This window comes from Ammospiza nelsoni, chromosome 30 (assembly GCF_027579445.1).
Source record: "Ammospiza nelsoni isolate bAmmNel1 chromosome 30, bAmmNel1.pri, whole genome shotgun sequence".
Classification (NCBI taxonomy): domain Eukaryota; kingdom Metazoa; phylum Chordata; class Aves; order Passeriformes; family Passerellidae; genus Ammospiza; species Ammospiza nelsoni.
This window is the reverse complement of record NC_080662.1, coordinates 728226-868085: the sequence shown is the minus strand read 5'-3', so window position 1 is coordinate 868085 and position 139860 is coordinate 728226. Positions and strand designations below refer to the sequence as shown.

At 49.1% G+C, this 139860-nt stretch overlaps 7 protein-coding genes across 11 annotated transcripts in view; 2 read left to right on the top strand and 5 right to left on the bottom strand.

Moving 5' to 3' along the window:
• Positions 1–14932, bottom strand: part of RASSF2 (Ras association domain family member 2) — a 15456-nt gene extending 524 nt beyond the window's left edge. The window contains exons 1-11 of one of the 4 annotated variants that reach the window (XM_059490923.1): positions 14586–14724; positions 11663–11862; positions 10629–10776; positions 8448–8523; positions 7287–7438; positions 6399–6487; positions 5381–5529; positions 4423–4524; positions 3678–3729; positions 1245–1342; positions 1–977 (exon numbers count right to left, since the gene is read on the bottom strand). The exon at positions 1–977 is cut by the window's left edge and continues 524 nt beyond it. In XM_059490923.1, coding sequence (XP_059346906.1) covers positions 360–977; positions 1245–1342; positions 3678–3729; positions 4423–4524; positions 5381–5529; positions 6399–6487; positions 7287–7438; positions 8448–8523; positions 10629–10684 — 1392 coding nt within the window. In that variant the 5' untranslated portion in view covers positions 10685–10776; positions 11663–11862; positions 14586–14724 and the 3' untranslated portion in view covers positions 1–359. Of the gene's footprint in view, positions 978–1244; positions 1343–2794; positions 2917–3677; positions 3730–4422; positions 4525–5380; positions 5530–6398; positions 6488–7286; positions 7439–8447; positions 8524–10628; positions 10777–11662; positions 12063–14585 lie in introns of those variants that run through there. The other 3 variants (XM_059490924.1, XM_059490922.1, XM_059490921.1) reach the window with 3 other exon arrangements.
• A 5754-nt stretch (positions 14933–20686) lies between these two features.
• Positions 20687–72189, bottom strand: SLC23A2 (solute carrier family 23 member 2). 2 transcript variants are annotated; one of them, XM_059490727.1, is made up of 16 exons: positions 72009–72189; positions 51916–52193; positions 51199–51297; positions 48117–48233; positions 45836–45993; positions 41484–41572; positions 39913–39983; positions 38606–38787; positions 34753–34873; positions 33272–33428; positions 30551–30698; positions 29611–29716; positions 25695–25824; positions 24277–24414; positions 22116–22211; positions 20687–21008 (listed from the first exon to the last, which is right to left on the bottom strand). In XM_059490727.1, the coding sequence occupies exons 2-16, from the start codon at positions 52048–52050 to the stop codon at positions 20776–20778; spliced, it is 1980 nt and encodes a 659-aa protein (XP_059346710.1). In that variant the 5' UTR covers positions 52051–52193; positions 72009–72189; the 3' UTR covers positions 20687–20775. The 2 variants fall into 2 exon arrangements, with proteins under 2 accessions (XP_059346710.1, XP_059346711.1); XM_059490728.1 differs by lacking the exon at positions 72009–72189 and adding an exon at positions 58718–58769.
• Positions 72190–80559: 8370 nt separating this feature from the next.
• On the bottom strand, positions 80560–85286 carry TMEM230 (transmembrane protein 230). Its single transcript, XM_059490955.1, has 4 exons — positions 85074–85286; positions 83406–83533; positions 82935–83057; positions 80560–81654 (listed from the first exon to the last, which is right to left on the bottom strand). Exons 2-4 carry the CDS (start codon positions 83502–83504, stop codon positions 81514–81516), a joined length of 363 nt encoding a protein of 120 aa, XP_059346938.1. The 5' UTR covers positions 83505–83533; positions 85074–85286; the 3' UTR covers positions 80560–81513.
• Positions 85287–85791: 505 nt separating this feature from the next.
• PCNA (proliferating cell nuclear antigen) lies at positions 85792–88659 on the bottom strand. The gene is made up of 6 exons (XM_059490898.1): positions 88376–88659; positions 87470–87567; positions 87032–87099; positions 86729–86923; positions 86406–86529; positions 85792–86323 (listed from the first exon to the last, which is right to left on the bottom strand). The coding sequence occupies exons 1-6, from the start codon at positions 88594–88596 to the stop codon at positions 86241–86243; spliced, it is 789 nt and encodes a 262-aa protein (XP_059346881.1). The 5' UTR covers positions 88597–88659; the 3' UTR covers positions 85792–86240.
• A 636-nt stretch (positions 88660–89295) lies between these two features.
• Positions 89296–105269, top strand: CDS2 (CDP-diacylglycerol synthase 2). Its single transcript, XM_059490750.1, has 13 exons — positions 89296–89380; positions 94155–94297; positions 94948–95044; positions 95371–95468; positions 95646–95785; positions 96685–96743; positions 97170–97252; positions 98132–98219; positions 99082–99150; positions 99953–100105; positions 100958–101077; positions 101824–101927; positions 102809–105269. The coding sequence occupies exons 1-13, from the start codon at positions 89318–89320 to the stop codon at positions 102936–102938; spliced, it is 1347 nt and encodes a 448-aa protein (XP_059346733.1). The 5' UTR covers positions 89296–89317; the 3' UTR covers positions 102939–105269.
• Positions 105270–108001: 2732 nt separating this feature from the next.
• On the top strand, positions 108002–120022 carry ARHGAP25 (Rho GTPase activating protein 25). The gene is made up of 11 exons (XM_059490783.1): positions 108002–108270; positions 110694–110863; positions 111788–111875; positions 112059–112178; positions 112899–113106; positions 114130–114262; positions 114865–114938; positions 115430–115551; positions 116589–116773; positions 117201–117751; positions 118107–120022. The coding sequence occupies exons 1-11, from the start codon at positions 108210–108212 to the stop codon at positions 118315–118317; spliced, it is 1923 nt and encodes a 640-aa protein (XP_059346766.1). The 5' UTR covers positions 108002–108209; the 3' UTR covers positions 118318–120022.
• An 8104-nt stretch (positions 120023–128126) lies between these two features.
• Positions 128127–133323, bottom strand: BMP10 (bone morphogenetic protein 10). The gene is made up of 2 exons (XM_059490912.1): positions 132990–133323; positions 128127–129706 (listed from the first exon to the last, which is right to left on the bottom strand). The coding sequence occupies exons 1-2, from the start codon at positions 133321–133323 to the stop codon at positions 128763–128765; spliced, it is 1278 nt and encodes a 425-aa protein (XP_059346895.1). The 3' UTR covers positions 128127–128762.
• Positions 133324–139860: the final 6537 nt, after the last annotated feature.

The following is a 139860-nucleotide window of genomic DNA, read 5'->3' as shown; positions in this document are numbered from 1 at the left end:
AAATCCTGAAATATTAGTGCAAATTACAGGGGGGGCGGAGGGGCCACGCCGTGGCTGCAGCTTTGGGGGAAAAATGGGATTTTCTCCTGGGCTGGAAACGCACCCACGAGCCCCCAGGTCAGGTTAAACCCCCCCAAAACCTCAGCCAACCCTTGGGATTTATAAATCCTCCCCACACCTGGGAATTATTGCGGTGATAGGGCAGGAATGTGCTTTTCTCATTAAAAAAAAAGAGGAATTTTTTGTGCTCTGTTGCTGCCGAGCAGCAGGACCCTCACGGGGAGCCACAATGGGCATTTTCAACCTGAGCCCCCCAAAATTCCAGCTCTGCAATTCTGGCAGCCCCACCTTGGTGCTGCTCACAGATCTCCTCCTTTTTCTCTTTTTTTTTTAATTTTTTTTTCCCCTGTGTTTTCCAGAGTTGGGAATTTCCAACCTGAGCCCTCCCAAATTCCAGCTCTGGATCTCTCCTCTTTTTTTTTTTTTTTTAAATTTTTTTTTCCCCTGTGTTTTCCAGAATTGGGAATTTCCAACCCGAGCCCCCCAAAATCCCAGCTCTGCAATTCTCCTCTTTTTTCTCCTTTTTGTTTTGTTTCTTTTCCCCTGTGTTTTCCAGAATTGGGAATTTCCAACCCGAGCCCCCCAAAATCCCAGCTCTGCAATTCTGGCAGCCCCAGCTTGGTGCTGCTCACAGAATTCCTCTTTTTTCTATTTTTTTTTTTTTTTTTGCCTTTTTTTCCCCTGGATTTGAGGCTTTGGCTGGAGCTGCCCCAGCCAGAGCCCTCCTGGGAGGAGCCCCCCGAGGATTTTGAGGGATGGAGTTTTTGGGAGGGGGGTTTGGCTCGGGTTTGGGGCCGTCCGGGAGCGTTTTGGGGCTGGGATTTGGTGCAGCACATCCCAGGGATGCTCACATGGCCGTGGGGCCCTCGCAGATCTCCTCCAGCCTCTGCTCGATCATCAGCCGCAGGATGGAGTACCTGGGGGGGCACAGAAATTTTAAATAAAGGATTTTTTCCAACCTGCAATAATTCAAACCCCTGTTTGGGGATGTTAAACCCCGCTTTCACCACAAAACCAGGCAGAAAATCCCACAAAAAAATCCCAAATTGATTATTTTCCCCTCCTATTTTCCCCCCCTCTCTGCTTCCCCAAACTTAGGGATCACCCGGCAGGGAAAATCCCAGCGCTGGAGCTGCACAAATGAGATTTTTTGGGGGATTTTCTTCCCCCCCAGCCCCACGTACTTGTGCTTCAGCTTCTTCACTTCCCGGTCCTCCTCCTCCTCCAGCTTCTGGATGAAGCTCCTGAGGATGGGCATCTCGAATTTGATGTACTGGGCGACCTGGGGGGCACAGCAGAGGCAGGAGATGGTGAGGAGGAGGATAAACTCACCCATCCCCCTTCCTCTCCTTAGAATTCACCAAATATCCCAAAATTTTGCAGCAAACCCTAAAAAAAAATTATGTTTGTGACCATCATCTCGTGGGAACAAATGGACAATTAAGGGGAAAAGATCTGCCTATGGTTTATTTATTTTATTTTTATTTTAATTCACCCACTGAGTGCTGGAGGTGGCTCTGAGGGTCCCCAGGGTCTCGGAGCTGTTTAATCCCAAATTGACCCCAAAAGTGCCGGGTTTGGGGCGGGATTTCAGAGCAGAGCCGGCAGATGGCACAAGGGAGCCGCTCCCAGCCGGTGGGAAAAACAATTCTGGGAAATTCCTGTTCTGGGGATGGCAGGGCTGGGATGGCAGAACGGGGCTGGGGAGGCACCGGGAATGGATACACTGGGAATAAACTGGGAATAAACTGGGAATGGAACAGAGTGGGAATGGACTGGAAGTGCACTGGGAATGCACTGGGAATATTCTAGGAATATTCTGGGAATATTCTGGGAATGCACTGGGAATGGACTGGGAATATTCTGGGAATATATTGGGAATGCTCTGGGAATGAATACACTGGGAATGCACTGGCAATGCACTGGGAATGGACTGGGAATATTCTGGGAATATATTGGGAATGCTCTGGGAATGAATACACTGGGAATGCACTGGCAATGCACTGGGAATGGACTGGGATTATATTGGGAATGCACTGGGAATGAATACACTGGGAATGAACTGGGAATGCACTGGGAATGCACTGGGAATATTCCGGGAATATATTGGGAATGCTCTGGGAATGAACTGGGAAGGAATACACTGGGAATGCACTGGGAACAGACTGGGAATGCTCTGGGAATGCATTGAGAATGCACTGGGGATGGACTGGGAATGGACTGGGAATAAACTGGGGATGTACTGGAAGTGCACTGGGAATATACCGGGAATTCTCTGGGAATGCATTCTGGGAGTATTCTGGGAATATATTGGGAATGCACTGAGAATGTACTGGGAACACACTGGGAATGCTCTGGGAATGCATTGAGAATGCACTGGGGATGGACTGGGAGTACACTGGGAACACACTGGGAATGCTCTGGGGAATTTCCTGGAGGATGAGGAGTTTCCATGGACAGAGCAGCTCCTGCAGCCCCAGCACCTCTCTGTCCATCAGGGACAAACCCTCCCCTGTGGGCTTGAGCAGGGGCTGGCACGGAATTCCCAAAAAAGCCCCCCCAGGATCCCTGGCAGCGGCCCAGGCTGGGCACTGGGGCTTGGAGCCAGCAGGGCCAGGGGAGGCGTCCCTGCCACGGCAGGGGTGGCACCGGCTGGGATTTGGGGTCCCTCCCGCCCAAACCCGGCTCTCCCCAGACACCCCAAAGTGCCCCCGCACCCCCAGGGCGCACTCACGTCGTAGGTGACCTCCTCCACCTGGTCCTTCTCCATGAGGAACACCTTGGACACCTGCTCGCAGGGGCCCTGCAGCACGCGGGCCAGCAGCGGGAAATCGCTGCCGCGCAGCCGCTGCTTCTCTGCAAGGACAGCGATGGAACCGCGGCCTTGGCACCGGCGCGGCGCCGCGGTACCGGCAGTGCCCACGAGGTACCGGCAGTGCCAGGGTGGTTCTGGCAGCGTCTGAGTGGTACCAGAAGTGCCTGTGTGATACTGGCGGTGCCAGGGTGGTACCGGCGGCGCCCATGAGGTACCAGCACTGCCCATGAAGTACTGGCAGCGCCCAGGTTGTTCTGGCAGTGCCAGGGTGGTTCTGGCAGTGTCTGAGTGGTACCAGAAGTGCCCAGGTGGTACCAGTAGTGCCTGTGTGATACTGGCAGTGCCAGGGTGGTACCAACACTGCCCATGAGGTACTGGCAGTGCCAGAGTGGTATTGGCAGTGCCTGGGTGGTACTGGCGGTGCCAAGGCGGTACCAGCAGGGCACGGTGGTACAAGCAGTGCACAGGTAGTACTGGCAGTGCCAGGGTGGTACTCGTGGTGTCTGGGTGGTACTGGCAGTGCCAGGGTGGTTCTGGCAGTGCCTGGGTGGTTCTGCCAGTGCCTCAGTGGTACCGGAGGTCCTGGCAGTGCCAGAGCGGTACCAGCAGTGCCAGGGTGGTACTGACAGTGCCTGGGCAACACCAGGGCCAAGGTGGCAGCACTTTGGCCCTGGTGCTGGGGATTTGGGGCACTCATGTCCAGCAGTTTGGGAATAATTTGGGGCACTCATGCCCAGGAGAATTTGGGGCACTCATGCCCAGGGGTTTGGGGCACTCATGCCCAGGGGTTTGGGGCACTCACCTCCGCTCGTGTGCACCATGTACAGAGCAAACTCCTCTGCTGAGTTCTCGATCTGGGGGAGACACAAAGCTCTGATAAAGGGACAGGTTCTGCCCTGGTATAGTCTATATCTATCTATCTATATCTATATCTATATCTATATCTATATCTATATCTATCTATCTACATATGGTATAGATTTTTATATATATATATGTGTATATATATATATGTATACACATATATACATATGTATACATATATATACATATATATATGTGTATATACATATATATACATATATATATGTGTATATATATATACATGTGTATGTGTTTGTGTATGTATACATATACATATATATATATAATGTGAACGCAGATTTTACACATATAATATAAATATTTTATATATAATCTAAACCTTTATATATAATATAAAGATTTCTATATAAAAATTCATATGTATATAACCTGAATGCAAAATACATGTATATAATATAAATATTTATAAATAATATGAATATAAACATAAACTATATAAATAAATATAAATATATATAAAGTTATAACATATAAAAATGATAAAATATGAGTACAAACAGATAATACTTTATATATGGATACATGTATATGTGTGTATATATATATATATATATAAAATCTGAATGCAGATTTTGTATACACATAATCTATAAAACATTTTAACTTACTTTAACCACAACACAAGCTGCACTCAGAGCACCGAGGGAGGGTCATGCCCATACCTTGAACTTGTTGAGCAGCAGTTTGAGCACCTGGGGCGTGGTCATGGTGCTGTTGATGCGCACGTTGGTGACGGAGCCATAGGCGGGCGTGAACACCGAGGTCTGAGGGGCACAGCGGGCACTGAGAGCCCTGCCAGGACCCCCCCAGATCCCCTGGACCCCCCCAGAGCCCTCTGTGAGGCTCTGTCCAAAATTCCTCTCATTTTGGCCTCACAATCCTCATTGGGGAGCACTGAACAGAAGACCCCGCCTGAAATCTCTGCTGAGAACACGGACTGCGTGTACCCTTCCCAAACGCCGTTCTTTCCCCCAGAGATACAATAGACTACCTCTGATTTGGTATCAAGATTCGTCCTCTTCCCTCATCAAAAAAGAGTATAATTGGAGTCCAGATGGACATCTGAGATCTCCCCGGACATGACCTGGTGAACTCCATGGGCTGGGCACTGAAGGACTCTGCCGTTCTATGTTTGGTAGCTATAAACCTTCCTTTTTTTCCTCCCTCTTTCCTTTATTTTTCCCCTTTTCCCCCTAATTGCTCCTCATCACATTTCACTGTGGTTTTTCGATAAAGCTGCATTTGTTTTGATTATCACTGCAAACCCCCTTGAAATCAACACACTCGCCATCCTCCCATTAATCTCAAAATCCCACCACCCACGAGCCATTGAAGCCAGCACTAAATACTTCCTGACCCAAGCAGCTGCTTCTGCCCTTGTCTTGTTCTCCAGCATAACCAACGCATGGTTATGCAAACCCCCTTGGACCATGATGGTTCTCTTTGCGCTCTAAGATCACCTCGTGAACCATCACCTTGTACCACGTCAGATCTTCTTGCACTCTGAGATCCGTCACCCCGTGAACCATCACCTTGTACCGTGATGGTTCTTTTTGAACTCTGGGGTCACAAACCACCACGAAACCCGTCCGTGAGGACGGATGGCGGCACCAGGCTCACCTTGTGGTTGTAGAAGTGCCCGTTGATGGAGAAGCGGTGCCGCCGCAGCCGCCGCTGCTCGCCGGCCGTGCGGGCGCTGCCACGGGGCCGGACGCCGACGTCGCTGCGGGTCCTCATCAGCTGCGGGGCCTCCTCTGCCGCCCTGGGGGCTGCACAGCACCTTCCACTGCAGTGGATCCCAGCCCTGGGACTACTCCCCGTGGATCCCATCCCGGAGGATCTGAGCCCCAGGAGAGCCCCAGGGCCGATCCTGGTGGACCCAACCCCAATGGATCCAAGCCCTTGGACCACTCCTGGTGGATCTGAGCCCCAGGAGAGCCCCGTGATTGATCCTGGTGGATCCCATCCTGGAGGATCCAAGCCCTGGGACAACTCCCAGTGGATCTGAGCCCCAGGAGAGCCCTGGGACTGATCCTGGGGGACCCAATCCCGGTAGATCCAAGCCCTGGGACTACTCCCAGTGGATCTGAGCCCCAGCACTGATCCCAGTGGATCTGATCCTGATGGATCCAAGTCCAATCCTGCTGGATCCAAACCTGGTGGATCTGAGCCCCAGGATTGATCCTGGTGGATCCAATCCCTGTGGATCCAAGCTCTTGGACCACTCCCAATGGATCTGAGCCCTGGGACCACTCCCAGTGGATCCAAGCCTGATCCTGGTGGATCTGAGCCCCAGGACCGATCCTGCTGGATCCAAAGCTGGTGGATCTGAGCCTTGTGATCCATCCCAGTGGATCTGAGCCCCATGATCAATCCCAGTGGATCCCATCCTGGAGGATCCGAGTCCTAGGACCACTCCCGATGGATCTGAGCTCTTGGACCACTCCTGATGGATCCAAGCCCTGGGACCACTCCCAGTGGATCCAAACCTGGTGGATGTGAGCCCCAGGACCACTCCTGGTGGATCTGAGCCCAGTGGATCCAAGCCCTCGTCCTGCTCCTGGTGGATCCAAACCCTTGGACCAGTCCTGGTGGATCTGATCCCGACGGATCCCAGCCCAATCCCAGCCCAGCTCACCTGTGCCATTCCCGGGATTCTCCGTGCCGGTGGCCGTGTCCACATCTGTCACCTGGATGTCCGGCAGGGTGCTGGGCTTCAGCACGGACCTGGGGGGACAGAGAGGGGTGGGCGACCTGTCCTGGGTCCCTGTCCCGGGGTGCCTTGCCTGGGGGTGCAACCTGCACAGCCTGACAGGCTGGAGGGAAGTTTTGGGGCTTTTTGTATGGGTTTGGGGCTTTTTTGTGGGTTCAGGGCCGTTTGTGTGGTTTTTGGGGCTGTGTGGTTTTGGGGCTGAATGTTTTTGGGTTGTCTGTGTGTGGTTTTGGGGTTCTCCGCCTCTTTTTGGGTGCTGCCTGTGTGGTTTTGGGGCTGTGTGGTTTTGTGTCTGTCTGTGTGTATTTTTGGGGCTGCCTGCCCGTTTTTTGGGGCTGTGGTTTTTGGGGCTGTGTTTTTAGGTCTGTATTTTTAGGGCTGTGTTTTTCAGGGCTGTGTTCTTCAGGGCTGTATTTTTCAGGGCTGTGTTTTTAGGTCTGTATTTTTCAGGGCTGTGTTTTTTGGGGGCTGTGTATTTTTAGGGCTGTGTTTTTTGGGGGCTGTGTATTTTTAGGGCTATGCTTTTAGGGGCTGTGTTTTTCAGGGCTGCGCTTTTTGGGGCTGTGTTTTTTTAGGTCTGCATTTTTCAGGGCTGTATTTTTCAGAGCTGTGTTTTTCGGGTCTGTATTTTTAGGTCTGCATTTTTCAGGGCTGTATTTTTCAGAGCTGTGTTTTTCGGGTCTGTATTTTCAGAGCTGTGTATTTTTCAGAGATTTTCAGGGCTGTGTTTTGGGGCTGTGTTTTTAGGTCTGTATTTTCAGGGCTGTGTTTTTTAGGGCTGTGTTTTCTGGGGCTGCCCCTGCCCTCACTCACCCGTGGGCGCCCAGGTTGCAGCCCGAGTGCCAGGAGGAGGAGGAGGGCGGCGGGCGGATGCGCTGGTTGTCGTCCTGCATCTGCAGGCGGATGGGGCGGCGCAGCCCCCACGAGATGTTCAGCAGCCCCTCGACGATCAGCTCCCCTTCCTCCTGCAGCCACAATTACACAAAGAAAATGGGAATTTTACACACAGAAAATGGGAATTTTACACACAGAAAATGGGAATTTTACACACAGAACACGGGGGTTTTACACACAGAAAATGGGAATTTTACACACAGAAAATGGGAATTTTACACACAGAACGCAGGGATTTTGTACTCAGAATATAGGGATTTTATACACAGAACACAGGGGTTTTACACACAGAACACAGGGATTTTATATGTAGAATATAAGGATCTTATATACAGAATATAAGGATTTTATACGTAGACTATAAGGATTTTATGCATGCAATATAAGGATTTTATACATAGAATGTAGGGATTTTATATATACAATATAAGCATTCATATATAATATAAAGGTTTACATAGCATATAAAAAATCAGATATATACGTGTCATTCGAATGTAGATTTTATATATGTAATATATGTAAATATATATATTATATATATGTATGTATTTATATATGTAAATATTGTATATAAATATAATGAAAATATATATCATATATGGTAAAGATTTAGGTATATAAATCATATATCTATATAATCTGAATGCAAATTTATATATATATATATATATAATCCAAATGCAGATTTTCTGTCTATAATGTAAAGATTATATATGTAATATAAAGATCAATATATATAAATTCATATATCCATATAATCTGAATGCAAATTACATATATACAATATAAAGGTTTTATACATATATATAAATCCAAGTGCAGATTGTATGTATATATATAGTGTAAAGATTTTATATATAATATAAAGATTTATATGTAAAAATTATATATATATATATATATACACACACACACACACACATATATATATGTAATGTGAATGCAAATTACATACATATATAAATATAAAATTATAATATTATATATTTTTTATAAATTTGGAGTTCCCAGAGGAGCTGTGGCTGCCCCTGGACCCCTGGATTCCCTTTTGTGCCCCTCAACGCCCTCCTCTCTCACCTCCCGGTGCCGCAGCTGCAGGTTCTGCCCCTCGTAGTAGATGTTGTAGGTCTTGAGGTGCAGGAGCAGCTCATTCCTGGGGGAAAAAGATTTTTAAAAAATTTAAAAATTAGGAAAAAAGGTGCTGAGATGCATTCTGGGGTGAGATGCTGCAGGCACCACCAGTGACCCCTGAGGTGCTGCAGGAAAAGCAGGAATTGCTGCCCTGGCTGAGGAACCCTCTGTGCTGCTGGGGACCCAAAAATTGCTTTATTTGAGGCAGATTTGGGTCTTTTTCCTCCTCCCTTATTGAAGGTTTTGTGGGGGTCCAACGTTTTGCAGCCACAATCAGGGGGAGCAGCTCCCCGTGAGGGTGTCCCCCATAAATGTCCCTAAAAGGCACAGAAAACCCCAAAGGAGCTGGGGGCAGTTGGTCACGAGCTGAAAACCCAATAATTAAATCAGATTTCTGGGGGTCACGCTGGAGTCACGAGTGGTCACGGGCGAGGTGGCCACGCCGGGCTCCTCCAGCTCAGAACAAAGCTCTGAGGGGCAAAGTGGTGAGGAAAACAAAAATAAATAAAAATCAAAATCAAAAACAAGGACAAAAATTGAGATTTAAAAAAAAAAATTAAAAGGTGGAAATAAAGATATGTATGGAAACAAAAATAAAATAAATAAACTACAGCAACGGAAATCATTGAAAAATCCAAGTGAGGCACGCCAGGCTGGCTGAGCCCAGCCATGGATCACAGGACTCGACGCCTCCAGCATGAATTCCCAATTAATTAATTAATTAATTAATCCCCAGCTCCCAAAGCTGGGCTGGCCGAGAGAGGTTCAGGATGCTCAGCTGACAGAAACCAGCCCAAATCTTGGGAATTGTTAGATTTGTTAGATATTGCATATATTATTATGTTATACATTAGATAGTGCTGTTACATATTGTATATATTGTTATATGCTGTATATATTGTTGTGTATAGTGTTGCTATATATTGTATATATTGTTGTATATATTGTTGTATATTGTTAGATATGGTATACATACAATACAATAGCTAGATATATTTATAGTATATATTGTTATATATTGTTATACATTGTTATATATTGTTATACATTGTTATATATTACACATTCTATAGTGTTGTTATATTTAGTATATATTGTTCTATGTTGGTATATATTGTATATATTCTTGTATATTGTTAGATATTGTATATATATTGTATATATTGTTAGATATTGTTATATATTACACAGTGTTGTTATATATTGTATATATTGTTATATGTTGGTACATATTCTTGTATATTGTTAGATACCATATATATGCAATACAATATATATATTGTATATATTGTTAGCTATTGCTATATATTACACGTTCTATAGTGTTGTTATATATTGTATATATTATATGTTATACATTAGATAGTGTTGTTATATATTGTATATATACAATATATAGATTGCATATCTTGTTATATATTGCATATATTGTTATAATCTGTTATATATTGTTAGATATTGTATATTTTAGGTTCCAGATAACGCATCCCACACCACATCGCCCACTTCAGGTTCCAGCTAACCCATCCCATATCCCCTATCCCATATCCCAAATACATCCCATATCCCACATGCTATACCCCACATCCATCCCATATCCCATACCCCACATCCATCCCATTTCCCATATCCCACATCCCATACCCCAATACTCCACATCCATCTCTCCATATCCCATACCCCACATCCATCCCATTTCCCATATCCCATACCCCAATACTCCACATCCATCTCCCCATATCCCATATCCCATACCCCACATCCATCTCCCCATATCCCATACCCCACATCCATCCCATATCCCATATCCCATACCCCAATACTCCACATCCATCTCCCCATATCCCACATCTCATACCCCACATCCATCCCATTTCCCATACCCCATACCCCAACACTCCACATCCATCTCCCCATATCCCACATCTCATACCCCACATCCATCCTATATTCCATATCCCATTTCCCACATCCACTCCATATCCCAGATCCCACATCCGTCATCCCCTGAACACCAGGAACACTCCAGCCCCATGTCCCCAACCTTTCCCCACCGTGTCCCCTGTGTCCCCCGCCATGTCCCGCCCTTTTCCCCCGTGTCCCCCCATGTCCCCCGTGTCCCCATACCTGGAGATGAACTTGTCCTTCCCGCAGGGCACTGCGCCCCCCGTGCTGAGCTCCATGGCGGGGCCGGGCGGGCATGGGGGGGGCCGGGCTGGGGGGACACGGCGGGGTCAGGAAAGGCAAGCCAGCCACCCTGCCCGGGGGGAGAACACTGAAAATGGAAATAAAAATAAAAATAAATATAAATAAAATAAATCTATAAACATGAACATATAAGTATAAATAAAATTATAAATAAGTGTATAAATATAACTATACATATTTTATAAATATACATATAAAATATATAAATATATAAATATATTGATATATTAATATATTTATATATATAAATCTATAGATATATAGATATATCGATATATTGATATATCGATATATAGATATATAGATATATATATGTAAATATAAATATAAAGGAAATGGAAATAAAAAGAAAATAAAAGTAAAACCAAAGCAATAATATAAATATAAATTGTAAATATAAATATAAAGGAAATGGAAATAAAAATGGAAATAAAAAATGAAAATAAAAGTAAAAGTAAAACTAAGAATAAAGCCAATTAGAAATGAAAATAAAATGTTACAAATTAAAAAGCAATGAAAATAAATCAAAAATAAGAATAAAAAGTAAGAATAAAAATTAAAGATAATAAAAATTAATAAATAATTAAAAAGTAATTAAAATGAAAATTTAAAATAATATAAAATAACAAAATAATAAAATAATAAAACTTTTAAATAAATAAATAAACTTTAAATAAATAAATAGGAAATGAAAAACTAAACCTAAAAATAAATAAATAATAAAAATAATAAGGAAATAAATATAATTTAAAGCAATGCAATAAATAAATAGATAAAAATTCAAATCAAACCTAAACCTAACTAACTAAATAAACAGCAATAACCCCCCCGGACTGGAAAGGGCTCTGGGGGCGGGCGGGGCTCGGCGGCTCCTCCGGGAACGAGCGAGATCAGATAAGGCCGAGGCGCCGAACTCACTGAAAATTTAATCCCTTACCCTGAGATCTCCTTACCCTGCTCCCGCTGCATTTGCATTTGCAGCCCCCGCGGGTGTCCCGGCCAGGCCGGGGAATGGCAATTGTTCCTTTTTTCCCGATTTTCCCCCCGATGTTTTTACTCTTTTCCGTCCCGCAGAGCTGCAAGGCGCGGGGCTGGCAGCGGCTGCTGCTCCCTCGGGCAGCCCCAGGGATGGATTTCCCGGCAGGCAGAAATCCTGGGCCGATCCTGCAGGTTTTTGTCATCCCAGAAACCACAGAAACCCTTGGGAACCCCAAACCCCACCCGGGACAGGCCCTGGCTCGGAGCTCGGGGGGAGGTTTTGGGTTTGGGATGCTCAGTTTGGAAATCAGCCCTCGAAGAGGCCTCAGAATGGGGAATTGGGATGATTTTGAATGATATAAAAACAGTTTTTGGGGTTCTGCTATTCCTTGGATGGAAAAATTTAATTTTTTTCAGTCTTTTCCCTCCCTCCCCTTCTCCTGGAAGAGGAACTGAGGTGAATAAAAAGCGTTTGCTCCTCAAGGCTCCCACCTCTCCATGTGCTTCCTCCCAGCCCCTGGGACACAAATCCCCCTTTTCCTGCAAGAAAAACCCCAAATTCACCCCAAAACCCAGGCCAGGGCAGTGAAACCTGCCAGGGGATGCACCCAAACCCTAAACCCCTGCAGGGCAGCAATCCTGGGGACTCCATCCCACACGCTGGGACAAACAAACGGGGAAAATCTGATTTGCAGCAGCAAAAACTCCTCAGCGGCAAAAGGGGAAGGGCAGGAAATGGGCCCAGCCCAGCTCTGGGGCTCAGAGAAAAAGCAGAAGGAGAAGAGAAATCGCGGAAGAGCTGACAAAGCTTTGGGTTTCCTGAGGAGCTGTTCCTGGGAGTATTTTGGTAAAATCGGGTCAAATTCGGCAAAATTCAGCAAAATCCGGCACCAAACTTCCCCCTGCAGCCACCTCCATGCATCCTCCCACAGGAATAATCCAATTTATCCACCAAAAATGGTACCAGGAGGGGGTTTTGCAGCTGGCTCAAGGGTTTGGGGTAAATCCATGGGGTTTTGGGGCAGCAGCGGAGTGTGGGACCCCAAATTTGGGGTTCCAGGTGTGGGGGGCACAAGGGGCATCCCTGGTGGGAGTCCCCTGGCAAGGGAGGAAAAGCTCTGGGGAGGTTCAGGGGGGAATTGAAGGACATGGCAGATGTCAAAATGGTGACAAAAACACCAAAATGAGTAAAAAAGAACCCTCCTGGAACAGCAAAACAACAAAAGTGAGTGGGAAAACTCATCCTGGAGCTGCAAAGTCACCAAAGGGAGTGAAAAGAACCCTCCTAGAGCAGCAAAATTACCAAAAAGAGTGGCATGAACCCTCCTAGAGCAGCAAAAATTCCAAAGTGAGTGGAAAAAATGATCCTAGAGCAGCAAGAACAGCAAAGGGAGTGAAAAAAAGCTCTCCTGGAGCAGCAAAATCACCAAAGATTGTGGAAAGAACTCTCCTAGAGCAGCAAAATCACCAAAAAGGGTGGAATGAACCCTCCTGGAGCAGCAAAAACTCCAAAGGGAGCGAAAGAAACCTTCCTGGGGCAGCAAAATTACCCAAGTGAGTGGGGAAAAACCTTCCTAGAGCAGCAAAATCATGAAAGGGAGTGGGAAAAAACCTTCCTAGAGTAGGAAAACCACAAAAGCGAGTGAAAAAACCTTCAGTTTTTCAGTGAAATCATCAAAGTGAGTGGAAAATCCCCCCCTGGAGCAGCAGAGCCCAGGGTGGAGCCTTTGGTACCACTCGGAGCTTTTTTCCAGAGCATCCTGGGCCAACCCCAATTCCCAAAACCCCAAATCCCTCCAAGGGGACACGGGGATGAACCGGAGCCATAAGAAATCCCCGTTTTGGGGTGCAAAGGGGAGCTCCAGCGCGCAGGTTCATCCTCCCGTGCCGAGGAGTTTCCTGTTTACGCCCCGGCCCGGCCACCTCGGCCTCCTCCGTCATCACATCCCCTTCCTCTGCTGGGAATGGGGCAAATTCTTCCTTTTTTGGGGCTGCAGAGAGAACCGGGCTGGGGGCGGAGGGGAGAGACCGGGAATGACCCGGGACAGGCTGGGATAGCCCGGGAAAAACTGGGATAACCCAGGACAGGCTGGGATAGCCCGGGAAAAACTGGGATAACCCGGGAGAGGCTGGGATAACCCGGGAGAGACCGGGAATCACCCGGGACAGGCTGGGATAACCCGGGAGAGACCGGGAATCACCCGGGACAGGCTGGGATAGCCCGGGACAGGCTGGGAATCACCCAAATCAAGGCGCTGGCCAAGTGGAAGTCGCTGCATTGCTCAACCCCGGCAGTTTGGGGCCGGCTCAGTTCCCGGCACCCGCCGTGCCTCAGTTTCCCCTCGGTTTCGCCCTGCCCTGCCCGAGCCTCTCTTGGTGCTTTGAAAAGCGCTTTTAGCACAGCTCCGGGGCAAACCAGGGAGGGTTCCGGCCCTCTCTGCCTTCTCGTGTTCGGACTTGTTCCCCTCCCCAAAAAGAACCCCCTTAAACCCCGTCCCGCATCCCCGCAGCCCAGCCCGGCCGCATCCACACAGCTCCCGCCCGGCTCCAACACAACAAAACAAGGAAAAAAGCAGCCAAACCGCCCAAAACCCCGTTTTACCAGGAGAGCGATGTTTTTCCCTGCTCCTGCAAAGAAATCTCCGGTTTTTGGGGTTTTTTTGCCGCCTCGGTCCCACCCCGCCCCGGCAGCATCCCCGGCTGGGGCGGGAGCGCGGCTCGGGCGCAGCCGAGCATTGTGGGAATATCCCATCCCCGGAGAGGCCGCGATGCTCCCTCCCCGCCGCCGCTCCCGGCCCGAGGCCGCCCCGGTGCCCGAGCATGGCCCGCAGGCGGCGCCGGGCGCGGGCGGAGCGGGCACCGAGCGGGCACCGAGCGGGCACCGAGCGCAGCGCTCACCCCGGGCCGCGGGTCCTGCGCTACCGCCGGGCCGGGAGCGCTGCCCTCGGCCGCATCGCTAGGCGGGGAGCGGCGGCCGCTCCATTGTTCCCAGCGCCGCTATTGTTCTGCGGCCCGGCCGCTCCGTCCTGCGGGAACGAACGGGGCACGGAGGGAGCGCTCAGCGCCCGCGGCGGGGCCGCGCTCGGGGCTCGGGGCTCGGGGCCGCGCTCGGGTGGAGCCTCGGGAGGAGCCGGGGCTGGGGCGGGCCCTGGCAGCGCGCAGGGACGGGACGGGACGGGACGGGACGGGACGGGAGGAGAAGGTGCCGAAGCCGGGCAGGAACCGCGGAGCCCGCGGCTGCTCCGGCCCCGCTCGGGGGCGATGCTGGGGGGGCTGAGGTGACACCGGGGCTGGGGGACGGAGCGCGGAGATCGCGGAGGTCCCGGAGGTTTCCCGTGAGCTCCCGGCTGCGGGGGAAGCCGCGCTCAGCTCCGGGGCCGCTCCCGGCGCGGGGGACGGGGATGGGGATGGAGAGCGGGATGGGGATGGGGATGAGGATGGGGATGAGGGGGATGCCCCGTCCCGCCCGCACTCACCCGGTGCCGGTGCCGCTCCGCTCGCAGCCGGTGCCCCCGGAGGCCGCCCCGGGGCGGGGCGGGGCGGGACGGGGAGGGGCGCGGGCGGGGCCGGGGGTGGCAGCGCGGGGACACCCCCGTCCCTCCCCGGGGACAGCCCCGTCCCTCCCTCCCGCAGCCGGGACCAGCCCGGAACCCGCATCCCGGATCCCATCCCGGGCCCCGCATCCCCTCCCAGGTCCCACGGTTGGCGACCCCAAAGGATGGCACCTCCGGGAGCCGCGTTGTCCCCGCCCGGACATCCCGAGGGATGCTCCAGGAACGTCCCTGGGCAGGTTCTGGGTTCCCCAAGGACACCCCGGCTCCAGCCCGGTGTCACCTGAGGGGTCTGGAAGGATTCTCCATCCCTGGTGCCAAGGGCAGAGTCCCAAAGGACGCCCTGTCGCCACTGTCACAGCCAGGATCCCAAAAACGCAAATCCTATTTCCAGTGTTAGGAACAGAATCCCAAAAATGCCCCATTCCCAATGTCAGGAACAGGATCCCAAAGGGTTCCCCATTTCCAATGCAGGAACAGGATCCCAAAGGTTCCACATTCCCAGTGTGAGGAACAGGATCCCAAAAGGTTCCCCATTCCCAATGTCAGGAACAGGATCCCAAAGATGCCCCATTTCCAATGTGAGGAACAGGATCCCAAGGGATTCTCCAACCCCACTGCCAAGAGCAGAATCCCCAAGGAATCCCCATCCCACGCAGCCGGGCTGGAAATGCTCCCACAATCGGCTCCAGCTTTGTCCAGAATCCCCAGAGGGAATTCCTGGGCTGCGCCCCCCAGGCTGGAGCAGTTTTTCTGCCCCAGAAAGCCCCAAATCCGGGGATATGCAGCGCCAGAGCCGAGCGCAGAGCACGCACACGCTTGGCTGCTCCCCTCGGCCTCGGGATCCCACCCGGATCCAAAACCGCCCCCGAGCTGCGATGGAGGAGGAGAGAAACTCAAATTAAATCCGCCTGGAGCAGCAGCTGCAGCGCTCGGCGCTCCCAGGATCGGGGTCTCATCCTGCCCGTCCAGCCCCGGCACCCTGGGGACAGTTTGGGGGAGTTTGGTGAGAGTTTGAGGGCGTTTTGGGGGTGTTTGTGGGGAATTTGGGGGTGTTCAGTATTCCAGAGCAGCAGCAGCCGTGTCCCTCCTCCTTTGTCTGCCCCTGACCTTTCCCAGAGCTTTGTGGCTCCTCTGGGCTTTTTTTTCTTTTGAAGGAATTTGCCCAGAAACAGCCCACATGAAAAGGCAAAAAAAAAAAAAAATAAAAAGCCCAAATAACCCCAAAACAAAGAAATAATCAAAGCAGCTGCTTGAGCCAAACAGGCAGCACAGGCTGGAATGGGCCTTTTTTCCCAATTTCCTTGGATTTCTGTGTAAAATATGAGAAGTTCTGGCTCAGGGAAGGCCTGGCTCGGCGAAAGGGAGCGGGGCTGGGTCAGGATTGATATTCCAGCAGCATCTCCAGGGCTGGCAGGGATGGGAGGCCCTTTGTGGTGGGGAGAGGGGACAATGGGGCCGGCCCCAAACCCCAGGAATTGTCCCCAAACAGGGGGAGAGCTTCCCCTGGCCCTCAGCTCTGGGGGGGATGCAAAGAGAAAAACAGAAATGGAAACAGAAATATAGAAATGGAAATAGAAATGGAAATGGAAATGGAAATAGAGATGGAAACAGAGATGGAAATGGAAATAAGGGGTTTGGAGTGGGGACCTGTGCTGTGGAATTGGGGTTAAATCCTGATTTTTGCCATGTCCTGGAAGGAAGGAAGGAAGGAAGGAAGGAATCCCAGGAAGAACCCCAGGAATGGAGAGGGAATCCCAGGAAGGGGCAGGAATCAAAAGGAATGGGCAGGAAATCCCAGGAACAGGCAGAAAATCCGAAGAAAGGGAAGGCTCTGGGTTGGGTCTCGCCATCATCACCTGGATTCTGAAATTAATAATCCATTAATCAATTAATTAATCACCCATCAGGAAGAAATGGATCAATTAGGGAGGAATCCTTCCCTTCCAACCCAAACCCAGGATCCTGTAATTGCACAATTCACCACCAAAAGAACAACCACTGCATCTATGCCCGCGTTTATTTATACTGAACAGCTTTAAAAATACAGAATAAAATAGCTTTATCTACTATTATTCACAACATCTGGTCCAAATATTACATTTTTAAATATTTAATGTTTAATGAAGCAATGTTAGGAAAAAAAAAAAAAAAAAAGGAATAATTAAAAAAAAAATCCGTAAAAGAATTACACATCTTGGAACGAGAACAACAAAAAATAATCAAACAAAAAACACCCCCCCCCCCCCCCCCCCCAAAAAAAAAGTTTTACAGCCAAAGTCAGTCACGAAAAGTCATGGGAAAAATAAAAAAAAAAAAAAAGGAAATTTATCCCCACCGCCTAAGAACAGTCAATAGTTTGTTATGCCAGAGGTTGTTCTGAACAGACAGACACGGGAATTCTCGGGGCTGGCAGCACAGGGGGGTTCAGGAGGGCAGAGCCACCCTGGGGACGGCAGAGCCACCCCGGTGTCACCCAAATCCCAGCCAGGAGCACCCGGGGTGGCTCCAAACCCATCCCAAACCTCAGCCCCCGAAACCACAAACCGCGCCCAGCGGGCTCTGCTGCCGAAAATGAGTGACCAGCCCTGCTCGGAGCAGGAGAGAAAACGGGAGGAAAGGGAGAACAAAGCGGGTTTTGGTGGGAGAAGGCCGCGGGGAAGGAGGGGAAGCGGCGCTGGTCTCAGCCAGGCTGCTCGGCTGGGGGAGGCACCCAAGGCTCAGCCACACTCGGGCTCTGCCACCGCCGGTGCCCGCAGCGCTGCTCGTACCCAAAACGTCAGGATCTGCACAACTTTTGGGGTGTCAGTGACCCAGTAGTGAGGGGTTTTCTCCAATTCTGCCCCCGGAGGGCTCAGCGGGGAGGAAACAACAAAAGGCTCCAGTTTTGGGTAGGAACACAACGATGGGTAAATAAAGTATACACAACCACTATAGATTCGTCAATGAAGAAATTCTACCATCACATGACATTGTCATGACACTCATACCACTCCCTCCCAGGAAAACACCGCTGTTGTCCTGAGTGGAAATGTTATTTTCTTAATATATGGAAATAAAATACTGCAATATTCATGTACAAACCAAGTTGTCATATTTCAAGTCAGTATTAAAAGGCAATAAAAGCAAATTTGGGGTTGAAAAGGTTTGAGCTTTCTGAGCTAAGTCCCTCCAATATGACAACGCGAATCAGTCATAGCTGTCAGCTACGAAACCTAAATTTCTAGAGGCATAATTTGCAAGTATTTGCTTTAGAAAACGTGTTTCAACATGTCAGCAAGAACCCTTAATCGAACCTAAAAAAAATACAAGAGAATATCAATTACAAAAAATCCCAAGTTACTTTGTATACACTGATGCCACCTCTGATATGACAAAATGAGATTTCTACCATGAATATTTGCCCTTCCCTCTCCAAATCTGGTTGAAAATTCTCAATCACCTCTTCACTCACCTCTCAGCTGCCAACTCCCCTGGGTGCTTGGCGTTGGAAAAGGCAGGGAAGGACAGGGAGGAAAATCCAGCATTGGCAGTCAGGCTGCACCTGGACACACAATTTGTGTTTAGTTCTCCCCAAACCTGCAGCTTCATCCTCTCCAGCCCTGCCAGAGCTTGGTACAGGCACCTAAATCGTGGAATTTGGGATTTTGGTGCTCCCCAAACCTGCAGCTTCATCCTCTCCAGCCCTGCTCAGCATGGGCAGCCAAATCCTGGAATTTGGGATTTTAATGCTCCCCAAACCTGCAGCTTCGTCCTCTTCCTCCACCCCTGCTGGGGGATCTGGAATCTGCCCACACCCAAACCCTGTGCAGGCAGGCAGGGGAACCCCAACACCTCGCTCCCTGGGGAGGAAAACACTGAAAAATGAGCAAAAAATGACTTTTGTTTTTTTGTTTCACAGGCAAACCAACCTCGTCTACCACACAACGACTTCCGAGCAGCTCTGGAGCCCGAGTGACACCAGGGCTGCAAACTAGTGAGAGTTCCCCGAGGGAAGCAGGAACAAAGGCATGCTTGGGCACGGGGAAAACGGGGGAAAACAGTTTCTGGCAACAGCCACGGCATGCTGAGAACGAGCTCCACGGAGCCATTCCCACTCTACACTACTCAGCTCCGTCCTCGCCCTCCCCACCCCAACCCGTCCATGCTTCAAAAACCCACAACAAATTCCCCTGGGAGCAGACTGAGAGAAAACAGAGCTCCTGTGCTCCTGTCCAGTAGTCACACGTGGATAAATAGATCAGGGGGTTACAGGACCTACTGGTATGGGTTTCCCAGGAATACAAAACGCAAGCACCGTAGAGCGTTACTGGCCTCGAAATTACATTACACGACATTTCCCTGATGATCTCCACAGCTGAAAATGCTTTTGGGGCCACACTGAAGTCTAAAACTAACTTGCAATAGTAAGAACATTAAACAGGAATAAAACTGGTAATCATGAATGCATGATGAGCGTGAACACCCACATAACAGCAGAGCTGAGACTACTCCAGGAAAAAGGAAAGGATTTCTGAGTGGTGCCCTGATTGGACCCAATACCCGTGAAGCCATGGGGGGGTGAGGCTGCAGGTGCAGTGTCTCTGCTCTCCCAAAGCCCTTCCAGCAGCCAGCAGCCTCTGGAGAAGCCCCACAAGAGAAGAGCCATCAGCAAAATAAAAAACCAAAACCCTGCTCAGAGCCCAGCGCGGCTTTCCCTGCAGGGAACAACTGTTAATTGCTTGGAGCTGCTCAGCTAATTAACATTTCTGGCCAGGGCACATCCTGCTGGTGACAGGAATCCTGTGTGAGCCCAGCTTTGCCATCCCTGTGTCCCCCAAGGAAACCCTGGTGGGGAAGGCAGAGGTGCAGAAATGAGAAATGCTGCCAGGGAAAGAAGGGGCTGCCGCAGACCGAGCCAGCCACGGCTTCCAGAGGCAGAGTTATTCCAGAAAGTTCCTGTCTGAGCTCTGCTGTGGCACTGAAAGCACAGAATGGAACTCTCCTGAGCTGCCAGCATCAGCTGAGCCGTTTCCAGGGCGCTGGGAATGTGCAGATCACTGAGCAGCATCCACGGCATCTGACGGGAGCTGAAGGAAATATTTCTCCTTTTCTCCCTTTTTCCCTCCCTCCTTCTCCAAGGTTCAGCTCTCCTGGTGTAACCAATGCTGAGAGCTCCAATAAAATCACAATAAAAACCAAATTTTGCAGCAGCACCTCCACAGCTCCACCTAAACCCATTAAAAACCAACAGAATAATTAGGTGCACAGCTCTCTCCAAGCTCCCAACAGAATCAGGGGCACAGCTCTCTCCAAGCTCCCCAAATCAGCAGGATTTGCCCCAGAGACACCAGACCTGGCTCCCAGCTCCCACAGCAGGAAAAGCTTTTTTTTTTTTTCTTTTTTTTTCTTTTTTTTTCTTTTCTTTAAATCCGTCTCAGCTCTGGTTCCAGAATTTAAATGCAGATATACAAAACATATATTTTAATGCTTCTTAATCAGCAAGAAACTGCAAATACATCTCTGACTACAACTAGATAATATAATTTCAGCTAAGGCTATACTGTAGCTTCTGAGTCTTCATCTGAACTCCTGCAGCTGCTGCTTTTCCTGAAGCCTTTCCACGTGTAGCCCACGAAGGTGGGGCTGATGGGCAGGAAGCTGAAACACCTGTACTTTTTAATGAAGTTCATGCCAAAAGGCAGATCGTAGGTTTCCATGCCATCCAGGGATTTGCTGCCTTTGCCAACCCCTTTCTTCCACTTCCGAATTCCCCTCTCCTCGGGGCTTCCTGGAAATCAGAATGAAAGGAGGAAAATGTGTTTATATTCATATGGATACCCTGACATGGACACAAAGCTCTGGGAAGATGTCCCAGGCTCCTCAAAAAGGGAAAAAAACCCACATTATCTGCTTTATTTTCTAACTGGAATTCAAGGCAAATTATTCCTCTGGAATGGAAGCAGGTTTGGATCTCCAGTTTTACTGTGTCTCCTGGAGACTGGTTTGGTTTTATCAGGGTTTTTGGGTGTTTTACAGGGTGGGATTTTAACCTGAGGTGCTCTCAGGGAAGGGAGGGCAGGTAAGGACCCTGCTCCTGCTGTGGAAACAGCCACCCCAAAAGCAGGGATCTGCTGCTGGTGTTCTGCCCCAGGGAATGCTGCTTTTACCCAGGGAATTCTGCCTTTCTCCAAGGAATTCTGCTCTTACCCTGGGAATTCTACTCTTTTTCCAGGGAATTCTGCCTTTCTCCAGGGAACTCCTGTTTTTATCCAGGGAATTTTGCCATTTTCCAGGGAATTCTGCCTTTCTCCAGGGAACTCTTGTTTTTATCCAGGGAATTTTGCCATTTTCCAGGGAATTCTGCCTTTCTCCAGGGAACTCTTGTTTTTATCCAGGGAATTTTGCCACTTTCCAGGGATTTCTGCCTTTCTGCAAGGAATGCTGCCTTTTCTCAGGGAATTCTACCTTCCTCCCAGGGAATTCTAGTTTTTATCCAGGAAATTCTGCCTTTCCCCGGGGAATTCTGCTTTTCTCCGGGGAATTCTGCTTTTCTCTGGGGAATTCTATTTTTTTTTTTTTCCAGGGAATGCTGCTTTTACCCAGGGATTTCTGCCTGTCTGCAGGGAATGCTGTTTACACCCAGGGATTCCTGCCATTTTCCATGGATTTCTGCCTGTCTGCAGGGAATGCTGTTTACACCCAGGGAATTCTGCCATTTTCCATGGATTTCTGCCTGTCTGCAGGGAATGCTGTTTACACCCAGGGATTCCTGCCATTTTCCATGGATTTCTGCCTGTCTGCAGGGAATGCTGTTTACACCCAGGGATTCCTGCCATTCTCCAAGGCCTCCTGCCCCTCCCCAGGGATGCTGAGGGCTCCCTTGAGTCAGGCTCACCTGGGATGGTGTTGTCCAGCACGAAGGCCACGCAGCCCCCGACGAACATGGCCGTGGTGAGCAGCACGTTCAGCACCTGATCAATGCCTGCAATTCCTGCAGCCACAGGGGAAAACCTGCTGGGATTTCATCCCCCACACCCCCCCGAGTCCCTCCCAGCTCCCGTGCTGGGCTCAGCGAGGGTCTGCTCACAAAGGGAGGCACAGGGGGTTGATGCAGAACCTTCCCCGGGCCACCAGCACGGGACATTGTTCCCCCGAAAATGCAATTTTCAGGAAGTGTCAGCTGCTCACAGAAATGTCACAAAGCACCATTTCAGTTCCTACTGCAGGCACAGCTAAGCAGGAAACCGTGGAGTGCAAAAGGGAAGCGTTCAGACTGTAAAATTGTAATTTTTATATAATAATTACTTTATAAATCTTTTCTATAAATAACAATAATTACTTTAATAAATATTTTACGAACAATCCTTTTTACTTTTCAAAGGGGCAAGGATTCCCAGCCCCAGCTATCGAAGAACACTGCATTAACCACATAAAGCTTGAGGGATCTGCTTTTCTAACCACTTACAGCAGGACAGATATGCCCTTAAATCCTGGGCTGAAGGCATAGTGGAAAGAAAAGTCAGTTAATATTTGGTTTAAAAGCCTCCAGACAAGCCCAAAGCTGTGAAATATTTCCTTTGAGCCCATGTCTGGTGACACACACTGGCATGAGGGTCACATGAAAAAACAGAAAAGCTTCCCAGTGAACTCCTCAAAGCCACAATTCCCTTATCAGTCTGCAAGGGAATTCACTAAAATTAAAATTAACACCCAGAACACGTCTGAGGGACAGAAAGTTTCAAGCCCCAAACAATTCCCCACCTTCCAAACTCTGCCTTGGTGCTTCCCCTTTATCTTTTAGCGTCATTTTCAGCTCACATGCACCCTTTCAGTTTTTATTTCAGCCCAGCTGGTAACTGCACCAAGAGAAAGCAGGAAAGCTCCAGCTGTGTCCCACTGGAACATCCCCTGCAGGTCTCAGCCTCTGAAAGAATTCTCTCGTCTGCACCTACAGCCTAAACTGTGCATAATTTGGGGGGTTTTCCTCCATAATTTGGGTTTTCCCTCCACAATTTGGGGGTTTTCCCTCCACAATTTGGGGTTTTTCCTCCACAATTTGGGGTTTTCCCACCACAATTTGGGGTTTTCCCTCCACAATTTGGGGGTTTCTCCTCCACAATTTGGGGGTTTCCTCCACAATTTGGGGGTTTTCCTCCACAATTTGGGGATTTCCTCCACAATTTGGGTTTTCCTCCACAATTTGAGGGTTGTTCCTCCAAAATTTGGGGTTTTCCCACCACAATTTGGGGGTTTCTCCTCCACAATTTGGGGTTTTCCTCCACAATTTGGGGGTTTTCCTCCACAATTTGGGTTTTCCTCCACAATTTGGGTTTTCCTCCACAATTTGAGGGTTTTTCCTCCACAATTTGGGGTTTCCTCCACAATTTGGGGGTTTTCATCCACAATTTGGGTTTTTCCTCCACAATTTGGGGTTTTCCTCCACAATTTGGGGTTTTCCTCCACAATTGGGGTTTTTCCTCCACAATTTAGGGTTTTTCCTCCACAATTTAGGTTTTCCCTCCACAATTTGGGGTTTTTCCTCCACAATTTGGGGTTTTTCCTCCACAATTTGGGGGTTTTTCCTCCACAATTTGGGGGTTTTTCCTCCACAATTTGGGGGTTTTTCCTCCACAATTTCGGGGGTTTTTCCTCCACAATTTCGGGGGTTTTCCTCCACAATTTTGGGGTTTTTTCCTCCACAATTTAGGGGTTTTTCCTCCACAATTTCGGGGGTTTTCCTCCACAATTTCGGGGGTTTTCCTCCACAATTTGGGGTTTTTTTCCTCCACAATTTTGGGGTTTTTTCCTCCACAATTTGGGGGTTTTTCCTCCACAATTTTGGGGTTTTTTCCTCCACAATTTTGGGGTTTTTTCCTCCACAATTTAGGGGTTTTTCCTCCACAATTTTGGGGTTTAACTCCACAATTGGGGTTTTTCCTCCACAATTTGGGGTTTTCCCCCCACAGTTTGGGTTTCTCTTCCCGCCCCCCTGTGCCTGATGGATTTTCCAGGAGAGCACGAGGCAGAAGGGCTGATGGAGGAGCAGGAACACGTACCTGTGACCAGGGGGTTCTGTTTCAGGTAGCTGGGGAGCACGAGCCCGAAGAAGATGGAAAATCCCAGCACGAAGAGGTTGCGAGAGGAATTGAGATCGATGAACTGCAGGTTGGACAGACCCACGGCCGTGATCATCCCTGAACACAGCAAAACAGCCCAAGAGCAGCTTTCGGGTAACTCCTTTTCTTCAAAAAAACCCCAAACCCAGCAAAATATCCCTGGAGATACGCCCCAGTACATTTGGGGTAATTTGTCAGAAAAGTGCATGGGGATTTCTTAACAGCACAGCAACTGCTTTTTTTTCTTTTTCCTTTTAATCTGTATTTTTAGAAATCAGCAAACCTGGGAATCAGTGCACCATGAAACCACACTGCAACCAGAAAGAGAGGATTTGGGTAGATTATTAGGAAAGGAAGATTTGGGTAGATTATTAGGAAAGCAATGTTACTCCTTCCTCTGAGGATTTCCTTCTGTTAAACAAGTCAGTAACATCGCTTTGTGTTTCATATATATTTTATGTTTGTGTTTTATATATATTTTTATATATATATAATTTTTGTGTTTCATATATATTTTTTATTTTTGTGATTTATATATATTTTTATACATATATATTTTATTATGTGTTTTATATATATTTATATATATAATTTTTGTAGTTTATATATGTTTTTTATTTTTGTGATTTATGTATATTTTTATACATATATATTATGTGTTTTATATATATTTATGTACATATAATTTTTGTGTTTTATATATATTTTATTTTTGTGATTTATATATATTTTTATACGAATACATTTTATGTTTGTGTTTTATATATATTTATGTATATATATAAAATTTTTGTGTTTTATGTATATATTTCATGTTAGTGTTTTATATATATTTTTATACATATATATTTTATGTTTGTGTTTTATAGATATTTATGTATATATAATTTTTGTGCTTGATATATTTTTACTTTTGTGATTTATATATATTTTTATACATATATTTTATGTTTGTGTTTTATATATATTTTTATATATATAAATTTTGTGATTTATATATATTTTTTTATTTTTGTGATTTATATATTTATAAATATATATTTTACGTGTGTGTTTCATATATATTTATATATACATAATTTTTGTGGTTTTTATGTATTTCATGTTTGTGTTTTATATATTTTTTTACACACATATATTTTATTATGTGTTTTTACACATATATTTGTATATTTTTATTTCTGTGGTTTGCGTATATTTATAAATTTTTTTGTGTTGTATATATATATGTATATCTTATGTTTTGTTTATATTTATATATATATATATATTACATAAAAGGACCCATCCTTTCCATTCCAAACCACGCCTGCAGGAGCACAGAGGCTCCCACTATCAAACAGTCCCCAGGCCCTTACCAAAGAGGGTGCAGAAGAGAGCGCCCAGCACGGGGTCGGGCAGCGATGCGAAGAGCGCGCTGAACTTGCCCACCATGCCCAGCAGCAGCATGAAGGCAGCTCCGTACTGGATCACCCTGCGGCTGCCGACCTGCAGGGAACAGCACAGGACACGCGTCAGGGCTGCCCAGCCCGGCCTCACGCACCCGCTGCTGCCTTCTGCGCCGCAGGTTTCACCGCAGCTCACTCCCGGTGCCTGGGTCAGCGTACTCGCAGGTGTAAATACATATGTTATATGTACTATAGTATATTTACTATCGTATATATTATATATACTATATCTATTAGACATATTGTACTATGCTATATATATATTATACACTCTACATATTATATATATATAGTATATATATATATAGTATATATATTATACTATATATACTATATATATTATACTATATATATGCTATATATATATGCTATATATATATATTATACACTCTACATATTATATATATATACTATATATATTATACTATATATATTATACTATATATACTATATTTAAAAATACTATACTATTCTAAAGAATACAGAAAGGATACTTACAGAATGCTAAAAGAATAATAATGAAAACTCATAACTCTTTCCAAAGTCTAGACACAGCTTGGCTCTGTAGCCCAGGTCTCATTTCAGCTCATTCCTGGCTCCTGTGTTATTGTACTCGCAGGTGTGTATATATATATATATATATATAAAATATATATATACTGCAGTATATATATTATATATATTAGATATATTATATATAGCATAGTATACTATATATATTATATACTATATATATAGTATATAGTATATACTACACTATATATACTATATATGTATTATACTAAATATATATTATATATACTACACTATATTTTAAAATACTATACTATACTAAAGAATACAGAAATAATACTTATTGAATGCTAAAAAGATAATAATGAAAACTCAAACTTGTGACTCTTTCCAGAGTCTCAACATAGCTTGGTTCTGCTGCTCAGGTTTCATTTCAGCTCATTCCTGGCTCCTGTGTTATTGTACTCACAGGTGTATATATACATTATATATACTATAGTAGATTTATTATCATATATATATATACACACACACACACTATATATATACTATATATATATACACTATATACATATTATACTATACTATATATATTACCCTGTATTATACTATATATTATACTATATTACACTATTCTATATATATTATATATACTATAATATATTTAAAAATACTATACTATTCTAAAGAATACAGAAAGGATACTTACAGAATGCTAAAAAGATAATAATGAAAACTCAAACTTGTGACTCTTTTCAGAGTCTCGACACAGCCTGGCCAATGAGACAAAACAACTCACAGCAGAAACAAATAAAACATTCACCTGTGGGTAAACAATCTCCAAACACAGGAGAAGCAAATGAGATAAAAATTGTTCTCCTTTTCTCTGAGGCTTCTCAGCCACCTAGGATAAAGGATTTTTCAGGGAATGTGAGTGCCACGCTGTGTGTGTTTTGTTTTGGTGCTGGAGGGCTCAGCTGAGGCACAGCTGCTCTGCAGCCAAGCTCAGCCTCCCCAGGCCAGCCCTAAAACCATCTGGAACTGCCTCAGTCACCAGGAAAGCTGGTGGAACCCAGCTAGGGGACAGAAAGCAAAATGGAAATGGAAATATATCAAATAAATCCTGTGTGCTGCTGCCCTGGGACACTGGAATAGATGAAACCGTTTGTGGGAAGGAGGAGCAGGATTTTTAGGCTTAGGTCAGCCCAAGCTCAGAGAGCAGGGCTGAATGCAAATCAGGGTCGTGCTAATACTGAAACCAAGGGCCTGCACTTCCTTCCCAGTTTTATTTTAAGCACCCAAGATTCAAGCAGGCTCTCTGTGGTGCAGGGGTAGTGGATAAACCTGAAGTTGGTACTTTAACATCTTCCACTGCCACAAAAGGTGCCCCAGGAACAACAAAAACTCCTTTACATTGAGGTGGTTTCTAGAAAAGCCCTTTGCAGGTCCCCTGGCGCAGAGCAGCAGGGTTCAAAAAGGAAATATTCATTTGTTCATCGTGTGTGACTGAGCTGAATGAGAGAAATGGGAAACTACAGATCCAGCAGGTCTGGGGAGGGAAAAAGCCTTCCTTGCCCCCATTCCTCACTGCTGAGCTCCAGGTGAGCTCCCTCCCCTGCAAACAGAGCTCTGCTGCACCGTAACTGGAATTACAACAGAATTTAGTTGGCACCTTTCTCTGCTCTTTATAGAAATATTCATTTCTGTTGAACCAATGAGATCCCGCCCTACAATTCTCTTCCTGCTAGAAACAGGCAAATCCTCTGAAAAGCTGCATGACAGTGACATTTATTTATGCAAACAAATTAAAGCTACTGAAAACATCCCAGGCAGCATTCAGCTCAGCTCTGTGTTTATTCCCAGCACACACACACTTATTTTGGAGTGATTATTTTGGAGTGCATGAAATGGTACCTGGAGCCTCCATTTCAGCATCATCCCCCTGGCAGGAGCTGCTTTAGCCCCAGCTAATCAGAGTTAATTATCTTGCTCTCATCAAGTAAAACACACAAAGCTCAAAGGCTCTGCAGCCCCTCCATCCAGCAGAATTTAAATTTAAGTGCAATTACACACCGATTTCAAGGCAGGGAAAAGCCCTGGTGATGCAGCACTGGAGGAGATCTCCTCTCCCAAATCAAGAGCAGAGCATCTCTGTGTCAAAATTCTGTGCCAAAATTCTACCTGGAGCTGAGGAACTGCCGGATTTTGGGGAATGAAAGCGCAGAGAGGGAACAAGAGCACAGCCTGGGCAGCTCCACTCCCTGCCACAGCTGCCACTTCAGCTTTCCACTGCCCCAGCACGAAATGCACGCTCGTTTCTGTGGGCTGCTCACAAAACAAAGTGCTGTTAATTCATCTCAACCCCCACGAAGCAACAATGGGAAGGGAGCAGAACAGAATAAACCTTTCTTTAAGGGTTTTTTGTGAGCACAACTTCTCTCCTAGGAGATTTCCATCAGCTGGGAGGTGGCTGGTACAGACAGCAGATGGTGCTGTAAGTGCTGAACTGCACCCCAAGGCAGCAGAATCGCCCTTTGTGCAGCACAAGGCAGGGCTGAGGACAAATACATCATTTATACGTGATCAGATAATTTTCCATCCTTGCACGAAGGATTTATGGCTCCCACGTTCAACACCCAGCAAGGTGGAACTATGTACAACATAAATCACTCTTGGTGTTCCTTACCAAGGTTAAATTAACATTATCAGGCAGATTTCCGTGCAGCCAAGGCCTCCCAGCTCAGCCAGGCACAGACCCAGCCCCACACGAGAGCAGGGGAGCCCCTCAAGCACTCACACACTTTATTGAGCAGCATCACCAGAAATACATAAATCCCTGAGCCTTAAACCAAATACTGAGGGTCCTTTTAGCTCTGAAATGACCTTGGCCCAGTACAGACTCAGGTAAAGCCCAAGCACCTCCCGTTGCATTTTACTGTGTGTGAGGCATTAAAAAGTCTCTTCCTGCTGATGCATTCAGAGCAAGACACCCAAAAAGCAGCAATTTCTGCACAGTTTACAGGGTTTATGCCTCAATTCAAACACCCCAGAGCCCGGGAATGCTGCCTGGGTTTTCCAAGAGAGTTTATGCAGCAGCATCTGCTTTATGGGGATTCTAACTGCATTTTAGTCTGGATAAAGGGATTTTTGAGGTCCTGATGTACAATAATGCATTTCCCTCGGACAAGAGCTGGTACAGACACTCAGAATGGTCTGGGAAGTTTGTGTGCACAGGGATGGAGCAGAATGGGCTCCTGGAAGAGGACTGTGAACACAAGGAACCCCTGAGGGCTCCCAGCAATGCACTTCTCACCTTTGTGATGCCCAGGACCCCGATGTTGGGGCTGGAGGAGGTGGATCCATTCCCTGTCCCAAACACTCCATCCAGAACACAGGAGAGCCCCTCGATGAAAATCCCCCTGGAAATCCCAAAGAGAACACAAGAGTTGGTACAGGCACCATTCACTGGGGTGCTCCTGAGGGCCACAGGGGCATCTGCCCCACGTGGAATCACTGAAATTCATGGTTCAGGCTCCAGCACACCTGGGAAACACTCGGGAGTTCTGCTTCCTGAGTCTTAGATCCCACATTCTTAAACTGAGGAAATTTGTATTAAAAATTCAGATAAAACTTCAGAGCTGCTCTGTTTCTAAACTGCATTCGCAGTGAGTCTTAGATCCCACATCCCTAAACTGAGGAAATTATATTAAAAATTCAGATAAAACTTCAGAGCTGCTGTTTCTAAACTGCATTCCAGCTGAGTCTTAGATCCCCACATTCTTAAACTGAGGAAATTTATATTAAAAACTCAGGTAAAACTTCAGAGCTGCTCTGTTTCTAAACTGCATTTGCGGTGAGTCTTAGATCCCACATCCCTAAACTGAGGAAATTATATTAAAAATTCAGATAAAACTCCAGAGCTGCTCTTTGTTTCTAAACTGCATTCTGGGTGATTTTGACAACCCCAATTCCAGAACCAGTTCAGAGCTCTTTCCCTGTGGAAATTGTGCTGGTAACTCCCACAGACTCCAGCAGGAATGGGACTGGGATTCAAACGTAACGAAACAACCCCAGGTGCCATTTCCACCCTGGATTTCAGATCCTTGGTCCTTGAGGACCAAAGTGACCAAAACGCAGCATGACCAAAACGCAACATTCCACCCCAGAGCACATCCCTGCTTATCCAGAAGGGGAAAAAAGCCAAAAAACCCCGACAGGCTGAGCCAGAGGAGGTGCTTGGGGCCGGGACAGACCTGTTGATGGCGTGGATGGGAGGAGGAGGAGCACAGGAGAGCCTGGCACAGGCGTAGTAGTCGCCGATGGACTCGATGATGCTGGCCACCACGGCGCTGAGCATGCCGATCACTCCCGCCGCTGAGATGGTGGGCAGCCCCCACTGGACTGTGGAGAGAGCAAAACTGAAACATTCCTGCCCCAGAAATGGGATTCAGGACACCCTCTGGCTGCCCTGTGTGGTGGTGATCGCAGGGGTCAGGATGAGGGAAGAGATGGGAATGCTGACTCCATGTTCTGAAGGCTGATTTATTATTTTATGATATATATTATATTAAAAGTATACTAAAAGAATAGAAGAAAGGATTTTACCAGAAGGCTAGCTAAGAGAACAGAAGAGCTCTGACTCCTTCTTTGAGCACCAGGCTGGGAAAAGAGACTTTCTAACACATCTTGGGGTCACTGTGAGCAGCTAAAGCCCTGAGACCCCAGCACACAGCCTGGCTACCAAATACACAAACCTGGGGGAACTGTGCAGTGCTTTGGGCTGGGAAGGGCTTTTGGGATCCCCCAGCACTGCCCAGGTCACTGCTGGCCATGTCCCCAAGTGCCACATCCAAACTGCTGCTCGATCCCCCCAGGGATGGGCTCCAGCACTGCAACAGGGCTGGGCAAGAAATATTCCCCAAAATCCACCCTGAGCACGGCCTGGGGCTGTTCCCTCTCCTCCCGTCCCTTAACCCTATTTGGGATAAGATCCAAAATTCCCCCTGCCTCTCCCCTCCTGTCAGGGAGTTGTGCAGAGCCAGAAGTTCCCCTGATCCCATTTTCTGCCCCTGAGCCCCTTCCCAGCTCCATTCCCTGCCCTGGACAGGCTCCAGCCCCTCCATGTCCTTGTCCTGAGGGCCCAGAGGTGACCCTGGGATTGAGGGGGGCCCTCCCCAGTGCCCAGCACTGTTTATTTATCTTTGAAGGGAACAACAAACCCCCCTCACTCTAACACAGCCTTGGCAAGTTCAAGGAGATGAAAGGAGCAAAGGAACAATTGCCAAACCAACTGCTTTGATCACACTTGGAAAAATCCCAGGGAATCATAAAACCTCACTAAAAAAAAAAAAAAAAAAAAAAAATCCCCCCTGTTCAGGAATCAGGAATTTGAGCTACAGCTTGTGAGAAAACAATCCTGGCCAGTGAGGCAAATGCCACGGAATTATTATGGCTCCAAAAAGTCCCTTTGGTCACAAGTTTAGTCGATCAGAGAGTGGCAACAACCAGCTCTGATCACTGCACAAACACCCCCCGGCTCCAAATTTTTGTAGTAGAGAAAATAAGATTAATTTAAGCCTGCAGAAAAGCCTGGCAGGTTTTCCACAGCAATTGCCTCGATGCTTTTATCTCTTTGAAAGAGATGAGCCTCCTGCAACAAAGGGATCTTCAGTCACACAGGAGTGAATGAACCTCACAAATACAAATGGGCTGATCAGGGTGGAGGAGTTTTCCTCCTCTTCTCTCCCAAAAGCCTCCATTCTTCATCTGCTGCTTTAGAAGTGGTTTCTTTTAAGAACCAAAGCATATGGGAAACCACAACGGAGCTGCCTCATCACAATATGGTGGCACATCTGATAAATCCTGTATTTCTATTCTAAAATAATATTATTCCCTAAATTACGCTGTTAATTTCTGAACGGTGAGCCAGTTGTGCAATCCCACACCACAAACCCAGCCTTTAACAGCTTTAAACTCAGAGCTGGCCAACATAAAATTACCTCCAAAACACTGCGTGAAGTGTTTGGTGCTCTCCTGCAAATGATGTCACTGCCCTCTGATAAGCAGGGCCTGGCACTCCCTGACTTGCCCGTGCCAGCAGTGCCTTGGCATGTCAGGGCATTGTCCTGCCCTGTGCTCACCCTGAATGGGTGTGTTTGGGGCAGGGAACGCAGCAGGCTGGCAGAAACTCCCCACAGGAGTGATTCTTCACACACTGAGAGCCAGGGAGGGCAGCAGAGCTGTGCAAACCTGTCCCTGGCACTGTGCAGCCTTATCTGCACTGCCAAGGGCTGATAAATCAGCCAGCCCTGATCTCCACGGTAGAGGGGCAGTCACTTTTATCAGGAGAGGCACCCAGACCAACCCTGCAAAGTGCAGCTCCAGAGCCTCAGCCCTCCTTGGGTGAGACCCCAAGGAATCAGCTGAAAACAAGGAAAACCCAAAAAATATACACCAGCAGGCAAGAGAGTGGTGTGTGCTGGAACTGTGGAGTGGTTTGGACTGGGAGGGACCCTCAGAGCCATCAGCAGGACTGCTCTGAGCCCTGTCCAGCCTGGGGCACTGCCAGGGATGGGTCATCCACCACCCAAAGGGTATGGATGGATCATCCACCATCCAAAGGTTATGGAATAAACCCCAGACAGAGAAAAGAGAACCCTGGAGCAGCAGCACTGGCCCTGCTGGGTTCTGGGGAGCCAGGGCTATGGAATAAAGCCCAGACAGAGCCAGCAGGATCCCAGACCAGCAACAATGACCCTGCTGACCCCAGGAGCAGCTCACTTACAGGGGTAGGGCACCCCAAACCAGCTCACTTACAGGGGTAGGGCACCCCAAACAGCACACTTACAGGGGTAGGGCACCCCAAACCAGCTCACTTACAGGGGTAGGGCACCCCAAACCAGCTCACTTACAGGGGTAGGGCACCTTGAACAGCTCACTTACAGGGGTAGGGCACCCCAAACCAGCTCACTTACAGGGGTAGGGCACCTTGAACCACGGCGCCACCAGCAGCACGCCGCGCCGCGCGTCCGTGCGCGCGTAGAAGCCGTACTTGGAGCTGTCCGGGGGGAACACGTCGGTCACCGTGAAGATGAAGCACAGCAGCCACGACACCAGGATGGCCAGGATGATCTGGGGACAGCACCACAGCGGGCAGTGAGACCACGGCTGCCTCTCAGGGGCGGCTGAACAGCCCAGAGCTGGGGGAGACGGATCTGTGGGGAGCTTTGGGGGCTGGATGGGAGGTTTGTATGGCAGAGATTTGTACAGAAATTACATCCTATATATAGATATTGTATGGATTTGTATGGAAAAGACACGCTATACAGAGATACGGTATGGATTTGTATGTAAAATACATATTCTATATAGATATCGTATGTAAAATACATACTATATATAGATACAGTATGGATTTGTATGTAAAATACATACTATATATAGATACTGTATGTATTCATATGTAAAATACATATTATATATAGATACTGTATGTATTCATATGTAAAATACATATTATATATAGACACTGTATGTATTCATATGTAAAATACATACTATATACAGATACTGTATGTATTCATATGTAAAATACATATTATATATAGATATTGTATGTATTCATATGTAAAATACATACTATATATAGATATTGTATATAAATAATATGTAAAAGACATTTTATATATATATACTACATGTAAATAGTATGTAAAATACATACCATATACAGGTATACATACTGTATGCAAATAGTATGTAAAATACTATATACAGATTATGTATTTGTGTGTAAAATACCTATTATGTATAGAGACTGCATGTATATATTATATAAAATACACACCATATATACTGTATGTAAATAGTGTGTAAAATGCATACTATATATTATACATACTATATATACTTTGAGATAAATGTTGATTTAGAAATGTTATGGAACAGGATAGCTGTTGTTGAGAAATGGAGTTGGAACGAAGTTTTAAAGCATGGGTTTGTAAATAATATTAGATATTTTTGAGAAATAGAATTATGAAAGATGTATTGCAGTAGGATTTATGAGGGGTAGTTTCAGATGATTGGTTTTGAGGTATTTATAGTGTAGTGTGGTAAAAAGTTGATAGGTTAAGAAATGTTTATAGTGTTTTGTCTAGTTTGTTGGACAATACCCTTTTCCTAACCCAAAAATAAAACAACTAAAAGGCATTTCCCCTGTGTGCACAAACATCCCTTCCCCTCCCCATCACTCCCACAGCTCCTCAGCACAGGCCACAAAATCTGAACATTTCCTGTGGCCAACAATCCATTACATTTCCAATAAATCCATTTAAGATTTATCTCACCCTTTGTGAGTATTCTATCTTGAAGAAAAATCAAAACCAACAACCTCCCCCCCAAAAAACCCCAGAAATTATTTATTTTTGCCTAAGGAAGAACAAGTTCAACGACTTACAGGGAACATCTTGAAAAGCTGCAGCCTGTATGCTGTCCATCCTTTCTTGGATTTATAAATGGGCAAGGGAAATTTGACATTTCTGGCATACTGGGAGAACAACAACACTAGGAAAATAGTCCTGAGGAAAAAAGGAGGATGAGGAGGGTGGGACAAGAGAGGAATGTCATTAGCACCAACATATCATGAATTCTTTTCAGCACAAACCTCTTCAGACCCTTTGCATGCAGAACTTCAATTTCAGCAGAATACAAGGCAGCAAAAGGATTAAAATTATTATTCCTCAAATGCCAGATTTGAATTCTGAAGTGCTGCAAAACTCGGCAGCTGCAAGGAGATAAATGGATCAGGGACAGGCCCAGACTGAAGGGGGATTTTCAGTTAAAATTCCTGTGCTGCCCCTTCTGTCCTCCCAAACTCCACCTGTGGTCCAGGGCTGTCTGTAAAACACAGAACTTAACTTGCTGCCAGCACCTGGCAGGAAACAGGGAAACTGGAGGGCTGTGGGCAGGAATTTTTACATTTCAAAATTTGCCATCAAACTCCAAAGCACTTGGGAAAATTTCTGTCAGGGAAATGTTTTCTTTTATTCAGATTTTTTTTTTTTAATGAATCTTTCACTAAATAGCTGCAAATGAAGCAGAATGGAGCCCAAGCCCCAAGATTTGCTGCCAGAGCAGTCCATCAGTATTAGATATCTCAATTATTATTCATTTCCCCCATCAATGAAACTGCCAAGCTCCTCTAGACATTAAAAATTATTTTTACAGATAATAAATCAGAATTCAGGGCACGCTGCTCAATCCTGAATGAGCAATTCTCAATTCTCCACCCAGCTCTGCTCTGCAAGGGCCTCCCAAAGGCTGGAGCTGTCTGAAGGAGCAAAGCTCTGCTGAAATCTGAGATTATGTTTTTATCAGCTGACTTGAAAAATAAAGAGAGGATTTTCAGCCTCTCCTCTGCCCCGGATCAGACACAAACCAGTTCTCCTCTCCCTCAGCCTCCAGGAAAAGGAGGGGCATTCACAGCCCTCAGCAGGGCAGGAGAAAAGCAGAATATCCATCTTTTCCATGCAGGAAACCCCAGAATCTCCCCAAAACCCACCACGGGCTCCCCTCCCTCCCACACCAGCCCTGAGGACAGGGAGCTTTGGATTTGATTTAGCACAGAGCTGTAAAAAAATACAATATTCAATTATTGCAATGAATTTTCCATTGGCTGCACGGGAGAGGGGCTGTGAAACAGCACCAAAGCCTTGAATGCCTCAGGAAAATCTGGATAAACAGGCAAATCAGGAATAATTATTTTTATAAATGTCAACGCAAATGTCTGATAAAGGGAATAAAGCAGCCATGGAACAAGCCAGGTCAGGAAATGGGGAAATTTGGAATCCTGCAGCTCCCAGAGGGCCCCCAGGTGATTCTTCAGGGCCAGGGACAAATTCAGGACCTTGATATCCCCAGAAAATCCAGGATAATTCCAGGAGCCACATTCCCACAGAGCTGGAGTCACTCCTGAGTGGCTCCCACAGCTGTGGAGCTGATTTCATCAATCCCCTGCACATTTCTGCAGAAGCCAGAAATACTTTATTGACTGGCTAACATTTAAATCCTGCTCCTGAATTGATTTTTTTTTTTTCAATCTGCAAAAATGTCAACTTTAATTACACATTTCCATGTCCAATTCAAAGATGTGCTTGATTCATTTTGTGTTAGCCCCAACTTGCAGAGAAATTTGTTTTACAGACAAATCAAACGTTCCTTTGGATCAGCTGCTTAATACAACAAAATCACAAAAATACTCCTGATGCCAACATGCAAGACAAAACAGAATTCAAGAGCCCTTTAAATCATAAGCTGCACTTACAGAATACTTTACATGTTCAAAGCACTGTGCAAACAGATTAGTGAGATCACAATCTGATCTCACCAAGGCATTCATTCCTCTGCTCCCAGAGCCAGCACAGCCGGGTGTGGAGCTTCACGTCTGCTCCCCCAAAAATGGGGTTTCAATAGAGCCCCTTTTCTCCCTAAAATGGGGTTGCAATAGAGCTGTTTCTCTGCTCTCCCTAAAATGGGGTTTCAATGGAGCTGTTTCTCTTTTCTCCCCAAAATGGGGTTTCAATGGGATTGTTTCAGCCCCTTTTCTCCCTAAAATGGGGTTGCAATAGAGCTGTTTCTCTGTTCTCCCCAAAATGGGGTTTCACATGGAGCTGTTTCAGCCTCTGTTCTCCCCAAAATGGGGTTTCAATGGAGCTGTTTCTCTTTTCTCCCCAAAATGGGGTTTCAATAGAACTGTAGCAGAGGAATCAGCAATGCCAGCCCAGAAATACAAACTCCTCACTGCATTTCATCCCTCTGGGTGTTCTGTTAAATCACCTTTCCTACAGCACTGAACTCCACCCAGACAGTGGCTCCTCCTTTATAAAGTTCTGCTCTCCACACCTAATTTTTGGCCACTGTCCTCTCCTCTCTGCTCAAACCCGCATTACCATGGAATGGTTTGGGTTGGAAGAACCTTAAAGCCCATCCAGGCCCATGAAGGAGCCATGGGCAGGGACACTTTTCACTGCCCCAGGGTGCTCCAAGCCCTGCCCAGCCTGGCCTTGGGCACATCCAGGGGCAGCCACAGCTGCTCTGGGGCCACCCCACCCTCCCAGGGAAGGATTTCCTTACAGGGAAGAGTTCCAGGCAACTGCCCTGAGCTGCTCTGTCCTGATTCCCACATTTCTGGATGAGCTGACCTCATTCAGGCTCCGGGTGTTTCTCATGGTGTTTGTTTCTTACGGTGTGTGTTTCTCATGGTGTTTGTGTCTCGTGGTGGGTGTTTCTCAGGGTGTTTGGGTCTCGTGGTGTTTGATTCTCATGGTGTTTGCTGCTCATGGTGTTTGTTTCTTATAGTGTATATTTGTCATGGTGTTTGTGTCTCAGGGTGTGTGTTTCTCATGGTGTTTGTTTCTTGTGGTGTTTCTCATGTGTTTCTCCTCATGTGCGCTTCTCATGATGTTTGGTTCTCATGCTGTTTGGGTCTCGTGGTGTTTGTTTCTCATGATGTTTGTTTTTCATCGTGTTTCTCATGGTGTTTGGTTCCCATGGTGTTTGTTTCTCATGGTATTTCTTGTGGTGTTTTGTTCTCATGTGTTTCTCCTCATAGTGTACTTGGTTCCCATGGTGTTTTTGTTTCCCATAGTGTTTGTTTCTCATGGTGTTTGGTTCTCCTCCTGGTGTTTCTCATGTGTGCTTCTCATGGTATTTGGTTCTCATGGTGTTTCTCCTCATGGTGTTTGTTTCTCATGGTGTTTCTCACAGTGTGTGTTTCTCATGGTGTTTGGTTCCCATGGTGTTTCTCACGGTGTGTGTTTCTCATGGTGTTTCTCATGGTGTTTGCTCATGGTGTTTGTTTCTCATGGTGTTTCTCATGGTGTTTGTTATGTGTGTTTCTCCTCACAGTGTGTGTTTCTCATGGTGTTTCTCATGGTGTTTGGTTCTCCTCATGGCGTTCCTCATCATGGTGTTTGGCTCTCATGGTGTTTGTTATGTGTGTTTCTCCTCACAGTGTGTGTTTCTCATGGTGTTTGTTTCTCATGGTGTTTCTCACAGTGTGTGTTTCTCATAGTGTTTCTCACAGTGTGTGTTTCTCATAGTGTTTCTCACAGTGTGTGTTTCTCATGGTGTTTCTCACAGTGTGTGTTTCTCATAGTGTTTCTCACAGTGTGTGTTTCTCATGGTGTTTCTCATGGTGTTTGGTTCTCCTCACGGTGTTTCTCCACGCCATCACAGCCCAGCCGCCCCCAGCTCTCCCCCAGCAGCCCAAACCCCGCGTGCCCAGCAGGCACCCCCGGGGGTATACTCACAGCATGGCGATGCCCCAGTGCTTGCCAGCTCTCTCCCCTGCAGCCTGGAAGCCCGAGAGGCCGATGAGGGCCACGGTGGGGGTGATGGTCAGCGGCCCGATGTAGCGCAGCAGGGCCCCGGGCAGCCCCAGCAGCCCGATCACCACCTCGATCAGCGAGGACATGATGATGGCACCTTGGATCTGAACACACAACAGGGCAGAGAGCCAGCTCAGTGCCATCTGACAGCCACAGCCAAACGCCTTTTGTTTTTCTGCTCTGGATTACAAACTGCAGTTAAAAGAATTCAGTGACACAGAAGAACTCAGCAATTTTTTTTTTTTTTTTCCCGTCATAAAACAGCTCATTATGTTTAAGTGACTTATCGCTTTAAGCATAACACTTATGGTTTTCTCCACAAAACTATTACACAACAGACCAGTGGGCCAGTCTGGAAGCTGTGTGGAAAGCACATCACACTGTCAGACAGGAGACCTGGGGTCCAGGCTAACCTTTAAGCTCTCAGATCGAACGGCAAGGGTTGGTGCGCCACGAGGTGATGCTCCTAGCTCCTAGGGGCAGAGTGTGTGCTGCATTGGTCACAAGTGCTCCTTAGAAGCTGGATTAGAGCAGCGTTGTGGTCTCAGGAGACTGTCAGCCCTCTTGGCTGCAGGGCTCTTGGCAGGATGTAGCTATGGTTTGAACATGGGGAAGAGAGAGGGGTTGTTTTTAATTAAGAAAAAGTCGGCAGCCCAAAGCAACGGGATGGGAGATCAATTCCATGACACACGCCTTCATTTGGACTACTCTACCTGCCACCCTGGCGTGGCACAGCCCTCAGCCTGCCCTGCAGGGCACCACGACTTCACACTGCAGTGCTGAGGGTGGAGAAGGAGCTGCAGGTATCTCACAAGTCTTTGGGGGAGAATCGACCTCTTTTCACAAGAGTCTCCAACTTAAACACTTGGGAAGGAACCAGATTTCCTAAGTGCAGATTCAGCAGCCCCAGTGCACAGGGACAGCAGCAAGGGGCCTGGCAGCAGCTGAACTGCTGCACAAATCAAGGCTACAAGAAGAGTTTTCGTCTCTCTCGAGCATTTCACTGCACGGCTTTTGGGATGTGGTAACTAACTCCTGGTATTTGCTGTCCAGCAATGAACAGGTGGAAAAGATGAAGACTTCCATGAAATGAGCAAAGGGATATATTCACATGGAGATCGCAGTGAAACAAGAAATCACCAACTTAAAGACAAGAACACACAGATGATAAAGTGAGGAACTTAACTGGAGCTGGAGAGAGTGACAGCAAAAGGCAAGTCCCACATTACCTCTCGTATCCGGGGGTACCAGATGTGCTCCGTGTGCAGCAGCTCTGCTGTTCCGTTTGCAACTGTTACATCTTCCAAAGAGACAAAAAAAACAGGGGCTTCTTTTATTGCCCAGCCACTCTGCCCCGTCCCACACAAACCAAACCCCTCCCCAGGCTGCGGTTGATAAAGGAGCCCCAAATTCACGGAGAGAGCAAGTTCTGCTCAAATGAAGGCAAACAGCCAACCCCTCACTTCTCCCTGTGCTCCAAAATTCCCAGCAACCAGGGTTCCAACAGGAAAATGCCCTGATTTCCAGACAGGAAGGTCAGCCAGGAGTTCCCTCCCCACTCCAGTGGGGAATTACTCAGCTGCACCCCAGCAATCCCAAACTCCTGCTGCTCCCCAGTGCAGGTCACTCACTGAAGGAGCTGAGCCCTGGGGACAGCCCCACTGGCAGCTCTGGGAGGGGAAAGGTTCAGGAGGAAGATGAGCAAAGCTCTTTGTGAGAATTTGGGAGGGGAAAGGGCTCAGGAGGAAGATGAGCAAAGCTCTTTGTGAGAATTTGGTGGGGGGAAGGTTCAGGATGAAGATGAGCAAAGCTCTTTGTGAGAATTTGGGAGGGGAAGGTTCAGGATGAAGATGAGCAAAGCTCTTTGTGAGAATTTGGGAGGGGAAAGGGCTCAGGATGAAGATGAGCAAAGCTCTTTGTGAGAATTTGGGGGGGGAAGGGCTCAGGAGGAAGATGAGCAAAGCTCTTTGTGACAATCTGCAGTCCTGGGGAAATGGCTTTGCCACCCAGGGATGTCAGAGTTTATTTCACCAAGCTGGGTGTTAATCACATTTTGAATATGCGATATCAGATATGTATAAACACCCAAATAATAGAAATTAAATTATCAGAGTCCAAAGGAGCCCTGGTAAGGGCTCCAGTCAGGAGTGAGCAGCCTGATTATTGCCTGTGCTGCTGCTTCCCACTGCCCACAGCCTTGGTACTGAATAACCACCCCTCACTGAACACACAAAACTGCCAGAATCATTCCCAGTCCAAGCTGAAGCCAAAGCTCCCATCCCAACCAGAATCTCTTCCCTCTGAAGCTCAAACCTCCCAGGATGACAACAGCAGCAGAGAAGAGAGTGAAAAAGAACATCCCAATCTTGTCAAAACCTGTCAGGTATGACTCCAGCAGGGGAAAACCCTGGTCTGGAGGTGATGCTGCTCATTGCTCAAACTCCCTCCCACTCACCACTTCAAAGGGCTCGCTTGGACTCGCTGCTTCCCAACATTTGGAACATTCCGGGAAGGAACATTTGCAGAATGCAAATGGAGCACAAGAACTACTTCATGCCACAGTTACAGCTCCTTTGTCAACGTTTTTATATTAAAAAATTCCCAGAAACTGAACTCCACAAGGACAATTTCAGGAATCTTCTGTGGCAGATATTTGAACACTGTAAAAAGAGAGGCTTTCCATATTCCCTGCTCTTTACTCCCAGTTTTTACATCAGAGGCTCTGGCAGCTGCACTCCAGGTGAGCTGGGCCATTTGTCACCTAAACAACACCTAAACATAAAGGATAAACAACAATTACCTGTGTTATTGCACTTCCACTTCTCCAGGGAGAGAATTGCTCTGGCAGGTGCTAAGAACGCAAAAGCACTGGCTTGGAACAGGGGTAACCTGGGGAGGAGAGGAGAGATGGTGACATCCTGTGGGGTGGCCACTCAAACCGCCCTGTGCTGAGCTATTAAACTGGGAAATCACAGGATTTCTCACCAAAAACAACCAGACAGAGAAACACAAAGACTTCGCAAGGCAAAGAGCTGACAGCACCTGCCTGGAGTGACTGCAGTGGCCAGGCAGGTGTGACAGCAGCACAGGGACACAGGGGGACACTGAGGTAAAGGTGCAGTTTTTCCCTCCCAGCTCTCTGGAGCTGCAGTTTTTCCCTCCCAGCTCTCTGGAGATGCAGCTTTTACCCTCCCAGCTCTCTGGAGATGCAGCTTTTACCCTCCCAGCTCTCTGGAGGTGCAGTTTTCACCCTCCCAGCTCTCTGGAGCTGCAGTTTTTCCCCTCCCAGCTCTCTGGAGCTGCAGTTTTTCCCTCCCAGCTCTCTGGAGATGCAGTTTTCACCCTCCCAGTTCTCTGGAGATGCAGTTTTCACCCTCCCAGCTCTCTGGAGATGCAGTTTTTCCCCTCCCAGCTCTCTGGAGCTGCAGTTTTTCCCTCCCAGCTCTCTGGAGATGCAGTTTTCACCCTCTCAGCTCTCTGGAGCTGCAGTTTTTCCCTCCCAGCTCTCTGGAGATGCAGTTTTCACCCTCCCAGCTCTCTGGAGCTGCAGTTTTTCCCCTCCCAGCTCTCTGGAGCTGCAGTTTTTCCCTCCCAGCTCTCTGGAGATGCAGCTTTTACCCTCCCAGCTCTCTGGAGATGCAGCTTTTACCCTCCCAGCTCTCTGGAGGTGCAGTTTTCACCCTCCCAGCTCTCTGGAGCTGCAGTTTTTCCCCTCCCAGCTCTCTGGAGCTGCAGTTTTTCCCTCCCAGCTCTCTGGAGATGCAGTTTTCACCCTCTCAGCTCTCTGGAGATGCAGTTTTCACCCTCCCAGTTCTCTGGAGATGCAGTTTTCACCCTCCCAGCTCTCTGGAGATGCAGTTTTTCCCCTCCCAGCTCTCTGGAGCTGCAGTTTTTCCCTCCCAGCTCTCTGGAGATGCAGTTTTCACCCTCTCAGCTCTCTGGAGCTGCAGTTTTTCCCTCCCAGCTCTCTGGAGATGCAGCTTTTACCCTCCCAGCTCTCTGGAGATGCAGCTTTTACCCTCCCAGCTCTCTGGAGCTGCAGTTTTTCCCCTCCCAGCTCTCTGGAGCTGCAGTTTTTCCCTCCCAGCTCTCTGGAGATGCAGTTTTCACCCTCTCAGCTCTCTGGAGATGCAGTTTTTCCCTCCCAGCTCTCTGGAGATGCAGTTTTCACCCTCCCAGCTCTCTGGAGATGCAGTTTTCACCCTCCCAGCTCTCTGGAGCTGCAGTTCTTCCCCTCCCAGCTCTCTGGAGCTGCAGCCTGCAGGCTCCATCCCTCCCCTGTGCATGACTCTGAGCTCACTCATTTTGGAGTGCATGTCTCAATAACTGCTGGGCTGATGGGAGCAGATTAGATGTTCCCAGTGCCTGCCACCAATAAATACAAACACCACAAGAATTTCAAGATGACATTCTTAGCATTGATGTTTATACTTCCCGAAAGATCTGAGAGATCTGAAGAGGATCTACCTGCACCACGTATGAATTTGCTGACCTCACTGCACCTTGTGTAACAAATATCCCAAGGTTACTAAACTGCAGATGCACTCTGAACTATTCCACAGATACTGACAGGAATGCATTGCCAGGAGATCCCCTTAACGGGAAATCCCGAGGTGTGACACAGGGAATGAGGGCAGGAAAAAGAACTGTTCAGGTGAAGATCAGAAAATGCTCACAGGAGGAGAGGCGTGGGGGGAAATGTGGAACAGAGAGCACAGGAAAGATCAAACCAGTTATTAATGGAGTTGGGAAGTTCGCAGGAGCAGTCTGGGCAACTTCAAAGCCACCAAATGTTGAAAGCTGCATTATAAACTCAAACTTCATGAACTCCATGAGGCATCCAAGCATGGCTGGCTGGACAGAACTCCCCTGGGAGCTCCCCCATGCAGAAATGCCAGCTCCAGGAAGCCAGGGCTGGTGGCTCAGGATGATTCAGCCCATCAGGCAGAGCTGGTGCCCGTGGCAGGGCTGCAATACCTGGAACAAGCTGCTACTGCTCCATCCCACCTACACAGCCCCCTCAGAGGTTTGGTAAGCACACGCTGCAAACGCATTCTCCAGGGCTGAGCTCACTGCTGCCAGCCTGGGCTGTTGTGCATCCCATGGAACACCAGCCCAGGGATGGGAAACCACACCCCAGCACCTGGCCCTGCTCCACTGTTGTGTGACACAGCTAACTCCCAAAACAGTGGGGATTCTCCCCCTAAGCCAGGCAAAAAAAGAGTAATTTAAGTTTTCTCAAACAAATTGTTCAAAATCAGTCAAGCAAGCTCCGTCCCCTCCTCAGGTGACAGCTGCAGTCTGGGAGTGACTTACAGATTTTAAGGCAGCCACTCAGTGCCAGCCAGCTGAAGCACCAAAGCTCCTGAGTGGGGTTTTCATTTCAATTCCATGTCTAAGCCATCCAGTTGCTCCGTTCTGGCACGGATTGAGTGAAGAGAGGAGTTTCTCTGCAGGCAAAGGCACCTGGAAATGTCTCACTGGGCCCCCATGTCCCACAGATGTGAGAAAGCTGAGCCAGAGCAGGGCACAGCAGCAGAGCTGCCACCCTGGCGGGGATTAAAGGTGCGCTGAATTACCTCAGCGCCGCTAATTACCCACTAATGAACCCCTGCCAGAGCTGGGGCTCACTGCACAAGCCAGGGAATAGCTGGAATTCCTAGAACTGGTCTGGGTACCCAACCTACCCCAACTCCACCCCGTAATCGAGCTAAATCCATCTTTAAGAACCCTTAAACCATGGAATTTGACCTTTTGAAACCTTTATTTGCTGAAATACTTTGCAGTTGACAGACTTGCCAATGAATACTTGCAAATCTCATTGAGAGGCCTGAGCTGCTGTATCCCATTCCCAGCCTTACATAAACCCCCCATCACATGGGCAAGAGTTATAAAACATCCCAGCGTGGAAATTTCCTCCCCAAACACAAGTTATTTTAAGACCCAAACACAATTTGGCCTTCAGGGATATGAAAATGTAAGTACAATGCAAGTTGGGAGCCACTGAAAAGGGAAAAATCCCAGCAGGGTGGAGGGCAGGGCTGGGATTACACAGAAAGAACAGAGAATTTCAAAATTCTGTAATTTTGGCTCTGTGATTTTGGGCACCCTTCTCTCTGGATGAGCCCCAAATCCCCCTCTAGTAAGTGATAAAAAAACGCAAGATTATTAAGGGAGGAAAAAAACCCAAATATGACAAACTTCCAGACAAGGTACATGAGGATTTATGATTACAGCACAAAGAGCCAGCCAGACTGGAAATAAGATTATTGACTTGGGGAGTCTTTACTTAAAGAAAATACATTGGGGAAAGAAAGTTTGCTTTTGCAACAGCTTCCACTCTGTTGTTTTGCCATCAGAGTGAACTTTTCGAGACAGAGGAGTGAACTCCTAAGTCCAGTAAGACAAAAGAAATAGAGGGAAGGGTTTTTTTTTCCCCCAAAGGAAAAAGTGAAGCAAAGGTAACTCAACCACCTAAAGATTCTGGCTCTTAACTAAATCCTTAAAAATGTGGAATTTTCTAGTGGCAAGCAGGATTTCTGCCTGTGCCCAGGCCTACCTGCAGTCCAAGGTGGTCTGCAGCAGAAATTAATAAAACCACCACAGTCAGCCCCTCTTTATCAAGGTGTGTGAATGAATTTTTGCTCTCCCAGGAACACTTCCACCTTGTTTCCTCTCCCTGCTGGATTTTCTCACTCCTGGGATGCCTTGTGTTATTTCAGATCCACATTTTTTTGGGAAGCAGCTTTCTAAAAGCTCACCCTAACTGCTGCTCTGCTGCTGTTGGTTTTGTGTTTCTGGAAACCAACAAATTTCTGTGCCCAGGCCCTCACCTGCAACCCAAGGTGGTCTGGAGCAGAAATTAATAAAACCACCCCAGTCAGCCCCTCTTTACCAAGGCAGCCCCTCTTTTCCAAGGTGTGTGAATGAACTGCTCCTCTCCCAGAACACTCCTGCCTTCTCTGTTCTGGGAACCCCCGAATTTTTGTCCTAAGGCTCACCTGCAGCCGAAGGTGGTCTGGAGCAGAAATTAAATTAAAACCACCAGAGTCAGCCCCTCTTTTCCAAGGTGTGTGAATGAACTGCTCCTCTCCCAGAACACTCCTGCCTTCTCTGTCCTGGGAACCCCCGAATTTTTGTCCTAAGGCTCACCTGCAGCCGAAGGTGGTCTGCAGCAGGGTGGTGATGCCCACGCAGAAGAAGATGGTCCCGATGAGCTGGCTGGTGGCCCACTGGTCGAAGCCCACGCACATGGCATCGGCCAGCAGGAAGGGCACGGCGATGGTCCCGCTGAAACACGTCAGGTAGTGCTGGGGGCACAGGGTTAGTGCTGCAAACCGTCCTTCCAGCCCGTCCCCAGCATCAGACACGCACTTAGAGGAGTTTAGGGATCTTAGGGGAGCTGAGGTTTTAGTCGGAGATAAGCTTTGTGGGAGTTAATCAAAACAAATGGGTAGGTCTTGATGAAGTTATGCTGTAATAGTTAACTAATAATTGACTGCTTGTCAACATAATGTATGGCTAGCTGGGTTGATAATACAGAATTATAAGAATATATTCTTATAGAAGAATATAGGAATTGATAAATAGCTTTTAGGAACATAAGGCAATTGCTTTTAGGAACATAAGGCAATTGTTTTTAGGAACATAGGACAATTGGAGGCCTCCTCTCTTCTGAAACCAGCTGAAAACAGGGGAGTTCTACCAAGCGTTCATTTGTCATATTTGCATTGAAAAGGCAGAAAGGTCAGAAGGAGGAAGGTTTCATTTACTTCCTCATTTTGGGACCCCTCACCATCAAAGGGACCCATTTCAAGGGACAAACTGCTCATGCTTAATGGCTTTTGAACTAATTACGATATGGAGCAGGGGATGGGATGTACCAATGTTATGAATATGCATTTGTATTTTGGATATTCAATACTTGTATGGATAAAAGGGCTCTGTAATCACCTGTAAATTGGGTGTGTATTTGGGAGCTATCCCACAATAAACAAACACTTCCTAACTCTAAACTGTTAGAGAGTTTTTGGATATTGGTACCAGATCAATATCCTTATTGGGAATGGGATGTACCAAAGCCATGAATATGTATTTCTACTTTGGGTACTCAATATTTGTATAGATAAAAGCGCTCTGTAATCACCTGTAAATTGGGTGTGTGTTTGGGAGCTATCCCACAACAAACACACACTTTCTAACTCTAAACTGTCAGAGTTCTTGTCCATCACAGCTGGGTATCAGTACTAGATCAATATCCACATTTTTAATAAATCAAGCAGCTTCTGTTCCTGCCTCTGAACCCCCAGCAGAGCTCCCCTTCCCAGAGCTTTGCTTTCAGTGCTTCTCATGATCCCCACGTGGAGATTTCTGATTTTCTCGTTTCTGATTTTTGCGATTTCTGGGGGATCCCAGGCCCCTGGAACACCCCGCTCTCCTGAGGAGGCACCCAGGTAGCAGTGCTGAGAGCAGCCTCCAGCCCAGAAATAATTCCACTCACACTGGCTCACATCCCCTGCTCACACACAGAGGACTCCTCGACTCTTCCTCCACCCGGGTACACCAAAAGCAAAACAAACCCAACAAATTTTCACCAAACTCCACACAAAAGTGAAAACAGAATTCCTACAGAACTGCCTGTCCTTGAGGAAAAGGCAGCAAGGAAAAGGATGCTTTGGAATGTGTTTGGAGGTCTCAAGGTCCTTCACAGAGGTTACCAGATTCTCAGCATTCCTGCGGGCCAGATGTTATTGCCACTGCAGAGGGAAGGGAGGAGGTGGGACTGGAGCAGTGGCTGAGCTGCAGGAAGCACCTGCTCGTGCTCCAAGGGCAAGCCAGGTGCAGGGTGATGCTCTCAGCACTGAAATAACTGCAGCAGCAGCTTTAATATTCACTATTTCAGGTCTAAACCCTTGTATCTCCCCATTTTTATCTCCAGCGGTGCCCAATGTCCCTTGTGAGGGTCTCCACTGAGCCTCTGCTCACTTCATTTACCAACAGCAGCTTTTAACTCAATAAATATTGGAGTGACTCTCACAAATGCATGAGCTGAAAACTGAAATCATTCTCAAAGCAGTGATCTGAGTCTGATCAACCTGAGAAAAAACCTAACATCTCCTTCAAAATCATTCCTAAGGCAGTGATCTGAGTGTGATCAGCTTCAGAAGAAACCTCCTAACACCTTCAAAATCATTCTCAGAGCAGCGATCTGAGTGTGAACAATCTCAGAAAAAAACCTCCCAACATCTCCTTCAAAATCATTCCCGGAGCAATGATCTGAGTGTGATCAGCCTCAGAAGAAACCTCCCAACACCTTCCTCAAACAGGTGAGAGTGGAGAAGGATAAACCTCACAAACACAATGACCTGCACAGAAAATCCTCAATAAATTTGGAAGCCACAGAAGCAAAAGCTGCCTCTGCTTGGGGACGTACCTGCAAGCCCAGGAAGATGCAGAGGTACCAGGGAGGAACATCCTCAATGGTGTAAATCATGTCAGTCCTCTGGGCATCCAAGCTGCCACTGCTGTCCAGGGTCTCTGCCAGGGAGCTCTGCAGGAACAAGGGGCACAGCAGGTTAGTGCTGCACAGAATAAAGGGAATTTCAGCCCCCAGGCTGCTTCAGCAGCTCTGGTTTGTGACAATTTCAAAGCCTTTCCCATCCAGCTCCTGAATTTGTAGCCAGCACGTTCCCTTCTGAACACTCCCTGCTTATTTATTTATAATTGCTGATTTCTGACAGAACTGATCTGGCAGCCAAAAGGTGCCCAAAAATGGATTCAGCATGACAAAGCTGTTAAAAAACCCCACCAAACCCCAAAACCACAAAAACAAACAGAAAAAGAAGACAGGGAAGAATTGGAACTAAGGAGAAGAGCTCTGCCCTTGCACCAGAGACCAAAATCGCTGGCTAAAATAAATCCTCATTATGATAATTGCTTCCCTGCTTTGCTCTTACCCAGTTTCATCTTGGTTAACCGCTTTTAGCCAAAGAATTCATCATTTCCCTTCTTCCCCCTCATTTATGCAGTCAGGAAAAATGCTGATTATTTATTACACCCAAATTAATCCCCAACCAATTTCCACCAGCCAGGCAGAATTCCCCCAGGAATTTCAATTCCCACAGGAATCCACTGCCAGTGCCAATGGAGAAGTGAGCACAGCCATTCACACATCAACACCCCAGTGAAACAAGGGCCAGCTCTGCCATTTCTCTGTCACAAATAAGTGGAATCTGGCTTGGGAATTCCTGAGAACAAACCCACAACGCTCCAAATGCCCAGCACAACAACAGAAGCAGGAGGAAGTATCAGATGTTGTAATTTCAGAGCAAGCAGCTCAAAAATTACCTTACACAACAGCTGCTGTGCCCTAATCCAGCCCGGGACGCTGTGAGCCCACGTGGAGCTGCCTCACACAGAGCCTGGGAGCTCTGCCAGACTCGTGACTGCCCCAAATGGGCTCCACTTCTCCAAAAATGCCCACCACAGCCAGGGCTTGGCTGGGCTGGGCTGCACTCGGTGCCACCTGCCAGGCCAGCAGCCAAAGTGAGCCTGGCACTGCCCTCCCACCCCAGCCTGCTGCTGGGAGGACAAATCCACTGGGGAAATTCACATTTGGGGGGTGAAAGCGGGCACAGCGCTGAGGGTGCTGCAGCAGAAATGCAGAATACAGGAATTCATTTGAGAGAACTCCTGACAGCACTTGGGGCAATGCTCTCCCCTCCTGCAGCACCAGTGACAGCCTTCCACGGGCTGAAAAAGGAACAAACTCTCTCCTGACCCAATTCTCTAAAAAAACCATGTGAATAAAATCAGGGATCTGAGCCACGGGAATGGCTGAGGGTGGAAAAGCCCTCTCAGATGCCCAGCTCCGACCAGCAGCACCACCGTGGGCATCACCAACCCCATCTCCAACTTTAACACCTCTGGGGATGGGGACTCCACCACTGCCCCTTCCCACCCCTGACCACCCTTTCCAGAGGAAAATTCCTCCCAAATAAATTAAAAAATGTCCAGCCTGGCCCTGCCCTGGCTGGGCTGCAAGGACCTCAGGGCCCAGTGCCACTCCACACGTTCCTTTCACGTGCTGAACAGTTCCCATACATTCAGGAACTGTATCTTTCATTTTCTGTCCTATGGGGTAGGTTTGGATTTATTATTAAACAATATCCTACAAATTTAAAATAGCAAAAGAAGCCAGAACTGGTTTGTTGCCATGAGGGAAGGAACGGGGTGATGGTTTAGCTGACTGAGGGGTTTATTTTGGATTAGGCTGTGGGTTGAGGGCTTTTTTTGAGATTTCTGGAGAAAACAACAATGAAAACAACAATTCCACTGTCTCAGGGTGCTCCAAGCCCCTTCCAGGCTGGCATTGGGCACCTCCAGGGGCAGCCAGAGCTGCTCTGGGCACCTGTGCCAAGGCTGCCCACCCTGTTACTGCACTGGGAGCCACAGCAAAGCTTTAACTCCAGGGGAAATGCTTCCTCTACAGCTCCAGGTCTCTCTAAGGTGAATTATTCTCCATCACCCCCAGTTCTGATGCCAGCTGGGAGGGAGGGAAGCACAGCTTGGGCAAAGCAGGAACACTGAGGTGTCTGGAGATGGCTTATCTCATTGCACAATTCACCCCAACACCTCTGGCTCGAGGCTTTTATCAGATTGTGCCTCTCCACTCCAGCCCCAGCATGCTCCAAACACCAGCCCTCAAACCTCTGAGAGGTAACAAAAAGCTGCCCATGAAATGTGAGTGTGGGGACGGGAGTGGGGCACCTGGGCAGGCTGAGCTGGGAGGCTCCAGGCCCTGACAGACCTCTGGCTGCTCAGGGGATGGTTTAAATCTGAAATTCAGGAGAGAAAACATGAACCGCATCCCCTGGTGTCATCCCTGCCCCAGCAGAAACCACAGCCTTGAAGGAAGGAGCATCATGGTGCCCCTGCTTGGAGCCAGGAGTTTTGTTCCTGTTTCCATCAGGGCATTTGAGAAACTTGGGTCATGCTGAGGCTTTTCAGAGACCAAAACAACCCAAAGAAACCATGGATTGAAGGAAGGAGCATCATGGTGTCCCTGCTTGGAGCCAGGAGTTTTGTTCCTGTTTCAATCAGGACATTTGAAACACTTGGGTCAGGCTGAGGCTTTTTCAGAGACAAAAACAACCAGTTGGACTAAACATTTTGGAAGTTCAGTTTAGCATAATCCTCATCCTTTTTTTAAACAAAGCTCAGACTCACACCATCTCAGCTTGCAGGATCATCCCTGAACAGACCCAGGGAACGAAAGAATGGAGAAAAAAAGCTGGAAAAATCCCACCCAAGGGCATGAACTGCTCCCACCACTTCCTGAGTCATGGCCCCAGTGCTGCACCCACAGTGTGTGACCAGGAGTCACGAGGGCAGAAGTGCCTGGGGAGATGTGGATGTGCAAGTCAGCAGCTCTGGGACAGGAAAGCACCAAAAATGAGCTCCCAACAGCAGGAGAGCCCCAGGCAGCCTGTTTCACATGAATTCAGCCCCAGTACCTTCTCTGCTATGCCATTTTCTGTGGTGTAGATGGCCATCAGCTCTGTGTCCTCTGTGTCCTGGTCACCGCTGGACGTGGCTCCACCGTTTATCACCACCTTAAAAAGCAGCAAAAACAGAAATAGGTGAAGTTAAAATCAACATTTCCTCTGCCATCACACCTCATATATCATTTTCTCTGTGGGTGCTTGAGATGTGCCTCTGACATTTAGTCAGAGAACATGAGGAGCATGGCAAGGCATCACTTCTGTAACAGCAGGGACAGAGAGCACAGAGAGCTGGCTGTGCTACACACAAATATTCAGAGTTTTGTCACTGACTGCTCATGGAAATCAAGGGTTTGTACACCTGGGGCATTACTGGAGCATTATTTGGACTCATCCTCATATTTGCTCTGACCATGGGGAGCTGCCCGTCCTGGGAACACGGAATGAGCACACACAGCAGGGCTGGCTGTGCTACACACAAATATTCAGAGTTTGTCACTGACTGCTCATGGAAATCAAGGGTTTGTACACCTGGGGCATTACTGGAGCATTATTTGGACTCATCCTCATATTTGCTCTGACCATGGGGAGCTCCATGTCCTGGGAATGAGCACACACAGCAGGGCTGGCTGTGCTACACACAAATATTCACAGTTTTGTCACTGACTGCCCATGGAAACCAAGGGTTTGTACACCTGGAGCATCATTCCCTGCCCAGGGCTCACTCACAGGCAGGGTGAAGAAGGTGGGGTGCTTGGACTCATCCTCGTATTTGCCCTCCGTGGAGCCCCCTCCTGCCTCCACCGACTTGGCCGTGGTGTTCTTGCCAATCCCCATGGTGTCCAGCACGTCCAGGACTTGCATGCAGCACCCAGGAGGTGCCTCTGGGACAGGCCAAGAACAAAGGACAGCTCCTTTTCCCAGCAGCAGCAGCAGCAGCTCCAGGAGTCACTGAGGAGCTCAGTAATCCAGCCGGGACATCAGCGTGTCCTTCCCATCAACAGCTCCTAGGAGGGAAGGGAGAAATCGGAGTTTTTAGGAGGGAAATAAGTCAGGCTCGTCATCTGAAGGTTTTTTTAGGAGGAAAACGAGTCAGGTTCATCATCTGAGGGTCCTGAGTTTGTTCCTCACCATATGTTGGTTCTTGGCCTCTTTACTTCTGTTAAAGGCACTTGAGATGATAGTTCACATTCAGATTTAAATATTTATTATTTCTCATCTCCATTACAAGTCCTGAGTTTTACAGCATTCTACTAACAAGCCACAGAATGGTGAACTCTCTTTCTATTCAATTAAGAAATGGCACTCAAATTATTTTTACTTTTAACCCAATAACTGATCACTCCAAGTCTGCAATGTGGACTTTTTTATCCAATTACACAATACCACCCAAACTTATGAAGAAGAGGGACACACAGAAAATCCAAGTTTTGCAGCCTGTGCTTACTGAGCTTTAAACACAGAATGCAGCTGCCAGCACCTGCAGGTGAAATCAGGTTAGGTACAGGTGAAAGTACAGGACAGAACCTGCAAAAATAGCTCCTGAAAGGCACAAAAAGTGGAATTTTCTGCACCCATCCAGGCAACAGAACCCACTCACACTGGTGTGAATTCAAAAGCAAGTTAATGATGGGTTCAGCTGAACCCTAAGGTGGAATACAGCTCATGGACACTCAAATACAGGTCTGGATTGGAAAAAAAGAGGCAGAATTTGGGTTTTTCCTGAAGTCTCCCCTTCCAGATGGTGCTCAGGAAATGCCAGCAGCTCCTGTCTACTGTAATTGCAATAATAACTGAACTTGAGAAAGACTCTTCTGCTGAGGGCAATTCAGGACTGTACTAATATATGAATACTAATATTTTAGAACCCCTTAATAGCTGTTAATTGCCCATTTGCTGGAAAACTCTGGCTCCTTGAAGTGAAAGAAACATTAAAACTTTCACAGCAATGGAGGTATCTCCCGAAAAGTTCCATAAAAACGACAATTTGGGCACTGGGATCCCTGGAAGCATTAATTAAATCAACATGGAATGGAAGGCAGTGCCTGCAAATCAGAGTTACGATTTGTTTATGAGTGTAAACATTAAGGCACGTAATTAATTAGTTCTCACTTGAAGACTGAAGGAGAAGGCTGGTTTGAACACTCAATGTCTTGCTCTGGAAAAAAACTGTAATGTCCATTTTCACAGAGCAGCTCAGGGCGGAGGAGACAGGTACTGCTTAAAGGCTAAAGGTTTGGGGGCACCAGGCTGGGATTTCTGGAGGGTTTTTCTGTTTGCTTTCACAGAACAATGAGGATTTATTTTTTTCCCTAGCACACAAGAACAAGGAGAGGAGAATCTGCCTTTCTCTGCCGGCGCAGACGCGTTGCATCCTCCAAGGAAATCAGAGGTGGAGACGGGCGAGGCTGGGTCCGGCAGTTCCTCACACCGGGGAGGGAAAGGGCAGCAGGACACCTCCCTCAGCCAGGACCAATACACCAAAGCGAGCCAGGGGAGCTGCCAGGACCTGCTCTGAGGTGCCCTGGCACTCAGCAGCCCCTGGGAACCGCACCAGGACAGCAAAGCCTGCCTTGGGTCCAGGGGTGGCCCAGAGCTGAAATAATTCCCCGACAGACGAGTGCCAGCCGGCAGGCAGAACCCCTGGGACCTGCACCAGGACAGCAAAGCCTGCCTTGAGTCCAGGGATGGCCCAGAGCTGAAATAATTCCCCGACAGACAAGTGCCAGCCGGCAGGCAGAACCCCTGGGACCTGCACCAGGACAGCAAAGCCTGCCTTGGGTCCAGGGGAGGCCCAGAGCTGAAATAACAATTCCCCGACAGACGAGTGCCAGCCGGCAGGCAGAACCCTCAGCGCTGCCTTCCCAAGGACAGCGAGGGCTCGTGTCACCAGGGGCTGCTCCAGGACAAACCAGGAGGAATCTCCCGGCTCTTCCTGCTGCTCCCCAGCAATTAAAACTGCACTGAATGGCGCAGAGGACCGTCAGAGGGCTCTGGAATGCTCTCATTCTGCAATCAGGAGTGTCAGAGAGGAGAAGATAAACCATGCCGCGGCCCGAAGCTCTCTCAGAGATCACTCCTTATCAGCTCCCACCACATGAGTCAGTTTTTACAGCCCTCCAGAGCAAACCCAGCTGCTGGGGAGCTGAAAAGTCCTGGAGAAAGAGATAAAACAAAAGAGGTAACACAAAGGAGATAACACAAAAGAGATAAAGCCCACTGAGCACGGGCAGGTACACTCAGCACAAGCCATCACCTGCAGGCTGGGGTCCAATGGGAAGCTGGAAGTGGAATTTCTGCCAGGACTCCCTTCCCACATGGATCACCCCAGAGCAGAGCACACCTGTGCTCAACACAGAAGGCCAGGAGAGGCCAGGCCTTTACAGAGCTGCAGATAAGATTAGGGCTTACACAAAGGTGCAAGTTCAGGAGGAAAAGCCTCCTGGCCAGGGAGAGGCCACCCTGCACCTCCAACATCAGCACAAAGCTCCTCCAGCCCCAGAGCCACCAGGAGGGGACAGGAGAGGTGGCAGGGTCTGGTGTGACACAACATCCCCTCCTCATGCTCCCAGGACCACCCTCCACGCCTTCCCTTTGCCAAGGTTGCTGCTATTGCATTTTAAACAAACCAGGATGTGTTTCAAAGCTTGTGGAAAAAGGATAAAACCCATCAGAGATCTGGAGATCTATAATTTGTTTAAATGCTCTTTTTTATCCCTGCAAGTTTCTGCCCTGGAACCACCACCACAAATAAAAACATGCACTGCAGCACAAAGGTTTTCCTACAGGAAAATCTGCCCCAGAAAAGCTCCCACTTCCCCAGGTACCAACTGCCTGTGAGTCAGTAAAAATCCTTTTTTATCATCTTTTCAGCAGCCCCAAGGGTTAACTGGGCAGGACAGAAGGTGCAGACAGACATGAAGAGTTTACTGGCAGGAAAAGTGGCCATGAACCCCACAGGAGTGGGACACTGACACCTGCCCTGCACGCACTGTTTCCTTTCAAAGCACTGCACGCAGCTTTGGGCTGAAGCACACCCAAAATATTCCCTGGATCAGATTTATGCTGCGGCAGCTCCTCCCTGCCCTGCTCAAGGCTTTCAACATCAATATTTGAATCCAGAGCCTGGCAAAAACAAAGGCCACCTGACCTCCAGGCAGTTGGGAAGTTTTGGGGTTCTTCTCTCATTTTGGGTTGATTTGGGGTTTTTTAACTCTCTTAGAAGGGTCAACGCTTTGCCAGGTGCTGTTGGCCTGGCAGCAGCAGGACTGGCCATGGCCATGCCCAGGACATGGCAGCGCTGCTGTAAAGCTCATTTGCAATGAGCAGACCTGGAGTTTAACCCTCTGGAGGAAGCTCAGGCTCCCCCATGACTGCCAGCCCTGAAAACTACAGTTTTTCCAAAGCGAAACCAGCCCTGAGTGTTCCCTTATTTGCCAAACTCAAACCAAAACCCTTCTAAAACCACAAAGGCTGAATTCCAGCTGGATCCTAAATTCCCACACCCATGACAACCAAAATAATTCAGACTTTCCCTGTCCCTTCAGACAATCCCTGGCCTGGATTTGGTGGCCCTTCCCTGCTGCACACGGGAAATATTCCCAAAGGAAGCACAAGGAATGTGGTGACAAATGTCACCATGTCACAGCTCCTGAGGTGGCACAGCCAAGCAGGACCTTCCTGGCTGTCACAGACGGCTGAGGAGCCAAAAATCCTGCGGCTGCTGCACCCACGAAGGAGATTAGAATCAAATTAAGGTCGCTGCTTAATTACCATCATCAATTTATTATTTTAATGAGATGTCAGGCTGGTGTGAACAGACCAACTTTCTCCTGCAAGCAGAGATGATGCTCAGCCAGCATCTGTCCCTCCTGAGGCGCCTCTGGAATTTCAGCACCTCCCTGGCACCTCCAGGTGTTTGGCACCTCTGGGACTCACAGGATGTGTTTGAACGCAGCCAAGGTGTGAGATTGTGTTTTTGGCAGCAGACATGCAAAGGGACACGGACTGCCTTTAAAAGAGAACTTTGCTGCTCACAGGCGCCCAAAGGTGCTGCGTGTTTTCCTAGGAAAAAAGGCTCTCCCCAGTCAAAAACATTCCACAAACCTCTCATCGCCCAGGTGAAAAAAGCTCAACAAATACTCAAAGGATGCAATCCAAGTCCTGTCTGCAGAGCCACAGCCACAAATCCAACTGCTCCATCCCAGACCTGTGCCTGGATGGGGCACCTGAGAGCTCCCACCCGCTGTCCACACGTGCAGGGAGTGCCTCAAAGGTGTTTTTTCTGCCTTCCAGGGCATTTTTCACCATCTCACACATGTGAAGAAGGTGCCCAGAACCCACACATTTCATTTTCTCTTGGCGTAAAAGCCACCCCTCCTGCTTCAGTCTTGGAGGGAGTTTTTATCTCAGGGAGTTTGGAGCAGGCCTCTTCTCTTTGGTCCCAGGAAATTCCTGATTTGTCTTTAGCAGGGACCTCTCTCCTAATTTATCTTTAGCAGGGACTTCTCCAGCTCCTTCCCACCTACTGAAGCTGCACTGAAATGCCACCACCACATCCTAACTGCTCCTAGATTTCCCCTTGCACTGAACCACATCCACAACAAGGAAAGCAGACTCCAAATTTCACCCAACACCACAAAGTTCATTTTGCCTGCTGCAGAGACAATAAAATGCTGCCACATACCCAAACTTCCTAACATCAGACTCCTAAAAAACTCAATTTAGGTTTTAAAAAGTACTGATGGGCACCTAACACCACACAGTTCATCTTTACCTGCTGCAGAGACAAACGAAACGCTGCCACATACCCAAACTTCCCAACATCAGACTTCTAAAAAACTCAATTTAGGCTTTAAAAAGAGTTGATGGGCACTTTAAGAAGCTTCTCGCTTCAGCTCTTCAAAGCACAAACAAATTCTTTCTTTGGAGGCACTAATGAATTTTTAAGTAGATGGTATTTTGACTGCCATCCAGAGCGGCACTTTAATAACTGACCAACGTTATTAGGGCAAGTCTACACAAAGCTAAGCAGCAAAGTTATGCCGAGCTCAAACCTTCCACGTATTTAAAGCACATTAGCTAAATCTCATTAACTCCATGTGTGAATGAGCTTGTTGAGAAGGGGACTCAAATCCAGCTGAATGAGGTGCCTGCCAAAGGATCTCACAGCTTCCAAAAACTGAGGTTTGGTTAGTCAAGTTATTAACTGAGAGCATGGCTAGGCTGGGATTCTAAACCAGAATAGGTGGAAATTCTAAACCAAACTAGGTGAAAATTCTAAATGAGAATAGGTGATTCTAAACCAGAATAGCTGATTCTAAATCAGAATAGGTGATTCTAAACCAGAATAGGTGAAAATTCCAAACCAGAATAGCTGAAAATGCTAAACCATAACAGGTGAAAATTCTAAACCAGAACAGGTGATTCTAAACCAAACTGGCTGTTTGCAGCATCAGTCACCCTGTTTGATCAGAACACTGCTGGCCAAGCAGCTCCCACTCATCTTTCACCCCATTATTCCCATTTTGTTGGCCCAAAAGCAGCAGTTTTGCCCAAATTCTGTGCACTGCATTTGCCACCCTCCCGGAGAGCCCTCCAGTGGGCAGGGATGATGAAATTCCAAAGAACACGGTAAATAAAATTTAAATTCGGTCTCACTGCCCTGGAGCTCAGCACACCTCAGTGTATGGCACACAGTAATTTGATTATTTATAATGCTATGGAGTCCTTATGGTGTCCCTGGGGAGAATTAATAATTTGGGGATTCCAATACCTCGCTGTTATTACCAATATTAATGCACAGCTCGTTAAGCTCCTTCATGGCCCTCAAAGCAACCTGAGCTCACACTGGCTCCTTTCTCAGCCTGCTTTGTACTTGGACTTGGCACTTTGATGAAAGCTCGCTTCTTTCCAAGACTTTAATCACGTTAAAACAAAGGTGGAGTTAGAGACTCATCCAGGGAAAATTCCATTTATTAAGTAAATCGAGGTAATGTGCCAATTTTTCAGCTCTGGATGTGAAGCTCCTTCCCAAGGGCTGAGGCATCCCTGTGGCTCCTTTGGAAAGGGAACAGCTTGAGCCCAGTAATCAACACCATCCCAGCCACTGATGCCAGATTTGAGGAGTTTTACACTGAGTTATCAGTGAGACTTGTTTGAAATAAACACTTCCATTTAGCATCACTCATTAGGATTTGGAATAAATAAACTTTCAGAAACTAACCTTTTGTGCTCAAGCTTCCTTAAAATCTCTTTTGCTACATAACTATCATATAAATTTTTCCCGTTTTAAAGATTAAAAGGAAAGCAAAGTTTACAGATAGACAGAAAAAAAGCAAATACTTTGGAAATGGTAAATATCTCTTTTTACAGTGATAGCAATTTTAAAATGAGAAATTAAGCCCTCAAAACTTCAAGACACACAAAGTTAGTTATTAACACCTGCAAACAGACATTTTATAAGTTTCCTATTTCATAATGCTGACACCAAACCAATTGGATTTTGGCAACCATCCCCAGCAAGGCAAACCTGCAGCGAGCTCTCGGAGGCGCTCCCGCAGCAGCAGCAGCGGCCTGGAGGATGCAGACATTCATCCCCCAGGAGCACTTTTATACTCTTTCTGTACTTGCCCGTTGTGTAACTGCTCCCAGCCCACGCTTACACAAGGGCAGGGCGGGAGGCAGCACCTGGTTACTCCTCGGTTACTCCCCCGTTACTCCACGCCTCCGCCGGGTTTACGCAAAGCGGCCCGGCCACAAAATCCCGGGGAGGACACCCGGGCAGAGCCCCCAGAGCGGCACAAGAATTTCCAGCAGTCAGGACAGGGATTTGGCTTTCTCTGAATGTTCCTCCACGAGCCTCCCTGATCAATGATTTAGCAGCAAACTGGACAAACCCTCAGGAGGCTCCTGACCCTGAGCCAAGGGTCAGTGACCCACAACCTCACGGGGAACCGAAACACAGCAGGACTCTGCTGGGCTCCTCCACTTCCCCAGCGGAAAACGCTGAGTAACGGTGGTGGGCACGGGGCACAGCGAGATGGAACAGAAGTGAAAGCCTTGGAGCAACAACAAAACCAGCAAGAAATAAAACCTGGGTTGCCAAGCACTAGGACAGGTTGCCCAGGGAAGTGGGTGAGTCCCTGTGCCTGGAGGTGAATAAAAGCCGTGGAGATGTGGCATTCAGGGCATGGTTCAGTGCTGTCTTGGTGGCTGGGCTTGATCTCAAAGGTCTTCTCCAACCTAAACAATTCTAGGATTCTGAAATTGCTTCCCAATGATCTCCTTGCCCCATTTCTCTTCTGTGGGAGCTCAGCCCTGCCTCAGGCTGTCCTTACGCTCCTGAACATCACTTGGTCATTTCACTCATCCCCATTTCCCTTTCCAAAGGATTAACGAGACACCAACACCCTACAACTGATCCTGAAGCCATAACCAGAACAGGCCACCACCTCTCCTCTCCTTTCCCTTCCCTCCTTCAGAGACTTCCAAATGTTTTCACAAACACAGATATCTCAATTTCAACATACAGAAACCTTAGAGACCTTAACACAAACATCACCAAACTTTAAGACCACGAAACACCAACTGCTGTACCCAGACTGGCTGAAGAGCACTGATCTGTAACACTTTAGGGAAAAAAGGGCTGGAAATTGTTTTAGATTCAAGGTATTTGATGTGCCCACAGGGAGCTAAAGAAGTGAGTGATCAACAGCAAGAGGAAAGCTTTAGGTTTTGAAAGAAGTAATAATCAATTTGCTTTTTTACTCCAACGTTCAACTGCTGTTTAATCCAACTAGTTTTTTTAATAGCTGGATTAAACAATGCCAGGGACTCAAACACTTCTTGCCCTGAACATGACAGCTCCAAGTATACCTGAGTTCAATGCAATTAAAATTCTTCAGTATGCAATCAAAGACTCGTCTATTTACCTTGCAATTAAAACTAATCGCTCCAAAATTCATCATCAGCGAGCGGAGAATTTCAACATTCAAACAATTAATTTCTTATTACTCTGCATTTACACTCAATCCAAAGCAACCGCTTGCTAATCTGGGTGCCTCCACTCCAACCCCAGCTGCCAGGGCTGATGTCGGGACAGATGTGAGTGTGGGGTGTACAATTCCCTGCAGTGAGCAGGGGCACTGCAGGCAACGCTGATCCAAAATGCGCTGGAACATTGCACAGTGCAGCTTCCAAGGGCTGTGGAACCAGGTGGGGACGAACAGCCCAGAGCTGTGGGGGCTGCACTTTACTGGGGAGGGGAAGCACAGGATTTATCTCACCCTGCTCCAGCCCGGATGGTCCCACACAGCCGCCCATCGTTTTTATTTCCTGCTCAATACCTGAAATGCTAACTGGTGGAAGCATTTCTACTGCTTGGAAATGTTACTCCTAGGAGGAGTTCACTTTGATTATTATGAGAAAATGCAATTTTCTGCCTTCTTCTCAGACACTCAAGTGCTCATTCTGAGGATGAACCAACACTTCAGCCGAGTTCTGTTCGCTCTTGGACACACACTGGTAAACTACTGAAAATGCTAAACCAGAATAGCTGAAAATTCTAAACCAGAATAGCTGAAAATTCTGGTTTTCCAACTCAGTGTTCTGAGTTGGAATAGTTATTCTGAGGATTTCTTCTCTGCAGTTCTGCAGCATTTGGGCAGACAAAATCCCTCTCTGAAGTCCCCTGCTCCCCCTGCACAGGGGTGGCACCAAAATGACCACAGTGCAACCCAGGCACTGCCAACAGCTGCTAACCAAATCCCTCCTTTGATCCTTCAGAAAGAACAAGAAAAACCCCCAAAAGGGGGAGAGGTGCAGCCAGCAGTGCTCAGGGAGAGGCACAGCTTCCCTGCAGGAACATCCTGTTACATCCTGAGCTGGAGGAGGGCTCCTTTCTGACACCTCAATGAGCCCCCTCACTACATTCCTGCAGCCGTCTCCCGGCTTAAGGATCCTTCCTCCCAAAGCCACGGCAAATTCGTGATCTTTTACATCAGCTTATTTAATCAGCAGCCTCCCCTGAACATCCCCCAGAACACACTGAACATAATACAGCAAAGCCAGAAAATAGCATCACACACGAGACAATAAATAGATCCACTTCCACCCACAACTGGGAACAGCAGAAAGACTCTGCTATTGAGTTTGAATTTCCAGTGGTGTTCATAAATTACTGAATTATGAATTGAAAAAGCACTTACCAGAAGATGTGCTGTAACATGAAAACATCACTGCTCTTCCCTAGTGCTGACTCAAATCTACACCAGAATTACTGGAACTGCTCTGAAAGCCCCCAGGTAATTCAGGGAGCGATGCCCAGCCCTGGCTCCTCCTCAGGGTGTCCCCCCTGAACCCACAAATCCCCCTCCCCAGAGAAAGGACACCTTGGGGCAACCCATGGCCAAGGAATTCCACATTTCCAGCTGGACAATGCAGCTTCTGCTCCTAATTCCTCAATTCATCTACAGCCTGTATTGGTTTGTTAGGACTTTTCCTGCCACAGTACACTTTTAAATACTTGTAGAAGAACCCAGGATCTGAGATGTACATCAAAGCACACACAGAGTTCTGTGTAAAAAAGGTAATTACAATAGGGAAGTGCCTTTAAGAATACCTGTGGCTGATTTCTGGGCAAGAAATAAAGAATCATTGTCCAGAAAGAACAACAGAAGAATAGTGAAGCCAAAGCCCTGCACTCCACAGGCACAGATCAAAGCACTTCCAAAATTACTGGAGAGAATTGTGATTTTTGGGACCTGTTATTGTATCCACCCTGTGCATAAACTAAGCCAGACTCCTTTCCTGGAGCTCCAGGTATTCCTGTAATTACAGGCAAAAGCTCAAATCGAAGCAAAGACAGGAGCAAAGCCCGAGCAGCAGGCAGGGCGAGGGTAGTGAACCTTAGCTCATTACCGTGTGTGCTCCCAGATTAGCCTGAACACATCATTACCCTGTGTATTCCCGGAATCCCCACCCCTGGCAGTGCCCAAGGGCAGCTTGGAGCACCCTGGCACAGCGGGAGATGTTCTGCCCACGCCCGGGCTGGGTCTGGATGGGCTCTGAGCTCCCTCCCGTTCCAAATTCCGCACACAGTTACTTTAGATTTTACCTTTCTGCCCCTAGTTTTGTTTCAGAAGGGCGGGCTGAACTGTACAGAAAAATGCAGCAGGCTGTGCAAAGACCACGGGACGTGCCACCCTTCAGCAGAGGCTGCTGCTGGTTTAATTTTCCAAAGGCAAAACACTTCTGAGCACAATCATTTGTTTGCTTTTTCATTCAAGACGTCATTTGCTCGGATGCCTAAAAATCACCCTGCATCACCCAGGCTGAAAGCCCCAGCTGCAAGACTAAATGCTGTAAAAAGAGGGGGGGAAAAGAGCAGATATCCATCGTTTTTGGGCAGTGAACCTGGCATTCACAGCTCAGTAACTCCCAGCCCAACTCCTTCTCCTGCCAGCAATCCCAACCTCCTGCATGCGAAATGAAAAAAAGCCCTTTTAATCTTCAAAGCATGGCCACAAGTCAACCTCAACTTAGCACACTTTTTAATTTTCGTTTTAATTATCCAGTTGGGAGAGTTGTGCCCTTCTTGCTCAGTGACCTTTCGCTCCTTCGGGATTTACTTCACAGTCTTTCCTGGGAATAATCAGGGAACTCACAGCACTTCCAGAGGAAACGTTCCAGGGCTCCTGGGGCCGAGGGCAGGGCCAGGGTGACTCTCAGGAGTCCCTGCTCTGCCTGCAATCCAGCCTTTCAAACACCTAAAATTGAAGGGTTTCTGTATACCATTTAAAAATAAAAACCTAATGCTCATTCAGAGAGCAGCCCAACATGTGAAGAAAAAAATTAACAAAATTTCATGGGCAGTGCCAAAGTTACGAAATTCAATTTCCATATGGCAAACATCATCACTATGTCACGTTTCATCTTTTTCTGCTGATTTCTGGATGCTGTGCCCCAGGGCTGCAATCCCTGCATGGCTGCCCTGGGTTTTGTTCTCACCTGGAGCCAAACCCAAAGCAGCAGCAGAAGCTGGAGCTGGCACGAGGCAGGGCACGGGCAGAGCATCTCTGGGGTCACACAGCAGGAACAGATGCCATTATTCACTGCATTAGCAATAATAAACGCTGATATTCCCACCAGTAACTGGCGCCCAGCTGTTTGCCCCAGGAGCTCTGGCCACCAAGCCCAGCTCGGTTTCCCACAGCCACTGGGGAAAAATTAAATCATTACTGCCACTAATTATATTTAAGCCAAAGCAGCACTCCTTACTCCCCTGCCCACACAGCAAACAACCGTAAGCAGCCCTGGGTTTGATTCCCACACGTTCAGCCAAGCAATTGCTAATTTATTAATTTCACAACAAGCCTGGCAGTGGCTCTGGGCTCAGCCAGACCTGCTGGGTCACTCCCCTTTGGGGCAGGCTCAGGTGAGAGCAGCTCCTGCACCAACCCCCTCAGAAATGTGCATTTATTGCAGCCCTGAATCCACGGGGCACATTTATTGCAGCCCTGAATCCACGGGGCAGCAGGAGGGGACAGGACCCAGGTGCCACCTGGTCACCAGGCAGACGTGGGGATGTCCCTCAGTGCATGGCTTTGAAGATTTCCCTGTGTGAGAGGGTAATTAAGAACGCATTAAATAGATATTAATGCATTAAACGGATATTAATGCATTAAATGTCCCTGTGAGCATCAGAACTGGTAAAGGAGGTTAAGTGGCTTCTCCAAGCGAAGGGACAGAAATGGAACAGGCAGTTTAACACCCAGCTGGCTGCTCAGGAAAAGCACAAAAACTGTAAGATTTTCGGAGCTCACACTGCTTACAATAATATTTATAACAGATATAGGTTATTGAAGGAAAATTTCTTGGGTTTGGGAAGACTTTTTTAAAAAAAGCTCTTTGGCAAAATTTATTAAAATAAACCTCTAGTTTACCTTTGTGATCTCTGCCAGTAAACCAATCCTTTTTTAACCAATATACTGTGGGTTTAATACCGTGCCTTAATGGCTGCCTCATCTTCAGGGCTCTCTGGCAGATGTGTTTCAGCACTGCTTTTAACAAAATCATCTCAATTATTCTTACTTAATTGGCATCAGATAAATGCAAGACTTCTTAGCTGCTGCTCTCTGAAGGAACAGCACTCGAGCACACATTTTGCCCTTTGAATAATTAGGAAAAAAGACCAATGCAGATGGAGTGTACCTAAGCGAGCTCCAAACCCGGGCTAGCACCGATCACAAAATCTTTACCAAAGCCCCACGGCCAAGGAGGGGAGCTCAGACAGCTCTGTGCCTTCGGGCTCGTTTATAGCCAGCAATTTAATAGGAGCTTTAATTGACAGCTTCGCTGGGCTCTGTTGTGCCTGATTAGGCATGTCCACGAACAGCATTAGCAGCGTTTGATGCCCTCCAAAGCAGAGCAGCTCATTAGCAGGGATGTTTACAGGAGCCCTTCCCCTGCTGCAGGGGGGGATTGCAGACCGTGTTTGCCCCAGGAGGATCTCGGCTCCAAAGGAGCTCAGCCCTCCACCCTCGGCCTTCCCTATTTGCCAACAGGACAGATGGACAAGGAAAACATCTGACAGGACTACAACAAACCCCCAACACTCGGGTACTGAAAAACCCAAATCCTCTCCCTCATTCCCCCCCTTTTTCTCTTTATTTATTTTTTTTTTTTAAGCTTTAAAAGCATCTCTCAGCGAGCTGAAATAATTACAAATAACAAGTGTCCAACAGGCTGAATAAACCAGACCAGAGCCCTGTGAAATTGTAGTGGTAATAATGACCCTGCTCAGCACAACCTCCCAAAATCCCACACACACCAAATTAAACGGCACCCATGCAAACACATCCAATATCAGCAAATGACTGCTAATTGTTATTGCTCCCAGAGATGAAAGGACACAGAGCAGTGTGAGAACACAGCAATTATTCCCTGCACTCTGAGCCTATGAACAGGGACCTGCAGCTCCAATTTCTTTCTTGCCAGTCTCAATCCAAATGACTCCTTAGGTTTGGTCTCAACACAACAAAATGCTCGTCAGGAAGCCATGATCTGTCAGCTTTTATCAAAAACCCAACCTGCTAAAATATGACCAAACAAATGCTGCTTGCATCAAGAAGACTTAAGTTACTTTTCGGAAAAAATTCATTCTGCACAAAAAATGAAGAAAAAGCTGCTGTGAAGAGCTGGTGCTTTAGAGCCTGCAAAAACAAGGATGTGTTTCCTTTGCCTGGGTATGGTGAGGCCTGGACACAGGATTCTCCACAAAAAGGACAAGTAATAAACAGAGCAAAATTTGTTTTTTCCTGTCACAGGAACTCCAAAACTCCACAAAAATCCAAACCTTCCCAGAGCAGAGTCCACCAAGTGCCATTAGCTCAGAGACAGCTCGGTTTCACCCAGCGGACAAAAGGAAAGGCTGCTAACTTTGCAGGGCAGGGTTTTACTTCCCTGCCAAGCCCCTAAATAAAAAGTGAAAGTCACGACATGGGAATCACGTGTGCCCTTTCCATGAGATCCCATCGGTGACCTTGGGTGCTGCTGAGAACATTCACTCACAATTCCCTGAAAAAGCACAGTTACACACAACTCCCTGAAAAAGCACAGTTACACACAACTCCACAGTTACACACAATTCCCTATAAAAGCACAGTTACACACAATCCCTCTAAAAGCACAGTTACACACAATAAAAGCACAGTTACACACAATTCCCTAGAAAAGCACAGTTGCACACAATAAAAGCACAGTTACACACAATTCCCTGTAAAAGCACAGTTACACACAATAAAAGCACAGTTACACACAACTCCACAGTTACACACAACTCCCTATAAAAGCACAGTTACACACAATAAAAGCACAGTTACACACAACTCCACAGTTACACACAACTCCCTGTAAAAGCACAGTTACACACAATAAAAGCACAGTTACACACAATAAAAGCACAGTTACACACAACTCCCTGTTAAAGCACAGTTACACACAACTCCACAGTTACACACAACTCCCTATAAAAGCACAGTTACACACAATAAAAGCACAGTTACACACAACTCCCTGTAAAAGCACAACACAGCAGCACCTGAGGTCAGCTTGAGGCCGGAATCCAAACCACTCCAGGTAAGTGGAAACAGGTCACAAAAAAAGGAAACCCTTCAGATGGTGGGTTCTGGGCTAGAAAACAGGGCAATCAGCAAATTGGCCTTGGTGGGCAAAGCTTCCAGCATTTCCTTGCCATTGCAGATCCATGGATTTCCACAGGGAGCCTGGGGTAATTCCCATGAACCGCCCCAGCACATAAACACTGCCAAGTGCATTGGTGTTTAAGGTGCCTTCCTATTAAAGCTGCACTTTGTTCTGTTAACTTTTACAATCTCACAAGTGGGTAACAGCCAGCAAAGCACTAAAATGGACATTATTGCCCTGGGCTGCCGTTTCACGGCCATGCAAAACAGGAGTAAAGCCAATTAAAATGTGTCGCTCCACTGAGAGCGCAAAGTGCTTGGTTCACACCCGGGGTTAATGCCCAGGAATGTCAGAGCACCTCAGAGCCCCCCTGAAATCGATTTTCACTTTCTTTCCCAATACCCTGTGTTCCCAAAATCATTCAGCCAAGGAGCCCTGCAACAGCTTGATTTAAATATAAATTCAGACAAGAACTGAAGGACATGGAGCCATTCAAAATCAAATTCCGAATCAGTTCGGTGACTCACATTTCCCAGCAAATAATGAGTCAATCCCCCTGCATCATCCATCAGTGCTCATCTGAGGCCATTCTTCCAGCAGCTTTACTCTACAGTGAGCATGGAGTGGGTGACAAATGCAAACAGTCCCTTTGATCAGGAAGGGCACACGCTGTTTAACCCAAACACACAGAAAGCGGGTCAGATGTTGTTATCAGAGCTTGGGAAACTCAGATACTCCCAGGTACTGTGGGACAGCTCAGCTCCTTCACCGCAACAACTGCACTCCTCTGCCCCTAAAAACACAACTATCAGACAAAGCTTGTTTGCTGACACAAGTCCAACACCAAAACATTCCTGGTTCTAAGGACAGAGATGTATCAGTCTCCAAAATCCATCCCCCCAAGGCGCGTGGGACACTCTTAGAAACACACATTGATTTATTACTTCTTTGTAATGTATGTTTTGGGGGAATAATTAAATATTCTGGTTGCCCAAATGTGTTGAGAAGGAGCTCTGGAAATTCCCTTTCAGTAAAATGGGATAAAGTTTATTCTCGCTTGCAGTTGGCTATTTAAAAATAATATTAAAATGAAGTAAGTAAGGGCAGACACTTGGATGTTAAGTGCATTCCCTGTCCCTTCCTTAACCAGTACTTGCATCTTCTGGCCTGAGAACTGAGACACGGGGAGAATCAGATCATTGAATTTCTAATTATAAACCCATTAAAATACTAGTTTTACAGTTACCTCGAGCCCAGCCATTCCCCAGCAATCAAACTATGGGAACACAGAGCATTTCATGGCAGGAGGGAGACACCCAACCCCGGAGCTTTGGGAGTCCCTGGGCACAGCTTGGGGGCCATTCCATGCTTCCCAAAGAGCCTGGGACAAATTCTATCCTTCCCAAAGGCAGCCTGGGCCAATCCATCCTTCCCAAAGAGCCTGGGACAAATTCTATCCTTCCCAAAGGCAGCCTGGGCCAATCCATCCTTCCCAAAGAGCCTGGGCTCAATCCATCCTTCCCAAAGAGCCTGGGGCCAATCCATCCTTCCCAAAGAGCCTGGGCTCAATCCATCCTTCCCAAAGGCAGCCTGGGCCAATCCATCCTTCCCAAAGAGCCTGGGCTCAATCCATCCTTCCCAAAGCCAGCCTGGGCTCAATCCACCCTTCCCAAAGAGCCTGGGGCAATCCACCCTTCCCAAAGAGCCTGGGGCAATCCACCCTTCCCAAAGAGCCTGGGGCCAATCCATCCTTCCCAAAGAGCCTGGGCTCAATCCATCCTTCCCAAAGAGCCTGGGGCCAATCCATCCTTCCCAAAGCCAGCCTGGGCTCAATCCATCCTTCCCAAAGAGCCTGGGGCCAATCCACTCTTCCCAAAGAGCCTGGGCTCAATCCATCCTTCCCAAAGCCAGCCTGGGCTCAATCCATCCTTCCCAAAGAGCCTGGGCTCAATCCATCCTTCCCAAAGCCAGCCTGGGCTCAATCCACCCTTCCCAAAGAGCCTGGGCTCAATCCACCCTTCCCAAAGCCACCCTGGAGCTCTCAAAGCCCAGCCCTGCCCCGGGGCCAAGGGAAGAGTCACAGCCCCCAGGGTGACTCACTGGGGACAACAGTGGGGACACAAAACCCAAACTCTGCTCCGGGTCCCTCTGGAGAAACCCCAGAGCCGCGGGAATTCCCGACGATCCCAAATCACAACCCCTGAGCCGAACACGAGTGGAAGGGATGAAATTACAACAGGAGCCCTCCAAGCCCAGCTCTCCCTCCTCCTCCCTTTCCCCAGCGAGTGCCAGCGATGTCTCAACACCCCAAGTGCCTTTCCAAGGAAGTAGCTCTGCTCCTTTCCGGGCCAAATCACCATGGCAAGAAATCCCCGTGTAGATTCATCTCCAGCAGAAAAACATCCAGGCAGCAAACATTTCCTTCCCACAACCTGAAAACAGCCAAATATCATCGGATTTCTTTCCCGCCGTCAAAGAAACCCTGTCCTGAGACAGCTCATAACAAGTAAAACATTTGCCCATAAAGCGAATGCGCTCCCAGGCAGTGACAGAAAAATTTCCTGCACCCCACGAAGCTGAACATGCTTCACCCCCGGGAAGGCTGCAGAACACAGCAGGAACTTTCATTTGTAATGATTTATTTTGCTCCTGCCTTCCCTGCATCAGGATGCTCGTCTCTTACTCATCCTGTCTGTCAATATTGTCTTCCTGCAGCTTTCAAGTAAAATAACCCCCATGGTAACTGTTGTCAGGCCATGTCATGACCACTGAGGCTTCATAAATAACACTTGATATAAATAGATTTTCCAGCAACATATAAACCATCAGCTCCAATGGAAGTAGAAGGGTCGTGTGCAGCCATCTGCATTTTCTCCTGTAAGGATAAACACATAAAGAAGTGTTTGAAAGCAAAATAAACCTATTGAAGAAATGGCCCAAACAGAAACTTCTGGAGCATGAGATTTCTTAGGAGGCTCACACGGAGACATTGACAGGAGCAGCTACAGCAGAACAAGAACACACGGGCAGAATCGAAGATTAAAAATTTGATTTAACTTTTAAAAAGCATTTGGAATAGGAACTGCATACAAATGCAGTGTTTTTTACAGAGTGGGGGAAATTCCCAATCAAAGTTTTCTGTCCACAAAGAAATACTCCTCCAACACTGCCATTATCTCAAGCCTCCCCTGAAGAAGTCTCCAACCAAGTAATACCAACAAAGAAATTATTTCTACTTCTCCACCGGAACTCAGCTCCCTGCTAGACGACCTCGAGACAGAAATTCTCATACTAGCAAGGTTTAAATCCACCCACGCAGCACCCAGTACGGACTTGGGGAGGTGCACCCAGGTCTGCCTGGGCTCAGGGAGGGAAAAGAGCACGAAAATTCCCTGAACAGACCTGGCTGGTATAGGAACACAAGGCTTTTGTGGGCACCCAGGGGACACTGCCAGGGGCTGCGGGATGGGAGCTGTCACCCAGGGAAACACCCAAATCCTGCCACTGACTGAGCAGCTGCTTCTCCTCCAAATCCTTTCATTTATTTCCGTGCTGAAAATGCTGAAGAAGCAACAGGCCCGTGCTCTGAGAAGCTGATCCCATCCTGCTCCTTCCATCTGCTGAGAGCTGTGTGATGCTTCCAGAGAGTTCAGCTAAGCTAAGCCTGGCTCAGGGCAGGGCTCACAGCCCTGGGATGGATTTTAAACCATTTGATTGCGGCCTGTTAAGCCTCAGCAGGAGCACAGCCACCCCTGAGTGATCTCCTCCTGGCCCCGGGGCTCTGACACGACATTTTCAGGTCCTCTCTGCATCTTGACTAAACCGAAGGCTTGTTTAAATCCATGATAAAAGTCTCAGGGCTTGTTTAACCTCCTTGCTAGCCCAAGGTTGAATTTGTTTCAGTGCATCCCCGTGTTAACACTGCTCTAATTTCAAGGTATCTGGATCACGACTGGGAGCTAGGAGTAGGGGTGCAGGAGCTCCTCAATTAATCCAATTGTTCCACACATCTCAAGATTATTTTCCAGCTTGCCAACCTGAGCTCCTTGGTGCAATAATCCTTTATCTACACTGAAATCACCTGGCAGAGGAGGTGTGCAATTAAGCCTGGCTCTGGCACCGTGCACCCCATCAGCTGCTCATCACTCCAGCATTTGTTCTGCTTCTCCACTTGGTTTCAGAGCCTGCATCAAACTCCACCTGCCAGGAAAAACACCACCCAAACCAGCCCTTTTTTCAAGCCTAAACTGGTAATTTAAAGCCTGCTCAAGCCTGGCAGTGCTACACTGCAGTGAGGACACACAGACATATTATGTTCCCCATGAATACAGAGCATTTGGTGTTTTCATTGAAAATTAAAGCTCATCAGCAGAACAGAGAGCCTGGCGTTCACCTGGCACTGAACTCACACCAAGAGTCAGCTGCGTGTGGGAAACGACAAGGCGGAAAAAACGAACAGGCCAGGTCTTTACCTTGTCTGAAACACCTCGGGGGATTTCCTCCCCTGCCAGAATCTTCCACCGGCTCTGTGCTGCCTTTGGGGTCAGCCCAGCCCGCACTCACCTGGCCAGGAGAGCCCCAGAGTGCCTCAGGGGCTGCTCTTCCCTGCACACAAAATGAGAACCACGGCTCCAAAATGAAGGGATGGGAGTAGAACTGGAAAGCCTCTGCCTCATTCCCAGCTTTTATGGAAAAAAAGAAAAAGCCACCAATAACAGGAATTTATGATAGTGGTTAGTCCTTATTCTAGCAACCCTAAACGGCTTGCAACAAGCTTTGTTCAGGCATTTTCCTGCACTACCTACATCACTTCTTCCTACCCAAAATGTACCTTAAAACAAAAGAAAACCACACACGGTATCGAACGGGGCTTGCAAGTTAAAACCATAAAATTTAAATATTTCCTGCCTCGACGTGCACTGAAAAATAAAAAGGCAAATAAATATTTTTTTTTTAAAGAGAGAAAAAAAAGGTTTAAAGCACATCACGAGAACAGGATCAAGGAAGAGCGAGGCCACCCCTTCAGGACCAGGGGAGAATTAACCTGCATTTCTCCATCCCATCCGCAAGCTTACGGCTCTGCCACCCATTTTGTCTCCGATTAAAGGGGAAAAAAATATTAAAAAAATATAATGACCTCAGCGGCACAGAGAGAAGACCCCAGCCCGGGATGGATGCCCAGCGGTGCTGCCGGCCGGGCAGGTGACCCCGCCGCAGGTGCCACCCCGAGCATCCCCCGCGCCCCTTCCCCATCCCCTGGAGACGCCGCCGAGCCGGCACACGGCGGCGCGGAGCGCGGGGGAAGGTTTATTTATTTATCTACTTAACCCGCAAACGCGAAATGAAAGGGAGAGGAGGAGCGCAGAGGTGCGGACGGCGCGGCGGGCCAAGGTGAAGCGCGGCCGGCGAACGTGGTGGGGGCTGCGGGGAGCCGCGACCCTCCGGCCCGCGGCAGCGAGGGACGAGCAGCGGGGATGGCACGGAGCTGACAGCGGAAAGCGCAGAGGGGAGAGCGCTGAAGGGAAAACCATGACGGGAGAACGCGGCGGGGAGAGCGCGGCGGCGAGGCGCTCCCTCGGGGCTGCTCGCCCCGGGCGGCAGCGGGAGGACGGGCTCACCTGCCATGGCGGGCTGAGGGCGGCAATGGCGCTGGGGGCTGCGGCTCCGCTCCGCTCGGTCTCCGCGGCGAGTGCGGCGAGGCCGGGCGGCCCCGGCAGGCAGAGCACGGGGCGGGACGGGCTCTTCCTCCGCCCCCGACAAGATGGCGCGGCCCCGGCCCCGCTGCCTCAGGGCTCGGCCGCCATAGCGGCCCCGGTGCTCGGCAGGGGGAAACAGCCGCGTGTTCCCTGAGGGTGAGGAGGCTCCGGCTGCAGGCGTGTGTGAAGGGTTTATACGTGAAGGACACGAATTGCAGAGTCACGGGATGGGGCGGGTTTAAAAGGACTGCAGTGGGGTGTCGGGTCCGGCCTCCCTGCTCAGGAAGGGGCATCCCAGAGCGCATGGCGCAGGGTTGTGTCCGGACGGGTTTGGAATGTCACTGGTGAGGGACATTCCACAGCCTGTCTGGGCAGTGGGGCACCGAACAGGCTCCCCTGGGAATGGTCATGGCCTCAGGGATGGCAGAGCTCCAGGAGGCATGGGAAAAGGCTCTCAGGATCACGGTGGAATTGCTGGGATGTGCTGTGCAAGGCTGAAGGTTGGATCAGTGGGTCCCTTCCAAATCAGCGATTGTGTAACTCTGTTATTCTAGTTCTGGCAATCAGAGCTTGGGCACCCGCACAGCCAAGTTCTTCCTTGTGTCCAGGTAAAACATTTCGTGCCTCAGTTTCTGCCCATTGCCTCTTGTCCCACTGCTGGGCCCCAGGGAGCACAGCCTCCTCCATCTCCGACACCTCCCTGCAGATATTGATGGACATTGATGGATATTGATGTATATGATGGATATTGACCAGATCCCCAAACAAAGCCCCTTGATGGATATTGACGGATATTGACCAGATCTCCAAACAAAGCCCCTTGATGGATATTGACGGATATTGACCAGATCCCCAAACAAAGCCCCTTGATGGATATTGACGGATATTGACCAGATCCCCAAACAAAGCCCCTTGGGCCCCTCATCTGGGGCTCCCTCTCCAGCCCCTAGGAAAATATGCTCACCTGGTGCCCCCAGCCCTGGCCCTCTTGGGGTTTTGCTTTGTGGTTTCTTTTTGGATTTTAATTTTTTTATTATTATTATTTTTTAGGAAAAATCCAACTTTTACAATAGGAGAATGAGTTTAGGGAGGAACAAAAGAGTTCACAGAATCATTTAGGTGGGGAAATGGGAAAAGACCTCTGAGGTCAAGCTCAGCCTGTGCCCAATCATCACCATCCCAACCAGACCTGAGCACTGAGTGCCACATCCAGTCATCCCTTAAACACCTCCAGGGTCAGGCCATTCCAGTGTCTGATCACCCTTTCTGTGAAGAAATTCCTCCCGATGGCCAACCTAAACCTCCCCTGTTGTACTAGAGGAGGCTAAGCTGAGTCCCCTAAAAGATGAGGGACCTCCGCCACATCTGCAAGCACCATTTTTCTGAGATTTCCAGTTTTCTGGTGGGGGCCAGGACCAGCGTGGCACCAATGTGGCACAAATATGACACAAACGTGACACATGCCCCTCCCAGCCCACAGAGCTGGGTGTCCTCAGGCTCTGCAGCTCCGGTACCCAGCTCCGGGCTCTGCCTCTCTCACGTCCCTCTCGGCAACATCTGACATCCCCAATGGCCTCTGACCACGTTAACTCGCTCTAATGTGTGTCCTGCCCTTCCCAGGACGTGCAGCTCTCAGGCACAGCAGCCCGTGGCTCCTTCCCTTGCTCAGGGCTGTTGTGGGCAGCCAGGGCCGAGCCCCTGAGCTGATTCCTGCCCTTCCTCCTTGCACGGGCTGTCCTTGAGGAGATATTGCTATTGCTGGGCTCTCCCCCAGCCCTGCTGCTGTTTGATCAAGGTGCAGCGCGGGGGCGATGGCAAAGTGCTCCCCAGCTGGGCCCTGTTCCACCCAGACCTGCAGTTCTCCGTTGATCTTTTGGGTGCTCGCTGTCTGTGCAGCGTTTGGCCGCAGGAATGCTGGGGGTGTTTGCTCACCAGCTGTCCCACGCTCCCACCAAGAGCGTTTCATCTGATCCCATTAAAACCCAGAGCTTACTTTAAGAGCAGAGACCCTACAAGGCCTCTGGAGCATTTGTGCTTATCCTCCCATTATTTTTTTTTCCACGTTCACTGCAACACTCTCCTGGTTAAGCTTCTGAAAGGTTTTTTCCAGTGAGACATATGGGGAACTATAGAGGGCAGGGCTGAGGCACAGTGCTTGGTTATGGATATTGATCCCGGGCATTATTCAATACCTGGCCTTATCCCAAATGTAGGCACAGGCTTCAGTGCAGCTTTTCAACCTTAAAAGCCTTTGTTTGTCAGGGTGGGGAGGTGACAGGAGGGACATTTCGGTGATGTCACGTTGATGGAGGCTGCGGAGTTCGGCTGTTGACTGGAGTTTGTGCGTGCTCAGTGTCCCCCTGTGCTCAGATCAGGGACAGACACACAGCTCTGTTTGTTTAATTTTGGAGTGTTACAGTTTTCCAACCTGCCCTCCCCGGGTGAAAGGTGGCAGAGGGAAGTACAGCCAGAGAAAACACATCAGTCAGATGGAAATGCAACAGATAAAGACCTCAGGGTCCTGATAATCCCAAGGACAAGCCTGGGAAGGAGGATGAAGCTGGATTTAGTGCTCCAAGAATTGAATTTGACACAGCTAGACCCCCCAGAACCATGGGCTCAAACCCTGTACAGCCTTTTCCAGTCCTTTTTCCTCTTAAATTTCCTCTTGCATTAGATTAATGACATTTGTGTGAATCCCACAGATGGAGTCCAGCGATTAAGAAGAACCTGTATATGGATAACAGGAATATCTTCCACTGGATTACACAAAACAAAAATGAAACCCCTGCTATTTCAACAGGGGCCTAGGAGGTGAGTGGACACTCCCCCAGATAATCCCCAAAAAATGAACGACTCACCAACACTGGTTTTTTAGCTTCTCCCTGTGGAATATGGAATGGCAACTGAGGGGAGCAGCTGGGCAGAGCCTGGGTTTCACTTTGTGAGGTGAGGAAAGCAAATGTGAGCAGCCCTTGGTTGAAATGCCACCTCCACCAGCTGCTGGGGAACTCCTCACCCACAGGAATGTTTCATTATCTCGGGGACACCCGTGACTTGCTGTTCCCCCCAATGCCAGGTGGAAATCGAGGCAGAAACAACGTGTTTCTTTCTCAGAAAAAAAGTGTTTATTTCTCAGAACCCAGATGGGCTCTGCCAGCCGCGCCCAACCCCCGGTTCGTCACCTGCAAAAAGGAGAGGAATTTTTAAGAAGTTTAATTAGTGCAAAGTGCTCTCGGTAGCAAAAGGAGCTTTCGGTCCGAGCATCTCGGGGCAAGTTCTCAAATTACGGCGGCTCCAGCCGGCGACCCAGGCGGCTGAGCCCTGCAGGGAGCATCAGCAGCGCCTGAATCCGTGTGGTGAATAAATCAGGAGCTGAGCAGGGCTGCCGGGCCCTCTCACGGTGCTTTCGGGGAGAGGAGACCTTCCTTCAGCTTTGGGTTTGCAAAATGGGTTGGAAAAGGAGAGGAGGTTGTGGGAGCCAGGAGATGCAGACAACCAGGAGATACAAACGAGGAGATACAAACAACCAAGAGATGCAAACAACCAGGAGATGCAAACAGCCAAGAGATGCAAACAACCAGGAGATACAGACAACCAGGAGACTACAAACAACCAGGACATTACAAACAACCAGGAGAGTACAAATAACCAGGAGATACAAACAACCAGGAGATACAGACAACCAGGAGAGTACAAATAACCAGGAGAGTACAAACAGCCCATCCCAGGTCCCTCTGCTTCTCCCTGGGCCATTCATCCCAGGCTGTCAGGAATCCAGGGCAGGCAGAGTGCTCCAGAGTGCTCTCCCAGTGATGCTAACTCAGCTGGACAGCCTGTGCTCTGCAGGAGAAGGCAATTTTCTTGCTGCTGCTGTGTCTGGTAGCTCAGGGCTGTACCAAAGAAATGAGATTTCACTTGCTGAGTCAGGGCAGTGCCCGTGTTTGACAGGAGGAGGAGGAGGAGGAGGAGGAGATGGGCTGAGTCACCTCTGGAGTTCATGCCCAGGTTGCTTCCCAAAAGCACAGCTCCTGAGATGAGCCCTTCCATCCTGGGAGGAGAGGGAGCAGGAGGGGCCAGGGGAGCAGCCTGTGTTTGTCCTGCCTGCCCTGCTCTCCTTGCCCAGATGTTGAGTCTCTGGAGCCACATCTGGCTCAGAGGTGATGCGGCAGCAGCAGAGCACAGCAGGAGCCAGGGGCTGATGGCTCCCCGTGGTTTTGCTCTCCTGGGCACGCTCACCCTGCAGTTCTGTTCCATTGGATCTCCTCCCCATCAGATCAGCCCTGAGGGATCTGCAGGGATGGTCTCCAAGCTGGGATTTGTCCCCTTGTGTCTCATTCACGTGGGGCTGCTCAAAGCTCTGGGAATAAAGAGCAGCTGCTGTGGGCAGATCTGGATGGGCAGGACCAGAGCAGCTCATTCCCACTTAAACTACTTCCAAAATCAGCTGGACATGGTGCACTAAATCGTCTTGAAGTCCATTAGAGGAATTTTATAGCACAGAATAAAAGAGGTCCTGTGCACAGCACAGGCAGCAGCGCCTGGTGGCTGCTTACTCATCCCTCAGCAGAGAAGTGAGAGCAGACACAGTCCCTGCTTTCACCCCCTGCAAATCATCCCTCAGAGAGCAGGGATGGAGGAAAAAGGGTCACTTTTACCCTGTGACTCATTTAATCCCTCGTGTGAGCACATAGCAACAGCGCTCGGTGACATCAGGAGTGACACAGACACAGCACAAGGCAAGATAAACAGATGGTGCTGGGGCATGGATGGGACCAGCAGCCCTCTGGAAAGCAGCTGCTGAAACTGGGCTGCCCAAACCCCACTGGGCAGACACCAGGAGTGGTCACACACGCACACAGGAAAAGCAGAACTGGAGGCAGAGGGAGAGCTGAGCCCACAGCAGAGCTCCAGGCAGGGCCAGCAGCTCTGGGACTGGCTCTGGAGCTCCCTGCAGTCCCTGCTTGGCCTGGCAGCTCTGGGACTGGCTCTGGAGCTCCCTGCAGTCCCTGCTTGGCCTGGCAGCTCTGGGACTGGCTCTGGAGCTTCCTGCAGTCCCTGCTTGGCCTGGCAGCTGGAGCAAGGCTCACCACGGCCGTGCAGAGTGGCAATTATAGCAGCAGGGATGCCACAGGCTCTCTATTTATAGCTGCCCCAGCACAGCTCTGCTGTGTGCTCCTGCTCACAGGTGAGGGCCCAGGCCGTGCCCTGAGAGCCCCACAGGAACAGCACAGAGGAAGGACTAAACCCCTTTGATGGGAACCAAGAATCGGAGATGAAAGGACAGAAATCCACAGAGAGCCTGGAGCAATGAACTCAGACTTCTTCCCCAAAACTGCCCTGGAGCTGGTTAACCCCTTCCCTGTCCAAAGTGCCACCTCTGCTCCTCCTAATTGGTGCCAAGCATTGTCACTGAAGTGTTCTGCAAGCTCTGGCCCCTCGAATTGTTAACAGTAAAGGTGGCAGAGGGGCTGTGGGCCCTGCCTGTCCCTGTGCACCCCCAGCCCATGGGCAGGGTGGGGGGCAGCAGCCCAGAGAGCACCCCAGACCTGTCCCTGTCCTTGCCCCTGTCCCTGTCCCATCCCTGTCCCTGCTCCTGTCCCTGTCCCATCCCTGTCCCTGTCCCTGTCCCTGTCCCTGTCCCTGTCCCTGTCCCTGCCCCTGTCCCTGTCCCTGTCCCATCCCTGTCCCATCCCTGTCCCATCCCTGTCCCTGTCCCTGTCCCTGTCCCATCCCTGTCCCTGTCCTTGCCCCTGTCCCTGTCCCTGTCCCTGTCCCATCCCTGTCCCATCCCTGTCCCTGTCCCTGTCCCTGTCCCATCCCTGTCCCATCCCTGTCCCTGTCCCTGTCCCATCCCTGACCCTGTCCCATCCCTGTCCCTGTCCCTGTCCCTGCCCCTGTCCCATCCCTGTCCCATCCCTGCCCCTGCCCCTGTCCCATCCCTGCCCCTGCCCCTGTCCCCTGTCCCTGTCCCCGTCCCTGTTCTTGTCCCATCCCTGTCCCTGTCCCTGCCCCAGGGGTGATCCATGCACAGGGAGCTCCAGGGGCTCAGGGTGGAGCTGAGCAGGATCCAGTCAGAGTTGCCTTTGTTTCACGGGGAGGATTAAACCATCACGAGCTGCTTGTGAGCTGCAGTGTCTCCTCAGCGATCTGAAACTCGATCGCCCAGCAAAGAGAGACAGACCTCCACAAATACTCTTTTTGTGTTTGAAGCTGGAGACCATCCACCGGTTTATTTTTAGGCACACATTTGCACTGGCCCTGTTACAATCCTTCCTCTGTTCTTGTGCAATAAAAGGCAGAGAGGATTCTCTTGACCTTCAGTATCAAATACAGAGAAAATAAGGCATTTGTCTGAAAAGAACCACCCAAAATAGCAGGGAAGAGGTCATGCTGTGCTGTGGGCTGTTGGTGTTGAAAGACAAGGAAAATGAGGATTATAGGAGCTGGCACATTAATGAAAACTGCTAGAAAACTGTATGGTGATGCTAATTAGTATTTGTATGTTAAAGGACCTGAGATCTTTCCCTTTTACACTGAACACTTGCCTGAGAGTAAGGAATGATCCCTGCTGAGGTGAGTTCTCAGTTTTCTCTGAGGATTTGTTCTAGATGCAGAGCATTTCCTTGAGCTCAGGAGCTGATGCTCCTGCCTCACCCAGCTGATGTTCCCCACACTCCTCACAGCCTTTCCAACACCCTGTGATGCACACAATCATCACCACATGCATTTTCTGTCCTGCCTTTCCTCCAAGAAGCTGAGAAAAGGGCCCAGAGGAGCTTCCTGGATGTTTAATTTCTGTCACATCAGCAGGGCCATCTGCAGCAGGCATCTCCCACTGACAAGAGAGGGAAGGTTAAAACCCCTCATGACAGGTTAACAGCATGATTTGCAGCTTAAATAAATGGTTGCAGGCAGGAGAGAGTAGCAGGCAGCTAATCCTTTAAAGACTTAAGAGCAGCTACTACTTCAGCCCGAGTAAATATTTCAAAACAAAATTAATTAGTGGTGACTAGTGGATTTGCTGCCCTTTGATTTAACATCCCAGGATGAAACGGCGATTCCCGCACGGAATTTTTGCTTCGGTGCCAAACCTGCTGTTCCCCGGGAGCTGGAAGTCCTCTCAAAGAAGATCGATCCCAGTTTTGTTCCTCCCTGGAGCTGGAAAGGCCCTGCAGGGATCCCATGGCTCTGCTGTGGGAGGGAGCTCCCTTGGTGCTGCCCCAGGGATGGGGACACAGCATCCTGCCCCAGTGCCCTGGGGAGGAAGGAAATGTCACTTCCTGATTCTTGGCAGGAGGAAGCCGCAGAGCAGCTCCCTGTAATCGCCTCGCTGCCAATCAAAAGCAGTTCCTCACACCTTCCCAGGCACAGGAAAGCAGGGAAGGAAAGGCCTCAGTCAGGGTAACAAATCCTGACCCAGCACAAGCCCAGAGCAGCAAAGCAGGCAGGTCAGTAATTGCAAACAATAATTTCTAATCAACAGTCGAGCTTTCCCCTCCCCATGACCCTTGGCTCCACCACAGAACAAAGCCAGCTCTCTTGGGAGGCTCTGTCGTGGCCTTGCTGCACTGTCTGGACTATTTTTAGTCAAATCCAGCATTCCTAAAAATCCTCAGGCTGCTTTTGTGCTCGGGAAGGGGAGAGGAGCTGCTGAGCACGTGCACACCCACATTCCACACAGGACACAGGAGTGGGAGCGCAGCTGGGTCAGCACAGAGCCCTGGGAAAAGGGAAAAAATTCTTTATTTTCATCAGGTTGAGAAGGCAGGACTGCTCTGAGCTGGGAGGGGAAACCAAAGGTGTCTGCAGTGGTTGGGAGGCCAGGGAGGTCCTAGGGCTCAGTGATGTCCCCTCCATGCTGAAGGGACATCCAAGGGCTGGGTGATGTCCCTTGACTGGTGAATGGACATCCTCGGGCTGGGTGATGTCCTCTCCCTCCAGAAAGAAGATCCAAGGGCTGCTGGAAGTCGGAAGGAACCCACAAGGATCATCCAGATCCAGTTCCTTCTCCTGTCCCCTTTATTTATCCCACTTAGGTGACCCCCCCCATCCCAAATTGCTTCATCTCCTCCCTCCCTCTCTGCTTTTTCCATCCAAACTTCCCTTCCACTCCCCAGACCCAAACAAACGCAGGTTCTTGTGCCCCAGGAGAGGCTGATTCACGCCTTGACGTCAGCAGGAGCTCTCCTGCCAGAGCTGCTGTATTTGACACATTCCAGCTGCTGCCAGCAGCTCCTGTGTCCCTTGTCCCTCCCCAGCAGGGCTGGCAACCTCCAGAGATGGACAGGGAGATCCTGAATTTAGCAATTTCAGCAGTTCTGTTGTGCAGCACTGGGACTCACTCAGAGCGCTTTGGGCAGGCTGACGCTGCTGGGGCTGCTCCAGCTCTGCCTCCCTCACTCCAGCAGCAGCCAAGGCCCAGCAGAGTTTTCAGTGCACTCTGACACCTGTGAAGGTGGGAAGGACAAAGTTGTGGTTGCAGAGAACACAGAACTTTATTCGTGGGAAATGCACCCATTGCACGGCTGCTCGTTGTGCAGGACGCTGACAGCCTGCTCTGACCCCGCAGAGCTGGAGCCAGCACGCTGAGCTCCCTGAATGACACAGCAGCAAAGCTGGCAAAGCAATCCAGAGGGGTTTGGTCAGCACAAACTACACAGAGAGCTTCTCCTCACTGGCCTGGCCAGGTCTGCACAGCAAATTATCCACACAAAGGACTCCAAAAGACAGCTGGAGTTCAGGTGTCCCCAACAGCCACATCAGTCCAGCCCAAGATTTTTGGTATTTAGACACTTGAGTCTGGGTTCCAATCCTTCTCCCAGTACCCATCTGGTTGTTTCAGTGACAGGCAGCAGTCCCTGGGAAGGATAAGCAGGTTTTGCCAGCAGCAGCACAGGCAAAGCTGGCTCAGGGAGGTGTTTGTGGGGAAATGAGCGTGGCCAGGCTGACGGGGGGCTCTGGAGCCCGTGCCCTGTGTGGAAATCATCTCCCCCCTCATCACACTTTATTTACCCCAGGACCAGTTGGGAAGCGTTTCTGACGGACAGAGAGCAGGAGGAGAATTTAATGATGGTCTGTCTGCAAAGGTAACCCAACAATAACCACAATGTCATGGAAAGCTAAATTAAACTCCAGAAAACGCTTAGAGAAAAAACAAGTATCTGCTGCTGCAACCAGCTGCTCTATTTCTGGAAAACTGCAAGGATTGCCTCGCCCAGGAAGAGCTTCCCAGCGAGGGCAATTACGCAACCCCGAGAGGAGGGGGGAAAAACCCCACAAATCCCAAGTTCTTTGCAATTCCTTTTGGTCAATTCCGGGCCGCAGCCCCCACCCCCAAACGGGAAAACCTGCACGCCTCCAGGCCGGGCCACGCTGCGGCACCCAGGGGCACCGCCGGCCTAATTAGGGCGGGTTCATTAACAGCTCAGTCGTCGAAGTCGGGGATGTCGTCGTAGGAGTAGCCCCGGTAGCCCTTGGAGGCGTAGTAGGCGATGCGCAGGTGGTAGAAGCCGGGCAGGAACACCAGGATGCCGATGATGAGCACGGGGATGGCGCGGTCGGTCTCCTGCAGGGACACGGGGCACGGGGCTGGGCACGGTGCAGCTCCAGCTTTGGTGTTCTCGGGTTTAATTTTGGTGTTTTCAGCTCTAACTTCGGTGTTTTCAGGTTTAACTTTGGTGTTTTCAGCTTCAACTTGGGTGTTTGCAGCTCTAACTTTGGTATTTTCAGCTTTAACTTTGGTATTTTTCAGGTCTAACTTTGGTATTTTCATCTCTAACTTGGGTATTTTCATCTCTGACTTGGGTATTTTCAGCTCTAACTTTGGTATTTTTCATCTCTAACTTTGGTATTTTCAGCTCTAACTTTGGTATTTTCAGCTTTAACTTTGGTATTTTCAGCTTTAACTTTGGTATTTTCATCTCTAACTTGGGTATTTTCATCTCTGACTTGGGTATTTTCAGCTCTAACTTTGGTATTTTTCAGCTCTAACTTTGGTATTTTTCACCTCTAACTTTGGTATTTTTCACCTCTAACTTCGGTATTTTTCATCTCTAACTTTGGTGTTTTTCAGCTCTAACTTTGGTATTTTTGGGTTCATTTTGTGCCCATTTTGGTTCACTCTGGGCGCAGCCCTGGCTGGGCTCTGCTGCTGCCCAAGGTGGATCCATTTTAATCAATCCCTGCTTTATTCTGTAACTCTGCTCCAGCCCAGCCTCCCCAAGGCACCACAGTGACATCTCTGCGAGGGGCTCTCCTCCCTCTCACACCCCGCCTGCTCTGGGGGAAGGTTGCCCTGCCCAAGGCAGGTGAGATGTGAATGAATTCTCAGAAGGAGGTGATCTGGAAGGTTCTTTGAACCCAAACCACCCCGTGGTTCTGTGACCCATCCCCAAGGTGGTGAAATAAAAACGCATCTTCCACCAGAAGCATCTCAGCTGCCATCAGGCTGAGCCCTCAATCCTTGCTGCAGGGACCCTCGAGGGACCCCACTGTCCACCGGGGACCCCCTGGATGAGCAGCCAGGGCTGGGAGCTGCGAGCCCAAGCCCAGGATCTGTGCCTGGAGTGCTGCTGATAGCGCCAGAGGCTGCTCTGCTGCCTGAGATAAGGCACAGCTGCCAACACCCCTGATCCCCCCAGGGTCACCCCTAACCCACGCGTGTGCCACATCCTTTGCTCTGAACCCTGCCAGGGATGGGCACTGCGCCACTGCAGCTCTGCCAGGCCTTGCCCACACCAAACCTTTCCCAATGTTGAGTTTGGACCTGCCCCGGTGTGACCTGGGGCTGTCTGCTGTCCCCGGATGTCCCCCGAGGGCAGAGCCAGCAGTGTGCGAAGCACTCACCCCTTTGCTGATGTACCCTGCCAGCAGCAGGGCTCCGATGATGATGAGGAAGGTCCCGATCATGAAGAGCACCACGGCCAGTGCGATGGCCTTGTAGGGGATTTTGGGTGGGCTCTTCTTGAACTGGAGGGGAAAAACCCAAATATTGAACAGCTCGGCTGGGCACAGCTCCCCTCCCACGGCAGCACAGGACAGAGTTCTGCTCCAGAGCTGCCCTCCAGGAGGAATTCTGCCCATGGAGACCCTGCTGGGCCAGCCCCTGCTCCCAGCCTTGTTCCCAGGAAGGCTCTTTGGGCTTCCCAGAGGGGAAGGGCCCAGGGTTCGGGTCAGATTTAGGGTCAGGGTTTGGCTCCCTCCCAGCTTTGTCCCTCTCTGAGCTGCACAGAGAGAGACAGCATCACAGGATCCTGCGCAAGGCCGAGCTGTGGCCGCCCATCCCTGTGGTTTCACAGCTCCCTTTCCCAGTCTTACCTGCAGGTCAATGTACCCATCATCGGTGCTGGAGAGTTTGGAATATTTCACTTTGCTACTGGGGATCCCAGCAGAGAGATTGGTCCTGGACGGCATCATGCCAGGGGGGCCTGGGCATCAGCTACAGCCTGGAGCGAAAACAGGAGAGGAAACTCAGGGACGGCAGGCTGAGAGACACAGAGCCAAAGTTCCTGGGGAGAAACTCCCCTGTCCAGGCCGTGCCACCCCAACACAGCTCTGCTCCTGTCCTAAATTAAATCTTTTCCCACAGAGGGTTTAAGCATTTCATTTGAAGGCTGAAATGCAAGATGGTACAGCTGGAACAATGTTAGGAATCAAGGTAGAACCTGTGCTTCAAACCAGATGGGAATTCCCGGGCAGGGCCCAGGTAAGAGCCAGCTCTCACTCCACGGAGAGCTCCCACTACCAAAACACAGATGTCCAAGCTCTGGCTGCCTCTGAACAGGGCAGCAGCAAATAAACCCAACCCAGGGCTAAACAAAGCAGCTTTTTAAACACCGGGAGATGTTGCAAGAGAGCAATTTTGGGGAAAAAAAAAAACCAAAACCAAACAAACCCGACCAAATAAACACAAAAACCAACGCAAACCACTGGAAACTGGAACGAGATGGAGCTGTCATGGGGACAGCAGGAGTGACTCAGAGGGAGCAGGACAAGGGGACCCACCCCAAATCCACCCAGAATACTCCAAATCCACTCTGAACACACCTGAACCCGCCCAAACCATCTGAATTCCACCCAGAACACACCAATCCACCCTGAATCCACCTGAACCCACTCCAACGCACCCAAATGCACCCAAACCACCCCAAATCCACGTGAACCCACCCAAACCACCCCAAATCCACCCGAACCCACCTCAAACGCCTCTAAATCCACCTGAACCATCCCAAATCCATCCCGAATCCACCCGAACCCACCCAAACTATAACCCGAACCCATCGCAAATCCAGAACTCACCCCGAACCCAACCTCAGCCCACTCCAAGCCCACCCCGAGCTCTGGCCCGCCCGGTACCCCCGGCCCTGCCCCGGTACCCCCGGAACCAGCCCCGGTACCCCCGGCCCGGCCCGGTACCAGCCCCGGTACCCCCGGCCCTGCCCCGGTACCAGCCCCGGTACCCCCGGCCCGGCCCGGTACCAGCCCCGGTACCCCCGGCCCGGCCCGGTACCGCCCGGTACCAGCCCCGGTACCCCTGGCCCGGCCCGGTACCAGCCCCGGTACCCCCGGCCCTGCCCCGGTACCAGCCCCGGTACCCCCGGCCCGGCCCGGTACCCCCCGGTACCAGCCCCGGTACCCCCGGCCCGGCCCGGTACCAGCCCCGGTACCCCCGGTACCAGCCCCGGTACCCCCGGCCCGGCCCGGTACGGTACCAGCCCCGGTACCCCCGGTACCAGTCCCGGTACCCCCCGGTACCCCCGGCCCGGCCCGGTACCAGCCCCGGAACCAGTCCCGGTACCAGCCCCGGTACCCCCGGTACCAGCCCCGGTACCCCCGGCCCGGTACCCCCGGCCCGGCCCGGTACCAGTCCCGGTACCCCCCGGTACCCCCGGCCCGGCCCGGTACCAGTCCCGGTACCCCCGGTACCCCCGGCCCGGCTCGGTACCAGTCCCGGTACCCCCCGGTACCCCCGGCCCGGCCCGGTACCTGCCGCCCGCCCGCTCCATGGCGGCCCCGCCTGTCCCCCCGCGGCCCCGGGAAGTTGATCCCGGTGACGCCGCTTCCCTTCCAGGTCACGGCGGGGCCGGAGCGGCCTCTCCCGCCCGGCACCGCCTCGGCGCGGGGGGACCCGGTGCGGCACTGCCGAAAGCTCTGGGATGGAGGATGTGCCGCGCCACGTTTTATTGCAGTGCTGGAGGGTAAATGGGGAAGGATCTCAACAAGGGACAGCTGGAATCAGCGTCTGGGCCCAAATGCTGGAATGCTTTGGGTTGGGAGGGGCCGCAAAGCTCCCCCGGTGCCAGCCGTGCCGTGGCGGGGACAGCTCCCAGTGTCCCCGGGTGTCCCCTCCGGGCGGGCCGGGAGTGCGGGTCCCAGAGGAGCCCGGGCGGGGAATGTCCCCAGCCCCGGCAGCGATTGTCCCTCCCGGGCCGGCACTGCCACCTGGTGACATCCGCCGTCACCGCCGGACAGCTCTTCGGGACGTTCATCCTCAGCAATTTCCAAAATAATGTCCCGAAAATCGGGGAATCAGGCTGGGAAAAGCCTTTACAGGATGGTGAATTCCAGCAGCACGAAGCCCTGTCCCCAGGTGCCACCCAGGGAACAGAGTGGCACCTCTGCCGCAGCTCTGAGTGACCAGAGCTGAACTCTGGGCCTTGACACGGGACTCGGGGCACATCACCCACATTTAAACACAACACGCTCCAGGAAATTGTATTTTTTTATTTCCGTTTTCCAAGTTTCAATCAGAATATCGGCTTCAAAAATAAATGAAGTAAGGTCACATAAACTTGTGGGACAACAAAACAGGAACCCTAAGCTACAGCTCCACAGGGGAAACTCCAGGATACATCTTGACCCATTAAATATTGCCTCTCTTCTCCGACAGGAGTCGAAAGGAGCAAGAAATTTCAGCAGCTGAAAGGAGTAAGAAATTTCACCTTCAACAGCATCCAAGAGATTGTTGGGAGTACAGGAACAGACTAGAAAAACTCAGCTTTCCTCTTTCCAATGACACCAGAATAGCAAAACAGAGTGTTGAAAAATATTTACAAATATATCTACAAGACACGGCTACAGCGCTCCCAGGGTGCTCCCAGGCTCTGGAGTTGCTCCTCCAGGCAGGAGCAGATGTCCCCAGCCCTGCTCCAGTTAAGAGCCATCCTGCTGGTCCTCGATCTTGGGGGCCAGGTAGTACTTGAGGTGTCCCATGTCAGCAATCTTGTACTCCACAACTGGGGAGAGAACGAAAACAGGGGGTTCAGGGGATTCTACAGAAAATCCAGCCTCAGCTTCCACTTCTGCTCAGGCACTCACCCAGAGGAACGTCTGCAGACATGCTGAGTGTGACCGTGGGGGACAGGGGGGTGGCCTTGGTGAAGAAGTTCAGGTACCTCAGGGCGAAGGTCAGCTGCACGGGCTCGTTCATCTCTATTGTGACCTGGGGGAGCAGGGGAGCGTTGCAGAGCGTTGCAGAGGGTTCCACAGGGCCGCTCCACGTGCCCGGCTCTGCTGCAGCTCCCAGGGGAGCACTGAGGGACCCACAGGGAGCCGTCCCCGCTCGCTGCAGGGCGGCACTCTAAAAATGCCCTTCCCAACCCCAGCTCCGGGATCCCCCCAGCCCCGCCCGCCCCACTCACGGCCTCCTCCTCCTTGTCCACGTTGCTGGTCTGGGACAGTTTGATGTTGCCGTTGCCCAGCTCGCCGTTGGCGGAGAACTTGACGCCGTCCTTGGCGCACGAGATGACCACGGCGTCGCCGATGTGGCTCAGGTCCCGGCAGATGCGCGCGAACTCCGCCGAGGGCATCTTCACCACGCAGCTGTACTCCTGCTCCTGGGGACGGGCACGGCCTCAGCGACGCCGTGCCACCCCCGGGGCGCTCGCGGTGCCACCCTGGCAGCCCCGGGGCTGCTGTGTTTCAGTGCCCCCATGGTTACTTACTGGGATTCCCAGCTGCTCCACGTCGAGATCCATCAGCTTCATCTCGTAATCAGAAACCTTCTCCTGGTCTGGGGAAGCAAAGCTCAGTGACACCAGAATGGCAGCAGGACTGCTGCCGCTCCCCACTCCCTCCAGGTACAGCCACCTCAATAAATGCAATGAGATTTCCCTCTGTTCCCTTAGGGCTGGAACTCTGGGAATGCCCTAAAAGCTTTTTGCAGGCTTTAAGGGTACAGCCAAACCCATCTGTGTGCAGCCCGAGAGAGCCTTCCTCTCACAAAAAAGTTATTTATAATATTTAATATTTTATAACTTGATCAAGTTTCAATCTCCCGACTGTTCCAAGAATCAGGTGTCCCCTCCCTCCCCTGCAGGGCCCGCTGCCATTCCCCTCCCTCCTGCACCCCAGTACCAAAGCATTTCCCAAATCCCACTCACTGGGTGCCTCAAACACCAGGGCCAGGGTGTCGGCGTTGTCCTCGGCCCGCAGGGTGATGATGTCCTCGTTCCCTGCACACTTCAGGATCTTGGACATGCTGCAGGGGACAAAGGCAGGTCACTCACGGGGCTGGGAGCTGACAGGGCAGGAGAGCACGGGACATTACAGTGACCAGGAAAGGCGGGTGTGTGGGGAGCCCCCCAGCCTTCTGGCTGATCTCTTCCAGTGCTTGGTCACCCACAAAGTTCTTTCACATACACGGGGTGGAACCTCCCACGATCAGCTCCTGCCTGTTCCTCCTGTCCCATGGCTGGGTCCATCCTGACCCCTCCCATGGATATTTACCAACAGGGATGACTTCCCTCTCTCAGCAGTCTCCTCAACCTTTCCTCATAACGGACACACTCCAGATCCCTCATCTCTGTCCCGCTGCGGGAGCTCCGTGTCTCTGCTCTGGTGCGGCACGCAGAGCCGGGCACAGCGCTCCAGAAGCGCCTCACAGGGCTGAGCAGCGGGGCAGGAAGGGGCACCTCGCGGGGCAGGAAGGGTTCCGTGGGTCCCTCCCAGCCCGCGGCAGGGTCCGGAGCTGTCACCGCTTCCCCAGCCGCGGCCATGGCGCCCAGCGCCGCCTTTTCCCGCCACTCGGCGCCGGCAGTGACGTCACGGCCACGACGCGCCCCGCGCGCGCCGCGAAAAACGGCGCGAGAGCCGTGAGGGGAATGGGGGGGGGAGAGAGAGAGAAAGAAAAGGGCTGAGGGGGCTCAGAGCGCCCCCGGGACCCCGCACACCTCCGGAGCGCTCCTCGCCTCCACATCTCCCCTCACACCCGGCCCCGACCGCCACAGCCCCCGGGCCTGCTCGGCCGCCCCATGGCAGCGCCCCAGCAGAGCCCGCCGCCGGCTGACCTGGACAGGTTGACGCCCATGGCGATGTTGCGGTCGCAGCGGTAGGTGTCGAAGCCCTCCGATCGCAGCGTGAGCTGCACCAGCGAGACGTGCGAGGAGTCCATGCTCTGCAGGCTGATGCCGCCCGAGCCCAGGTCCCAGCAGGCCTCGGTGATGAGGTCCTTCAGGGCCTCCAGCACTCGCTTGAGCACCGAGCCCTGCACCAGCCGCGCCTCGAACATCTTGGCAGCACCAGCGGGAGCGGCACGGACGGAGCCAAAAACGGAACAACTGAAATTCAGCGAGGCGGCTCGCCAAGCCCTTTTATGCACTCTGTCGCCCCGCCCACCGCCGCGCAGCAGCCAATCACCAGCGCCGCTCTCCACCTTTAGCCCAGCCCCCGTCCGAGCTCACATACAGGGCCCTGCCGCGCTCCGACCAATCACAGCGCCGCTCTTCCCCTTAGCCCCGCCCCTCCGGGCGGCGGGAGCCAATCACCGCGCGGGTTACAGAGGCCCGCGTCCTGCCTTGCTGCGCAGCGATGGCGGCAGGGCCCGGTCCCTGCAGCGCCGCCGGTGCCGCACACGGGGCCTGGCCGTACGGACGGCTCGGTGGAGCGCCTCTCCTCGGGCACCGTGTGCTGAACGAAAATGGCCATAGCACAAACCCGCTTGTCCCTAAACACAAACCCCTCACGCTTCTCCCAGCGCCCGCGGACTTTCCCGCGCCACACATCATGGCGCCCCCCTCCATCCGGGTACGCCTGGGCGCCGCCATGCCTCCCCCCAAAGCCCCGCCCCTCGCCTATCCCACGCCTCCCATTGGCCGCCGGCGCCGCGGGCACGCCTGGGCGTGGCCACCCCGCGCGCGCCCGGCCCCGCCCCCCCGGCCTATTGGTGGGCGGCGGTTTTGCCGGTGCGGTGTCGCCCCCTGGCGGCGGCGGCGCGGCGCGGCGGGTCCGGCATGAGCGAGGCGCGGCTGCGGCCCGGGCGCGGCCCCGGCGGGGCCCGAGACCCCCAGGACAAGGTAGGGAGCGGCCCCGGGGGGCCTCGGGGCGCGGGGGGCACCGGGAGAACCGGGGAGCACCGGGCGGAGCGGGGCCCGCACGCCCTGCGCACTGCGGGGTCCCGGCGGCCCGCGGTGAGGCCGCTGCGAGGGCCCCGCGCTCGGGGAGCTCGCCCCGGGCTCGGGGTGTTCGGTCCGGGGAGCAGAGCCCGCCCCCGGGGCCGCGAGGAGGAGTGAGCGGGGCTGGGCGGGGAGCGGGTTTGGGCAGGGCGCGGGTGGGGACGGCGCGGGGATGGCGGGCCGGGCCCGGGGCATGAGCGGAGGGATAAAAACCTGCCCTGGGACCCCTAAATCATCCCTGGGGAATGGCAGGGGGGGTGAAAACCTGCTCTGGGACCCCTAAATCATCCCTAGGGAATGGCAGGGGGGGTGAAAACCTGCTCTGGGACCCCTAAATCATCCCTAGGGAATGGCAGGGGGGGTGAAAACCTGCTCTGGGACCCCTAAATCAACCCTAGGGAATGGAAGGGGGGTGAAAACCTGCTCTGGGACCCCTAAATCATCCCTAGGGAATGGAAGGGGGGGTGAAAACCTGCTCTGGGACCCCTAAATCATCCCTAGGGAATGGCAGGGGGGGTGAAAACCTGCTCTGAATCATCCCTGGGGGGTAATAGGAGGTAAAAACCTGCCCTGGATCATCCCTGGGGGGGTAACAGGGGGTAAAAACCTGCCTTGAGTCATCCCTGGGGGGTAACAGGGGGTAAAAGCCTGCCCTGGGACCCCCTAAACCATCCCTAGGGAATGGCAGGAGGGTTAAAAACCGGCCCTGAATCATCCTCGGGGAATAACGGGGGATCCAAACCTGCCTTGGGACCCCCTAAATAATCCCCAGGGAGTGATGAGGGATTAAAAACCTGCTTAGGACCCCCTAAATCATCCCTAGGGAATGACAGGGGAGTTCCAAACCTGCCTTTAGGGAAGGGTTTGGGATGTCCTAAATCATCCCCAGGGAATGACAGGGAGGTTCTAAACCTGCCCTTAAGGAAGGGTTTGGTTCCTTCTAAATCGTCCCTAAGAAATGTCAGGGGTGTTCCAAGCCTGCCTTGAGGAAGGGTTTGGGATGTCACAAATCATCCCCAGGGAGTGACAGGGGGGGTTTCAAACCTTAGGAAACCTTAGGGAAGGGTTTGGAACCTCCTCAATCATTCCTAAGGAACCCTCAGTTATCCCAAGGAATGATGGGGGGGTTCCAAAGCTCCCCTTAGGGAAGGGTTTGGGACCCCCTAAATCATCCCCAGGGAAGGAGCTGGGGGTCCCAAACCCCTCAGGATCCCTCAGGGAAGGGTTTGGCAGCTCCCAAGCCCCCCCAGGGAATTTTCTGGTTTAAGGAGGGCTGTCATTGCCTTCCTGCAAAGGGCAAAGTTTCATTTTCAGGCAGGAGAGGCACGGGCAGCAGCCCTGGCTCTGTGTCCCTGTGCCATCCCTCCATCCAGCCCTGCGTGCCCGGGGTTACTCCGTGAGTCATTTGGCACCTTTGTCACCTCTGCTGCTGCCCCTCCCCGAGAGGAGGGGACAGAACCTCGTAAACAGCGTGTGCAGGCTGGCAGGGAGCGGGAGCTGCAGGGAGGAGCAGCTCTGCCTTTGATGCACTTGGTTTGGGACTGCTCCGTCAGCCCCCAGCAGCAGCAAATGGATGTTTGCTCCATTAGTGCACGGAGGGTGCAGCTCTGAGCGGCACGAAATCATCAGGCAGGGCACTTCTGCAACTTTAATGCAATTTAAATGCAATTTTAGTGCAATTTTAATGCAATTTAAATCCGATTTTAATGCGATTTTAATGCCGGTTAAGCACCTGCTGGAGGCTGTACGGGCAGGTTTGAGGGAACTTCGTGGTGCTGCTGTGCTCTGGGACAGAAGTGCTGGCAGTTGTCACCCTGGGGTGGCTCTGGGGGCTCTGCCTCCCTCCCTGGAGCTCTGAGGTGGCTCCAGGTGTGCACAGGTGAGACCTTGAGCTGTGTCCATCCCAGCTGGAGTTTGCTGTGCAGCAGAAAAACTTCAGGGAGTTTTATATTCCATTTTTTTTTTTTTTTTTTTGTTTTACATTCCATTTTTTTGGGAGTTGGAGGATTGGCAGGGCTGGTGCACAACAAATGGGCTGGGCCAAGCTGGGATTGGCTTTAGCTGTCCCTAAAGAAGGTCAGAGGACAATCCTGTGTCCCTAAAGGTCAGAGGACAATCCTGTGTCCCTAAAGAAGGTCAGAGGACAATCCTGTGTCCCTAAAGGTCACAGAGGACAATCCTGTGTCCCTAAAGGTCACAGAGGACAATCCTGTGTTCCTAAAGGTCACAGAGGACAATCCTGTGTCCCTAAAGGTCACAGAGGACAATCCTGTGTCCCTCTTGTTCCAGCTGCCAGCTCTGCTGCCTGAAAAAGCAGCTCCGTTTGCCTTTCCAGCATTTATTTTGTAACATTTTCTGTCACAGCTTTTTGTTAAAACCGGGCAGGGAGTGTGAATCAAACAGTGCCTGGCTCTAAGGAGAGCACCTAAAAAATGGCATTTCTGGGGCTGATTCCATGTGCCAGGCCTGGGATCTGAGCTGGGATCTGTGCTGAGGATTTCTGGCTGGATCTGAGCTGGGATCTGCGCTGAGGATTTTTGGCTGGATCTGAGCTGGGATCTGCGCTGAGGATTTTTGGCAGGCTCGTTTCCATGGCAGTGAGATCATGGCTGGATGTTTGTGTGACAAAAACCATCTCAGTGTGAGCAGAAATGTCTCCCCACCCTCTGGAGGGAGGGGAGATGTTTAAAGAGAGCTCAAGCTCAGTTTTCTGTATGCCTTTCCTTCAGGATGGTGAAATACCTGCTGACAAATATCTGCTTGCTCAGAGCTCTGGGTTTCATGGATAGGAAAAAGGAAAAGTGAGCAGGAACTTGGATTTTCCCAGCCCTGGCGGAGATTTGGGCTTGTGCTCTTTCTCCTCATGGTGCCTTGTGCAGAAATCAGGGAATTGGGATAAATTCTGATTCTGTTCCTGCATTCCTTTCCCCAATGTTCTGCAGCTCTGCTCGTCCCTGGCAATCACCCCTGACATCCCCCAGGTATTTTCAGCTGCCTCCACCTGACAGAGCCTCCCTGTGCCTGTCTGATTGCAGAGCTTGGCCTGCAGCCGCTGACATTATTATTATAATAATATATAAATATAATAATATATAATATATTATTATCTATATAATAATAATATATAATTATTATATAATATATAACATATATTATATATTTATAACATATTATAAATATATATTATTGTATAACATATAATATATAATATATAACATAATTAATATATAATTTATAATTAATATACAATGTATATTATATAATATGTAATATATAATACATAATATATAATATATAATAATATACAATATATAATATTATATTATTATACAATATAATATATATATTATGTGTTATATATTTATAGCATATTGTAAATATATATTATTATATAGATGTAATATATAATATATAATATATAATATATAATATATAATATATAATATATAATATGACATGTCAGTGGCTGCAGTGGCAATATATTATGTATTATATATAATAACAACAACAATAACATAATAATAATAATAATAATAATAATAATAATAATAATTTAATAAATCAAATTAATTTATCAGTTATCCCAGGGGGAATAATGACCTTTTCCTGCTTGCAGTGAGGGCGCACCCCCAGCTGCAGCCAGCACGCTGGCTTGTTTTGGAGCCTTCATGCCCTGCAGCCTCATTGTTTGCAGAGCCGCCAGCATTGGTCAGCTCAGCTCCCCCCGTGCTTTTCCTGCTGCCAGAGCCACTTCTCGGGGAGTTTGCCTTGCTGGGTGCTCCCCAGGGAGTGGCTTTTCCTTCCTTGCCTTCCTTCAGGAGCAGGATGGAGCTGAAAGCAGGGCAGACGTGCAGCTCTGGGCTGGCTCGCAGGGAAAAGTGGCCCTGGGAGGGCCAGGGCTGCCCTAAATCCCCTCCCAGCCCTGCCCCAGCTGGGTTTGTTCAGCCCCAGGCACGGGCCTGCGTGTGTGCAGCAGGGCAGGGCGTTTTCCATTCGGGATCTTGTGGAACAGGAAGGAAAGACTCCGGAAAGGAGATGTGATCAAATGCAATGCAATTAAAAAACAAAAAAACCTAGAAAATCTGGAGATGTAGTGACTACAGGAGAGCGGTCTGGGAGGAGGTGAGGTGCAGTGCAAAGGACAAAAGAGGCCAAACCTGACTGTCCCTGTGCAGCACCTGGGGCTGCTGCTGCCCTGGGGGATGCCTGGGCCAGGCTGATAAGGGTGATAAGCCATCCTCTTCCTCCTCAGCTGCCTGGGGATCAGCTCAGGGCTATTTTTAGTGTCCTCAAGCAGCCAGCACTTCCCAAGCCTGTCTGCAAGCCTGGAGCCTGCCCACTTGGAGACCTTTCTCCTGCTAATTTGGGCAGTGCTGCATTCCCTGAGACCTGCCTGGGGACTGGACCTTGGCAGAATTGCTGCTAACAAGGCCTGGAGCACTTGGAGATGGTCATGAATGAGCCTGGGGGCACCTGTGGCTGTGCAGGGCCTGTTCTGTGCCTGCTCTGAGGCTGAGGGGCCAGCAGAGCCCTCCTGGGTGCCGCCGAGCACCTCAGGATGTTTCTCATGTGTTACCCTGGGTAGGGGTAAGGAGGATATTTCCTTCTCCTCCCTGGCTAGTGTGAGGCAGCCCAGGGTGGCTGCTGAAGGTGCTTGGCTCTCCCTGTGCTGCAGGAGTCAGAGTCTGAGAACAGGCTGGATGGAGAGACAGCGTCAGACAGCGAGAGCAAGTCCGAGTTCGGGGGGTCCTCGCCTGTGCCCACCTCAGATGACACCCCAGAGGTGCTGAACAGGGCCCTGTCCAACCTGTCCTCGAGGTAAAGGCACTCCCTGGGTGGGCTCTGTCCATCCATCCCTGTCCATCCATCCCTGTCCATCCATCCCTGTCCATCCCTCCTGTACATCCCTCCTGTCCATCACTGCCTGAATAGAGCCCTGTCCATCCATCCCTGTCCATCCATCCCTGTCCATCCATCCCTGTCCATCCTGTCTATCTCTCCTGTCCATCACTCCCTGAGCAGGGCTCTGTCCATCCAGTCCATCCCTCCTGTCCATCACTGCCCTCTCCATCCTCCCTGAGGTTTCCCAGCAGGAAGCACTGAGGGTTCCACAGCCAGGGGCCATCTCCTCGTGCAGAGCAGTGTGGGGAGGGGGAATGGTCCCCATTCCATGGGAATTCATCCTGCAGCTGCTCCAGGGGCTGGGGAAGCTGCAGGGCAGGAGCAGGGGCTGCCCTGGCCCACCTCGGTGCCCTGGGGGTGCTCAGCTCTGCACCCGCTGAGGCTGAGCTGCAGCTGCTGCAGCCTGGCCTTTATCAGCACATCGAGGTCTCTCTCTGTGCACCCCTGAGAGGAAATTTGGGGTTTGCAGGGCTGGCTTTGCTTCCTGTGCACACAGAGAGCAGAGTTTGCTGGGCTGCTTTGCCCTGCCTCGCCTTTCTCTGATGTTTTCCTTCTCTCTGGCCCAGATGGAAGAACTGGTGGGTGAGAGGGATCCTCACGCTGGCCATGATCACCTTCTTCTTCATCATCATCTACCTGGGCCCCATGGTGCTGATGACGATAGTGAGTGCTCCAGGGGGGAGTCCTGGCCCTCCCTGCAGCAGGGGGGGCTTGTGGGGAGCTCCAGCCTCGTGTCCAGAGATCCTGGGTTCCTCTGCCGTGGGATCGGGAGGGAAAAATGCCATCCTGAGCTTCCCTTGGGAGGGAAAAATAACATCCTGAGCTTTCCAGGTGGGACTGGGAGGGACAAACTTCACCCAGAGTCTCCCAGGTGGGGCTGGGAGGTGCCTGAGGAGCTGGGGCTGTGCAGGTGCCAGGGGCTCTGTTCTGTCTCCTGGAGGGCAGAGGTGCTGCCCAGGGGTTCCATGCCCGCTGTCCTTGCTGTGCAGGTGATGTGTGTGCAGATCAAATGCTTCCACGAGATCATCACCATCGGCTACAACGTGTACCACTCCTACGACCTGCCCTGGTTCAGGACGCTCAGCTGGTGAGTGAGGGCACCCACACACCTGGGCACCCACCTGGGCACCCACCTGGGCACCCACCTGGGCACCCACCTGGGCTCTCAGCTGGCCAGGCGCTTGCAGCTGTGTGTGAATTATTTCTCCCCCTGCCCAGGTACTTTTTGCTGTGTATAAATTAATTTTCCACCCCCCCCCCCCAGGTATTTCCTGCTGTGTGTGAATTATTTCTTCTACGGGGAGACGGTCACTGATTATTTCTTCACGCTGGTGCAGAGGGAGGAGCCGCTGAGGATCCTCAGCAAATACCATCGCTTCATCTCCTTCGCCCTCTACCTCACAGGTGGGCACACCTGGGCACACCTGGGCACACCTGGGCTGGGGAAATCTGCCCACAGTGCAGGAAATCTCCTCTGCTCCCCGGGCATGCTGCAAGTTACAAATCTTTCTGTAGTAGTGGGAAGTCTTTACAATGAGGAGAAACCCCCAAAATTTTCATATCTTCTTTATATATTTAATATATTTATTTTTTTAATTTAAATAGAAATAATAATTTATTTAAATATATATTACATTTTAAAATATAATACATATTAATATATATTATTAATATATTAATATATTATATTTATATAAGTATATTAATACATATTTGTATACAATATATAATATATATTTGTATATAATATATATTTTTATATCATATATTAGATATAATATAAATTTGTAGTTTGATTTTTTATTTTTATTTAAATATTAAATATATATATATTTTATATTTTAAAAATATAATAAAAAATATGTATATTTACATTTTGATTTTTATTCAAATATAAAATACTTTATTTAAATATATCTTTTTCTATTTTAAAAATATAATTTTATATATAAGTGTATGTAATATATACGTATATACTCATTTAAATATAAACCAATATTTTATTTAAATATATATTTTATTTTAAAATATATAATATATATACTGTATAAATATTTATAATGTATACTTATTAATTTATTTAAACATAAAATGATATTTACTTCAATATATATTTTAATGAAAAACTAGCATAATGAAATCTATAATAATGAACTATAGTGAAGTAGTATTTTGTTGCCCAGCAGCTGTGCAGCGTGGGGGACCAGTGCAGTGTCCTGCAGGGCAGAGGTGCTGCCCAGCAGGGATTTGGGCTCTGCCTGAGCAGCACCTGCAGCTCTCACCGTGCCCCTGTCTCCCTGCAGGGTTCTGCATGTTTGTGCTGAGCCTGGTGAAGAAGCACTACCGCCTGCAGTTCTACATGGTGAGCTCCCAGCCCTGGGGCTGCTGCGCTTAAAATTCACGTTTTAGTGAGGCTAAAATTCAGGGCCTGCTGGGGTTAAAATTCATGTTTTGGTGAGGTTAAATTCAGGGCCTGGTGGGGTTAAAATTCATGTTTTGGTGAGGTTAAATTCAGGGCCTGGTGGGGTTAAAATTAGTGTTTTGGTGAGGTTAAATTCAGGGCCTGCTGGGGTTAAATTCTTGGTTTGGTGAGGCTGAATTTGGCCTTCAGTGGTTCAGTCAAACCCAGCCTGTCTGCTCAGATCTTCCTCCAGCACTGAGATGTTCCTGAGGGGTCCCAGGCTGGAATAACTCAGCACCAGAGAGCTCATCCTGCTTCCCTGGCTAATTAACAAACAGGTAATTAATGGATTAATGAGCTCTGCGAGGGTGCTGTCCTCTCTTGCAGTTTGGCTGGACCCACGTGACGTTGCTGATCGTGGTCACCCAGTCCCACCTCATCATCCACAACCTGTTTGAAGGAATGATCTGGTGAGTTTGCCCTGCTTTGGGTTGTGCAGCCTGGAAAAAGCTGGGTTTTCATAGAATCCCTCTGTATATTATATTATATTATATTATATTATATTATATTATATTATATTATATTATATTATATTATATTATATTATATTATATTATATTATATTATATTATATTATATTATATTATATTATATTATATTATACTATATTATACTATACTATACTATATTATACTATATTATACTATACTATACTATATTATACTATACTATACTATATTATACTATACTATATTATACTATATTATACTATATTATACTATATTACATTATATTATACTATATTATATTATATTATACTATATTATATTATATTATATTATATTATATTATATTATATTATATTATATTATATTATATTATATTATATTATATTATATTATATATTTTTATTGTTTAATAAATTTATTAATAATTTATTAATAGATTGATTATTGAGTTAAATAAATATTTTTACTCTGTCACTAATAAATTTAATCTATTTTGTAATAAATACAATTCTTTAAACAATTAACTTTTATTAAACAATACCACTACTCTTAACACTAATCACTTATATTTTTACTCTACGTATTCTTATCACAATGCATCTTTCACAGTTCTAATTCTCTACAATACTTAATCTTTTTGCAAAACTATATTTTAAAACTTGCCAAGACTTCTTCCTGGTTCAATCTCTCAGCAGTGTCATCTCCATTCTAGAACTTCAATCGGTACTTAATTGAAAATACAGAATAAATATTTTAATGTAATGTTTATTTTAAATAGTTTAATTGGAATTGATTGTTATTAAACATTAAGAATAAGGTGCAAACCCTGCTGTGCCTCAGGTTCATCGTGCCCATCTCCTGTGTGATCTGCAATGACATCATGGCCTACATGTTCGGCTTCTTCTTCGGCCGCACGCCGCTCATCAAGGTTTGGGTTTGGGGCAGAAATGGGCATTTGGGGGCAGAAATGGGCATTTGGGGGCAAGAATGGGCATTTGAGCTCCCCCAGCTCTGCTTTGGGGCCTCCTCTGGGGCTGAAGCAAGTCTCCAAATTAAATCTGCATCCCACTCCTTGAGGCTGAAATTTAATTTAATTTAATTTTATTGATTTTTATCGAATTTTACTGAATTTAATTTTATTTTACTGATTTTAATTTAATTTAAATTCCATTCAATAGCATTCAATAAAATTCAATGAAATTAATGTAATTTGATTTAATTCAATTCAATAAAGTTCAATTAAATGTATTTAATTGAATTTTATTTACTTTAATTGAATTGAATTTAAATTTAATCCAATTCAATTAATTTAATTTTGTTTTATTTTATGAAATTAAATCATCAAACGACTGAGGTGGGAAGATGATCGAGTCCAGCTGTTGTTGTAGAGATGGACACAACCCTTGTTTTTCTAGCATAGTTGAATTTTTATTTTACACAGCTTCTTTTTATATGGTGCTAGAAGGCACTGTGTTTGAATTTATCAGGTTAGTAAATGATTGAAGCTTAGTGTAATGAGATTTTTTTTCCTAATTTATGGAAATTATTTGGACTTTTTCTCATTAAAAAATCGCCAGATTGATTGGTAAATAATAATGGTTAGTGACTGTGTAATATAATATATATAATAATATATAATGACAATGGTTGCTGTATATGTTTATTAGTTTTTTTTTCTAGACAGTTTACATTTTTTCTCTACTGATTTTCATGGAATAGACTTGTTATTTCTATAGGTGTAAATTGTTTTTCTTACAAGAATTTTGATTTCTCTGCTCTCTCTCTGGCAGCTCTCCCCAAAGAAGACCTGGGAGGGTTTTATTGGAGGATTTTTTTCCACTGTTCTCTTTGGGTTGCTGGTGAGTGTCCATGGTGGAGCTTCCTCCACTGCAGCTTTTCTTTTTTAGGGTCCTATTTTCCCTTCTTAGGATGTTCTGTTAAAAAATGTTCTCAGGCTTGAATCTCTGTCAGGTGTTTCACCCTTTCTTGCTGCCCTGAATTTCTGTCAGATATTAAATTTTTCTGGCTAACAGGGTTTGAATCTCTCAGATATTTCACCTTTCCTTGCTGCCCAGCTTTGAGTCTCTCTCAGACATTAAACTTTCTTGCTGACAGGGTTTGAATTTCTGTCAGATATTAAATTTGTCTGACTGACAGGGTTTGAATCTCTGTCAGGTATTAAATTTTTCTTGCTGACAGGGTTTGAATCTCTGAACTTTCTCAGAGCTTCCTGAGACATATCTCTGTTCAGAGGATATGTGATTATCACAATTAATCTCCTTAATGAACCTGGGAGAGCGTGTGGCAGTCACATTTTCTGGAAAAAATCCCTTTGCCCAGGATTTCTCTCCTGGGAAGCTGAGAAGCCTCAGAGAAAAAGGAAAACAATTTAATCTCATTGCTTCTCCTGTGTTTGCTGCTTTGGGATGTGTTGGAGATTGTTTCATTGGCTTCATGTGAATGATTTTGATTTATTGGCCAATTACGGCCAAGCTGTGTGGAGGCTCTGGAAAGAGCCAGAGTTCTCATTATTATCACAGAATGACGAGACTGGAAGAGACCTCTGGGATCATCCAGTCCAACCTGTGCCCCAGCACCTCACCCAGACCATAGCACAGCCTTTCCCCTGACAAATTCTGCTTTTTCCCTCTCTCCCTGGAGCTGTCCTACGTGATGTCGGGGTACCGCTGCTTCACGTGCCCCGTGGAGTTCAACAACGACACCAACAGCTTCACCGTGGACTGCGAGCCCTCGGAGCTGTTCCAGCTGCAGGAGTACAACGTCCCCGTGCTGCTGCACTCCGTGCTGGGCTGGGTAGGGTCCCTGTGCCCCTGCTTTGGGGGTGGCAGCACCAGGGAGGGGCAGGGCTGTGCTCTGGGGGGTCACAGCTAAGGGGGAGGGCAGCCGTGTTTGGAGATCCCAGAGGAATGATCCCAGATCTGCTGGGACATGAGCCCAGTGCCAGAGATCCCAGAGGAATGATCCCAGATCTGCTGGGACGTGAATCCATTCCAGAGACCCCAAATCTGCTGGGACATGAGCCCAGTGCCAGAGATCCCAGAGGAATGATCCCAGATCTGCTGGGACATGAGCCCAGTGCCAGAGATCCCAAATCTGCTGGGACATGAGCCCAGTGCCAGAGATCCCAAAGGAATGATCCCAGAGGAATGATCCCAGATCTGCTGGGACATGAGCCCAGTGCCAGAGATCCCAGATCTGGTGTGACATGAGCCCAGTGCCAGAGATCCCAAAGGAATGATCCCAGATCTGCTGGGACGTGAATCCATTCCAGAGATCCCAAATCTGCTGGGACATGAGCCCAGTGCCAGAGATCCCAAATCTGCTGGGACATGAGCCCAGTGCCAGAGATCCCAGAGGAATGGTCCCAGATCTGCTGGGACGTGAATCCATTCCAGAGATCCCAAAGGAATGGTCCCAGATCTGCTGGGACGTGAATCCATTCCAGAGATCCCAGATCTGCTGGGACATGAGCCCAGTGCCAAAGACCCCAGATCTGCTGGGACATGAGCCCCCCTGAAAGCCCCCTGAGCTCCAGCCTGGGGGCAGGGAGCAGGGCAGGGAGCAGGGCAGGCTCTGAAGGTGCAGGGATGAGGACAGGGTGCAGGGCAGGCCCTGAAGGTGCCCTGTGTGTGTGTTTGTGTGCAGAGGACCGTGAGGATGTACCCCTTCCAGATCCACAGCATCGCCCTCTCCACCTTCGCCTCCCTCATCGGGCCCTTCGGCGGCTTCTTCGCCAGCGGCTTCAAGAGGGCCTTCAAAATCAAGGTGAGCACGGGGGTTTGGGGGGAGGCACGGAGGTTTTGGGCAGGTCCTGGAAGTTTTGGAGAGGTCATGAAGGTTTTGGGGAGGTGATGGAATTTTTGAGGAGGTCACTGAGATTTTGGGGAGATCACGGAGGTTTTGGGGAAGTGATGGAAGTTTTGAGGAGGGCATGGAGGTTTTGGGAAGAGCATGGAGATTTTGGGATGGACGTGGAGATTTTGGGGAGGGAATGGAGGTTTTGAGGAGGTGACACAAAGTGGGCGCTGTCCCTCCAGGCACTCCCAGAGCTCCAGGGAAGGGAGGTTTTCTCAGACACAGATAAAATGCTGGAGCAGGATTTGGTGTTTTGACCAAAAAGGAAGAGACCTCAAGGCTGTAACTGTAGTATTCCAAACCCTGCTGTGGTGCAGGTGGGGGAAGGAAGACCCAGGCAGGAAATTCTGCAATCTGAGGTTTCCCTTGGTGTCTTGCAGGCTGGCTTCACATCCAAACAGCCTGTGCTCAGTTAGGATGCCTTGAAAGGCAGGGCAGGGTGGAAGCAGATAAACATTTTAAACATTTGCCTTCCCTGACCTTTGAGCTGAGCTGAGACTTGCTGCCCCAGCAGCTCCATCAAGGAGAAACTTCCGGAAGCAGGGAGACATGAAACCAGATTTCCGTGGTGTGGGGCAGGGCTGAGTGAGGTGTGTGGGGGCAGCAGGGCAGCACAGGTGCTGGGAAGGGCTCAGTGCCACCCCTGTGCCCTGCAGGACTTTGCCAACACCATCCCAGGCCACGGGGGCATCATGGATCGCTTCGACTGCCAGTACCTGATGGCCACCTTTGTCAACGTCTACATTGCCAGCTTCATCAGGTAACAGCAGGGCCATTCTTGGCTCAGGAGGGCTGATCAGCTCTCTGTTATTTGATTTTTATTAGGAAACCCATTGTTTTTGTAGACAGTTATGATACAGGCACACCTACCTGGCCCTGTGCTTAAAGCACTGAAGCCTGGCAGGGTTTTATTGGAGGGGTTTTTCTGCTGTTCTCTTTGGGTTGTTGGTGAGTGCCCATCGTGGAGCTTCCTCCACTGCAGCTTTCCCTTCACAGGGGCCAGGGTTCTGTTTAAAAATGCACTCAGGCTTGAATTTCTGTCAGATATTTCACCTTTTATTGCTACCCAGGTTTGAATCTCTCTGATATTAAACTTTTCTTGCTGCCCTGAATTTCTGTCAGATATTTCACCTTTTATTGCTACCCAGGTTTGAATCTCTCAGATATTAAACTTTTCTTGCTGCCCTGAATTTCTGTCAGATATTTCACCTTTTCTTGCTGCCCTAAATCTCTATCAGATATTTCACCTTTTCTTGTTGCCCAGGTTTGAATCTCTCTGATATTTCACCTTTTCTTGCTGCCCTGAATCTCTATCAGATATTTCACCTTTTCTTGCTGCCCAGGTTTGAATCTCTGTCAGATATTTCCCCTTTTCTTGTTGCCCAACTAGAATTTCTGGCAAATATTTCACCTTTTTTTGCAGCCCAGGTTTGAATCTCTGTCAGGTATTAAATTTTTCTTGCTGCCCTGAATTTCTGTCAGATACTTCACCTTTTTTTTGCTGACAGGGTTTGAATCTCTCTCAGAGAAATACCTGATTCAAGCCCTGTCAGCAAACAAAGGCTCCCAGGGGATGGACAGCACAGCAATGAACATTCTGGTGGAACTGCAGCCTTTGCTGAGCCTGATTTTGTGTTCCAGGGGCCCCAACCCCAGCAAGCTGATCCAGCAGTTCCTGACCCTGAGGCCAGAGCAGCAGCTGCACATCTTCAACACCCTCAAAGCTCACCTGGTGGACAGGGGAGTGCTGGCCAGCCTGGAGGATGCATAGGCAGGAGCTTGGAGCAGGACTGAGAGCACACAGGCCTCCTCCAGGGAGTCCCCTGATTTCAGACAATAACAAGGCCTCATTTCACTGTAACTTTTTCTTCCTTTCTTGGTAAATGTTTGCATTTGTGGTTTATTTTATTTTATTTTTTTTTTTTCTAAATAATATATTTATAGAGCTTTGGTTCAAAGAGCAAATGCTGGGTTGGAGCTGAGAGGAGGTGAGGGGTGGTGGAGCAGGAGGGGATGGATGGCTGTCCTGCTCTGGGGGCAGCTCTGGGACCCTCCTCCTGTGCTGGGGGATGCCCCAAGGCAATTCCTGCCCGAGGGAATCTCCTGGCACAGGGAGAGGATCCTGTGTGAGCCCGCTCCCGCTGCAGCTGCTCTCAGTGCTGCTCCTGCAGTGCCTCTCACATTCCCTCTCCTCTGCCCTGGCAAATCACATTTTTGTGGCCACCCAAAGCAGGAGCAGGCTGTGCACAGGGAGTGGCAGCTGTGTGTGGGAACGTGGGAGCTTCAGATTCCCCCAGAGCCCATGGAGGTAAACGAGATTTAGAAGTTTCACTGAGCAATTCCTGCCAGGTGAGAACAATTTTTAAACTCCTTGGTTTGTTTCCCCCATTAAATAACCTCTAGAACCACACTTCTTCATTTCTCCAAGCTTGGAAACCCCACGTGGGATGTTTGAAGGAGCCTGGGCAGCAGTTCCCAGGCAGTTTCTGGGGGTTTTGTTTTCTTTCAGGGATCATGTCTGTTTGTTACTTGAGTTGTAGAAGTCGTGCTGCTGAGTTTACCAAGGTCTGTGTTGCATTTCAGTCTGGGTTCATTTCTCTGCAGGCTTCTGTCCTGCTTGGCTCACTGAATCTTGTCAGAGGTAGTTTGTACTTTATAGCTGCAGGTTTTATGAAGTACTTTCCTTTATTTTGTCATACTTTTTTATTATTTAAAAATGAGAGAGCCCTAAAGATTGTAAAACTTTCCTTTTTTTTTTTGTTTTTTTTTTTTTTTTTTTTTTTTTTTTGTTTTTTTTTTTTTTGTTTTTTTTTTTTTTGTGACCAGATAGTGAAAATATCCCCATTTACTCCTTGTGCAAACACAAGGGGACTCTGCTTTTCCTTCTTTCCATAGTTTGTGCATGGGAGAGAGAAACTTTACCTTGTTTTAGCCCAGGGAACGAGTGACAGGGAGAGCTCCCGCAGAACTACATTGGAGTTTTCAAAACATTGGAGTTTTCAAGCAGTTGCTGCCACAAAGCTTCAGCCACACGTGAGCCCCTGCACCTGCTTGGCATCAGCAGAGAACAAACCACCTGAAAATGCCCAAAATTCAGAGCTTTTCACAGCCTGAGTGTGTGTGAATGCACAGCAGAGGTGCCAGCCGTGCCCTCTCCTGCCCTGCTGTGGGGCTGTGCTGGGCTCTGCTCCCTGGGCAGGTGTTGGCTGGGAAGCACAGGAGGCTCTGCTCTTACAAAGCATTCCCAATTGCTGCTGGAAGGTTCTGTCCAGGACTGCCTGTGGTGTTCATGTGGCTTTCTCCTGGTTGTGGATTCCTCCTGTGCTTGCTCCCCTCCAGCTGCAATTAGGTTTTTATTTATTTTCTGTCCATGGAGCAGATTTTGCTGCAAGCCCCTGACACAGAAACTGCAGAGGAGAAGGAGGTGCCCCCATCTTGCCCAGGGGCCCAGGGCAATGTTTGGGCAGTGTTAATTAATTTAAATTAAAATTAATTTTAGTGTGGGGCAGTGCCAGGGGGGCTGCCTGGGTGCTCCTGCCCTTTGCCCAAAGCCCTGGCAGAAGCGACAGTGTTGATAAATATCCCAAAGCTGTGCTCTGTCCTTAGTGAGAAATCCCTTGGTGGGTTTTTAGTCTCCTGCTCGTCTGCTTTAACCCTTTAGTTCCTCTCGTGCTGTGAGCAGCAGGGCAGAGCTTTGCTGGGCCAGGGCTGTCAGTGCTGGCTGTGGGCACTGGAGGGCAAAGCAGCTCCAGGGAGCAGCAGCAGCTCTGCCTGGGGTGCCTGCCCTGCCAGAAATGGCCTGGTCAGAAATGAATTCCCTGATCAGAAATGTCCTGATTAGAAAAGCCCTGATCAGAAATTAATTCTGTGATGAGAAGTGTCCTGATCAGAAATTAATTCCCTGATCAGAACTGTCCTGATCAGACAATGCCCTGATGAGAAAATTTTCAGATTAGAAAATGCCCAGATCAGACATTCCTTGATCAGACAATTCCCTCATCAGACAATTCCTTGATCAGACAATACCCCGATGAGAAAATTCTCTGATTAGAAAATGCCCTGATGAGAAAATTCTCTGATTAGAAAATGCCCTGATGAGAAATGCCCTGATCAGACATTCCCTGATCAGAAATTCCCTGACCAGCTTTATTCCTGCCCCCTCCCTCCAAACCTGGGCTGCTCCTCAGGGGCAGAGCTGCCTGGGGAGGGTTTCCTGCATGGAAAAAATCCCTTGAAAGCCATTAAAGGGTGGCAACAGTGGAGGCAGGGAGGGAGCTGGGGTCTGGGGTTGTCTGCAGGTTGTGCAGCTGAGCTCACAGGGCTGGGAGCTGACTTGAACCCTGGGTTTGGGATGGAGCGGGGTTAAATCTTGTCCCACCTCCTGGGGCATCCTGCAGGTGTGCTCTGGGCCTGGCATGGGAGTTTGGGAAGGATGGGAGCTGCAGGCCTGGCTCTGGCTGTTCCTGCTGCCCAGGGATGTGCAGGAGCCCGCGTGGCCCTGGGGACGCCGAACTTGGGGGATTTGGGGCCAAAGTGACCCCAGGGACGGGGCAGATGTGCAGGGCTGGAGCTCAGCCTGGCACAGGGAAAGGTTCAGAGCAGGGCAGGGGAGGGGAGTGCTGCCAGCTGGGAGCAGGGCACAGGGACAGGATCCCCATCAAGGTGCCAGGGTGTGGAGCCAGCAGCCAGGGAGGGGGCAGTGCCCGTGGGGATGGCACGCTGGGCACCCCCAGGTGATTCTTGGGTTTGGACACGGGTTTGACCCAAGGCTGGGCCAGGCCTGGGGACACCTGGGTGGGAATTTTGCTTTTCCTTGCTTGGTTTTAGCCCAGGTGAGGCTGCAGGTGGGAGCCCCTGCTCAGGGAAGCACCAGAGCTGGGATCAGCCTGGGTTAAACAGAGTTAGCAGGGTGAAACAGAATGAGCAGGGTTAAAGAGAATTCCCAGGGTGAAACTGAATTCCTGGAGATACACAGAATTCCCAGGGTGAAATTGAATTACCAGGGTTTAAATTTAACAGAGTTACCAGGGTGAAGACAGGATTCCCAGGGTAAACAGGATTACTGGAGTTAAACAGAATTCCCTGGGCTCAGCAGTGCCCCAGAGCTGAGGGCAGCTCTTGAGTGGAGCCAGGATCCTGCAGCATCCCCCAGAGCTCCCAGGGAATGTCACCCTGCAGGGAATGTCACCCCCCAGGGGACAGCTGTGTCCCCAGGGCCCCCTGGCAGCCCCATGGCAGCTCTGTGCTCCCGTGCAGCCCCTGCTCTCCAGCCCTGGCTGTTCTTTCCCTGTGCTTTGGTTTTGGTTCCAGTTCTAGCTGCACACGTAGAGTTGCCTTCCTTTGACCGAATGTTCGAATGTGAAATATTGTATATTTTAAAGTATTTACCCTATTTATATACTGTATGTTACTGTTAAATAAATATAAATTCCATTACCTTGGGGGGAGTTTCATTCAGCGCCGTGGGTGCTCCACCATTTCCACGCTCACATTCCCTATTCCCTGCCCTGGGCTCTCCTTCCTGAGGGATTTCCTGGAGAAGAATAGTCAGCAATATTTAATAATCAGCAATAGTCAGTATTCAGCAATGTTCGATATTCAGCAATATATTCTGCATTCAGTAATGTTCAATATTCAGCAATATTCAATATTCTGGAAATATGCAGATTCCCACTGCTTTTCCCCCCATCCTGTGACAATTTAATCTGCATTTTTAGACCAGGAAAAATGCAGATTTCCAGAGGGAATCCTGCTGTTCTCCTTGCCCAAGCTGGGGGTCCCAGGGTGTCCCAGGGCAGGTTTGGGGTGCCTGGGCTGAGCTCTGAGCTCTGCTGGGCCCAGCCTGGGCTGAGCCCAGCTCTGGGTTTAGGCAGAGTTTCCGTTCAGGCCTCGTGACATCCTGCCCATGACACAGCTGAGAAAGGGCTGCTCTAGAGCCTGGCTGAGGAAAAAGGGAGCAAAATGTGCAGCTCCTTCAGCTGTCTGCAGAGTTCTAATGAAAATTTTAAAATTAAAATTAAAAAATAAAAATTAAAAATTAAATTTAAAATGAAAATAAAAATTAAGATTTAAAAATGAAAGCGAAAATTCAAATTAAAAAATAGAAAGTAAAATTAAATTTAAAATGAAAATAAAAATAAAATAAAAATAAAAACATTAAAATTAAACACTTTAAAATATTAAAATGAAAAATGAAAATTAAAATATTAAAATTAAAATATTAAAATTAAAATATTAAAATTAAAATATTAAAATCAAAATATTGAAATTAAAACAAAACATTAAAATTAAACCATTAAAAATATTAAAATGAAAAAGGAATTGTTCCTGGGAGGGTGGGCAGCCCTGGCAGTGCCCAAGGCCAGGCTGGATCCCCCTGGGACATTGGCGGGTGTCCCCCCATGGCAGGGGTGGCACTGGGTGGGCTTTGAGCTCCCTCCCACCCCTCTCCACATCCCCACCACCCCTTGGTGCTCACCCCTCTGCTTTCCACGTCCTTTCCTCCCCGTTCCATCCCCATTTGGCTGCCAAGGCAAAGCCAAGCCCAAGCCCTGGTGCCACCCGGGGATGCCCAGGCCGGGCCCGGGTGCCACCCTGGGCTCAGCCCGAGCTCTGCCCCTCGCCAGGACAGCCCCAGGGCCCCGGGCTGGGCTGTTCCCGCTCGGGGCAGCGCTCGGAGCTCCGGGAGCCCACGCAGAGCTGCTGACAGCACTTCCTCAAATGCCCCGAGCGGCGCCCGGGGAGCGGCCCCGCGCTGGGCTGGCGGCCCCGGGCCTGGGCAGGGGACAGGGGCACCGGAGCTGGCACCAGCGGGGAGCACGGCTGGGCGAGCCAGAGCTGGGCAGGAAAGCGGGGCAGGAAAGGACTTTTATGGGGTTTTGGCTGCTCTCGGAGGCAGGAAGCTCGCTGGCAAACCAAGCGTCTCCGGGCCGCTGCTCTTGGTGGGGGGACCCCCACGGGACCGCCAGGGCTTGGTTCCAGCCCCTCTCCTAAACAAGCTCACCTTGAGGAAAGAGAAAAACAGGAACTTTCCTGATCCAGCATGTCCCTCAAGCTGCCACGGAACTGGGATTTCAACCTGAAGATGGACGCTGCAAAAATAGGTACAGTGAGGGCTCCTCCGTAAGGGTTCCTTGGTGAGGGCCCCTCCATGAGGGCTCTTCCATGAGGGTTCCTTGGTGCCCCTCTGTGAGGGCTCTTCCGTGAGGGCTCCTTGGTGAGAGTTCCTCGGTCAGGGCTCTTCTATGAGGGTTCCTCCATAAGGGTTCCTCTGTGAGAGTTCCTTGGTGAAGGCTCTTCCATGAGGGCTCCTTGGTGAGGGTTCCTCGGTCAGGGCTCTTCTATGAGGGTTCCTCCATAAGGGTTCCTCTGTGAGAGTTCCTTGGTGAAGGCTCTTCCATGAGGGCTCCTTGGTGAGGGTTCCTCGGTGAAGGTTCCTCCGTGAGGGCTCCTCTATGAGGGTTCCTCCCTGAGGGTTCCTCCATGAGGGTTCCTTGGTGCCCCTCCATGTCTGCAGGGCCCGGACAGGCCTGGGGGGACCCTGGGCCTGAGCCCAGCTGAGATTTTGGCTCAGTGACCCCCAGTGCCACTTTAGAGACAGAGCAGATGATCTGCAGATGATTTCCAAGAAGTGATTTGCAGATTTATCAGCGAGGGATGCTGTGGGAGCAGGGAGATGGGGCTGCTGCCCCCCAGAACCCAAGTTTGGGGGGATTTAAACCACCCAGTTCCCTTCTGGTGGCACAAAGGCTCAGGCCCAGGCTGGAGGGAACAGGGGATTTAGGGGTGATGATGATGGGGTGGTCAGGGAGGGGATTTAGGGGTGAGGATGTGGTCAGGGAGGGGCTGCAGAGCCCAGCCTGAGCCCAGGCCATCCAAAAATCCACCCTGGGCCTGGGTTTGGCTTGTGGTGAAACCCCCGGTGCTTTCTGCAGCTTCCAGCTGCTGGGTGAGCATGACTTTGTGTGAGTTTGTGTGACATTGTGTGACTTTGTGTGAGTTTTTGTGAATTTGCGTGACATTATGTGTATGAGTTTTTGTGTGACTTTGTGTGTGAGTTTTTGTGTGAATTTTTGTGTGAGTTTGACTTTGTGTGAATTCTTGTGTGACCCTCTGTGGCTTTGTGTGTTTGCGCTGTCTCCGGGGCTGTTGTGGCTTCATTTGCAGAAATGCGAAAGTCACATTTGCAAATGTTTGCAATGTTTGCAGATTGCCACTGCCCTCCCTGGCTCCTCGTGGCCTGGGGACACTTCCCCTGCTCCCCAGCCCTGCCTGGGGCAGCCTTTGGAGAACTGCAGAGAAATTGATTTCAGTTAAACAGAAACTCCCCGGTGAAACCCCTTTTACTGTGTTTTTATTGCAGTTCCCCAGCAATGGGGTGCCAGGGGGGGCTGCTGCCCAGGCCAGTGGTGGCCCTGTGGCCTCTCCTGCCCTCCTGGTTTTGGGGCAGCTCTCCCTGCTGGGGGAGGAGGTTTTGGAGGAAATGCCCAACCCTGGAGGCCGTTGGGGCAGGAAACGCTTGGGGGGCTCCTCAAAGGGGCTCCTTGCCCTGGGGGATTTTGGGAGGGGACGTGGGGACAGCCCTGAGGTGAACATTGGAACCCTGAGGGTTCCCCAGCTCAGGAAATCACCAGGTGCAGCCCCCATTCCCAGCAGTCATGGCTTTATTCCGGCCTTGCAGCCAAAAATGCAAACTCTGCCCAGCTGGGCTGGCTCTGGGGGGCTGCAGAGGCAAAAATCCCCCTGGGAATGATCCCTGCCACGCATTTGGGGGTGCCCAAGGGCCGTGCCACCAGCGGGGCCACACAAACAGGGGACAGGGACACTGCTCTGCCCAGTGCCCAACCCATCCCTGGAGATTTTCCAGCCCCACAAATGTGAGTTCTGCCCCGCTGGGGCCACCCCAGAACAGAACAGGGACCTCCAGAGCCTTGGGGTCGCTCTGCTGTGGCTGCTGCCCCGGGGAGGGTGCAGAACCCCCACACTCCATGAAAATAACCCCCAAAAAAAAAAAAAAACCCAGCAATGATGTTGCTGTCACTGGGAGGCAGCTGCTCCCACGCAGGCAAAAGGAAGCTCAGCCTGGCAGCCACTGCAGCCACTTCCTCTGCAAACGGGGCCGGGGCTCGGCAGAGTGTGGGGCCCAGAGCCTGGCTGTGTCCCTGTGTCCCCGCTCTGTGTCCCTCTGTCCCCGCTCTGTGTCCTTCTGTCTCCAGTCGTGTCCCTCTGTCCCCATACCCAGTGTCCCTCTATCTCCGTATTCAGTGTCCCCAGCCCGTCCCCACACCCGTGTCCCTCTGTCCCCACACCCGTGTCCGTGTGTCCCCACACTCCTGTCCCTCTATCCCCACCCTCCTGTCCCTCTGTCCCCACACCCGTGTCCCTCTGTCCCCACACCCGTGTCCCTCTGTCCCCACACCCGTGTCCGTGTGTCCTCACACTCCTGTCCCTCTGTCCCCACACCCGTGTCCGTGTGTCCCCACACTCCTGTCCCTCTGTCCCCACACCCGTGTCCGTGTGTCCCCAGCCCGTTCCCGCAGTGTGATGACCGCGGATCCCGCGGCGCTCCCCCGGCCGGACAAGCTGGGCTGGCTGCGCAAGCAGCGCTCCATCGTGAAGAACTGGCAGCTGCGCTTCTTCGTGCTCCGCGGGCAGCAGCTGCTCTACTACAAGGACGAGGACGAGGCCAAGCCGCAGGTGGGGTTCGGGGCTGGGGTGGCACTGGAGGGGCTTTTCCCACCCAAACCGTTCTGGGATCCCATGATTCCATTAAATGTATTTATTTTATTTTATTTTATTTTATTTTATTTTATTTTATTTTATTTTATTTTATTTTATTTTATTTTATTTTATTTTATTTTATTTTAAATATATATTTTATTTTATTTTGCATTTTAGATTTTATTTTACTTTATTTTATATTTAATTTTATTTTAATTTGTATATTCGTTTTTATTTTATTTTCTATTTAATTTTACTTTATTTTGTATTTTAGATTTTATTTAACTTTATTTTTCTTAATTTTATTTTATTTTATTTTTTTATTTTGTATATTTTATTTTATTTTTTTTTTATTTTTTTTTTTTTTTTATTTTACTTTCCCACCATTTTCTCCATGCCATAACTCGCTTTTAGAGTACTCACCACCTTTTCCTCATCTGGAAAAATTCCCGGGAAAAGTCCCCTCTCCTGGAAAAGCTGTTCCCGCTACAAAATGTAAAAAGTAACAATAATAATAATATTATTTCCCAAATCCATTCTCTGTTGTTCTCTCTTCTTCCACTCCCATCAAGGGCTAAAGGAGATGAGAAGTGAGATAAAAATAGGGAAGAGCAAAAAGAAGTGGTTTTCTCCTGCTGAGAATCGCTTCAGTGGAAAAAGTGGCATTTTCCAAGTGCCCTTACTGCTTTAAAATCCCTGCAGTGCATCTCCACAAATACACCTGAGATATATATACAAATATATCTGCATATATATATATATAAATATATATATACACGAGTCTATATATATATATATATGAATATATCTGTGTATATATATGGATACACACTAATATATCTGTATATATATATATAGATATATATATCTGTATAAACTCAGGGCTCTGCTCTGTCCTAGGGCTGCCTGGCTCTCCAGGGGGGCTCCATCAACGTGCTGGCCACCAACCCCGAGGAAGGAGGGAAGTTCATCTTTGAGATCATCCCGGGTGAGGACACCCCACTCTGCTCTGTAAATGTGTATTTTCTGCTCTTTAAATGAGTATTTTCTGCCGTGTAAATGTGTTTTTTTCTGCTCTATAAATGAGTCTTTTCTGCCCTATAAATGAGTATTTTCTGCTCTGTAAATGTGGGTTTTTTCTGCCCCATAAATGTGTTTTCCTGTTCCGCAGGGGCTCCTGGCGAGCAGCCGCGGGCGGGGCAGGAGCCCTGCGTGCTCATGGCCAGCTCGCAGGCGGAGCTGGAGGAGTGGGTGAAATCCCTGCGGAGGGCGCTGGGCTCGGCCTCGGGAGGTACAAACGGGAATTTCTGTCCTGGGAATGCAGCTGGGGGGGTTTGGCTCAGAAATCCCTGAAAATGGGGCTGCAGTGCTCAGGAGAGCCAAGGATGAACATTTCCTGGCTGGCTTCATCTTCCTCTTCAAACTCCTTTCTCACCCTAAAAATGTCCTTGAGAAAAAATCCCATTCAGGGATAAAGCCCTGAAAAAAATGTTGTTTTTTACCTGCCAGCCTCCTCACTTTGCTTTTCCCCTGCCTTTTCTTGCCCAGCCCATCCTTCCTGTGATTTCTGTGGGTTCTATGCATTCCATCCTTTCTGCCCCCGTTTTTCTGGGCTGGAAAGGGATGGGTTTGTCTGAGCTGGGAGATGGGAGAAAGGTTTTGCCGGGAATGGGAGATGGGAGAAGGGTTTTGTTTGGAATGGGAGATAGGAGAAGGGTTTTGATTGGAATGGGAGATGGGAGAAGGGTTTTGTTTGGAATGGGAGATAGGAGAAGGGTTTTGATTGGAATGGGAGATGGGAGAAAAGTTTTGCCTGGAATGGGAGGTGGGAGAAGGGTTTTGCTTGGAATGAGAGATAGGAGAAGGGTTTTTCTCCCTTTTCCTTGGTTCTCCACCCCTGTGAATGCAGTGAGGAGAGCTGCAGACACTTTATGTGAAGTTCAGGGTTCTGTACCAGCCCAGAGTGTGGAAAGCCCAAAGCCACAGCTGAGCTGAGCCCCGGTGTCCCCAGGGGTGTTCGGGCAGTGCCTGGCACACACCATGGCCCAGGAGCAGAGGTTTGGGCAGCAGCTGGTGCCCATGGTGGTGCAGAAGAGCGCCGAGTTCATCCTGGAGCACGGCGTGGCCGAGGAGGGGATCTTCCGCCTGCCCGGCCAGGACAGCCTGGTGCGGCAGCTGCGCGACGCCTTCGACGCCGGGGAGAGACCCTCCTTCAGCAGGTGACACTGCTGCCCCATCCCTGCCCCAGCTCCAGGGGCCACCCCCTGAGCCCTGCAGGAATGAGGAACCCTCCAGAGGGGTGCGAGGAGGAGAGGGGATCCATCAGGAACCGTCCAGAAGGGTTTGAGGAGGAGATGGGATCCAGCAGGAACCGTCCAGAAGGGCTTGAGAAGGAGGGGATCCATCAGGAACCCTCCAGAAGGGCTTGAGAAGGAGGGGATCCAGCAGGAACCTTCCAGAAGGGCTTGAGAAGGAGGGGATCCATCAGGAACCCTCCAGAGGGGTGTAAGGAGGAGAGGGGATCCATCAGGAACCGTCCAGAAGGGCTTGGGGAGGAGGGGATCCATCAGGAACCCTCCAGAAGGGTTTGAGGAGGAGATGGGATCCAGCAGGAACCTTTCAGAAGGGCTTGAGAAGGAGGGGATCCATCAGGAACCCTCCAGAGGGGTGTGAGGAGGAGAGGGGATCCATCAGGAACCGTCCAGAAGGGCTTGGGGAGGAGGGGATCCATCAGGAACCCTCCAGAAGGGTTTGAGGAGGAGATGGGATCCAGCAGGAACCTTCCAGAAGGGCTTGGGGAGGAGAAAGAATTCATAAAGGCTTGAGGAAGAGAGGGGATCCAGCAGGGACCTTCCAGAAGGGCTTAAGGAGGAGAGGATCCAGTAGGAACCTTCCAGAAGGGCTCGAGGAGATGATATCCAGCAAGAACCTTCCAGAAGGGCTTGGGGAGGAGACGATCCATCAGGAACCCTTCAGAAGGAGTTGAGGAGGAGAGAGGATCCAGCAGGAACCTTCCAGAAGGGTTTTACCTGGAATGGGAGAAGGGTTTTCTCCCTTTTCCTTGGTTCTCCACCCCTGTGAACGCAGGGACAAGAGCCAGGGTGGTGCTCCAGAACCGCAGCTCCCACTGGTAAAACGTGGCTGAAGAAAAGAGATTTTAGGGGTTCCCCAGGCAGGGCAGGGAGGCTGAGGCAGTCCCCAAGCTGTACCTGCTGGCTCTGAGTGTCCCTTGCTCCCTGCAGGGACACCGATGTCCACACCGTGGCCTCCCTGCTCAAGCTGTACCTGCGGGAGCTGCCCGAGCCCGTGGTGCCCTGGCTGCAGTACGAGGATTTCCTGCTCTGTGGGCAGGCTCTGGAGGCTGACGAGACAAAGGTAGGGCTGCTTTTGTTTTCCTCTTTCCAGCCTTAAAATCAGTCGTAGTGCCAGGGCACGCTCTGAGCCGCAGGGCACTCAACAAGGCTTTGGAATCTGGGGAGAGAAAAAGGGAAAAAAATTAAAAAGAAAAACTCCCCCAAAGCCAGTGGGGTTTTCCCAGCTTGGCCACAGGGGTTTGTGAATTTTAAAGCTTCAATTTCTGCTTCTCTTTGGGGTTAAAAATGTCCTGAATGTCCACAAGATGCTGGAGGAGGTGAGGCGGGATCAGCTCTTCCCAGAGCTTGGGCTGGGCTGGGCTGGGGGGACTCTGCTCCTGCTGGGGCTGCCCCTCCTTGCTGAGCCCTGCAGAACATCCCAGGGAGAGATGGAGCTCCAAGGGGAGCAAACCAGGAGAACCAGAGTCATGGAATACCTGAGTCTGGCAGAGATCCCCAAGATCATCAACCAGCACCCCCAGGGTCACCCCGAGTGCCACCACACGTGTTTGGAGCTGTCCCAGGGCTGGGGACACGGGGAGACCCCACACAGGCATGGCTGGGGTGAGCAGGAGCAGTTGTTGGCTCCTGGGAACCCTCCTGGAGCTGTTTTTCACCGTGCAGGGCCACCAGGAGCTCCTGAAGCAGCTGTCCCTCCTCCCCAGAGACAACTACAACCTCCTGAGCTACATCTGCAGGTCAGTGCCCTGCACGGGCCGGGGACAGCTCAGCTTTGGTGCTGGGGGGCAGAAATGGCACCCCAGGGATGGCCCCTCCAGGCAGAGCCTCCCTGGGCTGTGCTTGGCTTCCCTTGAAGGGGGAAGGTGCTGATTTTGGCAGAGGAGAATTCCAGCCCCTGGGATGAACCCCCTGGGAATGTCTGAGCATGAATCCCCATCCTCAAAGTCACCCAAAAATCCCTGGGAATTCAAAACAGGTGTAGCTTTCCTGGACAGAAGCCCTGTGCACCAAAACCTGCAGGTTTCACCAGGGTGGGATTTGAGGAGGGGATTCCCTTCCTTCCTGGGCTGTTTCCAAGGGGAGCAGCTCCTCATTTATTCAGTCCTGAGGGTTTCTGTCCTTGTGACTAAGAGGAAGAGCTGGGAGGAGGAATCAGGACTTTTTCACCAGGATTTTTTGCCAAATCTCACCTCTGAAATGTGAAATACTCGCTGTGGAATCCTGGCAGGTTTCTCTATGAAATCCAGCTGAACTCCAGCGTCAACAAGATGAGTGTGGACAACCTGGCCACAGTGATGGGGGTGAACCTGATCAGGCCCAGGGTGGAGGACCCTGCAGTCATCATGAGAGGTAAAAGGGACCCCTGGAGCGATTTCATATCCTGGAGGATATGGAATATTTTGAGGCATATGGAGGAATTTCATATCCTGGAGGATATTTCAATTTTGAGGCATCCACAGCTTCCGAATTAAAGATTTTCTGTGGTGGAGCTGAAAGAGAAGCAGAAATGTGCCAGGGCACAGAGTGAAGCTGTGTCTGTTGGGCTGTAAATGTGTTTGTGGTGACAAAAAACCCCCTCAGGAACTGACAAAGTGACAAAAACTCCCCTCGTGGAGTTCAGCAGACTCAGGGAATTGCTGAGGTCACCTCTGAGCTGCTCAGAGCAGGAAGGTGTAAAATCCTTCCTGGGGGATCAGAGGGAACTCAGGGAAATGTGAAATAAATGTGGGTGCTCCTTTACTTTTATGCTGGATTATAATTTGTTTTTTTTTTTTTTTTTTTTTTTTTTTTTTTTTTTTGGTTTTTTTATGTTTTTTTACTTAGAGATGAGGTAACTGAGAGTTGTTTTAAAATTTTTTATTCTATTTTTAGTCTTATGCGAAGGGTGAGATAATATAGATGTTATAATTTACATTATTACAATTAGAAGTTAACAATTTTTTAATGACAATATATTCTAAGTTTTGCTTGGTTTATTAGTTCTAGTTATACTATGTTGTAAATGTTTAAAGTCAATAATTTAAAATTACTTTTTGTGGGTCTTATTATAATGTATTTTTTATAGTTCTATTTTTAAAAGTATTTAGTCTTATTTGTAAGGTTATTTCTTGAAACTTACTTCCAGTTAAATTTTTTTCAAGATTTGTCTTAGTTTTTGGTATTTTTAAGTCACTTAAGGCTTGTATATAGATGTACACCATGTGAATCTTCTGTCAGGTATTGAGAATTTTCCACGAACCCATTTCCCACACTTTTACTCACTCCATTTACTTCATTTGGCTTTATGACCCCGCTGGTTTTCTGCTCCAGCTCCCTTTCAGCCAGCACAACCCCTGGGGTGCCCGGGGGCGTCCCTGGCTCTGCCCTGATGCCCTCTGCTCCCCCAGGCACGCCCCAGGTGCAGAAGGTGATGACAGTGATGATCAGCGACCACCAGAAGCTCTTCCCCCCCTCCAAGGACGAGCCTCCCTCCCCACCTGCCCCCAAAAACGAGAAGAAAGCTCCTGTCCCTCGCAGCTCCGTGGGCTGGGGGGCTGCAGAGGACCCCAGGGGCCCCACCCAAAGGCAGATGGTAAGGCTGGATTCATTAAATAAGTAAATAAATTACCCTACGTTCATTAAACGTGTGGTTAACTGTGGCAGGCTCTGACAGGTCAGAGAGCCCTAAAAGCATTTGCTATTTTTGGGTTCAAAAGCTGTGTCTGTCACCCCTGGAATATTTACATCAGGAAAATGATGTAGATAAACTTTCCACTTTCCTGTGGAAAATCTGCTGCTCTGGGGAATATGAAAACTCCCAAAGCTTTTTGGCCCTAGCATATGAAGCCTTTCCAGCTCAGGCTGGTGAGGGGAAAACATTGAGGGTGAAAGGCTTTTCTTCAAAGGGATCCCTGCAAAAATGATAAATTTGGTGCAATTCCAAGTGGATTTTCATGGAAAAGTGTGGCCAGCACGTTCCGATGTGCCCCCTGTAAAGCTCTGTGCCCTGGCTGCCCCAGGGCTCTGTTTTGCAGAGGGATCACCCCAATTTCAGCAGCAGCCCTTGCCCAGCTGCCACCTCGAGCGTGCCTGGGGAGGACTCAGAGCCCACAGCCACGCTGGGAACGTGGAAAACCCAGCCAAGGAAAAGAACCCAGACTTTACCCAGCAGGAAATCCTTCCTGGCAGCCCCCGGGGACAAGGGCAGGAGTGATGTCCTCACCGGTGACTTCTGGAAGAGCAGCCCACGCCCCCTGGCCTGTGAGGGACACAAGAGAACCTTGTCCCACGATCTCTTTAAGCTGCTGGACCTGCACAGGGCCGCGAGCTGCGACAGCAACGTGGCGGAGAGCGCGGAGGGCAGCGGCTCCAGCCCCAGCCCTGCCAGCAGCGCCTCCGAGAAGGAATTCCTGCCCTGCTTCAGCCCCTGCCACGAGCCAAGGGAGCCTGGCAGCCCTGCTGAGGAGCCCAGAGCTGGGCAGGACAGCAGGGAGACCCTGCAGGGCGTGATCCACAAGCTGGAGAAGGATTTGGAGGAGCAGAGGAGTGACTACGAGGGGCAGGTGGAAAGGTAACTGCAGGAGCAGCTCGTGCTGAGACAGCAAACAATTATTATCCCATTATCAATACACACAGATCACATTTATTGATTTATTGAAGTTGTGTGGCCACTGAAGGGCTCAGGGCAGTACCTCTGGCTTGTTTTGGTGCTGAGAGCCAAATGATTTCCCAGCCCTTTTCCAATCCAATCCAATCCAATCCAATCCAATCCAATCCAACCCAACCCAACCCAATCCAACCCAGTCCAATCCAGTCCAATCCAATCCATCCAATCCAATCCAATCCAATCCAATCCAATCCAATCCAATCCAATCCAATCCAATCCAATCCAATCCAATCCTTTCATGCTCTGTTTCCCTTTGCAGCCTCCAGAAGGAGAACTACGAGGTGTGGGCCAAGGTGGTGAGGCTGAACCAGGAGCTGGAGCAGGAGAGGAAGAGGAGTGAGGAGCTGGAGCTGAGGCTGAAGAACACGGAGCGCTCGCGGGAGGAGCTGGAGAGGAAAACCAGGATGCTTGAGGAGGAGATAAAAAACTTAACTAAAGCCACAAGTCAAACTGGTGCCAAAACCAACTAGGAGGAGACACCCAGTTTTTCACAGACACCAACTGCAGCTGCAGGAATGCTCAGGAATTGCAGGTTCAGAGCCAGGGACTTGTATTGTCCAGCGTCCTGCTCCTGCCCACAGGCCAGGGGGGAGGAAGGAGAGCAGAGCTCAGAGCCTGGTTCGTGCTCTGAACCAGGAAATGTTAGAAATATCCTTTAGCTTTTTTTGGGTGTGTTTATTTCAACTCTTCTGTCAGCTGCTCGTGTTACCTGCAGAACAGGCCAGCACTTCCTGCTGCTCAGGCAGGATTGCAGTCACAAGTTTGGGCTCTGGACCCATTGTGCCTTCACAAGGAGGAACAGAAGTGTCCCTCCTCCAGCTGCCTGTCTGAGATACCCAAGGAAAACATCCTTGGATCCCCACACTCACACCAGAGGTTCCACAGTGTCTGCCACCACTTCACAGCTGCCATTCACGAGTCTTTCCTGTGATTTCAGATGACCTTGACAGAGCTGTTTTAGTGTTGATTGAATTTTTACCTCTGCAAGAAGCTCCTCACCAGTGTGAGCGTGAGTCCTTAGGGAGAAACTTCTCCCGTGCAGCATCGGGAACATCTGGGCTGGAAATGCCACACGCTCCTTTCTGCAAAGATCAAAAGTGTGAAGAGGCCAATCATTCCTTCACAGCAGACTGGAATGACGTGCAAAGGCTTGGCTGAGGCTCAGAAATCCCAACCATTAGGACAAGTGCATTATTTAAAATAAACTGTGCATTCCTGCGCTTCCGCTGCGATAGGCAGAACAACCCCTGGCTGCAGGATCAGAGGCACTCTTTGAAGATATTCCACCCATTAACATTTGCAGGGTTTGCAGAGGTCATCTGGGACAGAGAGACTTCCCAACAGAGGTCAGGTGGGCTGGAGGTTCCTGAGAGCCTGGAGGGGAGGGAGCCACGGGCACCTTGAGCTGCTGCTGTGAGATCATGAGGAGTTCTTGTCTTTAAAATGAGCTTTTTCCAGAGACAGAGAACCATGAACTGCCCGTGCCAGACCTGTGAAACTGCTCCCTCTTCATCCATGAGGGGCTGGGTGTCCTCTCTGCTCAGCCCAGAGCCTGCTCTGGTTTTTCTGCACTTGCACACCTTCTGCTGGAGACCCCACACCGTGGATCCCCAAAACCTGCCTGGTGCCCAGCCTGCATTGCTCCCTCCCTCTCTTTCTGCAGCCAGGCCAGGAAGCTCTTTGGGGTGGGAGCAGCAGAGACTCTCTCCTGTTCCTGGGGCAGGGGACATTATAAACTCACGGTTTTGGGGGTTTGGGGGCCTTTCAGCTCAGCAGGTTTTGGGCATTGACTCTGGATCCCCTGCAGAGGGTGATGCTGCTCCTGCTGTATGAAAGCACAACAGACTGTCTACCACAGAGAAAAAAGATCCTTTCCAAAAAGACATTTTTCACCCCTTAACCGTCCCACTGCACCGTGAGGACACAAGAGCTTTACCAAGGTGATTACCCTGAGATCAGGCTGAGGATTTTCCTCTCCCTTTAAATGTGACATGGCTTTCCAAATTAACCCCAGATCCCATTGCATCCAGAACTGTTAAATTGTGCAGTGTGGGATGAAAGGAAAGCACCTTCCAGGCCATCCTTTCAGTCCTCTCACTGCATTGTTTGTGCTAGAGCAGAAGGTCTGTTCTGCTCTCCTCAGGTAGTCACTAAATAAATTCATTTAGGAATTCACTCTGTTGTGTCCAAGGGCTGGGTAGGCGCGAGAGGCAAGAAAACAAAACTTTCCTTCCCACATTATTGTGTTTGGATCCCGAGCCAGTCACGCTTATTGTGACTTATCCCCTCGTATTTATCAAAGTTTTGTTTCTGGCACGATAGGGAGTTTCCTTTTTTGGCCTGGCCGCTGCCCAGAGGAGCACGTTGCAGGGGGAGGCGAGGTGGACGTGCAGGAAGTGTCCAGCCGTGGTGAGGAGCCTCGTCCAGCCCCAGAGCAGGGAGAACATGGAACGTGCTGTTCTCCCCGGAATTCCAGAGTGATGCAGCCCCTCCTCCCTTCCTTTACGTGGCAGCTGAAGGAGACCCCCAGGCCAGGCTGGTTTTGGGGAGAAAACACGCCAGGCTGGGTGTACCAGCAGCTGTTCACCCAGGTGGGCAGGGAACAGTGTCCCAAAGGCTGGCAGCTGTCCCTCTGTCCCTTTTCCCTGTGCTTTCCTGCCACCTTGCTGCAGCACCAGGATTTATGAAGCCACAGTGGCCTGCAGGAAAAATAACCTGGAAAAAAAGGAGGGTCCTGATGATCCAGGGAGCACGTGGGGTAGCAGGGGCTAAGAGTTGTCCAAATGAGCTCTTCCTTGGAGAAAATCCTCATCCCAAACCCAAACCCTGTGAATTTAGGAGCTGGGAGGTTCAAGCAGGCCCTGGGTGCTGCTGTGCTCCAGTCCTTGGAGGATTTTACTCCTTGCATTGACTTTGGAGGGTCCACGCTGCCAAAATCTCCCCACCAAGGGCAGCAGGAGCTCCCCCTCTGCTCTCCAAGACCTTCCCCAGCAGGTAATTCCCACGAGCAGTGCCGGGGTTCTCGATAAATGAGGTTTATAATTTCAAACATGGCTTTGGGTGGGGTTTGTGGGGCAGAGCAGAGCTGGTGCTGCCTCTGCAGCACTGCAGGGTGTGCTCAGCCTTTAGGAAAGAGCAGAGATCCACCAGGTGAACAGAGATGGAAACACGCCGAGCTCACAAAAAGCCCTTTTCACACAGAGCCCTGTCCCCAACGTCCCCCTGCACCCCGGGGTGGCCGAGGGCCCATCAGCAGCCTGTGAAAATTGGCTTTATCACGCGTAAAACCACGATGTGATATTTCAGCCCTCTCCACACAATGTCCCCATGAGGGGCTGGGATTGGGGCAGGTTCCTGTCATCTGCACCAGGAGAGATTTCCCCAGCCAGGGGGGCAGAGCTCTGCCCTCTGGCTCAGTCCTGGCCTGGCAGCTGCACCCGAGCATGTGAGGGGTAAATCTCTGCTTTCCCTGGCAGCCTCTCCTTCCTCATCTCCTGATAAAGGCTGGCCCAGGCTGCCATCCAGCCCAGAGGCTCCCCTTGAGCTCCACGTGCTCTGGGTGAGATCCACACTCATCCCCGAGGCCACCGGGGGCTTTGGAGCCTTTTCAGCGACACCTTTCCCCTGCCTGGAGCTCCAGGGATGGATTTCTGAGCGCTGTCAAGTGTTCCCTTCACATCCATCCACAGTTCTGATGCCACTAAAGGTCTGGTGCTGGTCTGAAGTGCTGAGAGCTCCATGGAAATGCCTTTCCAAAAGGAGTCAGGAGGTCAGCCAAGCACCCCAAGGACAGTTGTTCCCAACGCAGCGGCTCCAGGCAGCGCTGAGGAGTGAAAGGTCAAAGCATCCACTGGAAACTGGAGTGTTGTCACACCCCGGGAAGGGATGTTTCCACTGGGGAACTGGGAACGTGCTGCTCCCTTGCTGTATCCCTCCTATCCAGGGGAAAGAAAGCTCTGTAAAGTGTGAAACGGGGATAAATCACATTTACACTTTGCAGGAGACGTGGGACACTGTTTAGAGACTCATTATCTCCTCAGGGCTGGGTCCGTCCCCTTGCTGGCAGGGGACAGGCATTGCTGTGGGGTCAGGGATGGCACAGGGAGCTGTGGAAATGCAGATTAAATTGCTGCCAGCCACCCTGACCCTCTCCTGCTCACTCACAAGCACATGGCTTTTAAAATAAATGGCTTTTAGAAGTGAAATTGCAGCTGAGCCATTGGCCGTGGGTGAGGACAGTGGGTTACCCATGGGAGCAGTGCTGCAGGAGCAGGGTGGGCATGGCAGGAGAGCGGCTGGCAGAGGGCAGAGAGCTGCAATTCCTCATTCCCAGAGGTTTTCCTGTGTCCCAGTGGCTCCCAGGCCCCAGGGGCGGCCGTGGGCAAGGCCAGGCAGAGCCAGAGCAGGGTTAATGCAGCTCTGGGAGCTCATTAGTGCTGTGCCCTGAGCAGTGTCAGGGCTGGAGAGGGGCAGCCCCGCTCCCCTGCCATTCACTCCCTGCTCATTATCTCCAAGGCACTAATTAGGGCCCGCAGAGGAAGCACAAGACACACAATCAATATTATTGGGCCAAATTTGCAGCTGGTGTGAATCGTCGATGGGCAGAGAACGAGAGATGCCGAGGGGAAAGGAGGGAGCTCATTCCCTGCCAGGATAACACCAAACTTGGTGCAAAGCTCCAGGGAATATCTGGAATTGCAGACTGCACTTGCATGGTGCTGTTCTGTGTCTGTTTTAGCAGCAACCAACTGCCGAAAGTCAAAATTGGAGAATTTCAACTCTTTCCAGCTCTGCATCAGCCCCTGGGGCTCCAGGAGTGTGGGCTCACGTTCCTGTGGATCAACAGGAGGGACTCAAAGCCCACCCAGTGCCACCCAGTGCCACCCCAGCCACAGCTGCTCTGGGCACCCTGTGCCAGGCCCTCATCCCCCTCACAGGGAACAATTCCTTCCCTGTATCTAACCTAAATTTTAATCTAACAAATTTTAATCTAAACCTTATAAAACTGTATACATTTTAATGACACAATTAGTTTTTCAGTCCAGCTAATTCTAACATAAATTTTGATCCAACCTGGCCATGCTAAAGCAGCCAGAGCTGGGTCAGAGCTGCAGCTCTGCCCTCCCCGAGCTTTGCATCCCCACCAGCCCTGGTGACAGCTCAGGAAACGGATTCCACCAAATCCCACAACAATTGATGGGAACTGCTCTAATCTCTGGCAGATAAGGAGTTGCTACAGCAAAGCCAACATAAACCTGAGCTCCCTGGCAGGCTGGGCTGTTGTTTAGCTGCTGTTGCTAGCCAGCTACTGTACCTGATTGCAGAGACCACCCTGTGTCCAAACCTTCTCACTTAACTCGACACATTCATTTTCAACACCATGTGAAGCTCCCAGCCTGGACAGGCTCAGTCACACAGGGCTGAAGGACATTGTCTGGGGAGCTGGAGAGCTGCAGGAGCATCCCTCAGCCCTTCAGACTCCTTAGGATGTTAATATTGAATTTTCCTCAGTGTTAATATTGAATATCCCTCAATGTTAATATTGAATATTCCTCAATGTTAGTATTGAATATTCCTCAGTGTTAGTACTGAATATTTCTCAGTGTTAATATTGAATATTCCTCAGTGTTAATATTGAATATCCCTCAATGTTAATATTGAATATTCCTCAGTGTTAATATTGAATATCCCTCAATGTTAATATTGAATATTCCTCAATGTTATTATTGAATATCCCTCAATGTTAATATTGGATATTCCTCAATGTTAGTATTGAATATTCCTCAGTGTTAATATTGAATATTCCTCAGTGTTAATATTGAATATCCCTCAATGTTAATATTGAATATTCCTCAATGTTATTATTGATTATTCCTCAATGTTAGTATTGAATATTCCTCAATGTTAGTATTGAATATTCCTTAATGTTAATATTAAATATTCCTCAATGTTAATATTGAGTATTCCTCAATGTTAATATTGAATATTCCTCAGTGTTAATATTGAACATCCCTAATGTTAATATTGAATATCCCTCAATGTTATTATTGAATATCCCTCAATGTTATTATTGAATATCCCTCAATGTTAATATTGAATAAATGCTGCTGCAGCATTTATTCCAGCTAAACTCAGCTAAACTAAAGCACACAGTGTTGTCTCTGTTGGTCATCACAGAAAGCAAAATATTGTGAGATAGGGAACAAGCCAAGACCTTCCTGTTCAGGAAGCTTTGCTCTGTGCCACGGAAATCCATTCCTCTGGTATAGTTTCCTTTATTGCAGCCTTGTTGATTGCTTTTATCCCTCCTATTTCCTGCCTTTACTTAAAAAATACAACCAAAAGTTTTTCTAAGCCCTTGAAATGCTGAGCAGGAGGGGGATCACTTTGTGCTGGGAACAGAATCCCACTGAACCCCTCCTCAGGGCCAGAGACACCTGGGTGGCTCCTGGGCCATGCCAGGGCTCAGCCCCAAACCTTTCCACCATTAACCAGGAAAAACCCACCATGACCCAGGAAATGACAGCCAGAAAATCCCACCATTAACCAGGAAAATCCCACCATGACCCAGGAAATGACAGCCAGAAAATCCCACCATTAACCAGGAAAATCCCACCATGACTCAGGAAATGACAGCCAGAAAATCCCACCATTAACCAGGAAAATCCCACCATGACCCAGGAAATGACACCCAGAAAATCCCACCATTAACCAGGATATCTCACCATTAACCAGGAAATGACAGCCAGAAAATCCCACCATTAACCAGGAAAATCCCACCATTTCCAGGAAATGACAGCCAGAAAATCCCACCATTAACCAGGAAAATCCCACCATTACCAGGAAATCCCACCCAGGAAAATCCCACAATTACAGGGGAAAACCCTCAGATTTCTCCTTTCAGTGTCAAAGCAGGAGTTTGGGTAAGCTGAGGGAGATATTTTGGGGCTGTTTTCTATTTTCTGTGCCACAGCCCCTCCCTGGCTGCCCTGCCCTTGCTGGGCTCAGAACATCCAGCTGTGGCCAAAGGCACCAATACCCAGCAATAATACTCTGCACATCATAAACCTCTTCCTCCAAGGAGTGCTGATAAGAATTTCCATTTTTAGTCGAGGGCAAATGAACCATTCAGCCTTTATTTGTTGCTGCTGCACTTGAAGAGGGAGCAGAAGCTAATTTTTTAACTTTTCCTGTAAATAATGCATTAATGAAGACAGATGGGTCAGCAACATAAACAAAAGCTCTATCTCAAGCTGGTTTTGTTCTGGTTTTGTTTCCCAATATAGTAAGCAAATCACCACCACCCCAGTTCCCATCCTATTAACAGTGTTTGCACTCCAAATGTTGAACTGGGTTGTAAGGAAGTTTAAATTAGCCCTGGGCTGTAGTTTTTCAAATGTTTGAAGCAGATGTTCAAGTGCCACGAAATCTTCTTCTTTTTTTTTTTTTTTCCCCTATTCCTTTTTTTCCTCCTCTCTAAAATCCCAGTGGATTTTGCAGGGCTTTGGCTCAGTGTGTGTCACAGAAAATCCCAAACTCCAGCTCTGCCATTGTGCTGTGGGTAACCCAACTACCCAGGGCTGTCAAAATTCCCATTTTCCTTTGGAAATTCTGCCTCTGGTTTGCCTTGCTCTCTGAGCAGCCTCAGAAGGGCAGGGCAGTAACTTTAGGGAGGAGAAACTTGGAATAGGTTCTGTTTTCCCAAACCTTTCTAAAATTAAGACTGAATTGAAGATTTAAATCGAACGTCTGCTAATATGCTGAGATAAAACAGATCAGAAATGAAAGGAGAATCGATGCACACCAGAATTTAATGTGACAAATAAAGCCTTTTAGAAACAGAAGTCACAGTACTCATGTGGATGGATGGATGGATGGATGGATGGATGGATGGATGGATGGATGGATGGATGGATGGAAGGAAGGAGCATAGAAACAAAGAAAATGAAAACGTGCAGGGGAACAGTTCCTCAGGGACTCATGGGACTCCCAGCTCGGCAGCCCTGGCTCTTGTCACACCCTCACCCTGTTATTTGTGAGTGTTGTGTCTGCTTGGACAGGGGCTTTAAAGCACTCTGAACTTGCAGAAACAGCCTCGATTTGCTGCCTGGGGAAAGCTCTTTAGGAAATGTCTGCCCCCCTGGTTTTCTTGCTCTGATCTCTGTCACTGAACTGCATGAACGTCCAAGAAATGCCTTTGCATGGTTGTGTTGAAAAGGGCAAAGGGAGGATTTTGCTCAGACGCCCCTGATAAATGAAACCCCACTCGCAGGAGTTCTGATCTCAGGTGCACTGAAGGATTCAAGAGAAGCTCAGTTTTCTCCCAGAACAGCACAATGAGACACAGCTTTACTTCCTTCACCCCAAACTCTGGCTGAAATCCCTGAAATCCTCCTCCATCAGCAGGACAGTCCTCATCTCTTTATGAAGAGAAGTTATATCAGCAGGCTGGCTGCCCCTAGTTCTGAAGGACCACCATTGATATTTATTGACAATTTTACTGGTCTTGTAGAAGTTCACACACACCCAGCTGATGAAATGACACATGGCTGTGTTTGCTCTGTACCTGAACACTCCACAGACTCTGCTGCGCTCCAGCAAATCTCTGCCGGACGAGGACAGAGAGTGAATCCCTGACAGACACTGAGGGCAGGCACTGCTCTGCTTTGCCGTGTGGTGCCTTGAGGATTTACAGTGAGACCTCACAGATTTATGGGCACTGCAGGGGGTTATTTATTGGTTTTGAGGCTCAGCTTTCCCTGCAGAGCCACTGGTGCAGTCAGGGAAGGACAGGGGAGGCAGGGAGGGCAGATCTCTGCCACGGCAGCGCCCGCAGAAATGAGATGATAAAAGCAAATGTCGGATTATCTCCCTAATGCTGGATTATCACTCCTAACAAGGTGAGTGGCTTGTCTTGGCAAATGGCTTCAGAAGAATCGTGGATGGTTTTGAAAGGGTCTGTGTGGTCACACTTCAACCGTTGGCTGCTGCAGCTGATGGCAGCAGAGCAAATGTCACACCTCCCCGAATCCGAATTCCTGCATCGTGCCATGAGCTCTGATTGCAGAGTGCCTCGGGGAAAGGGCTGTCAGGGCTGTCACTCACTCACAGGGTGAGCAATAAAGCAATATCACAGCCCGGGGTGCAGGCCACTATCTGCACACTGCAAAACTCTACAATAAACTACACAGCGGAGCACTTAGAGCTGTGATACCCCCACAAGAGGAGCTGTAAATTGATGAGCCCATACTCCAGAACTCCACTGAAATAAATCACTGCAGTGAGGGAGCAGCTCTGCAGGTAAGGGGGTAACTGAGCCATGTGGAGCTTACAAGTATCCAAGAAGTCAGCAGCCTCCTTCTCTGTGCCACACAACTCAACAGAGAGATTCCGTGTGAAGTAGGATCAGTTTTATCCAAGTGGGATTACACACAAGCACAAAAATAAAACATTCTGTATTCTACATTATATTACAAAGGCAGGCAGTCAATAAATAGGTCAATAAATTATGGGAAGCACAGAGGAGTATGTGTGAAAATGGGTGAAATTGGGTTTAGTTGGTGCGTGATAAAGTCTCGGGTGTTCATTCCCATGAAGTGTTGCAGTGATTCTTTCAAAGACCCTTATCACTCCTAGGGAAGATAACTTTCCCTTAAAAGTGTAAAACAGATGCAGGGACAGTACAGTAGGCTCTGGTACAGGCTAAAAGAGTCAACATCACTTACACTTTCCCAAGAATCTGACAAATTTGCAGCTTAGTATAAATAAAGTGACGGGTCTATTGTTTCTCAGCTCTGACACCTCCTTATCACCACGATTTGTCGCAGAAGAGTGGTGGAAACATGGCATGTGACTCCATCTGCAGAGTCTGGGGGGAGGAATATCCCTGGGAATGGACAATTCTGCACTTACAGAGAGGAAGGATGCCCGTGTGGCACCAAGGGCTCTGCTGCTCTGCCTGGCACTGCTGGGCCATCCCAGCTGGATTGTGCAGCTGCATCTGAGGGGATTTGCTGGCTGGGAACGGGCGCTGCTTCTTAGCTGGGAGGAATGTCAAGGACAATTTTAGCTGGTGCAATTCCAAGGGTTGAGGAAATTTATTGCACTTCCTTCTGCCACCTAAAGCTCTGGCCCTTGAGAGCCACGGCTGCTGCAGCAGCAAAGCCAGAGCTGCCTCAGAGTGATTTTGTAATAAACCTGCACAGGGGGAATTTCTCGCCTTGGCCCTTGCCTGGCACTGCTCCTGGGCCACCTGCTTTCCTAAAAAAGGTGGGAAAGGGAATGGTGCCCTTCTGCTCCAGATGCCAAATCTTCCCTGCCAGTTGCCTTTGACTGAAACAGGGAAAGAGTGAAGAAAGTATTAAGAAAAAAGGAAAACAAACACCTTGTTTGTGCCTTAGTGATTCAGGAGCTTGAGAGTGATCAGGATGTAAGATCTACAGAGATAAATCAAGGAAAAAAAGAGCATGTAAAGACCTTTATGAAGATATTACAGAAGACTGAACAATCTAGGTGTAATTGCCCATCACTCTCGTATCTTTAACAGCTCTGGAAAGCCCTGGAGATGCCAATCAACATTCATAAAGTACAAAAATATGCCTTTATTTCCGTGAATTTGGATGTGCCTTTTTGGCACCAGGAGCCCTCCCAAACAATCCAGTGATCAGCTCCATGCCCTGGCAGGAGGAGAGGCTCGGTCGCGATCTGGACAGCGAAGAGCAGCGAGAAGGAAGACAAGGAACAAAATATACAATCCCTACACGACATGCCCATTCCCCGTGGCAGGAAACATACAATTATCTGTACAGGCCTCATTAAATAACCTCATTAAATAGCAAATCCCAAATGTACAAATTTACAGACTGAATCATTAAATACTCCCCCCGTGCCCTCCCCGCGCGCGCGTTCCCTCCTACTATCTGCAGCCGCACTCTGACACCACCATGCCCTCGTACTTGAACTTGTAGGTGACCACCCCTGCATCCAAGTAGAGGATGGAGATGGGGTCGAGTTTGGTGGGCACGCAGCAGGCCTTGGAGGCTTTCTGGGGGTTCTTCAGGTGAACCAAAGTCTTGACTATGGCGTGTTTGGTGGGCGTGACGTGCTCCGTCAGGGGGTAGGCGCACACGCCGTGGCACTCGTACGCTTCGTAGCCCGCCGGGGCGATGATCCAGGAGTCCCAGCCAATCTCCTTGAAGTCGATGTAGAGAGGAGTCTTTTTGCAGTAGTTGCCCTTGGCGTTCCTGCGGATGCGGGCGGTGGAGTCGTAGATGATGTTGGAGCGCATCTGGAGCAGCGCCTCCTCGCCGGGCTGGTCGTGGAAGTTGCCAACCTCCAGGTTCTCCAGGCCCAGGAACTGCTCGTGGTCGATCATCTCGTTCAGCTCTTCCTTCTCCTCCTTTCTGTCGTTGCTTTGGTCGTCGGAGTACACCACCAGCAGGGGCAGGTGCTTGGCCTCGGAGTTGATGTCGATGTCGAGTTTCCCTTCCCCGTTGTGCTCCTCCCCTTCCCTGCTCTCGATGTGAACCTCGAGCCGGTGCGTGGTCAGCCCTGCCCTGCGCCAGCGCCGGATGGCCTCGGTCACCTCGAAGCTCTCCCACTCGCTGCTCGTGCCGTAGATGTGCCTGGAGGCCAGGGCCACCATCTTCCTGTCCTCCCCGGCCCCCAGGGGGATGTTGTCCAGCACCTCGAAGATGGTGACCTTCCTGTCCAGCCCCTCGTAGAGCCTCTGGTCCCGCTCCACCAGGGTGTAGAGCCGCAGCTCTGCCATGGTGATCTCCTCGTGGTGAGGGATGGAGACGTTGAAGAGCAGCGGGTACCTCCGGGTTCCTGTCACGCCTATGGGGTGGGAATCCAAGTCTGCAAGGGACAAAAGTCGAATGTTTTAGGAGAGTCAACGCATCCACAAACACACACACTGAGGGTCATCCAGCATGCTGGGTTTCACCTGGACAGCTCCAGGAAAATGTTCTTTCAGCACTTCCCACAGCTGTGCTTGGAAAAAGGGCCGAGGTTATTTTAGATGTGTAAGGACTGCAAGGTGCCACACCTGCTACAGACCTGGATTTAGTGATCCTCCTTCTGGCCCCAGGCTTTCCAGGGACTTCCTTGCCAACTGGAAGGTTTATATATTAAAAATGTGCTACCTAATAATGACATAGGAATCACTTCTAGGGTGCTGCACAGCAACTACTTAATAAACAAAGGGAAAACATTCATTGGGGCAGGCACTGAGGCCAACATGAAGTGAACGACATGCAATCTGCAAACACAAGGAATGTGTGTGCTGCAGTGTTCCTGTGCTAGCAGGAATTCCCTGCTGCTCAAACACCCCTCAGACATGGAGAGGGCCAAGCACTTGGGGAGGAAAAGCTGCTTTGAGAGATGCTTTACATTAGTCAGGGCGGGTGGTGACACCAGGGTGACCTGGCAGCCACAGGTGCCATGGGCTTTGCTGAGCAACCAGCTGCACTCAGCCAGGCCCCTGGGCACCTTTAGCAACTGCCCAGGTGAGAGGGACAATGCCTGGTGTCACCTGGGCTGCCTGTCCTGGTTGCACAGCAGCATTCATTTCTTCCCCCAGAGCAGGATCTGCTGCCTCCTCCCAGCCCAGGAGGCAGATTGGGACACAGAGGCTGGAACTATAATTCATGCAAAGGCAAACTGTTTGCGACCTGTCGCTCCCTTCATCTCTGCCTTCCCCAATTTTTCTGTGTTTGTAGAAAAATGACTTTGATAAAGCCACAAGGCCTGGCCATGCTCCACCAGTGCACTTAGGCAAGCCATGAACTTCAGCACGTGACTTTTGCTGTTTGACTCCAGTTTGGAGGCTTTGAGGCACCTGCCTTTTTTATTTTATTCTTTTTTTTTTTTTCCGCTCTGCATTTTCATCTCTTCACAAATAAAATAAAAAGAGGGGGGATTCTGCTTTCAGAGCCAGGTGAGCAGCTCTCACACAGCCAGGATGTGACTCTGCTCTCTCTGGGAAGTCCACAGGGTCCAGACCTGCTGCTCTTTCCAGTGCACCCCTGGGAGGGTTGGGAAGGGAGATCTGGAGTCCATAGGAAAAGAAGAATTTCCCTTAAAACTTTATTTCAAGTATTAAACACTGATTACAGCCCCATTTACACTGAAATTGTTATGGTCCACAGGTTAAAACAAAGAGCTAATTCCAGCCATGTCACCTGTTATATTTCTATAATAAATGATTTAATGGATAATTATGAAACTGGGATTTCTGCCAGTTTTCAGCAGGCAGGTGAACAAAACAATTCCAAGCTCTGTTTCTCCTTGTCTTTCTCATTGCAAGCAATTAATTTCTCTATCAAAAGAGCTCTTTAGCATGAAAGGAATGGTTCTTAATTATCCAGATTCTGAGGACACATAAAAAACATGAATTGTACAGTCCTTAAACTGCATGTATTTGTGAAGCTTTGCTCCCATCAGAGGTGTCACTTTGCATCTTGCTGGTTTGGATTGGAAGAGGTGAGAGAAAACCTGAAAGGGCAGAAATTTAAGGTGAATTTTCCCCATTTGCTGCAGAACTTCTGCAAGAGGCACAGCAGGACAGCAGGGAGCTGCCACCACCACCTGGCAAAGGTCAGTCTGTGCCATTTCTGTGATGCAAACCAGAATTTCTGCAGGTGGAATTATTTCAGATTGGCATCACTAAACCACAGGGTGTTTTCTCCTTTACCACGCTGTACTTGGCAATCTTTGTGCTTGTTTGTTTCTTTTTCAAATAGCACAAAATGCGAACACCTCCCACGAGTGTGCCTTTGCTGCTGAGCGCACACAGCAAGGCAAGGTGAGCCACTGGCCACCACTGCCTGCACTGGTTTGCCACCAACCCTCCAAGAAATTTCTCCACACTGGAGAAAAGGAGATGGAAAGGAACTTTAAATCACAGTGCAGATTCTCTTCACAGCAGAAATTCACTGCTCTAAAGGGTGCCTGGGCCTGGTAGGAGCCAGGAGCAGAACAGAGCTTTGGGATTCTCCCCTGGCATCTCACTGCCCTGCAAAACTCAAGTGATTTCCACTCCACCTCTCCTCACAGCTCATGACTTTGGAACTGAAAATGTTGAGGAAAAAGCAATAATGTCTTTAACTTCATTAATTAATGAACAGAGGGTGAGAGAGGCCCTGTGGCAGCTCAAAGAGCCACGTGTGCCCCATAGTAACTGAACATGAATCAAAGCACTTGCATTTGCCATGTGGATTGATGGATACTTGAAATTGTTCAGTTGAAAAACGTTTTTAGTATAAAAATGTTTATTTAGTTTAATGTGTTGGTTAAACAGGTATTGGCATATTATTGAATATTAGTGCTGAAGCCTTATCTCATTGTCATTGAACTCAGTGGAATGTGGAAGGAAAAACAGGAAAAAAGAGAGGGAGATGGCACAGGGTGTTAATAATGCCAAGGTTATATCTTTGATCCCTGTGTGGGCCATTCCCTTGAGAGTTGGATTTGATGATCTTTGTGGGTCCCTTTCCACTCACAATATTCTGTGATAATTTGGTTTCTTCAAGTTTTGTTTGTTTGTTTTTATTAGGATATAGTCTGGTACTCCAAAGTAAAACCTACTGGTTATCCAAAATTCCTCTTCACTTACTTTTGTGTATTTTCTGGACTGTGTGCCGATCCAAAGGAAGAAAACTTTACAAATGCCACGAGATCAACAGTGACAAGGCATTAACAAAAAGCTGTACCTGGTTAAGCTCATAATTTTAAAATATTTCACTTGAAGATACACTTTGAACAGTGTGTAAAAATGCGTCTTGCCTTAAATTCAAATATTACTTAAGGTATCCATTTAAAAATTTGATCAGCTGATTACAAATGATGTTTGTAATCATTTTGGGGATAAAGAAATTGATGAACTGAAATTACACTTGGTGCTGCCCCGATATTAAAGACACACCTTCCCCCAACAAAACCTTCCAGTCTCCAGAGCCAAGGACAAGGAGTCTCTCACCAGAGCTGGGGTCTGGGCAGCCCTGCCACAGCTGCTGATTTCCAAGGCCGTCCTCACCAAAGACCTTTTCCCTTTTCATGCTCCGTACCTGGTCAGGACATTTCCCACTGGCTCTAAGGACGCCCCTCTCTATCCATTCCCCCAGAGATGAGCAGCTCTTACCTTCATTTTTGAAGCTCCTGATGATGTTTGCAGAAGGCATGGATGTCCTGTCTGTGGCAAACCTGTTGTACAGCTCTAGCATGTACTCTGGAGGGTCCACCTTGGCCGACTCGTGCAGGGGGATGTCGGAGAGGTTCAACGTCTTCAAAAACTCATTTTTCATGTTCTGGAGCAGCGTGTTGAAATCAACCCCATCTTGCTCGGAGAGGATCTCATCAAAAAGAGGCACGTCTTCCTCCAGGGAAGAGTGCTCCAGGCTCAGGATGGGACTGCAGGCTGCAAGGTGGACCAGGAGGGAGAGGACAGCCCAGAGCTGGAGGACGACAGAATCCATGGCTTCGCCTCCAACCGCGCTCAACGAGCTCTGCCTCTGGTGCGGGCTCGGTGGCGGTTTTATCCGCTGGGCTGTGTCACAGAGGGATGACAAGTTTGGAAGCTCTTGTCTTGAAGCTTGTGATCCGTCCTGTCTGTCTGCCCCTTCCCCCTCCCCAAAACCAGGTCTCAGTAATTGGATCTCGCTCTCCTCTATGGCCGCCTTGCCTCCCTTATCTCGGCCAGTGGAAGCTGCTCACCAGATTTGTTGCTATCTCGCCATCCCCTCTCCCTTAATGAGCGTTTTGTAAACATTCTGAGCGGGACTCGCAGAGATAGGACAAGTTTCTCCTCAGAGAGGAGCTGCCCTTCCTCTCTCCCTCCGGTAGCTGACTTTGCTGCTGTCCGTGAACCGTTTCCATCCGCGCGGATTGCAGCGCACACGAGGATCCACAGAGCCTCTCTCCAAACGCACCCACCTCACACCAAGGGCAAACAACAGCTCCCTCTGACCTGCTCAAAACTGTTTTAGAGTCAGGTCTTTGCATTAAGAAGGAATTTCTTTGGGAAAAAATTCTGTTCTTCTGCAAAGCCTGGGAGAAGAGCTTTGGTGGTACCACCAGGCCCTGGATGTGGAGGAGAAGAACTCAGGGTGAGCAAGGAGAATCACATCCCTCAAGGAGCAGGGAGTTGGCCTTGGTAATGCTTCTGGGTCGTTTCCAACTTGAGGTGCATCCATTCGCAAACGATTCAAAAAATCTTTATTTCATTAATCTTTTACATGTGACTTGACAAATCACGGTTGTACTTGATTAGGTCACAGCACTGCTAAATAAAAATTATTGAAAACACACACAGGCCAACAGGTGACTCTGATTTCAGTTCTCATCAATCCAAACAGCTCAGGGACACAGTGTGAAAAACACAGAAATGACTCTGCAAAAACATGTGCTAAAATTAATGGCGCTTTTTGTGTTAGTGTGCAAATTTCAACAAAAAGTGAGCAAAAATTGGTCTGGTTCAGAGATAACAATTTCCACTTAAACCTCCATGTTCTCCACAGACTTTCCAAAGTGCTCTTGTTTTGGCAGTGTGGTCAGAGCTCGCTGCCTGTCCCCGAGGGGTTCAGCACTCAAGATAAAGAGGCATTTCTGCTCGTGCTGCAGAGCTTTGCCTTGCAGGCACTGCGAGCTGCACCCAAGGACTAAACCACTGCCCTGCTGGGTTTTCTGGACTCTGCTTTTTGTCTGAGCACATCCAGTGATTTGCTGCCCCATCTCTGCAATTTTCTTCCTTTGTCATTTGCCCAAATCCTTCACAAACAGCCACAACAATGAGAACCATGCTCAAGGCATGCCTGTCTTAAATTCATCCTCTAGGTTTTTATTTAAATATCAATATTTTTGTGAAAATCATGTGCAGCGTGGCTGCTGTGGAGGCAGACACTGACATAGCATTTCAACTTCATTTTATTCAACTTTTCTTCTTCTGAATGTGGGAAACCTAATGCTAGAGGAAAAGGGTGTTACTGAGGTTACTGCTACACCACATTAGATATTTGAGCTTAGCAAGATTAATTTAGACTTCACTGTGGAGTTCATGGCTATCTAGAAATCCTCCATAGCTTTATCAAATCTGATCTTTGCATATTTTGGCTTTCCAGAGTTGAGCACAGGAATCTTGGGGAAATCTTGGAGCAGTTTGGTCTTTGGCTTCTTTTAATTAAGAGAAAAGTGCAGTCTTCTTTTTGGTGATGATTCATCACCAAATTAAGATCTTTACTTCCACAGGAAGTGAGGTTAACATTAAAACCCCTGAGAGCTGGCTTAGCCTCAAATCTTCAATGCAGCACAGCAGTGAGTCCTGTAAAGGAAAGTTTTTGGGGCTGCTTATCACAGCCAGTGACACAGGACATTCGTCATGAGGGTGAAAATGCCTCCAGAGCATTTTCAATGCTCAATATTGAAGCATTTTTCAATGCTTCAATATTAATTTCAAAAATTCACTGATTTTATATATATATATATATATATATATATGTATATATATATATGCAGATATTATTCAATTAAAGAGATCATTGTAAGAGCTGCTCACCCACCAGAGCCTTCTTGCCTCAGTGGCTCATTAGGAGCACAATTCCTGCTCAGACATTCCAAGTGTTTTCGCATTTCCGCTCTGGCTTTGATAAAAAGTCCTTGAACAATGGCAGAGTGCAGGGGTTGAACACAAAGCAGCTTGTGCTGGGTTTCCTGACTTATTCCATGTAGACCCTGCTGGGGATCTGCCAGATGAGGGATACCCAGAGAACACATCTGATAGAAAAGCAGCTCTGATATGAAAGCAGCTTCCTGTTTCCTTAAGCTGCAGGCTGATGATTTTAACACACTGATAATTTTTTTTTTTTTTTTCTGAGTTGAATTGTGTAACAGAAGGGATTTATTTCATGTCACTGAGATGGTTTCTCCTTTTCCCCCCTCCATATGCACTGCAATTTACAATATCCTAGAAAGAAGTTGCTTTCCAAAAAATCAATGCTAACTAGATCACCTGAGGTAGCTGAGGGAACATTAATAAGCATCACAACTGAACCATTAATTAAAAATTAATCTAATGACCCCATTTAATTGGCACTAGGTGCTCATTGGGCAGCTTGGGTTGCAGAGAGGTCACAGAGGGGTCCCTTAAGCTCCAGAGGCCGAGATGCTCCTCAGAAGAATGTGAAGTGGTTTTGAAGCATCCTCAACCTTCCTTTGCTGGTTTTTGGGAGGGAGGAACACCTGCCCTCAGCCAGGGGCTCAGAGCAGCCTCAGAGGGGGAACCTCTCCAGGAGAAGGGGATCAATGTTTGCTTCAGTTCCCCCTGGGCTTTCTGGGCATGAATAGTTCCCCAGGGGATAAAAATCTGCCAGTTTCATACTGTCACATCTGATTTCCCCACATGTGGGTTTTGGTTCAGCAGTCTGCACCTTCAAAATTTCATTAAATTGTTACTGCATAGTAGGCTTATTTTAAAATGTGTAAAAATGTTTCTCTGGTCCTTTATTTTTATATTATTTTTTCAGGAATTTTGGCTCAAGGCTGCTCCCTAATCAGGGACCTCAGTCACACCATTGCAGGGAAGCAGGAGAGGGATGCAAACGTGCTGTAGCAACCACAGCATGTGATTTGAGGTTTTCCAAAATACAGGGATGGAATTATTGCAAAAATGCCCCACAACGGTTCCTGTCAGGAGATAGCTGTGGCATGAGGTAACTGCTGGGTGTGAGATGGGAGATAAAGGGGAGTGTGACACTGACAGTGTGATGAGCTTGCAATGGAATAACTAAAATTAGTTTCCATTCCTGCATCTGCCCAAGTCCTTATTCCTGTATGCCTTGGTTCATGGCTGTGCTCTGGATTCCCTGTCCATAAATGGGCCCTTCCCAGGGGCTCTATCCCATTTCAGATGGCACTGGAAAATGAAAGGATGGTATTTACTGAAAGGGTGTGGGGGGAGAAATATGGCAGTGCCTTACAGCCTGTGTGATCAAGGAGAAAATCAGGGAGAAGAGGGAAAGGGAGAAGGAAAGGACAGGAATTCCTTAAACGGAGGGACAGCAGCTCCTCCTGGCCCAGGGAATTCCTTTCCCTGTGTGCCACCAGCTCCTCCTGGCCTGGAGCACCTCTGGCTTCGTGTGGGGACCCCACAAACCTGCAGGGCACACAAACTACCTGCAGTGCCTCTGGAAATTCCCTTTTCCCCTCCTTCCATCCTGCTGAGGTGCAGAAGCTCCAGGCAGGGACTCCATCCTCCATCCTCCTGCATTTGCTCCAGAGGGTCAGCAGCACAGGGACACGAGGAGAAGCTGTGAGATCCACACCAGTGCAAAGCCTGAGGAAATGAAACAGAAAGAAAAGAGCTGGAAAAAGGAGCTGTTCATGGCCTTGCTGTCAGTGTCCTGCCAGTCACGTGCAGTAAAAGGCCCTGGAGCTCCCAGCTCCTGCTGTCCTTGCTCCTCCTGCAGATATTTGGAGGAGCTGCCACTTCCATGATTGGGCTTTGGACTGGGAAATTTGTAGCACTCACCAAGTTCACTGCCCAGCCCATTTAATGATATAATTTATCATTATGTCATTTATGGGATCAGAAATGTCTCAAAATCTCTTGATTTGTCTCCCCTCCCATGAGCTAGGTACATGCCTTGGTAAATATGGATGCAGTCTCTCATAATATTAAAAATGTAATACCTATTATGGTCACACAATTTATTAATTTAGTTCCCAGTTAATCCAAACCTGGTGAGTCATGGTCAAAAATAAATCAATTCCTATTTGATATCTTCACACAGAGTGAGAGCAGTGCTAATAAACAGTGGAGCTACTGTTTAATCCCAGGGGTTTGGACTCTGCAGGCTTTTTATCACACTCCCTCCACAGAAGAGTTTGACAGAAAAAGGTCAAGAGAAAGTTTTAATTTTACATTTTTGAAATTCTTCCTCTCATCACACAGTTGTTTTGTGGTGCTTTGGTATTCATGTGGGTGTCAAACTCCAGGAAACTCTGAGCAGCTCAGTGACACTGACACAAACAAGACTGCAGGGCAAAACCTTTCAGAAGCCTCCCAGACCCGTCCCCTCTCCTTGTCAGCCCCGTGTCCAAGCAGGTTTTCTGAGGGATTCCATTCTTTTCTTAGTCAGAGCTCCATTTAAAAGCTCTAAATGAACAAAATTATTTGGAATAATCTCTAAATTTTGTCCTTGGGTTTGAGAACTGAGGAGTCCAAATCTTCAACAATGGGGGAAAAAAACAGACTCGGGTCAGCAGAAATTATTTTGCTGACAATTTTGATTAATAACATGGAATTACTAAATGGACAACTTGAGTACTAAGCAGAGATGGAATATTTTCTGGCAGTGTTAGCTGATATCTCAGCATGAGATATTAATGACTAAGTCAACAGCTTGTAATCACATCAGCAAAACATGAGGAAAAATTAGACAAGCATGTCTAATATTTGCTCTGTTTATTTAATGTTAGGGCTGGAATCAGAAAGGGAAAGCAAATTGTGCATAGCAGTAGAGAAGATTTATTCATTAAAAATACTTTTTAAAGTTTAGCCTTAAAAATTCAAAGATGAAAGTGTATTATATTCTATTTTTTGTAACTCTGTGACTGGGATTATACTGGGTAAATTAAGGTTGTCAGAGGCCTCTCTCTGCTATGACTGCCATGCAGCTGAATATCGAATTTTGTCTTTTCCATCCTTTTGTTTATGGGAAACTGGCTCAGACACCTCACTAATTTTGACTTCAACTGCAGCAGAAATTACAAATATGTTCTGTTCCCCCTGGCTTCTGCAGCTTTGTTTTCTGGGGTGCTCAGAGGAGCTGGGCCTTGGTCAGGGCACAGAGCTCACAGGGCAGCTGCTGAAGGCTCCTCACCTGGAAAATCAAACTGAAGACCTGATTCCTCTCTGAATTTCACCAGCACACCCAAATGGCTTTTTTTTTTCTTGGCACCTGTTAAAAAACAGCTCACAAGAGGCAAAGCAAACGAGGGTCCAGGGGCAGCAGCTCCTCAATGTCTCTACAAAATTGGGAATTTCGTGGATCCGTGGCTTGGTTTGTCAGGAGCTGTCACAGCAGCCTGGTGCCCACATCAGCTCCAATCCCAGCAATTCCAAACTGATTTTTAAAAGATGTTTTCTCCTCTTTCAGCACTGCTACAAAAGGATTGACTTTATGCTACATTTGGTTTTCTACCCAACAAAAAACGGCTGGAGCAACCTTGAGTAGGTCTGAATCACCATCCTCTCCTGGCACACACCCTCAGAAAATTAAATAAAGTGGGAATTGCCTCGTGGTCAGCTGCAAAAAAGGGCAGAGAAAAGGAATGGCAGGAGTGAGAGAGACACAAACTCAGCAGAGGATGTGGCCATGCAAAGGCAGTGTCTCATTATATAATAGAATATAGAAAAGTATATAAATAGAAATATATTTATATACTAAAAATGTAGCTTATAATATTATTAATATTATTAATTGTTAATAATATAACAAATAATATTATATGAATTCTAAACATAATATTTATATTTTAGATTATATTTTATTTTTATTTTTATATTTTCATAAATATATCTAAATATGTAATAAAGAAATATTAAAATCATTAAGAAATCAAAAAATCAGTTAGTCACCAATTGGGGCGTAATTACAAGTGAAAATAAACATCCCACAGGATTGAAAACCTGGAAGAATGAATTCTAATGCTTTGTATCCCCACTCAGATTTTACTTCCTGGGGAACAGGGTGAGAGGATTGAATCTATTTTATTTTTGAGCCTGCAGTCGCTGTTTGTAGCCCATCTCACGGTCCCGAGGGCCGAGGTTGCTGTTACCATTTGCCATCTAGTGGACAATGGGAATCTCTCTCCAGTGGAAAGAAATAATTGCACCAGGGCTGGGGTGTATTCCTTGGAGATCTGCCCTGGCTCACGGGCCAGGACATTCACAGATTCTCATTGAGGCACAGCCAGACCCTCCCACTGAGCTCCCAGTGTGTCCCTTCCAGCTCAGA

Coding starts and splice junctions, on each gene's coding strand:
- BMP10 (XM_059490912.1), bottom strand. CDS start 133,323: ATGGATTCTGTCGTCCTCCAGCTCTGGGCTGTCCTCTCCCTCCTGGTC. Junction 129,707..132,989: donor CAGGAGCTTCAAAAATGAAG/GTAAGAGCTGCT, acceptor TGTCCCTTGCAG/ACTTGGATTCCCACCCCATA.
- CDS2 (XM_059490750.1), top strand. CDS start 89,318: ATGAGCGAGGCGCGGCTGCGGCCCGGGCGCGGCCCCGGCGGGGCCCGA. Junction 95,045..95,370: donor CCATGGTGCTGATGACGATA/GTGAGTGCTCCA, acceptor CTTGCTGTGCAG/GTGATGTGTGTGCAGATCAA. Junction 95,469..95,645: donor TGGTTCAGGACGCTCAGCTG/GTGAGTGAGGGC, acceptor CCCCCCCCCCAG/GTATTTCCTGCTGTGTGTGA.
- TMEM230 (XM_059490955.1), bottom strand. CDS start 83,504: ATGATGCCGTCCAGGACCAATCTCTCTGCTGGGATCCCCAGTAGCAAA. Junction 83,058..83,405: donor ATGGGTACATTGACCTGCAG/GTAAGACTGGGA, acceptor TTTCCCCTCCAG/TTCAAGAAGAGCCCACCCAA. Junction 81,655..82,934: donor CAGGGTACATCAGCAAAGGG/GTGAGTGCTTCG, acceptor GTGTCCCTGCAG/GAGACCGACCGCGCCATCCC.
- PCNA (XM_059490898.1), bottom strand. CDS start 88,596: ATGTTCGAGGCGCGGCTGGTGCAGGGCTCGGTGCTCAAGCGAGTGCTG. Junction 87,100..87,469: donor CCTGGTGTTTGAGGCACCCA/GTGAGTGGGATT, acceptor TTGCTTCCCCAG/ACCAGGAGAAGGTTTCTGAT. Junction 86,324..86,405: donor GTCTGCAGACGTTCCTCTGG/GTGAGTGCCTGA, acceptor TTCTCTCCCCAG/TTGTGGAGTACAAGATTGCT.
- ARHGAP25 (XM_059490783.1), top strand. CDS start 108,210: ATGTCCCTCAAGCTGCCACGGAACTGGGATTTCAACCTGAAGATGGAC. Junction 113,107..114,129: donor GAGAGACCCTCCTTCAGCAG/GTGACACTGCTG, acceptor TGCTCCCTGCAG/GGACACCGATGTCCACACCG. Junction 114,263..114,864: donor TGGAGGCTGACGAGACAAAG/GTAGGGCTGCTT, acceptor TTCACCGTGCAG/GGCCACCAGGAGCTCCTGAA.
- SLC23A2 (XM_059490727.1), bottom strand. CDS start 52,050: ATGCAAGTCCTGGACGTGCTGGACACCATGGGGATTGGCAAGAACACC. Junction 33,429..34,752: donor AGCTTTTCAAGATGTTCCCT/GTAAGTCGTTGA, acceptor TGCTGTCCCCAG/ATCATCCTGGCCATCCTGGT. Junction 30,699..33,271: donor GTTCAAGGTGCCCTACCCCT/GTAAGTGAGCTG, acceptor CTCTCTCCACAG/TCCAGTGGGGGCTGCCCACC.